Source organism: Trifolium pratense, linkage group LG2 (genome assembly GCF_020283565.1).
Source record: "Trifolium pratense cultivar HEN17-A07 linkage group LG2, ARS_RC_1.1, whole genome shotgun sequence".
Taxonomy (NCBI): domain Eukaryota; kingdom Viridiplantae; phylum Streptophyta; class Magnoliopsida; order Fabales; family Fabaceae; genus Trifolium; species Trifolium pratense.
The window spans coordinates 28,820,030-28,955,959 of NC_060060.1; the positions used below are offsets into that span (position 1 = coordinate 28,820,030).

General features: G+C 31.7%; 13 protein-coding genes, 2 long non-coding RNA genes and 1 other non-coding gene across 26 annotated transcripts in view; 4 read left to right on the plus strand and 12 right to left on the minus strand.

Annotated features, from left to right (window-relative positions):
• Positions 1-589: 589 nt before the first annotated feature.
• On the minus strand, positions 590-3,766 carry LOC123905556 (transmembrane protein 184A). Its single transcript, XM_045955208.1, has 4 exons — positions 3,656-3,766; positions 3,068-3,483; positions 1,900-2,190; positions 590-975 (listed from the first exon to the last, which is right to left on the minus strand). The coding sequence occupies exons 2-4, from the start codon at positions 3,452-3,454 to the stop codon at positions 766-768; spliced, it is 888 nt and encodes a 295-aa protein (XP_045811164.1). The 5' UTR covers positions 3,455-3,483; positions 3,656-3,766; the 3' UTR covers positions 590-765.
• Positions 3,767-6,655: 2,889 nt separating this feature from the next.
• LOC123905555 (quinone oxidoreductase PIG3-like) lies at positions 6,656-9,627 on the minus strand. Its single transcript, XM_045955207.1, has 6 exons — positions 8,478-9,627; positions 7,852-8,031; positions 7,658-7,739; positions 7,400-7,507; positions 7,100-7,258; positions 6,656-6,944 (listed from the first exon to the last, which is right to left on the minus strand). The coding sequence occupies exons 1-6, from the start codon at positions 8,727-8,729 to the stop codon at positions 6,748-6,750; spliced, it is 978 nt and encodes a 325-aa protein (XP_045811163.1). The 5' UTR covers positions 8,730-9,627; the 3' UTR covers positions 6,656-6,747.
• Positions 9,628-9,769: 142 nt separating this feature from the next.
• On the minus strand, positions 9,770-13,024 carry LOC123905554 (quinone oxidoreductase PIG3-like). Its single transcript, XM_045955206.1, has 6 exons — positions 12,587-13,024; positions 11,981-12,160; positions 11,713-11,794; positions 11,420-11,527; positions 11,123-11,281; positions 9,770-10,083 (listed from the first exon to the last, which is right to left on the minus strand). Exons 1-6 carry the CDS (start codon positions 12,836-12,838, stop codon positions 9,887-9,889), a joined length of 978 nt encoding a protein of 325 aa, XP_045811162.1. The 5' UTR covers positions 12,839-13,024; the 3' UTR covers positions 9,770-9,886.
• Positions 13,025-19,258: 6,234 nt separating this feature from the next.
• On the minus strand, positions 19,259-19,342 carry LOC123912029. Its single transcript, XR_006810885.1, has one exon. It is a non-coding gene; the product is annotated as a small nucleolar RNA R38 (small nucleolar RNA).
• Positions 19,343-19,985: 643 nt separating this feature from the next.
• LOC123905557 (60S ribosomal protein L26-1) lies at positions 19,986-20,785 on the minus strand. The gene has a single exon (XM_045955209.1). The coding sequence runs from the start codon at positions 20,571-20,573 to the stop codon at positions 20,133-20,135; it is 441 nt and encodes a 146-aa protein (XP_045811165.1). The 5' UTR covers positions 20,574-20,785; the 3' UTR covers positions 19,986-20,132.
• Positions 20,786-22,117: 1,332 nt separating this feature from the next.
• LOC123905558 (endonuclease 1) lies at positions 22,118-24,554 on the plus strand. Of its 2 annotated transcripts, XM_045955211.1 has the most exons (10): positions 22,118-22,300; positions 22,743-22,923; positions 23,028-23,120; positions 23,235-23,290; positions 23,389-23,472; positions 23,628-23,723; positions 23,840-23,904; positions 24,004-24,077; positions 24,234-24,367; positions 24,402-24,554. In XM_045955211.1, exons 1-9 carry the CDS (start codon positions 22,166-22,168, stop codon positions 24,356-24,358), a joined length of 909 nt encoding a protein of 302 aa, XP_045811167.1. In that variant the 5' UTR covers positions 22,118-22,165; the 3' UTR covers positions 24,359-24,367; positions 24,402-24,554. The 2 variants fall into 2 exon arrangements, with proteins under 2 accessions (XP_045811167.1, XP_045811166.1); XM_045955210.1 differs by having other exon boundaries at positions 24,234-24,554.
• A 1,822-nt stretch (positions 24,555-26,376) lies between these two features.
• LOC123905560 lies at positions 26,377-28,326 on the minus strand. The gene is made up of 3 exons (XR_006808389.1): positions 28,234-28,326; positions 28,065-28,083; positions 26,377-26,798 (listed from the first exon to the last, which is right to left on the minus strand). It is a non-coding gene; the product is annotated as an uncharacterized LOC123905560 (long non-coding RNA).
• Positions 28,327-31,176: 2,850 nt separating this feature from the next.
• On the plus strand, positions 31,177-35,462 carry LOC123905561 (lysine histidine transporter-like 8). 2 transcript variants are annotated; one of them, XM_045955212.1, is made up of 6 exons: positions 31,177-31,457; positions 31,853-32,247; positions 33,138-33,271; positions 33,674-34,101; positions 34,205-34,336; positions 34,617-35,462. In XM_045955212.1, exons 2-6 carry the CDS (start codon positions 31,865-31,867, stop codon positions 35,100-35,102), a joined length of 1,563 nt encoding a protein of 520 aa, XP_045811168.1. In that variant the 5' UTR covers positions 31,177-31,457; positions 31,853-31,864; the 3' UTR covers positions 35,103-35,462. The 2 variants fall into 2 exon arrangements, with proteins under 2 accessions (XP_045811168.1, XP_045811169.1); XM_045955213.1 differs by lacking the exon at positions 31,177-31,457 and adding an exon at positions 31,599-31,697.
• Positions 35,463-45,379: 9,917 nt separating this feature from the next.
• On the plus strand, positions 45,380-49,991 carry LOC123905562 (PAP-specific phosphatase HAL2-like). The gene is made up of 3 exons (XM_045955214.1): positions 45,380-46,000; positions 47,508-48,195; positions 49,450-49,991. Exons 1-3 carry the CDS (start codon positions 45,586-45,588, stop codon positions 49,751-49,753), a joined length of 1,407 nt encoding a protein of 468 aa, XP_045811170.1. The 5' UTR covers positions 45,380-45,585; the 3' UTR covers positions 49,754-49,991.
• A 1,928-nt stretch (positions 49,992-51,919) lies between these two features.
• LOC123905563 (ATP-dependent RNA helicase A-like) lies at positions 51,920-52,845 on the plus strand. The gene has a single exon (XM_045955216.1). It carries the CDS (start codon positions 51,995-51,997, stop codon positions 52,466-52,468), a length of 474 nt encoding a protein of 157 aa, XP_045811172.1. The 5' UTR covers positions 51,920-51,994; the 3' UTR covers positions 52,469-52,845.
• Positions 52,846-55,844: 2,999 nt separating this feature from the next.
• On the minus strand, positions 55,845-61,126 carry LOC123905564 (secretory carrier-associated membrane protein). The gene is made up of 12 exons (XM_045955217.1): positions 60,770-61,126; positions 59,736-59,849; positions 59,549-59,611; positions 58,894-58,927; positions 58,563-58,685; positions 58,125-58,187; positions 57,895-57,988; positions 57,198-57,243; positions 57,036-57,103; positions 56,533-56,581; positions 56,241-56,306; positions 55,845-56,129 (listed from the first exon to the last, which is right to left on the minus strand). The coding sequence occupies exons 1-12, from the start codon at positions 60,824-60,826 to the stop codon at positions 56,040-56,042; spliced, it is 867 nt and encodes a 288-aa protein (XP_045811173.1). The 5' UTR covers positions 60,827-61,126; the 3' UTR covers positions 55,845-56,039.
• A 4,489-nt stretch (positions 61,127-65,615) lies between these two features.
• LOC123905565 lies at positions 65,616-70,710 on the minus strand. Of its 8 annotated transcripts, none has more exons than XM_045955218.1 (16): positions 70,423-70,710; positions 69,198-69,286; positions 68,963-69,070; positions 68,777-68,812; positions 68,578-68,688; positions 68,383-68,466; positions 68,179-68,297; positions 67,854-67,955; positions 67,658-67,774; positions 67,510-67,575; positions 66,895-66,961; positions 66,706-66,759; positions 66,405-66,500; positions 66,226-66,252; positions 66,057-66,092; positions 65,616-65,957 (listed from the first exon to the last, which is right to left on the minus strand). In XM_045955218.1, exons 2-16 carry the CDS (start codon positions 69,255-69,257, stop codon positions 65,832-65,834), a joined length of 1,209 nt encoding a protein of 402 aa, XP_045811174.1. In that variant the 5' UTR covers positions 69,258-69,286; positions 70,423-70,710; the 3' UTR covers positions 65,616-65,831. The 8 variants fall into 8 exon arrangements, with proteins under 8 accessions (XP_045811174.1, XP_045811176.1, XP_045811178.1 ...); XM_045955220.1 differs by having other exon boundaries at positions 69,198-69,334; XM_045955222.1 differs by having other exon boundaries at positions 70,311-70,432.
• Positions 70,711-80,350: 9,640 nt separating this feature from the next.
• Positions 80,351-86,908, minus strand: LOC123905567. The gene is made up of 6 exons (XM_045955226.1): positions 86,546-86,908; positions 86,198-86,415; positions 82,951-83,000; positions 82,318-82,395; positions 81,297-81,921; positions 80,351-81,098 (listed from the first exon to the last, which is right to left on the minus strand). The coding sequence occupies exons 2-6, from the start codon at positions 86,342-86,344 to the stop codon at positions 80,538-80,540; spliced, it is 1,461 nt and encodes a 486-aa protein (XP_045811182.1). The 5' UTR covers positions 86,345-86,415; positions 86,546-86,908; the 3' UTR covers positions 80,351-80,537.
• Positions 86,909-96,176: 9,268 nt separating this feature from the next.
• Positions 96,177-105,783, minus strand: LOC123911244 (katanin p80 WD40 repeat-containing subunit B1 homolog KTN80.4). 2 transcript variants are annotated; one of them, XM_045962619.1, is made up of 18 exons: positions 105,400-105,783; positions 104,703-104,833; positions 104,480-104,597; positions 104,028-104,254; positions 103,817-103,919; positions 103,124-103,194; positions 102,205-102,279; positions 101,954-102,097; positions 101,644-101,818; positions 100,739-101,236; positions 100,215-100,271; positions 98,919-100,129; positions 97,904-98,029; positions 97,677-97,751; positions 97,461-97,573; positions 97,182-97,298; positions 97,024-97,092; positions 96,177-96,771 (listed from the first exon to the last, which is right to left on the minus strand). In XM_045962619.1, exons 1-18 carry the CDS (start codon positions 105,422-105,424, stop codon positions 96,711-96,713), a joined length of 3,396 nt encoding a protein of 1,131 aa, XP_045818575.1. In that variant the 5' UTR covers positions 105,425-105,783; the 3' UTR covers positions 96,177-96,710. The 2 variants fall into 2 exon arrangements, with proteins under 2 accessions (XP_045818575.1, XP_045818574.1); XM_045962618.1 differs by having other exon boundaries at positions 103,817-104,254; positions 105,400-105,739.
• A 12,458-nt stretch (positions 105,784-118,241) lies between these two features.
• LOC123907890 (protein STRUBBELIG-RECEPTOR FAMILY 3-like) lies at positions 118,242-124,931 on the minus strand. Its single transcript, XM_045958336.1, has 15 exons — positions 124,113-124,931; positions 123,257-123,386; positions 123,068-123,136; positions 122,841-122,906; positions 122,594-122,665; positions 122,285-122,356; positions 122,131-122,196; positions 121,932-121,997; positions 121,103-121,473; positions 120,636-121,000; positions 120,193-120,464; positions 119,969-120,107; positions 119,380-119,516; positions 119,112-119,268; positions 118,242-118,786 (listed from the first exon to the last, which is right to left on the minus strand). Exons 1-15 carry the CDS (start codon positions 124,213-124,215, stop codon positions 118,724-118,726), a joined length of 2,148 nt encoding a protein of 715 aa, XP_045814292.1. The 5' UTR covers positions 124,216-124,931; the 3' UTR covers positions 118,242-118,723.
• Positions 124,932-134,742: 9,811 nt separating this feature from the next.
• Positions 134,743-135,930, minus strand: part of LOC123909112 — a 6,879-nt gene continuing 5,691 nt past the window's right edge. The window contains exon 3 of the long non-coding RNA XR_006809823.1: positions 134,743-134,987. This is a non-coding gene — a long non-coding RNA (uncharacterized LOC123909112). The remainder of the gene's footprint in view (positions 134,988-135,930) is intronic.

Consider the following 135,930-nt stretch of genomic DNA (forward strand, 5'->3'; position numbering starts at 1 on the left):
ATGAGACGTAGAAAGCAAATTATTACGCTTTGATTTTCAGAAGATCCGTCCATCTATTCAACAACTCAACAAGTATGTGCGTGTCAAAATTGATAACATTATATATCATAAATAAGATCATATTACAAATGCATATTTTACTAGTAATGCTATGGTAGTAACTTTAATATCAACTTAATTTAAATAAAACTATAAACACTCATATATCATATACTATATTAATCAAGTTAGCTTTTTAAAGATGAAGAGTTGGCTGGTATATTGGTGCAAGTTCAAAGCATTTGCCAGAATTACATGATTGATTTATGCAAGTAAAAGGCATTGATTCAAACCATAAACACAATCAGAAACAACTATCATCCTAAGAAATTGCCATTACTTCCTCCGATCTCATATATAAGCAAAGATTCATTTTTCAGGTTCACTGAATAACTGATGTATATGTTTCGTGTTATAGGTAAGATACATCAGTTATTCAATGAACTTAAAACAGGAATATTTGCTTATATATGAGACCAGAGGGAGTAAATATATACATCAAGTGATTAAATAAAAGCCAATTTTATTTAGTAGAGCTGCAAAACTACAGTCACCAAGAAGAAGATGAGTTTATTATGACAGCATACTACAATACAATTATACAAATAATATTCTTTATCACAAAAAGAACAATCCACATAGCATCAAATGTTTTCAAGTTTCTAATGCCAATGTAAATAACTCTTAAATACATCTCTATAGCTAGAGTATTTATCTTTGACCATATCATTCAGTTTTCTTATTTTGTTTAAGCATTTTTTCAACTTCTCCACTATATGGTGAAGCATGATAAGCATACTGTTGAAGAACAGAAAATACCACCATCTCTATACAAACCAAAATGTTCTGCATTGCTTCCTCAATGTGCTCCACATCTAACTTCAAATGACGCGATTGAATCACGCCAACTGCTACTAAACCGTCTAGCACCAATCCCTGTATAGGGCCAAACAAAGTTCATTATCAATAAGACACAAATGAATGAATCAAGCAATTTGAAGCACAACGTTCTGAACCAATTAGGAACAACTAATTGCCATATCTGGAAATGTGAAGACTGAAGACCCTGCCATATCAGGAAAAATCCTAATAGAATGTAAGTTATGTGTGATGCCAGAATCTAGGGTTTAACATTTGTTACATACGACACTTCATTTCTAAGAAAATCACAAATAAAACTCAAAACAGTTACAGTTTTGGCTTGACATAACTAGCAAACAACCTCAGCACTCTCAAGATTATGTATCAACATTAATCTAGAAAGAGGAAAAAAAATCTTATGCCATGCAGATTTTGAGCCAGAATCATAAACTTTAATCCGATTGAGTATTTTAACACAAGTTAAAGAAACAAAACGAAGTTGAGAATCGCATGACCGTCTAATAAGTTGGATCAATTCTATGTGTTAGAGTATAATATATATTAGTAATTTATGTATTTGTATTAATCATGTTTTGTTTTACTGTCTGTGCACGTAAAATCTATAGTTATTAGTAACTTAGTACTACTTAGCTGCCGAATCTGTTAGCAGTGCAGTTGCGAGTTAGTTAGGCTATCCAACCAACTTTCTGTACTCTATAAACCTGAGTTTTCAAACTGAGACAATCAGAAAAACATTTTACACATTTGCAGATCCATTCAAAACCTATTACTTCTCTCAAATTCGATCTCGTATCAGTTTCGTTAAGCATGTAAAGAAACTCCACAGTGACCGAAAATTCAACTCAGCAAGTTTGGTTGTTTAAATTTTAGTTCCTATCTTGTAACAGAAAGTAGTCTGTGATTTCTTGCTCTAACTTTTCTCTATGTAGTCACTGTATTCAACTTGTCCTACAACCATATAAGCGATAATAAGTTTACCTGCCAAAAGCAGAAGAAAACAATTCCTTTGATGCACAGAAATTTCGCTAGAGGTTTGTGTGGCGCCAGTTCTTTAGCAAACACATGGTAAAAGATCACCAGAGAATACAAGGCCAATGACACGGAAATATTGAGAATGATGGTGAAAATCCAGCTCAACCAATTTGGAAAGATTCCAAGTAGCTGTAATGTAATAATCAAAAATGAACACACTGGGCGGGTGAAAACAAACTGCCATGTCCAATATTTTAAAAGCTTCAAAGTATGGTGGTTCAGCCGAACAGAATGAGGCTGCAAAAGTCAATTAATACCAGTGTGAATATACCATAAACTCAATAACATTTATATATTAACAACTATAACAAGTAAATAATCACTTTAGTCCTTGAAATTAGAAGTGTCACACTATTTGATCCCTAAAATCAACCAAATTCCAACATGATCCATAAAATTGAAAATCCTTGTTTTTTTTTATAAACTTCAAATTGTATTGAATCCACACACCAAGGTATAAGCAATACCAAGGAGGGAAAGAAGCAAGCAATACAAAAAAGGAAATAAAACTACAGGCATGCACGCCATTGAAAATCCTTGTTAACATTAGTTCTTCCAAGTCAATTTAATGGCTCAGTTTCAACAATGATCCATAATGGTTCAGTTCATCCCCAAAAGGACAAATTTGATGATTCAGTTTCAACGATTATTTTGAGATTCTGATAATCACTATAGAGACCAAACTGTGACACCTATAATTTTAAGAACTTGGGGCCTATTTGGATTGATTCATTTGAGTTTATCTACTAGCATAAACACTTGTGAAACTATTTGGTAGAGCTTATGACATGTCCATAACCTGTTTTCAGCTTCTATAAACTCTTTATAATAGCTTATGAAAACAACTCATAGTTAAATATCAAAATAGTTTGACTTAACTTTATATCTTTTGTTATAGAAACAGCAAATACATAAGCACATATATGATAAGTGTTTATGCTATTAGCACTTCATTAAGTCGTTTATCCAAACACAACCAAAATTGTTGATTCACTAAACTACTTGAACATCAAAAATAAATTTAAGTAGAACAAAATAACACATCCATCACACGAAAAATCGAACGAAGATTAATTCACCCCCAAAATCAAGAGTACAAAAAATCAGCACATACCTGAAAAAGTGTCATTGGAAAAGAGTGATGAATTTCCCTTCCTTTAATTTCATCAGGGACAATATTTTTACTAATAGATATATTCAAATAACTATACATCAAAGCCAAAAACTTAGCAATAACAACAGCTTCATAACATTCTTTAACAGATTCCAAAAGAGTGAAAAACTCTTTACTTCCTCTAATATCCAAAAGACCAACAAATGAAACAATAGCATAAATAGGAGCCATGAGAATTATAATGATAATAGCTCTTTGTTCTTTTGGATTCTTCCAATAGAAAAGATGCTGAGAAAGTAATTGCAAAGTGAAATGCATAGAAAGCATTACACAAAATGCAGATCCATACACAGTAATCTGTGCAGGACTGAGTTTTGATAGATCCATCACAACAACTCAAGATTGAATCTTTGAACCTGAAAGAGAAAGTTCAATGATGATTAATTCGTTTGAGCTTATTGGGTCACTCTAATTTTGTTACTGATAATAAAAACATGATTGTTTCATAAAAAAAGACAAGAACATAGTAGTTTGTGAGAAATAAGGATTGTTAGAGTTCGGAAAAATTGATGATTGAAACTAACAAACCTTAATGTAATCGCCGGTGAGGTGAGGTGAGGTGAAGCAAAGAAAGATGGTTTAACTCGTTTGTTTGAGTGGTGTTGCAATCGAGTATATAGCTTTAATAATACATGTACTAAGTTTCAATGTCACGTGTGTTGTACCAATCAGATCTTACCATGTCGATCGGTTTTTGTTGTTTTCTCATGATCAAGCTGTCAAAACCGGACCGGCCGGTCGGACCGTGAACCGGGAAACAATCCAGTCCAATTGAGCCTGAAAAACGGAGGGAGTAATTAAGACACAAAATATTTTATTTAAATAAATAAGTTTTTATGTATTATTATAAAAATTTTAAAATAATTATTTAAAATAATAAGTTTCAACTTCGGATACTCCATTTTTTTTTTGAAATTTTTTGGACAATTCATTTATTCATATTATTAAAAGTTGAATTTTATCTTATAGTAAAAAAAAAGTTGAATTTTAACTACTAAATTATTTTTAAAGGAAGAGGATTTGATAATTTCGGGATATAGATAATGTTTAGTAAAAAATTATTCCGCTAAAAAATTGAATTTGGATTCTTCCGAATATTTTGTTCTTTATGAAGCTTACTAATCGCTCGAGTCTAATTACTTACCTAGTGGAGTTAACGTATATAACTTAGTTCCCAAAAAATTAAAATGATAAAATTGGAGAAAAAATTGTGTTTATTTTGTGAATGAAAGGAGCTAAGTCCCAAAAAAAACTTTGTTTTATGCAAAAACTTATTGTGAGGGGTTAATGCTTCAATTCAAGGTAGAAAAAATTTTAGGACCGAAAAAGAATAATCTCAAAATTTCTTTAAACAAAAAAAGTTTCGAAAGTGTAAAGTAAATTAAGAAGAAAAAAATATTCATAGTTGTTTAAAATAAGTTTTTTCAATTTCAATTAATGAATCATTGACCCTCCTTCCGAAACTCTCCACTTCTATATGATCATTTTATCTTTAAGTGTATGTTTGAATTTACATAGATTTCACAAAATTGCAGTAAAGTATTGTAACTTTACAAAAGTTACACTTTAGAGTTATCACAAAAACACAAGAGTGTGATTTCAAACATGCACAACAAAGTTCTCTCCAAAATGTATTTAAAAATTTATCTCAAATTGAATTTAGCTTGGTGGTCATTTCCACTTTCCTCAAAAAGTTATACTATTGTCTTTGAGTTTCTCCTTCATTGACTTCAGCTTATCTCTCAAAGCTTAAATTGAAATTTGATTTACGTGATTTCTAAGCAACTAAAAATCTCATTAAGAGTAAGAGCAACTTGTAAGTGCTGAGGATGATGGTAATGTAATTAGCTTCATTTTTAGTTTTATCTGTCGCTATGTATTGGTTTTCCTTATGATGTATAAACCATGCATCAGCAATTCAGCATACTAAACAATTGTTCAACAAAAAGAAAGTAAACAACTATAAAGACCAAAAATTCATATGCACTTAGCAATTAAACGCATCATCCAAAAATTCAAACTATCAAGTTTCTAAAAAGAGAGTATTAAATCAGAATGGAGTATTACATTGAAATTTGATAATTCAATTTTCTGTTATGATATTATAAGTGCAGACATAGTATGCTGCTTGTAATATTCTGTTGTAATTCATTTTTTAGGCACATATTGCGTTTGTGTTAGGTAGAAGGAGAGTATTTTTTAGGCACATACAATGCAGCAAAATAGAATCTGTAGTGATTACTAGTATTTTGTCCTATATTGTTGTATAATCCGAAAGAAGAGTAATCAAGGTGGGAAAAGTAATTGCAGTGGCACATGAAACAAGGGAGGTGAAGAATTCAGAAACAGTGAGAGATAAAAACAAGTGAAATGAATGAGGCCATAGTAAGGTATAGATAGCCATTGAGTAAATGGGTCAAACACAAACAACAGAGAACAATGAATGCAACAAACTGAAGAAATAAAAAATTCGACGACTTTATGACCTATTAAGCACGAACCACAGACACAAACACCGGATACGAAACGGACATTGACACGCCGACATCGATAATAATTTGAGAAAATGACATAATTCAATGTAATCATGTGTCGGTGAGAAGTGCTAATACTTTCAAAATCCCATCATCAAAGTCGCAATGTAATATTGACCATAAACAGATATCACAAATAATAATAAATAATAGAAATAACAACAACAAATAACCCCAATGGTAATATTTCAAGAGAAGGAGAAGGAGTGATTCTTCGATTTAATGACAGAGACGATCGGAGGGAAGGGTTTGAGAGAGTGAGAGAGACTAATGTTGCTAGAAGGGATTTTAGGCTTGTGTAATGTTTGTTAGTAGAACACAGAATTAGAATTTGGCCTCTTTGGCTAAGATTGTGGGTGTGTGCCGATGTAGGTAATTTCAATAGTTGTGTTCCAGCTCTTTAATGAAAAGTGTTTTAACTTCAGAAAAAATAAAATAAATCACAACACGATTTGATTTCAAACATGCACAACAAAGTTCTCTAAAGTTGTCTTTGAGTTTATCCTTCAATGACTTCAGCTTATCTCTCAAAAAGCTTAAATTGAAATTTGACTAAAAATCTCATTAGGAGTAAGAGTAACTAGGAAGTGCTGATGATGATTGTAAATAGCTTCCTTTTTAGCTTTATCTGTCACTATTTTTTGGTTTTCCTTATGTTCTATAAACCATGCATAAGCATGCTAAACATTTGTAGCATAGATTTTGTTGCAATTTGGTTCGTATAGAACTATCTGTGGTCATTTTGGTTTTTTACGATCCTTGCTTTTTTCAATCTTTCCCAAACAACTATAAACTTGAAATTTAAATTCTTCCCAATTTAACCATATATCTAAACAATATGTGAAACTCTACTCCCCAAATCATTCTAGTTACAAGTAAGTAGTGAAAGATAGATAAACAGCTAAAGAGAAACATAAACAGAAGAAAGAAGTTAAAATATGATCCTTAGTACACAATAACACATTTAGCTGTAGGGTCCGTTAAGAATGGACCATAACAGTGAGGTCAGACAGAACACACAAAAATCAAAACACAAATTATTCAAGAGTATTTTGCGTCATGTCCATCGAGTATTTACCACGGTTTTCATGGCACAAGCAATATCTTTCCAATATGCTGACCGCTTTCAATAAGCCGGTGAGCCTCTCCAGCTTCAGAAAGAGGGAAAGATCTGTAAATCAAGGGCTTAATCTTTCCTTCTGCAATCGCAGGCCAAATATTCTTCTCCACTGCAGCAACGATCGCAGCTTTATTTTCAGGACTTCTCATGCGCAAGCTAGCACCTGCACATAATCCACCATATGATTTATTTTTATTTCTTCATCGTCTAACATATAAGTCGTCAAACCATGTTTTTACTTGTACAGGCAAACATTTACATGCAGAAAACGATACTTGAAGAGGATTATCAATTAGAAAAGGGTATAAATTGTAATACTTTGTACAGTGAGACGCTTGCCAACTAAAGGACGTAGATCTGCCTCTGTAGAAAGGCCCCCTTGAAAGCCGATGATGAAAAGCCTTCCATCAAAATTTAAGCTATCAAGATTTCTTTGATAGTAGGATGCTCCCATACAATCAAGAATAACATCAACACCTGCCACCGCATCAAAGATAATATTACCTAATACATGTCTAAGAAAACAAATTAAAAAACAAAGATATCATATGGTACTACATAGATCATATAATGTCGAGGATTGCTAGGAATGTGCATCGTCCTTTCTAGAGGTAATACCTTGTCCACCGGTTTCTTCCTTTACCCTTGCAACAAAGTCTTCTGTTTTGTAATTTATGCCAACATCAGCTCCAATTTCCTTGCAAAAATCTAGTTTCTCCTCGCTACCTGCAAAGCAATATCTAGAATAAAATTTCTGCAAACATCGCTTAGAATTTCAATATACAAGAAACTTGAAATATAAGTATATAACCAGTTTTATGGCTAAATATACAGAAATTGACCTAAAAGTTCAATAACATGAAAGCAATACTGAACCTGCTGTAACAAATACTCTTGCTCCTATGTACTTGGCTATCTGAATTGCAAATGTACCGATTCCACTTGAACCTCCGTGAATCTGAGAATTAATATAATAATTAACAGTGAGATTTAAAGCATGGCAATAATCAATGACAAAATACCAGAATAACTTATGAGCTTAATGGGTTGATTACAATCATACGACTTACCAACAAGGTTTCCCCCTTGGATAGCCGGCTCGTCATAAAAATAGTTGACCACACAGTACATGCAACCTCAGGAAAACTAGCTGCATCCGATAGAGAAACCCCGGTTGGAACCGGAAGAACTTGTCCCTCAGGAACAGCTACTTTCTCAGCATATCCACCTCCAGCTAGAAGAGCACATACCTATGAAGTCACACCTCATAATATCCATTCATAATCACACAACAACACACTCAAATAGAGCCTATTTGGATTGATTTATTTGAGCTTATACATAAGCACTTGTGAGACTCTTTAGAAGAGGTTATGACATGTCTATATGCTATTTTTAGCTTATTTCAATTAACTCTTCAAGATAGCTTATGAAAACAATTTATAACTTCTATGAAAATGGTTTGACTTTTTTTAAAATATAAAAACAGCTTATACGTAAGCACTTATACTGTAAGTGTTTAATTAATTTTTTTATCCAAACAAGTCTTATTCTCATAATAAAGATTGTAATTTTCCTAATTATTAATAATCAAGATTAAAACTTTTCATAGACCCACAATTCAATTTTCAATATAAAAAAAACCCACTTGGAAAAATAATAGATTTTTACTTAAAATTATGGAATAGCTATATACCTGATCACCAATTTTCCATTTGGAAACATTTTTGCCAACTGATTCAATAGTTCCAGAACATTCAAGACCTGGATAAGGACTAGCACCTTTAGGAACAGGGTAGGAGCCTTCCCTCTGAACAGTATCAGCTCTGTTAAGGGCAGTAGCATGGACATGGATAAGGACTTCATCGTCTTTGAGTTGAGGATCATCAACCTCTTGGAGCTGTAGAACTTCAGGTCCACCTGGTTTGGTTATTACAATGGCTTTCATACTATTTTTGTTCTTTGACTATGAAATTTGGACTGTGGCAGTGTTGCTTTTGTCAACCACTGATGATGACTCTCAATAAAACAACAGTCATCTTCTAATGGCTTTGTTAAATAGTGCAAGTTACTAGAATATGTTATTTAATAAAATATTATAATTTGATGCATGTAGCCGCCTCAGTTAATGGAATAAAATATTAGTTGTTGACGGATTTAATAATAAAAAAACTGCATGCTTTACAAAAAAACATTATAATAAAAAACTGCAAATGGAATTTGTGAATGCATATTCCATTCAGTTCTTCAAAAATAATTTTGTCTACAAGTTCTTCAATACATTTTTTGCAAAAATAAAATTAATAAACAATTTTGTTGACAGAGATATAGTTTCCTCCTTCTTTGCAGGGGTGTTAAATACTAGTTTATAGCATGGCTACACTACTGTTGTCTTAGATTTCATCCCTTTTGAAGCCACATTTGAGATAGCTTTGTGCTCATTTCCACTTTCCTCGCAAAGTTATACATCTACTGTTGTCTTCCAGTACCTCTTCCACGACTTCATCTTTTCTCTCCAAGCTTAAATGGAAATTGACTTGTGCGATTTTTGGTTCGCAACGACCACAAATCTCATTTCGAGCAACTGATGAGGATGACCGTAATTAATTAACTTCCTTTTTAGTGTTATTTGTCACTGTGTTTTCCTTTTGTTGTATAATCATGCATTAGCTACAAAGCTAGCCAAAAGCTGCTTCTTAGAGTTTGAACCAACACACATGCATTCTCAAGTCACCACAAATCCAAACATGCTACACATTTGATGCATAGATTTTGTTGCAATTTGGTTCATGTAGAAGCAACTGTCATAATCATTTTGGTTTTTTGTGTTCCTTTATTTTTTCAATTGTTCCAAAACAACTACGAAAATGACATTTTTGCCTCCTACTCAATTTGCTACCATGGCATATTCAAGTTTAAGTGGTGAAAGATCGATAAAACTCTTGAGAAAAACCAAAATAGAAGAAAGAAGTAAAAACATGATCTAAATTGTATTGTAAACCACAACTTTATTTAAGACTGAGGTAAGAACACACAAAGGTACAAACTCAAATTATCCAAAAGTTTGTTGTGTCGCGTACATCGATCGAATATTTACCACAACTTTCATGGCACAAGCAATATCTTTCCAATATGCTGACTGCTCTCCATAAGCCGGTGAGCCTCTGCAGCTTCAGCAAGAGGGAAAGATTTGTAGACCACAGGCTTAACCTTCCCTTCTGCAATTGCAGGCCAAACATTCTTCTCCACTTCACTAATGATCAATGCTTTATTTTCAGGACTTCTACTACGCAAGCCAGCCCCTAAACATAATCCACCATAGAATATTAAAAAATGATATGTATATACCATAACCACTTAAAAAAATCCATTTCAACAGTGGAAAAGCCAGTTCTCTAATGTATCCTCTTATAAAACTTATTTTCAAGATTGAACTCAAAAGTAGATGCCTAAAAATGATGTGTCTACAGAAGAGATATGATGATTTGGTGGTTTGAGGATGAAGATGAACACAGAAGTTGCAGAGATAAAGTGATGTGGGTTCAAGTCACCCCACTAACATTACTAATTACTAACAAGTAACAAGTAACAATTGATTACTAATATTTGTCGGACGTGTCTATTCTTTGACAGGTAGTATAAAGCAAAAATATGTATACTTTTACAATAGAATTCCTAAGAATTGGATTATGAGTGACCCACTTTACTCGGTGGATAGTATATGCTTTCGTATGATATCACGCTCCAGTATCAGAGCAGGGCCTGCCATAAGAATTATGTTTCTATGCATGACAGGCAAGTTGCGAAATGTCTGCTGGGATGGACAAAAATGGGTACTCAAGCTGCCCTATATAGTCATCATCAATACATTGCACGATTCATAATGATATGGGAATTTTATCATGGAGCTATCGGTGATATAAAAATGAATATAAAGCACCAGAAGAAGCTCCAATGCAAAAATGGAGTGATTGAAAGAATTAAAATAAAACACAACAAACATAAAATCAAATACCGAGGCTAATAGTGATTAAATATAGAGTACTTTCAACAATATACAATCATGAATATGCAAAACAAAATTTGTATGGTCGTGGACTATTTTAAATTGTTTCATTATTTACCCCTCACAAACTTAAGTGAAATTTCATAAATTATGTCGTATTGTTTAAGTTACTAATGCAAGTGACTAGCTATTTATTTACTTTTTTTTTTCTTCATCTTCTAACATATAAGATGTCAAACCGTGTTTTTACTTGTACAGGAAAACATTACATGCAGAAAACCAAACTTGAAGAGGAGTGCCCATGAGAAAAGGGTATAACATAGAATTTGTAATACCTTGTACAGTGAGGCGCTTGGCAAGGAAGGGACGTAGATCTACCTCTGTAGAAACACCACCTTGAAAGCCAATAATAAAAAGCCTTCCATCAAAATTTAAGCTATCAAGATTTCTTTTGTAGTAGGATGCTCCCATACAATCAAGAATAACATCGACACCTGCCACCGCATCAATGATAATATTACAACTTATATATAAGCAACGAGTTAAAAAACAAAGACATCGGGTGGAACAGTATAAATCACATAATGTTGAGGAATGCTTGGAATTTTCATCATGCTTCCTAGAGATAATACCTTGACCACCGGTTTCTTCCTTTACCCTTTCAACAAAGTCCTCAGTTTTGTAATTGATACCAACATCGGCTCCAAGACTCTTGCAAAAAGTTAGCTTCTCCTCACTACCTGCTAAGCAAAATCATTCTAGAATAAAATTTCTGCAAACATTGCTTGTAATTTCAATGGGTGAAAATCGAAAATTACTTGAGATAGTGCCAGTTTCATTGGACAATGAGGTAGATAGCAAATGTCAACGTCTAAACATACGGAAACTGACAAAAAGTTCAATAACATGAAAAGAAGTACTGAACCTGCGGTAACAAATACTTTTGCTCCTATGTACTTAGCTATTTGAATTGCAAATGTACCGATTCCACTTGAACCTCCGTGAATCTGAGAATTTATAAAGTTAAGTAGTTAACACATCAACTATTAGGCTATATTTAATACCAAATAAAAAATATCCCAGAAGATAATTATACAGTAAGATCAAAAGAAAGACAAGAATCAGTGGCAAAATACCGAATAACCATACTTGGAAAGAACAAAGTTATGAGTAGATTACAATTAGTGACTTACCAACAAGATTTCCCCCTTAGATAGCCGGCTCATCATAAAAATAGTTGACCAGACAGTACTTGCAACCTCAGGAAAACTAGTTGCATCCTTTAAAGAAATCCTGGGTGGAACTGGAAGAACCTGTCCCTCCGGAACAGCCACTTTCTCAGCATATCCACCTCCAGCTAGAAGAGCACATACCTATAAAGCCACACCACATAATATCCATTCATAATCACAAAACAAGTACAACACACTCACACAAAGTTGTTTGGATTGACTTATTTTAGTTTATCTACTAACATAACCACTTGTGAGACTGTTCAGAAGAGTTCATACATACAACTTATGATATATCTACAAGCTTTATGACATTTTATAAATTGTTTTTAGCTTATTTTCATAAGCAATCCAAAAATAGCCTATAAGGGGGAGTTTATCCTATAAGTGCTTAATTTACTTATCCAAACATGACTTATAAATTCTCATGATAAAGATTGTAACTTTCCTAAATATTAATAATCAAGATTAAAACTTTTCATAGACCCACAATTCAACTTTCAATATAAAGAAAAACCCACTTGGAAAAATAATGATTTTGACTTAAATTATGGAATAGCTATATACCTGATCACCAATTTTCCACTTAGAAACGTTTTTGCCAACAGATTCAATGATTCCAGAACATTCAAGACCTGGATAAGGGCTAGCACCTTGAGGGGGAGGGTAAGCACCTTTCCTCTGAAGGGTATCAGCTCTGTTAAGGGCAGTAGCATGAACTCGGATGAGAACTTCATCGTCTTTAAATTGAGGGTCATCAACCTCTTGGAGTTGTAGAACTTCAGGTCCACCTGGTGTTGTTATTACAATAGCCTTCATTGCTTGTTTTGTTTGTTCAAAAATCAAAATCACTTTCCTTCTCTTCTCTGTTATTCTCTTTCGAACTTGCTCGCTCAACAAAACAACAATCACCTCTTAATAGTTACATGCGTATTTTCTTGACCAATTTTCTTTATTTTTTTTTCTTCCATAAATAAGATAGCAACCACATATACAAATCCATCTAATACTTTATGAAACTTAAATGACGTTAAATTCTCTCTACGCGAGTGCAAAAGTCAAAATCCAACTAAGACTTTAGTTAAACAAGAAGAGACTCATTTCATTTCATCTTAAAATAGACTTGTTTTACCCAAAAATTGAACACAAATACTCTCGAACAATCCGTCGGATTGTCTTTTGATTAAGCTCGTTAATAATTTGAGTCAATAACTTATTAAGTCTTTTTTATATATATAAGCATTGATTTATTGTGTTTAATTTTAGTGTAACAAATTAGTAACCATAAACGTCAAATAATTTAACTCAAGAACTCATATAAGATGGAATACAACAATGAAATGGTTTAAGTCAAAATTAGCTACTTCAAATTGGTACTTGAAGTGTGTTTGTTTAACTATAAAATTGTGATTGCTGGTTTGATAAAAGGGGATGGAATTTCTCATTGCGATTACAAATTTTCTCAGATATAGTCCCATGAACTAGTAGGATAATGGATAGTACACAGGTACACACACAACAACATTCTTTTAATAATATCCAAAAAATCAATGAGAATATTGTAAAAGTGATCACACAAACTGACTATAAATTAGGTGTTTAACATTCTCAAATTACTAAACTAAGCTACTAGTATTGAATAATAAGGTCTAATGATGAAAATAAGGGTAATTATTTAAAGTTAAGAAAAATAATAATTATTTTATCATATATTGTGCGGATAAATTTTTTATTATTCAAGAAGAATAAAAGTTGAACAAGCCAATTACACTCTATTGCGAGTCGAACATCTAATTCAAGTAAGATTGCTATGTTATAAAAATATGATATTATGATAATGATTTTACCTAACCGATAGGAACAAAACATGCATGGACCAAATATGGTGTTAAATAGAGCCTTTGCCATATCACTTTATTTCAAGAATTAATGTTTCTTTCATTTCATCAACTTTTGCGTCACAGAGTTACTTTTCGGACTCTGATGGGCGGATCACTTTTAATTCGACATCGGGAATTAGTGTCTAGTGGCGTCTGTATGAGTTGGGTTGATGTATTCTTCGGTGATCTTGAAGCTGAGGAGTGTCTTTTTAATAATGTGATTAGAAGTCGACATTTTTTAGGTGGTGTCTGTTTTGGTATTTTCATTGGTGTTCCGTTTATATACAACATCTTTTTTTTTGTAGCCCCTCTTTAATCGTTCTATGTTCATCTTGTGGAGAAATTAGATTTTTATTAATAATAAAATTTGCCGTTCAAAATTGTCTTAATTGAATACTACAAGATTTATTTAAACTTTATAAAATTCTTGATTGAATGCTACAAAATTATTTTATCATAAAAGTCTCTTAAAATAATTTAAAATCTCAATCCAATAACCCCCACTCATAGAAGTAATGGGGGGTGCCAGAATTTTTATGAATAAACCATTTCTAAGATGTAAGTTTCACCCTATCCATCATATAATTAATCGATAGAAAATATCTATTATAAAAGATTACATCGTTTCTATAAGCCCACTTTCTTTAGTAATCTTTTATTTTTAATCTTTTGGTAAGCTTTTAAAAATTCATAGGGCTTTATATATATATATATATATATATTTTTGTATATCTCGTACCAAATTCCCAACTCCTATATTTGATTTAGCGGTGAAAAAATTGAATAGTATGCATGAGATTTTAGGTTCGATCTTCATTGACAATATTGTAAAAAAAAAAAAACTCCTATATCTTATATATGAAATTTTCAATTTTACCATTGTATTTTTTCAACCATTTTTCATTTTTTTTTTTGAATGAAAAATATGTACCAACTAACTATATAAGCAACATCAACATTTATATGATGACATTACCTTTCATGTATATGTCCTTCTCTTAGAACATCGATTGCTACACATTTATATGATGACATTACCTTTTATGGATATGTCCCTTCTTTTAGAACATCGATTCCTACACATTTAATTTATAAGATGACATTACATTTTATGGATATGTCCTTCTCTTAGAACATCGATTCCTACACAAATAGTAATTATGGACACCGCTACACCTTAATTTTTCAACTAAACACATTGAGCAAAACGTTTGAACTAAATAATGTAGTTTAACTAAGACATTTGAGTTCATGTGACTAATTTGCTCCTCCTATAACGAATAATTGTTTTAGAAGAACTCAAGTTCAATATTTAGTGGAAATAATTTTTTGTCAGGTTTTACTTACCTTGCTGCCAAACTTTGATTTCACTTCATGTTAATATTTTTTTCTTCATAATCAATGACATACAATTTTATCGATATTCTTGAATAACATGTCAAACTAATTATAATATTTGTATTTCATTATTTTCTATTCGCATCAAAAACTGATTCGTATCTCAACAGTTTTACATCTTCAGATGTATGGACTATTGGTCCGAAAATTTTCACATTGCAAAGTGAATTTAATTACGTATAGCAGTTGCATGAGTCTTTCATTTAGACTATCATTGAGTGGTATCTTATAATTGTTAGATGAGTGCAGTATGTGTATTTTTAACTATAAAGTCTTTCAAAATCAACTCTTTGAAAGAATCCATTCAAATCCATAGACTTTTTAATACCAAGAGATATTTTATAAGTCATAAGAAATCTTAATTGAATACCACCGAATTTTGTTGCCATTAAAAAAATCATATTTGTCTTAATTGAATATCACAAGATTATTTTATCATAAAAAAGTTTTGTAAAATTCTTTGAAATCTCAATCCAATACATCCCTCTGTTTTAAAACAATTTTGAATTATGAATGTGAACCTAAACATATAGTCGGAATTGGGTTTTCTAATGTAACTGTATTACACAGTTACGGTTCTTAACCGTCCGATCTAAATAGACCATTCAGATAATTCTATGTAAGTGATTTAGACAGTCCGATCTCATATCAACAACCCAAATTATTACGGCGTGAAACCGCATGAATAGGGGAATGTAGAGTCACATCACATGTGTTGCCAATATAAGATGAATGGTTATGAGATACTAATGGTGAATAAAACATCACAATAGTTGAACCGCATCAATGAAGCCTTCAGATCAATCCAAGGGCTCGTATATTAATTCAGTTAAATAATGTAATATATTTGTCTTTCTTTTACTGAATTTTGTCTTTACTTTTTTTTCCTTTTGTTTTTATATTTATATATAATATTGTATAATATATTTGTCATTAAAAAAATAAAAAATTAGGTATGAATTGGGTGTGTAACATTCAAAAATTAATAAACTAAGCTACTAGAGTATAAAATAATAAGGTTTTATGATGAATTTAAGGGTAATTATTTAATTTTAAGAAAAATAATGATTATTTTATCATATATATTGTCCAGATAAATTTTTTATTATTCAAGAAGAAAAGTTGAACAAGCCAATTACACTCTTTTGTGAATTCAACATCTAATTCAAGTTAGATTGCTATGTTACAAAAATATGATAACCTTTTGGTCCATTATGCTTAAGAAGTATATAATTTGGTCCCTAACCAATAAAAACAATGCATACATGGACGAAAAATGGTGTTAAATAGAGCGTTTGCTATATCACTTTCTTACAAGAAAATAATATTTCTTTCCTTCTTCGAATAACCTTTTGTTAATAATTTGAGGAACAAAATGCAGATGAATGAGAATTGTTTTAATTTTGATTGAATAATGAAAATGACAGTTATTTGAATTTGCATGAACCATGTGCAGATGATTGTTATGTGAGTCTATACATGCATGAGAAATCATTGTTGAGTAGACAGGTGTAACTGGCTGCGGAGGACAGGAGTGTTACAGAACTGTGTCATGGTGGTTTCCTTGCTGCTTTCTCTGCTAAAATGGGATCAGTTTCATGCATAAACTTAGTATTCAATGTAAGAGTCTGATTCTTTGATAGCAATTAATCTGATCCTCGGAATGGCTGCAACAAAGATCATCATGTGTGCCAATTACAAATGCATACATGCATGCTGCTTTGCGTTTTATTAGTGAAGTGATTTGGAAATAGGGTTATGGAGGTGATAGCAATTAGTCAAGCAATTAATGAATGCTTAAACATTGGATACAATAAAAAAGACACTTAAAAAGACCATTGAGATAATTCCGTGTAAGTAATTTAGACCGTTCAATCTCAAATCAACGGGCCAAATGATTACCGCGTGAAATTGTATGAATAGTGGACCATAGAATCACCTCACATGAATTGTCAATATAAGATGAAGGATTATGAGATACTAATCGTGAATGAAACATTACCGGCTGAACCGCATCAATGAAGCCTTATGTTAGGACATTTACACAACAACCAATAAGAGGATCAATAATTTTAGGACATTTACACAACAACCAATAAGATTATCAAAGAGAGTTTCACTGACTATAATTTTAGGACATGCCTTATGTTATGGTGAATTTGTTAATAAAAAATTTTTGTTGCTAAAAAAAATCAAGGATATTGTTGGTATTATGAAAAGTCCACACCAAAATTTATTAACGTAAGTTTCCTTATGTTATGTTGAATCCAGAAGCTCTTTAGTTTAACTTATATATTTGAGAATATTGGATTGTTAAATATTCTTTATTTTTGATAAAAAATTAAGCTATAATTTCTTTTATTGAAGGAAAGTATCATACACTATTAGGCACATAAATAAACAAAGTGATTTGATTTGCGGGGCAAATTGTGCTACACAAACACAACTTAATTACACCCAACTTTCTTCAGTGTTGAATGAGAAACATAAAAAAAGAATTATAGATGCATACAGAATTCATGTTCCAGATTATTCTAGAATTATGGAAGGGATATCGATGTTTCTAAGATGAACAGCATCCAAGTTCATTCGCAGACAAACCCACTTGAGGTTGGTCGAGTGGTGTTGGTTTGAGTCCTTGGAATATGCTCCTCTCAAGGTCTCAGGTTCGATTCTCACGGGTGCCAATTTCGGTGGGCTAAGTCCATACAAAGCAAAAAAAAAACTCTGGCTTTAAATGGGGCCCCCGCAAGTGGGCGGTGAGATTGGTCCCCTTGAAATTAGTCGGTCCTAAGGCCGGATACCAAGATTTCAAAAAAAAAAAAAAGTTCATTCATAGACAGTTTTATAATTTTATTCATTGTTTACAATAAAAGTTTAATATATAAACCTTTGTACGTTTAAGTTAATTTATGTTGAGTGAATCCCAAATCGATATTCTGTTTATTTCGATAAAGAAGTCTCAAAATCAATTTTTACAAAATGTTGATCTTTAAAAAGAGGAAAATATAAAATAAACATAACTCAACAAAAACAAATTTTTATCTAAAGTGAATATACGGTTTAAAAGGTAAAAGCAATTCGAACAACATATAAAACATTATATATTGACGTTATATAGAAAAACAGACGTATTAGATTACTTTTACCCTATTAAATGATAAATGAGACACCACCATGTATCATTTCTTCATTGTAAAATTGACTTAAACAAACAAGGAGTTTAATTTCCATAAGTAAAGAAAAATATTTTACAGAAACATAACATGCAAACATACATTTCTATTTCAAACATTTTGCTTTTAGCAAACTTCATTCATTCCTAAAATGTAAACATTTCAAACAAGAAATGAACCAACCGAAATCAAACAAAGAAAAGTAAACCAAGTTAAAAAAAAAAAAAAAAAATCAAGAGAAGTGCATGTCAGATTTACATATTTTCAGCATCTGCTATATCAGCCAAGGATAACTGTAAAATTGTTTATCTCATCATTCACAGCACACACAGGGTAGAAAGAAAACATCAATGAAAGAAGAAAAAAAAATCATCATCAAGAGAAAGAGCATCCGTACGTTGCAACATTCATAAAATAAAATACAATGAAGTAAAAAATCGACTTGTTAATAAAAGACTATATTACAGAAAAACCTTTTTAATCATACTGTGCACCATATCCAACAGTTCAACAAATGAGTATCCCTAATATTCACATGTTACACACAAAACATTCATACATTCAAATTCAAACAAAACCACTGATATATTACTCAACTGAAACTTAAAATGAGCCAACCAATAGATGTCATGATTAAAAGAATTGGTCGCCGGCTAAATTGATAACCACATCATACATAGCACTGCATACACAAACCTTGTTTGATATGATGGAAACAAATATATATTTATAAATCAAGAAAGAAATGTGACACCCTAAAGCAAACAAAGCAATCAAGAAAGCCAGTGAATGTCAGATTCATACATTTTCAGCATCTGCTATATCAGACAGGGATAACTGTAAAATTGATAATCTCATCATCCATAGCACTGGACATAAAGAAAACGTGAATAACAAAACTATAATATCATTAACAAAAAAAAATCCATATGTTACACACCAGAATAATACAGCTAGACCACTTTGACATTCATAAAACAAAATTTTCACAAGTTAATAAAACTATTTGCATAAACTTGCCTACATCAAATTTCATCACCCATATTTAAAATATATGTAGACATGAGACTTAAGCTACACTAAAATCTATATCTTATCATACATAGTTCTAACGGTTGAATAAGAATTCATTTAATCATACTCTTCGCCATATCCAACAGTTCAACCAACAAATGAGACTCGTGAATATTAATGCTATACACCATGTTACACACAAAACATTCATACAAATTCAAATAAAACCACCCATATATTACTCAAATGAAACTTAACATCAGTCAACCAATACATGGATGTCAGGTTAAAAAATTTGGTTACTGGCTTAATCAATCGATAACCACGTCATACATAACACACCAAGGCTGAGACATAATCATCAGGCATCAATGAATTGCACAAATTGAATCATAATCGCAAATCTAATTAAACTTTACGACTAATATACGAAAACAATCATAAAATAATATAAAATAATATTAACTGCAAGCAAATTCATTCATAAACTAATAGATGTATCAAAAAGTTTGATTAAGCTTAAAATGAAAACAAGACAAAATTAACCAAAATTAAACAACTCCTCATCAAAGTTTGATATATTAGTTTAACAATATCAAAATAAAAAACGAAACACAAGATTAAAGATTGAAAGAGACAAACAAACTAATCAACATTCTGCATAATATCTTCAGTAGCAAACTTGGTTCCCTTCTCCTTATCAGCAGCAGCACGACCCTTGGCCTTCCTATCAAGAAGAGATTTCCTATCCTTATCCAATCTGAGCTTAGTGATAACAACTTTGGAAGGATTAACACCAACATTCACAGTAGATCCATTGACTTTCTCCCTAGTGATACGTTCGATGTGAATCACCCATTTGCGACGGTAAACTTGAGTAACCTTTCCTTCACGACCTTTGTAGAGTCCACGAACAACTTGAACTTCATCGTCTTTGCGAACTGGCATTGAACGGACGTTGTATTTGGATCGGAGATCGCCGGAAAGAGGTGCGCTCATTAGAACACGGCGGACGGATGATGGTGCCGTGAAATGAGCCTTGCGGCTCTTGCGGCGGCTGCTGGAGACTCGTGGATTGTACTTCATTTTCGCTCTCTGCTAGTGAAAATTTGCAGCTAGGGTTTCTCTTTCGGTTTGTGGCTTCAATTTATTGTGTTCAGTTAGGGTTTTGGGTTTTTTTGTGGGCTTATTGGATTTTTGGTTGGGCCAAAAATATACTGGGTCTAAACCTTGTTTGTGTAAGAAAATTGATAATTGTACCCCCCAAATATTTCTGTTGTAATCCTACATTCAGTTTTAGTGCGAGTAGTCTCTAATTTCGTAAGCTGCTCTTAAGTAGGTCCTTGAATTTATTTATTTATCAAAATGGTCCATGACTTTATGAAACTGTCAAATTGATCCCCATATTTTAGTTCTCTTGTCTTGGCAACATTATAAGTTTGTGGTTGTTCTTGGAATTAGCAACATCTAAATTTGGGATGGTATATAAGATAACTATCACAAGAAAAATAAAAATAAAAAAGAACCGGAATACATCAAAAATTTCATAATTACTTATTATTAATTAACTCCCTTTATTTTTAACAATTTACTATGATTTGATCTCTAACTTTATTCACTCAATTTAATCTCTAGCATATTTTTATAAATTATAAGGACTAATAATATGAATATAATTTGACAGACAGTTAGAGACTTTTTTGAAATGTCTATAAAATCATGAATCGTGCCCTACAAATTCATAGATTAGTTAGGTAGTTTGCTCAAAATCATACCTTCCAAATGTAAACAATAAAGATAATTTTACGACCCTCTTTAATAAGTGGTCATAAATTCGATAAATAAGTGATCAGAAATTCGATTTTTTACTATTATTTATAGATAAAATTAACAAAAAAAAAAGTTGCCCAATTGTGTGGCTTATATGAAAATCATTATTATATATTTATGATAAATACCAACACATATTAATACCAAAAAAATACCAACGTATATGTTCTTTATCTTCGTTGCTCAATTTAAACAAGTGTGGTCTTAGAAGCAAAAAACAATGCTACAATGCTACCCTATTATAAGCCTTTTTTTCCGCTACAATTGCATGATTGAGTCATGGATATCGTGAGCTGAAGACCACAAACATGTTGCTTGTAATTGCATTTTTGATGTAGCTAACAGTGTACCATAAGCAAAGAACTCTAATAACTCAATTATGTTCCCTTTTACTCAACACCCAATTCACAATCACAACAGAGTTTTTCACATGACATTATTGCATATACCAGAATATGCCATCTCAATGATAGTTAAGGTCATTTGTTATTTTTTTTGGCTTTCACCACCAGTTTAATCTGGTTCGGGGTTTGTTCTGACATCAAGAAGTTTCAGCCTCCTCCCGATTGCAGTTGCAGAGGATCGAACCGTGGTCCTTCCTACCAAGTTCATCGTCAATCACCACTAAACCAACTAACAATTAATGTTAAGATCATTTTCAAAACAAACAATAAAAAATTGATAGTTAAGGTCAACTTTGAACATACTTAAATCAAACTATTAGGTGTTTCAATCTTGTACTCAATGAAAACCATGTAACGTGTTCTTTGAACCTAATCTTCTTATAAATGCAACTATATATGTAATGTATCCTTCACAAGGAAACAAAATTAAAACATTTAGAAATTATGGCTAGATTTAAAGGCTTGATGGTGTCTCTTCCATTTGGATTTTTGTTGTTCATATGTTCTACTTTCATCATAGTACCTGGTGTTATTGGATGGAGCAAAGAGGGTCATGAGATGACATGTCTAATTGCACAGGTAAAATTAAGTTCAATCCTAGTCTTCAGCTAACAAATATAGTGTCTGTTTGGTTTCCTAATAAAAATCAAATTCATATTGATTTTGGTTAAACATAATTTGAATTAAAGTGATTAATATATGTTTAAATACATTGAAAAAAATTATACCAACAAGGTTTGGTCTAGCAGAAGAGACTGGACTCTCACAACTCGGTAAAAAAATTCAAATCTCAACTAAAAAAGATATTTACATTTAATGTTCGACACATCTCAAATATGAATGGATAACTCAAACGTGATTATAAGAGGTTCAAACGTGAAACGAAGCATAGGCATGACCTAATGTATCAACTATCAAGTGATTATCATGTTGGTTATGAGGCCTAATTCAAATAGGAACTATATGATAGTCCAATAGCTATGGTAAAGTAATTGATATATAATTCATATATAATTTATAGGCACTTTTAAAGCCTGAGGCATCAGAAGCAGTGAAACATTTGTTACCTCCCAATGTGAATGGTAACTTATCAGCCTTATGTGTATGGCCTGACCAAATTAGGCACTGGTACAAATATAGATGGACTAGTCCACTTCATTTCATTGATACACCAGATGATAAATGTGGTTTTCAATATTCAAGTAAGCTTTAATTTATTCAATTTAATTATTTTGTCATATGCTCTTATTAAATCTCTAAATATTTATTATTAATGCAACAATTTGTTTCTGTTAATAAAAAATAGGGGACTGCCATGAGGATCAGTGTGTTGCAGGAGCTATAAAAAATTTCACTTCTCAACTTTCACATTACAAAGAGGGAACATCTGATCGTAGATGTGAGAGACTCATGTCATGTCTTTGATTTTTATTTTTTTTTCTCTTTTAGAAAATTTTAATTATACTTGTTTTATTTTATTTGATAATTATTAACTAAATACATTATATTGTAGATAATATGACTGAGGCATTGTTATTCTTGGCACACTTCACAGGAGATATTCACCAGGTTTGTCTAAAAATCCTTAATATTTCTTACTTTGTATTTATGATAATAGTGAATACACCGGATAAAGTTAATTTGATAAAAAAATTATTCTCTTACAGCCGATGCATGTTGGATTCACCTCGGACAAAGGTGGAAACACGATAGATTTACGTTGGTATAGGCACAAATCTAATCTACATCATGTAAGCAAAAAATATGTTACCAATAGATTTGTTTACAAAACAATTTTGCTTAGCGAAACTAGAATTTCTATTATCGCTAAGCGAATTTAGGATTCTTTGGAGAAAGAAACTAATTCAATTATAGTACTCATTTTTGTTGTTCTTGTTTATATAAGGTGTGGGACAGAGAAATTATTCTCACAGCATTAGCAGATTACTATGACAAAGATGTGACACTCCTCCTCCAAGACATTGAGAAAAATTATACCAATGTAACAATATTTAAATTTTGGTGTCACTAGCTCTTCCTAGCTCTTTTTTTAATGAACACATGGATTCTTTGATTGATTCCAAATAAAACCAACAACTTATTATTTCTTGTATGCAGGGAATCTGGTCAGATGATGTTGTTTCTTGGGAACATTGCAATGATATCTCTCGTTGTGTGAATAAGTGACAACATTTACTCTTTCACTTTTAATTCAATCGATCAATCTACTATATTTTTAGATTTCTCTTGTTGAATGTGTTTGTTTTGGACTAATAATGTAGTTGGGCTAAAGAGAGCATACAAATAGCTTGCAAATGGGGTTATGAAGGAGTTAAATCTGGAACGACTCTTGCAGGTAAACAATGATACAGACGCTGACACATCGATAATAGTTTAAAAAGATTGAAAATAATTGAATGTAATCATATGTATCGATATTCGACACAGACACGTGGACGTCAGACACACTTTAAATCTGAAGTATCTTTGTTATATTATGTGACTTTTGCAGAGGATTACTTCGACTCAAGGATGCCATATGTCATGAAACGAATTGCTCAAGGTGGAATTCGATTAGCTATGATATTGAACCAAGTGTTTGGAGACTCTGAAGAAGGATTTGTAGCTGCAACATAAACAAACTCAGCAACACATTGATTAGAAAATTAGTTGTTCGAATTTGTTAATCCCCATTGATCATAGGGTCTAACTCAATTTCTTCTTGATTAATTTTTTGTTGCAACAAATTGTTAGTAATTTATCACATTATTGAGCTTGAAAGGACATGCAAAAACCAAACTCGACATATGTATAAATAGTATGTTATATTATACTAGTAATAGACCCGTGCTAACGTTACCCATATATTTTTTTAAGTTACACTTTGTTAAGTCAACTTTCAAAAAGTAATCAAAGTATATATTAGATGAAGTAATATGATTAATTGAAAGATGATTATCATTAACTGAAAATATTTTTAAAGTTAGATTTATTTAATCAATTATATTAATAAGTAATATAATTTGTCTCATGTATTATTTACTTAGTATATATGATAGTTATTTTGAGATTGTTATGAGTTTTGTGAATCAGTAGCATAATTTGTCTCATGTATGATTTATTTAGTATATATATATATATGATTGTTATTTTGAGATTGTCATCGGTTCTATTAATCAGGAGCATAATTTGTCTCATGAATGATTTATTTAGTATATATGATAGTTATTTTGTGATTGTCATGAGTTCTATGAATCAGTAGCATAATTTATCTCATGTATGATTTATTTAGTATATATGATAGTTATTTTGAGATTGTTATGAGTTTCATGAATCAGTAGCATAATTTATCTCATGTATGATTTATTTAGTATATATGATAGTTATTTTGAGATTGTTATGAGTTTCATGAATCAGTAGCATAATTTGTCCCATGTATGATTTATTTAGTATATATGATAGTTATTTCGAGATTGTTATGAGTTCCATGAATCAGTAACATAATTTGTCTCATGTATGATTTATTTAGTATATATAATTATTATTTTGAGATTGTTATGAGTTTCATGAATCAGTAGCATAATTTGTCCCATGTATGATTTATTTAGTATATATGATTATTATTTTGATATTGTTATGAGTTTTATGAATTAGTAGCATAATTTGTCTCATGTATGATTTATTTAATATATATGATTATTATTTTGAGATTGTCATGAGTTATATGAATCAGTAGCATAATTTGTCCCATGTATGATTTATTAAGTATATATATGATTGTTATTTTTGAGATTGTTATGAGTTCTATGAACCAGCAACATAATTTGTCCCATGTATAATTTATTTAGTATATATGATAGTTATTTTGAGATTGTCATGAGTTATATATTATAGTTAATTTAAGTTTTCTATCAGCAAATACTTTGTTCCCTGTATAATAGTTGATTTAAAATTTTCATCACCAACAATTTGTTCCCCGTATAAATTAGTGTGTTTCCCGTATAAAAATACAATCAAACTTGTACTTTGAGTCCAAAAATACATGCCTTAATTTGGGCTAAATGCCCAGCCCGTAAAATAAATAAATAAACCTAACCACTTCACACCAAAAATACATTTTGTTTTTAATTTTTTTGAAAGGAAAAAGATATGTTGCAATTTTTTTTTAGCCGCCAAGTAAATTACAGATTCGGAATTTTTTGACACTATACCGAAAACACCGGGACTTCATCTTCTCCATTTTTCTTTTACAAAATTTGATTTCGTTGAATTATTTTTATACAATCATAAGTAATGATATAGACTATACTTATTAGAAAATAATTCACCATCTAATTAGAAAAAGTAAATATTATATATAACGATATATAGTACTTATTAGTCTATACTTATATATAATTTTCTATCAAAAAATATTATACATAATTTTATCGCAAAATATTTATAAATATAATTTTTCATCAAAATAAAATAAAAAATAATTGATTGTTAATTTTTGTATTTAAACCCTTTTGCAACCTTTTGTATTAAGAAAAACAAAAATCTGAACAACAAAATGAGAACATGTTATTGGTCAAAAAAAAAAAAGAGTACATGTGGTGGTAATTTGGGCTTAATGGCCCGACCCATAAATAAATAAAAACTACCCAAACAAATCAAACTCAGTTTTCTCTAACCCTAGCAGCCACCCCCAATCACTTCCTCGCTTCCTCTCTCTATCTCTCCCTCCATGCGTGTTTTCCTCTTGCTGATCGACAACAACCACCACCGTTCCTCTAAATTTTAAACCATTTCTTACCATCACACCTAAAATAAAGCCATGGTTCTTTTTCACTCATTCCCCTCTATACAAAACCGAAATTTCTATTTTAAAATCATAGAAAAGTTTAAATTTTCACTGCACTTTCTCTTCTCTAATTTTGTTTCCCGCAAACAGTTCTATCTTGTTTTGTTTTTAATCTTTCCGAAGAGAAACAAATGTGTTGCAAGCATCTTTTTTAGCCACCAAGTAGATTACCGATCCGGAAATTTTGTTACCATGATGAAAACAGCATGGGACTTCGTCTTCTCCAATTTTCTTTTACATGCAAGAACAACAACAATCAAACACATCATCAGAAGGAAAAATAATTATATCTGGTTTGAATTTTTTTTTTTTAAATCTTAGTAAAGTGTTTTTATGTCTTCGTTTGTAAAATATGTGTTGGATCTATTTCCCCCATCTTTTACTATTTACAACTGTAATTTTTTTTTCCTAATATTTATATGTTCCATTCGAGTAATTTACGGCAAAATTCATGTTTTATTTTGTATCTTATGTTTTGGATCTTCTAAAACATAAGATCCAAAACCTTAAAAATCATGTAAATATAACTCATTTTATTTATATACTTTTGGATGTTTCTCTTTTTCTTTCCCGTATGATTTTGTTTTTATTTTATTTTTTGCTTGATATAAATAAATTGATATAAAAAAATAATAGTATCATTTTTTTAATCTCTTTATTGGTCTTTCTCTTTACTACTGTTTTTCTTTACGTTGAGACCCACAAAACAACATTGCACACTGCCCAAAATGTTCATTCATTCAAGTGCATATCCAACACCCTCTCTCTTTTTCTTTTTGCACGCATCCACAAAACAAAATACACTTGTTCCAAAATCTTTCATCATTATTTTTACATTTTTTGATCCATTTCTTTTATTGATAAACAATACAAAATAATTTAAGTGATTAATTTATACCTTTAAAATAAGTTTTTTTTTAATCCTAAACTTTTAAAATAAGTTGATTACATAAATACAAATCAAATTTTCTTTATTTATCTATTAAATTAATAATTATTCTATTTTTGGATTTGTGTTTTTTTTCTAGATCTAGAAATTTTGATACAAAACTATAATCTAATTATTTTTATTCATATCTATCAACAACAGTAACCAAAAAAATTCAAACCTGATTGATTTGGAGAACTTGAAATAAACAAACTATTTGTATTGGATCTATATTGTTTTTCTCAACTTATTCAAACTATTTTTTATTTTGAGGCACAATCATGGCTGAACTATTTGTTCTTTTAGATGTAAGAACAACAAAAAATCAAAGATATGAAAAGAAAAAAAAAATCATAGATGGTTTGGATCTGTTTGTCTTTTTTTGAATTGGACTAAATGGTTTTTCTGATTTCATGAGTAACTTTTGGATCTATTTCATCCATATTTTACTACTGTAATGTTGAATTTTTTTATTTGGCATTGTTAGTTTATGTTATATATTTGCATGAATATCTAAAAAATCAGACTAATTAGTTTGAGCTTGAATAAGAAAAATGACATTCTCATACCTTTCTTTTGTTGTAGTAGCTTGTGGGCAGTGATGAAATTTAAGAAGGAAAAAAAAATTAGTAATGATGTGTTGAAAAAAAAAAAAGTGAAGTCAGAAATTATTAAAGATGATATGAAATATAAAATGAAGAAGACAAAAATGAGAAAGGTTTAATCATATTTTTATACCTGAGTTCTTCATCTTGTTAGATAGATAAAGAAGAATTTTGTTCAATTTATTCTGCAAAATACAAAAAAAAATTCAAGTGATTAAAAAAAACAGTCGAAAATATCAAAGAGAGGGTAGATAAAAAAATGAATAGAGAGAAGAAGAATGAAAGTATGAAATGTAGAGTATGAAGATGGAAAAGTAGAATAAAACCAGAGAAAGAATAGAGAAATTGATTGAAATTTGAAATGAGTATATAATGAAATATAAATTGCTAAAGAGTGGGAAAATGTGAATTTGAATTTGAATGAAAAAGCAACAACACATGGGTGATAGAGGTATGTCAGCATTGGAAACACAAAGAAGAGAAAGTGATGTGATAGCTCACATGGGTTAATGTAAACAAACTTTCCTTCTCACAAGTAACTAATCTGATTTTCTTTTCTTTTCAACTATGGCTCAACAAAAAGTAACATTTTGTCTTACAAAACCAGGTAACTGGCTTAGTTAGTGAGCCATATGGCTTAGTTAGATTTCATCTTAGTTCAGTTTGTAAATTTTTGGACCTCAAATACCCTTTGTTTGGACACTTGGCAACATATTAAGTAAGGGCATATTTGATTTTACCAGGGACAGTAATATTCTTATATTGTATTGGATATCAGTGACATTTATTATATATCTAAATTTCGTTTTATATCCCTTTTTACATTTATTTTTTTTGGGTCTTAGATGAAGTGGTAATTAATCCATTGAAATTAAACTCACATAAAATTATGAGATCCCATGTTCAAACCCGGGTCACAACGTTCGACCTAACAATTTCGGCATTTTTGTCAGTTAAACTAGGAATTAGCTAAGATATCAAACTTTTTACATTTTAATATCCAAATGCCTTTCTTTTCGGATTATGAAATTCGAATAATTTATATGCATGATCATGAGTTTGAAGCCAACTCATCTTCAAAATAGATATAGGTGATCTTCAACCTCTTCTATCTATATGCATTGTTCTTTTTTTTTTTTTTTTTTTGGGTCAATCAACTATAAGATTAGAAAAAGAAATGAATGAACAAAAAATACAGAAAAGGATTCAACTCCTCTTCAAGGGGTGCAAATCCAGATGCATTGTAAAGGAGTATTTTTAAATTTTTGGGATCCAATACATAAATTGGTCCAAATTAATTTATAAGCATTCATCATCATCATTTTATGTATTTTGTATTGGAAGCTTAAAGAAAATAGACACCCACGGATTTTCATAGCAACTATAGTAGTCTAGAAAATGCTACTATAAATAACAGTTTGAATTAGAGTAATTAATTAATTAAATGTAAAAACAGCATGATGATATTGGATTCATGCTTTGAAGTAAAATGAGCAACACAATAATGTCTGTAAACCATGCCTCAAAAATACTACTCCCTCCTATCCTAAATATAAGATGAAAATTACTTTTTAGATTCATTGAGAAACCAATGTATTTGACCTACATTATAAATCAAATACATTAGATTCTCAATGAATGTAAAAAGTTGTTTTCCTCTTATATTTAGGACCGAAGGGAGTATACTCCAAGACCAAGAAGATGCTATATATCCTAGTAGTATATGGTCAAATGGGAATCACATGCCATGCGCAGCAAAGACAGGAGAACACTTGGTGGTGGGGTTTCTGGAAATTTTCAACAAAATTGTTATTCTTCCCATCTTTTTACTGTCCTACTTTCATTATAAGGAAAAATTCCCTCCTATTCTTAAAAAAATTCTTCTGTTATTCAGTACTATTACTAGTACTACATATAGTTCTTTTATATAGAAAAAAAGGTTGAATTTTTAAATTTATCGAATAGAGTATTACTCTCTCCATTTAAAAAAATAAATATTATTTACACTATTTAAAGTAGAATTATTATTTTATTTTATTTTTTAGGTAAATTAAGAACATTATGAGATATCATAATGACCAGTAGATATCATAGGGATTTGGATTGTTTAAAGTCATAGTTTCCTAAATTTTCTACATTTAGCCAAAACTCTAGGATATTTTTGTCTTTACAACATACATAAATGCACTTAGATATGCAATATTTTCTCTCTCTCTTAGTTCATTTTTAGTTGAATGTTGTTTAGGGAAAATAAATTTAGAGAATCTAAATCCACATTAGAGAGATACAATATTTTAGTAGCATTAATCTTATACCTCTTTGCTCATAATATAAAAAAAATGGAATTTTATTTAATTAATATATTAGATTCAAGTAATTAATTAGTTTTCTTCGAGTAATTATTCGAAAAAACTTGAGTTCCATGAAAACAATTCTTATTAATACTTTACACTATCTAAAATAGTTCCAACAAAAAAGAATTTGAAAGATATAATATATAATACATTGATGAGATGAAAATATTGTCTAAATCTAAATTATTATGAATGGAGCCAAGAAATTTTGAACATTGATTGATTAAGCATCCCATTCTATTTCGATGTATCATCACAAGTCACATTCAATGATTGAATAAGGCACACCATTGTCCACTCTCAAATACTCAATAACCCAATTCTCAACTTATTACTACAACCACAACCCAATCACCACCATTCATTGTATAATATGGCCCACCACAACATTCATCAACGGTCACATTTCTTCTTCCTTTCGGCCACTTTTGTTACCATAGAGACCCACCCATCAAGACACTCACTCTGCAACTATGATGCATCGGTACTTCATTTGAGGGAGAATATCAGTATTGGATATATACCCGTATCAATACCGGATACGTACCCGTACCTTAATTTATGTCTATATACACATTAATTTTTTAAAAAATACCGTATTCCGTATCCGATACCGTACACGCACCAAAGCAAAGTAGCAGTCTGCAATGCTCTCAAAGCAATGAACTGAGAGTGACAGAGACACTCAACAAAAACAAAATAAAACAAAACAAAAGTGTACAAATTTTTCTTTTTATATTTACTTTTTCTTTTCTCCTTAAAGAAAGTAAACAAACAAAGTCATAGATATAATCATGGTTTCTCGTACCCACAAATCATTTTATATACCCACATTTGGAGACCAAACAATTGGAAACAGCATCAATATCTAGTTCCAATGTCACAACATCTTATAATAGTGCTACCTTAGCTGTGAAAATAACACTACCACTTTCAAGTTTCAACTTCTACTATGTTCTAATCTCATTTCAACTCCTCATTATTTTGCTTGCTATATTTCAAGGTATACTATTTGCTTTCATTTTCAACTGGGTTTTGTTTATGCATCTCACTTTCATTGTTAATGACTTTGATTAAGTTCTAGTTGTAATCATTTATTTGAGTTTATTTACTTGTATAAACGTTTCTAACATTGTTTGGTGGAAGAACATATGAAAACAACTTATGACATGTTCATATGCTCTTTAGGATTGTTTATGAAAATAGTTTCATTGTATCTTTTGTTACATAAATAACTTTATATGATAAGCTCTTTTGTTATACTCCCTCCGTTGCATATTATAAGCAAAATTCATTTGTTAGGTTTATTGAATAATTGATATATCTGGTCGACGTTTATTCAAACAAGACTTTAGTTTGATTAATTGAGTCTAAAAAAGTGATTTTTTTATGGAACAGGTGATTTTGGTGATGGAGGAGAGACCAGAAACAGAACTGATATCAATACCAGCGACACCAAGAGTGTCGACACCAGAAATACTGACACCATCAGGACAAAGGTCACCAAGACAAGGATCAAAGGAAGCTAAATCATCAAATGCATGGACACCAACATCTTTCATATCACCAAGGTTTTTGAGTCCAATAGGAACACCAATGAAAAAAGTGCTTATAAATATGAAGGGTTATTTGGAAGAAGTTGGTCATCTTACTAAACTTAATCCTCAAGATGCATGGCTTCCTATTACCGAGTCTCGTAATGGAAATGCTCATTACTCTACTTTTCATAATCTCAATGCTGGTGTTGGTTTTCAAGCTCTTGTTTTGCCTGTTGCTTTTGCTTATCTTGGCTGGTAAATTTCGTTATGTTTTCTATTTCTATATCATTCTACAATACTTGATGTGTTTTTAAGTGCGTGTTTGGTTCTGTGGTTACAAAAATTGATTTTGATTGAATTAAGTTAGTTAAAAGTGAATTTGAGGTAAATTGATTATGAGATGTCTCTTTATTTTCATTCTGGCAAAAACTTTACTTTCATTTTCTAGGGAAAAAAAAAGTTCACTATTACCATGTGTGCTGTCCTTTACTTGACATAAAAGGAAGGGATTTTGAAATGAGGGACAAGCCTTCAACAAGCCTGCCTCAATGGAAAGAGATGGTGGAGAAGGCTTGTTAATTTGTCCCTTTATCTTTTAAGTTTCAAAAAGCTAATTTAGCTCCTTGCTTTAAGCAACTTTTTAAAATTCTGTCTATATTCTCTCTTTTTGTTATTGGTATAAGGGCTCTTGTGTTGGCCATCAAATTGCTTAGTGGTCACTAGTATATCTTTTGCTCATAATTCCTAGTACTGTTCTGGTAGCACCTTTTATGCAACTTCTTTTTGACATAGTGCTTGTGTGAATTGACTTATTTGAGTTTATCTACTGTCATAAGCACTTATGAGACTATTTGAGAGAGCTTATAATAACAAATATGTCCATAAGCTGTTTTCAGCTTATTTTCATAAGTGCACCAGGATAGCTTTTGTGAAAATAACTTATAGCTTATATGAAAACAGTTTAATTTTATCTTCTGTTATTAAAATAGTTTATACATAAGCACTTATTTGATGTTTATGCTGTAAACACTTGATTAAGTTGTTTGGCCAAACATGACATGCTATTTCAATAAACTCAGGGACAAAATTGATTGATAGGTGAAAATTCAAGAACTAAGTTGCCTATTTATTCAAATATTTTGCAGGAGTTGGGGAATTATTTCATTAACCGTGGCATACTGTTGGCAATTATACACCTTATGGATTTTGGTTCAACTCCATGAAGCAGTTCCAGGTAAAAGGTACAACAGATATGTGGAGCTAGCTCAAGCTGCATTTGGTAAGTTAGTTTGCACGCCATCAATTATTTTTTCTCGCTAGTTGATAATCACATTGTCATTAACATTTACTTAATTAACAATGTTAAAATACTTTTAGACACATATATCATATAAAATCGATTCCTATATTACTCAAAGAACATGTTGGTTACTCAAATCCTAGATAAAATTCAGACACATAGAACCGTCCTAAAACTAGCTAGCACTGCATGACTTAAAAAGGATCTGAGACAGCATCACATTCACAACTGCAACTTTGTAGGCATTTTCTCGCAGTTTTCTGCAATATAAAGATTCACAGCGTAGCCGCGACCATAACTGCAATTTAAAACCTTACATGCTATATTTGTTGTGTAGTAATGTTTAGTTAATAATGTCTTCTTGTCTACCTTGTATTGTAGGGGAGCGGTTAGGAGTATGGCTTGCACTTTTCCCGACAGTTTATTTATCAGCAGGAACTGCAACAGCTTTGATTCTCATTGGAGGGGAAACCATGAAACTGTTCTTCCAAATAGTTTGTGGTCCAACATGTACCTCAAATCCTTTAACCACAGTGGAGTGGTACCTTGTTTTCACATCTCTATCCATTGTCCTTTCTCAGCTTCCAAACCTCAATTCAATTGCAGGACTGTCACTAATAGGGGCTGTTACTGCCATTACATACTCAACCATGGTTTGGGTTCTCTCTGTGAGCCAACAAAGGCCACCCTCTATCTCTTATGAACCTTTATCACTGACGGCACCTTCATCTTCATTATTTCTTGCATTGAACGCACTTGGAATTGTAGCATTTTCTTTCCGAGGTCACAATTTGGTCTTAGAAATTCAGGTACCAATGAATTGCCTATAAACTGGTATAGTTTCGCGTTCAAATTTATAAAATATTTCTCTTTTAAGTATTTGAAATTGACGATATTTTTTTTTCCGTTCAGGCTACAATGCCTTCGACGTTTAAGCACCCGGCTCGTGTGCCAATGTGGAAAGGAGCCAAGGTTGCTTATTTCTTCATCGCAATGTGCCTATTTCCTATGGCCATTGGAGGCTTTTGGGCCTATGGGAACCAAGTAAGCAAAATAAAGTCAAATTGTTTATCTATATGCTATAAGCAATCATAGAGAGCTTATAAAAACGTATAAGAATAAGCTGAAAACAACTTAGGGACATAGCATAAGCTATTTTTATAAGTTCATACAAACAGTCTTAGAAGTGCTTATGCTATCAGATAAGCTCAAATAAGTCCATCCATGCAAGCTCTTCATATACATTTAGTCGGTATTTTCATTTTGAATGGTAGTTAGTAATTGTTACAGTATTCTTAATTTTTGTATTACCGTTTTGTAACAGATGCCTAATGGAGGGATTCTGACAGCACTATATGCATTTCACAGTCATGACATTTCAAGAGGAATTCTTGCCCTAGCATTCCTTCTTGTAGTGTTCAGCTGTTTGAGCAGTTTCCAGATATACTCAATGCCTGCTTTTGACAGTTTTGAAGCCGGCTACACAAGTAGAACGAACCGTCCTTGCTCGATATGGGTTCGGTCAGGTTTTCGAGTTTTCTTTGGATTTGTGTCCTTTTTCATAGGAGTAGCACTTCCTTTCCTTTCAAGTCTTGCTGGTTTGTTAGGAGGACTCACTCTTCCGGTCACTTTCGCATATCCTTGTTTCATGTGGGTTCTTATTAAACAGCCAACAAAATATAGCTTCAGTTGGTATTTCAATTGGGGTCTTGGTTGGTTAGGAGTTGCCTTTAGCTTGGCCTTTTCTATTGGAGGTATTTGGAGTATGGTCAACGATGGACTCAAATTGAAATTCTTCAAGCCTAATTAAGTTTTCATCAGCACGTACACTTCGTATTGAATGTGTGTTCTGTGTCCACACATGTCAGTGTTCGACACCAATACGACACTGACACAATTGGTTACATTGAACTATTTTCTTTTCTCAAATTACTACCGACGTGTCAATGTAACTGTGTAAGTGTCATGTCCGGTTTCTGCTTTCAGTGTTATAGGTTTTAAGCTTGTTATGTTAATGTTTAGAATTTAAAATGATGATTGTTTGTATTCATATTTGTTGACACCTTTAGAAGAAAAACAAAACACTGGTCTAATATGTTTCAATTTGTAACCTCTTGTGAGTTTAAGAAGTGAAAGATAAAATTCCTCAAGGAAATTTGATTGGTCTAAAGAACTGATTAGGCTTGGCTAATCTAGTTACATTATGCTTTGCTAATTGATTTTGTACTACAAATGTGATAATGTTATTGTTATGCAATATAACTGATTTTAAACCTGCAAATTTGGTCATTGTAGTGAAGGGTTTAAAATATCAACTTGCCCTATAAAAATGACGGGTTAAATAGGCCAACTTGAAAGATACAACCTGTTTTATCATCGCTCCAAAGTTTTTTTTTAGTACAACAAGAGGGCAAAACCCAAAAAAGATAAAAAATTACGAAAATAAGTGAATAGTCTGAAGCATGTAAGCGTCATAAATGTCATAAAAAAGGAGATTCTAGAGCTCTTTAGGAAGAGTCTTCATTATCAAAAGAGTTCAAGTTAAAACTTAAATTAGTTAGTCAATCGGTTGGTCTATTTACTTCACACCATGTATGGTTGACTTGAACTTGTCAATCCATGTTACCATGTCAACTAAAACTTTTGAGTCACTTTCAACTTGAAGATGAATAATCCCTTGTCTCCGGGTTAAATCCATTCTGATATACATGCCCCACATTGCAGCATGGCGCACATTGCAAGAACCAATTTTGCATGCATAACTATTCAGTCAGGTACCACTGCTATCCCGAAGAAAACCATCACACCTTGAAAGATTAACTGAGCTTTTATGCGCTCCGTCACAATTGAGTTTGATTCATCCCTCCTAAGGTAGCTTCCAACCAATGTTAATAGTATTAGTATGTTGAGGCCATCCAATCCAGCGTGTTTATTCTGCAACTTGTTCTTGTTTGCTCCTGCCATCTTATATTTAAGTTATTGTTCATCCACCTCTCACTCCGTTAGAAATATGCATCGAAAATTCTCTGAATTTTTTTTAAATGAAATTTCAATAATCAAACATGGGGGATAATAAGAGAGTTAAAATTAAAAAGAAAATTGGATAATGTATATTACTAATGGAGATTAAAAATAGAAAAACTCAAGTGAAAAGTAAAGAATTTAAATCCCACCCAATTAGGCTTAGCCATACATTGGATTTCATCTCTTTCCATGACTCTCCTCTCCTTTTAAATTAAATAAACTCTTGTCATGTGTTCTAAGTTACGTAGTATTTGTTAGCGTGACTATTTAAAATGATATATATATATATATGGGGGCTGCTAACTTAGACCCAGTTGGGTCTAAGTTAGCAAGGTGCACCTTTTGAGTTGGACAAAAATACCCATGTTTTTAATTTTTGAAAGAATTGAGCAACAGGGGCATTTCTGTAATTTTCTGCAATTTTACACGCGCCCCCCACTTCTTTTTCCCCCCCAGACACGTGGCAGCTTCTCATTTGACAAAAATCGCGCGCGTGCATCACACGCGCCGACAGGCGCGCGTGGTGGAAAGGATGACGCGGAGAGAGAAAGCCTTTTGAAAAGGCAGGCCACGTGTCAGCATATGATTGGCTGCGTTAATTTTTTTTCATTTAATACTTTAAACACGATTATTTCGTCGTAAATTAATTTTTTATTTTTTAATTTTTATACCAAAATTCATAATTTTTTTTTCTCTACAAATAGAGACTTGGTTCGTTTGATTTGGACACCGAAAAAAAAACCCAATTTTTCACTACTTTAAACTCGATTATTTCGTCGTAAATTAATTTTTTATTTTTTATTTTTTATACCAAAATTCATAATTTTTTTTTCTCTACAAATAGAGACTTGGTTCGTTTGATTTGGACACAAAAAAAAAAAACGCAATTTTTCACTACCTTACATCAACTCACTGAAACCATTCTACCAGAAAAATGGTTTCGGAGTACAAATCTCTGAAACCATTCTACAAGCTAAATGGTTTCAGAAGCAAATAACTAATAATCAACTTACTGAAACCATTTTACCAGCAAAATAGTTTCAGATTACAACTCTCTGAAACCATTCTACCAGATAAATGGTTTCAGAAGCAAACACAATTAATAAATTACTCACTGAAACCATTCTACCAGTAAAATGGTTTCAGAATACAACTATGTGCAACCATTCTACAAGCTAAATGGTTTCAGAAGCAAATAACTAATAATCAACTTACTGAAACCATTCTACCAGCAAAATGGTTTCAGATTACAACTCTCTGAAACCATTGTACCAGATAAATGGTTTCAGAAGCAAACACAATTAATAAATTACTCACTGAAACCATTCTACCAGTAAAATGGTTTCAGAATACAACTATGTGCAACCATTCTACAAGCTAAATGGTTTCAGAAGCAAATAACTAATAATCAACTTACTGAAACCATTCTACCAGCAAAATGGTTTCAGATTACAACTCTCTGAAACCATTGTACCAGATAAATGGTTTCAGAAGCAAACACAATTAATAAATTACTCACTGAAACCATTCTACCAGTAAAATGGTTTCAGAATACAACTATGTGCAACCATTCTACAAGCTAAATGGTTTCAGAAGCAAATAACTAATAATCAACTTACTGAAACCATTCTACCAGCAAAATGGTTTCAGATTACAACTCTCTGAAACCATTGTACCAGATAAATGGTTTCAGAAGCAAACACAATTAATAAATTACCCATTGAAACCATTCTACCAGTAAAATGGTTTCAGAATACAACTATGTGCAACCATTCTACCAAAAATAAAAAATAAAAAATTAATTTACGACGAAATAATCGAGTTTAAAGTAGTGAAAAATTGCGTTTTTTTTTCGGTGTCCAAATCAAACGAACCAAGTCTCTATTTGTAGAGAAAAAAAAATTATGAATTTTGGTATAAAAAATAAAAAATAAAAAATTAATTTACGACGAAATAATCGAGTTTAAAGTATAAAATGGAAAAAATCACGCAGACCCATTCATATGCTGACACGTGGCTGCCTTTTCAAAAGCAAAATTTTCTCTCTCCAGCTTATAATCTAGTGTGGCGCAGACAGGATGATCTGATAGATCAGGATGATCTGGGCTGTCTGATTGATCAGACAGTCTTAATGAGATCACATCTTGGCTGTCTGATGGAAATCAACGGTCTGTAACCATGGTCCTTCCGTACGCGCGCGACACTGGATCCACGTCTATTAATCGTTTAAGAAGGTGGGGCGCGTGTTGTTATTTTTTTTTTATGTAAAATAACAGAAATGCCCCTGTTGCTCTATTCTTTCAAAAATTAAAAGAATGGGTATTTTGGTCCAATTGAAAAGGTGCACCTTGCTAACTTAGACCTAACTAGGGTTTTCTAACTTAGACCCTAGTTAGGTCTAAGTTAGCAAGGTGCACCTTTTCAATTGGACCAAAATACCCATTCTTTTAATTTTTGAAAGAATAGAGCAACAGGGGCATTTCTGTTATTTTACATAAAAAAAAAAATAACAACACGCGCCCCACCTTCTTAAACGATTAATAGACGTGGATCCAGTGTCGCGCGCGTACGGAAGGACCATGGTTACAGACCGTTGATTTCCATCAGACAGCCAAGATGTGATCTCATTAAGACTGTCTGATCAATCAGACAGCCCAGATCATCCTGATCTATCAGATCATCCTGTCTGCGCCACACTAGATTATAAGCTGGAGAGAGAAAATTTTGCTTTTGAAAAGGCAGCCACGTGTCAGCATATGAATGGGTCTGCGTGATTTTTTCCATTTTATACTTTAAACTCGATTATTTCGTCGTAAATTAATTTTTTATTTTTTATTTTTTATACCAAAATTCATAATTTTTTTTTCTCTACAAATAGAGACTTGGTTCGTTTGATTTGGACACCGAAAAAAAAACGCAATTTTTCACTACTTTAAACTCGATTATTTCGTCGTAAATTAATTTTTTATTTTTTATTTTTGGTAGAATGGTTGCACATAGTTGTATTCTGAAACCATTTTACTGGTAGAATGGTTTCAATGGGTAATTTATTAATTGTGTTTGCTTCTGAAACCATTTATCTGGTACAATGGTTTCAGAGAGTTGTAATCTGAAACCATTTTGCTGGTAGAATGGTTTCAGTAAGTTGATTATTAGTTATTTGCTTCTGAAACCATTTAGCTTGTAGAATGGTTGCACATAGTTGTATTCTGAAACCATTTTACTGGTAGAATGGTTTCAGTGAGTAATTTATTAATTGTGTTTGCTTCTGAAACCATTTATCTGGTACAATGGTTTCAGAGAGTTGTAATCTGAAACCATTTTGCTGGTAGAATGGTTTCAGTAAGTTGATTATTAGTTATTTGCTTCTGAAACCATTTAGCTTATAGAATGGTTGCACATAGTTGTATTCTGAAACCATTTTACTGGTAGAATGGTTTCAGTGAGTAATTTATTAATTGTGTTTGCTTCTGAAACCATTTATCTGGTACAATGGTTTCAGAGAGTTGTAATCTGAAACCATTTTGCTGGTAGAATGGTTTCAGTAAGTTGATTATTAGTTATTTGCTTCTGAAACCATTTAGCTTGTAGAATGGTTGCACATAGTTGTATTCTGAAACCATTTTACTGGTAGAATGGTTTCAGTGAGTAATTTATTAATTGTGTTTGCTTCTGAAACCATTTATCTGGTAGAATGGTTTCAGAGAGTTGTAATCTGAAACTATTTTGCTGGTAAAATGGTTTCAGTAAGTTGATTATTAGTTATTTGCTTCTGAAACCATTTAGCTTGTAGAATGGTTTCAGAGATTTGTACTCCGAAACCATTTTTCTGGTAGAATGGTTTCAGTGAGTTGATGTAAGGTAGTGAAAAATTGCGTTTTTTTTTTTTGTGTCCAAATCAAACGAACCAAGTCTCTATTTGTAGAGAAAAAAAAATTATGAATTTTGGTATAAAAAATAAAAAATAAAAAATTAATTTACGACGAAATAATCGAGTTTAAAGTAGTGAAAAATTGGGTTTTTTTTTCGGTGTCCAAATCAAACGAACCAAGTCTCTATTTGTAGAGAAAAAAAAATTATGAATTTTGGTATAAAAATTAAAAAATAAAAAATTAATTTACGACGAAATAATCGTGTTTAAAGTATTAAATGAAAAAAAATTAACGCAGCCAATCATATGCTGACACGTGGCCTGCCTTTTCAAAAGGCTTTCTCTCTCCGCGTCATCCTTTCCACCACGCGCGCCTGTCGGCGCGTGTGATGCACGCGCGCGATTTTTGTCAAATGAGAAGCTGCCACGTGTCTGGGGGGGGAAAAAAGAAGTGGGGGGCGCGTGTAAAATTGCAGAAAATTACAGAAATGCCCCTGTTGCTCAATTCTTTCAAAAATTAAAAACATGGGTATTTTTGTCCAACTCAAAAGGTGCACCTTGCTAACTTAGACCCAACTGGGTCTAAGTTAGCAGCCCCCATATATATATATATATATATATATATATATATATATATATGTTATTGAGCGGTGTAACATTACTCAAATATTACACCGGTGTAATTTGATCTCTCCCTTATATATATATATATATATATATATATATATATGTTATTTGAATGTAAAAAAATTGGAAACGTATTTGACAATATATATGTTTATCTCTATTTCTCACGTAGTTTTAACTTTATACATTTTTCAGTTTTCTTATAAGTCCTAGTTCGACTAATAAAAATGTCGAAATTGTTAAGTCGGACGCCGTAACCCGGGTTCGAACTCGAGATCTCACAATTATATATGAGTTTAATTCAGTAGAATACCACTTTATTTAAGAAAAAAAAAATACACAAGAGAAATGCATGACAACAAATTTTTAATTTCCATAGATAATTTCTCTTTTAAAATAGCCTCCACAAAAAACATGGAATCTTTTCATGACCAAAAAAGTATGGAATCTTTCAAAGACATTGCTTTATGACATGGTACTTTTTTTTATCAATGTTCACGGAGTTGGATTCTTTCAGACAAAACATCTCTCTCCAACATAAAAAATGAGAGTGAAAGAAGAGAGAAGATGGAGAAAATGAGGAGGTAATTAGTAGAGAAAAATATTAAGTGAAATAGATAAAATATCTACTAAAAAAAATATTCAAATATTCGTTGTGTAACACTTTATAAATAAAAATATATTTTATAAGTTCATTGTGTATTTAATGAATCTGATCTATAATATAGACTATATTCATCATTAAATATACGATTAACCTAAAAAATGCATTAAATATTATATGTATGTGTTGTCACCGATAAATGTTACTCCCTCCGGTCTTAAATATAAGTAAAAATCAAAATGTATTTGGCTGAAAATATTTTAATTTTTATTTATATTTAAGACCGAAAGGAGTAACTCATGACTATACACTACAGTCTACACCTACTCTGAAACGGTCCTAAATATGCAAAGGTTCGAACATGTCACATTTGAAACAAATTCTTCTCTTATTGCTACAATTGTTCTCCAAAGAACTACTTCCATTGTTCATCTTAAACTTCTACTAGAGTAGGTTATTTCTCTTTCAAACCTCCCTTGATTGGACTGCATCCATTCAATAGTGTTTTCGAGAGGCCAACTATTGTGCTAACATGATACTCTCTCCTTTCCAAAATGAATGAGTCATTTTGAATATGTGTATTATTGACACATATTGTTTTGACCATAATTTTTTACTAATAAATAAAAATAAATATTAACATATAAGATGTTGTTAGGTTCGTCTCGATGAGTATTTTTAAAATATCAAATTTTTATAATTTTTTACTATTATACAATTAAAGATATTAATCATCAAAGTCATGCATTGTCATGCGTATTTCAATCAGTTGGCTCACTCATTTTGAAACGGATGAGTAACTAATAAATGCCACACTATTATTTAACGATAATTAATTTCTATTATAAAACTTATGGAAGTACACAAATAAAAATCCAATCTTTATCATGGGTCCAAATTCCTGGTCACTTTGATCAAAATCTATTGTCACTATGCCTTGTTTATATTTTAATTTATAGCATAAAGAAGAATGAAATCGTAAATAGTTATAGTTATTAGATGAATGAAAAATAAAAAAAAAAAAAGAAATGACTACATCACATCAAACCCACATTGAATGAACCTCAATATTTTTATTTTTATTTTTCACCATAAATATTCGGCCTCTACCGAACTGTCTAATATGGTTCAAAGTCAGTTTTGGTGTTATGTGGTTCTAGCTAGCTCTTTTTCGATCACAGTTGTAAGAGATTGAACCATGATCATCCCTATCAAGCTCAGCGTCAATCATCACTGAACCAACTCACTATAAACCATCCTCAATGAAATTTTATCACAAACAAAGGATAGTATCTTTTACTAGTAAAAGGAAGGTTGAATTGCTCATAGGCCTTCATTGTGATGATGTTGCACTCTAAGAAAATGTTTTCAATCTTTGTTAAAATCTTAATATTATCTCTTTTAATTTATTAAATTAAATCTAAAAAAAATTAAATTAGCATCATCATAATTGTATGAGTAACCAAAAAGATCATCATAATTGTATGCATCCTTTTACATTCCTCCAAATATAACTTATAAAATGAGAAAGTTTAGTGACTAATAGGTTCACTCTCACTTTTTATAACCACCACCCCACATTCTTTTTCTACTCATTTCTAAATCTTAATATTTGACATTTTCACTCAATATTCATTTGTACTAATGTTTAGTTTTTGTTCTTCATTTGTAGGTTGAAAGAAATAATTTTTCACTACAAATAGAATGTTAATGGATGAAAAGGCTGATATTCTCAATTACTCTTATCAAATTATATTGTTCATTTAAAAGTTATCTTTAAAATATTTTTTTATCATAACAATGATTGTAGGTATACAATCTTATTTTTCTCATTTATTTATTGATATTGGTTGTTCATTTGTTATCGAGAACATAGAAACGTTATATTATTTTAATCTACTTACTCCAGATCCATGTGATAGAACCAGAGGAAGAAAAAGGTATTTACTAATTTATAGATTTTTTGTTTGAGTCATCATTTCCGTTCTCAAATATAACTCTTGGGTACGTATTCTTCAATTTTTAATAATGTCTTATGTTTTTTTCTTACTTTTCATGTATGCCTTCACTAATTTATTGATTTCTATGACAGAATATTGACTAAAGTATCTATTGATTTTCATGCATCCTTACGAGAAATTTGTAAAACAAATGGTCACTCATATAAGAATATCTTATCATCTATTGTATATTCAGTTTCACCATTTTATTATTTATCCATTTTGTATTTCATATTCTTCATATATGTTAATCCATAATTTTTATGATTGGATATCTATTATATTGATCGGCCAAATTATATCTTGAAAATTGATATAACATATTTTACTATTAAAAGGAAGCTTGAATTGCTCTTAGGCCTTCTTTGTGATGATATGACACCTCTAAGAGAATTTCTTACAAAAGAATATATCAATAATGAAAAATGAAAAATTTAATTAAAAGTGACCAACTAATATTGTAAGACCTACAAACTTATATCTCGGTTATGGTTTAGAGAGAGACATAACTGATACTATGACTATTAAATTCTCATGATTGTTGAAATTCTAAAATGAAATTCTCACAAGAAGATATATCAACAAACAATTATGTATTCTTATATTATTTGTCTCAGCTTTCTACTAAATTTGGACTTATAATGATAAATGATAGTATATAATGTAATTGAGAAAAAATTGAATTGTGCCATATTGACATTTTTGCGTCCAACTTTACTAAAAAATTCTCTGATAAACAAAAAAAAAACTTCCTTAGAAAAAAAATTAATAATATGTAATTTTACTAAAGTTATTGTATAACTATGAATATAATTTTATATTTGATATCGGACTTTTTAGAAAAGAGAATTGATAAATACGAGAACAATAACATGTCTATTATTAGTCCATAGAAGAAAAAATAATTGAAATCGGTTATGAGATTTATTTTATGCTTAATTGCAAATAATTGGAAACACCAATTAATAGTGTGACTTTTGATTATATGCAAAAGAAACGGCACACTAAAATGAAAAGAATAAAACTCCATGTGTTATTGTGGTTTTTGCATAAAGAGTTCTAATTTCTTATGCTATAAATTAACATTTGCATAGTTAATTTGTAAAAATATAATGCAATGATAACTAAACAATCATTAGAATTAAATCTTATGACTGTTGGAATGCTTCTCAATGTAACCATGATCCTTATATAACTAATATCTATTCACCTGTATCACATACTTTTTGTTTAGTCATGCTCTCTCATTTTTTGTATGTTTTCTATGTATAGATATTTTAGCAAATTATGTTTATATATATTCTCAACAAGTAAGTCAGCCACTATATATCTTTATCTTTATATATATATATATATATATATATATATATATATATATATATATATATATATATATATATATATATATATATATATATATATATATATGAATGTTATTCTATTTTTAATATCCATTTTTCACATTTTTAAGGACTGAAGTTTAAAGATTGTTTTATGGAATAAATGTGGTCATTGCAGTGTGATGATTGTGGAGCACGTCAATTTGATCGGAAGTTTTCCTTCTATTTAAACTATGGATTTGGTATGTTTTGTAAAAAAAATAAAAATGTATGTCTCAACTACATTAGAAATAATTTGAATATATATGACCTATAGGCAAAAGTTTAGAAGTTAAAGGTTATAATTTATTTTACGACATCTCTATAAGTGAACTTTAAATTGCTCTTATGTCTCATATTTTCTTATTCTTTTTTGATCAATAATACATTGAAGATGAGTTAAATAAGCTATTTTAATATCTATCATTTAACTATATGATATTATTATATTTATAACAATTATTATTTTTCATTTATAAAAATATTTTAATTATACATTTAATCGAACCCGTGCAACGCACGAGTTTACCCCTAGTAATAATAATATAATAATGATGCATTAGGGTAAGGTAAGAATAAGATATTCATTCCCATTATTCTCATTTCTGAGCTTTGTTTCTCTTCTTTCTTCTATCTATCTATCCCTTTCAATTTCACATAAACAACAAAAAACAAAATCACAATTGAATATTAGTATTCATATAAGAAGTGGCGAAAAGATCCCAAAGTCCAACATTGAAAGAGAAATTCTTGTGTGTTGCGTAGCAGTGTCTGTCACACAACACAACATGTCTTTCTCTACCACCACAATAATTCCACCACGTATGTTGTTGGGAAAAACAACAACCACCTACAACAACAATGATGCATTCACATTCACCCACGTTGTACCACCACAACCACTTGTACGAGGTTCATGTTCCTCAAGGACCAGCTACATTGGTTTTGTTTCAAAATTTGACAAAACTTGTTCTTCTTCTTCTTCACCTATCATGGAAGAAGAAGAAGAAGATGATCAGAAAAAATTGAATCTTTTCTCCAAATCAGAACAAGAAAAAGATGATTATTCTAAGGAATTAGATGTTGCTGTCAGAGCTGTTCAAATGGCTTGTTCACTTTGTCAGAGAGTGCAGGATACTATAATTTCCAAAACCAATCATCAGGTTCAATCAAAAGATGATAATTCTCCTGTTACTGTTGCTGGTTAGTCTTTTTCCTCATCTGGGTCATTTCATAATCTTCTTTTTTCACTTAATTCTTTGCTTTTGCTATGTTTTTTCTCTGTTAATTAAAAAAATAAAAATCAGTTCTTTTTCAAATTTGGCACATGGGTTTATTTGGATATGTGCATTGAAATTGGAGATTATATTGTCTTGCATCAAAATTAGTGGTTATGATAGTTTTCAATATTACTGCTTATTTGGAACGCAATTTTGTAGTAATGGAGGTATCTTTAGTGAACTTAGCAAATATAAAAAACACTAGTCAAATATGCCTTTAAAATTAAAATATTGTTTAGTGGAGACATCACAAATTAGTGGAGACTTTTTCTATGTTTCCATTTATATGCAGTCAAATTATGACTAATTGCTTTTCAAAATTACACATTTTCTTGTAAAGGAAAATAGTAAGGTTGGTTGGTGGAATTCTATGGTAATAGTGTAATACAGTAATATATTCTTCATTGCAACCAAAAGTGTTTGAATTTGGATATAACAATAGTAGAATTCTTTTGTATAAGGAAAATTTTGTGGAGTCCATATCAGTGTTATCGAATATCGGCCATAACTGCGCCATAGCGGGTATTGGTGGCGGTTTTTAGGCTCTCCGCCATGGCCAATTTCAGCTGATATTGTGGGATTTTCCGCCATAGGCTTGATATGACGACGCCAAATGGCGGCCGGTATGGCGGGATTTAGGCTTTTCGCCATTGACAACACTTGTCCATATATGGCCTCATCAGCTGGTTGATTTGTGTTGTCAACCGCGGAAAAGACTGATTTTTTTAATTCTGCTACACCATAGTATTATAACGCCGTTTTGACAACACTTTGTACTAAATAGTGTATCTCTGAACAATAGTGAGTTGTTTGAATTCCGCTATGCTATGGTGCTATTGCCGCTATAGACAACACTGATCTGCCATAGAATTTATCTTTTTTCATATATACACCTAGCTCAGTGTCCTTTCACAGTCATTCATGGGCTTTATTCTGCAACATTTATACAGTGATTTCGATGGCCTTATCTTATTCCATAAACAGACTACTCTTAACTGAAATGTTACCTGGAAATATTATTTTTGCTTTAATTTTGGTTGCATCATTTAGATGCATAGATATATTGACTTTTTCATGAGTTACTCACATCTCTCATGCCCTCGTTCGAAAGAAGGAAAGCAATATCTGCATTAACGCCTTTACATTTTTGCTGACAAAATAAGATGCTACTATTAGCATTGAATTGAATAAGGTACAATCATAATTTGAATCATGATCGTTCATAACTAATTTTACTACATACCGTAATCTCCTTTCTCATTGTAACGTTCCAATGTATGATTACATACAAGTTACATTGATTTACGTAAAGAGCTTCGATTAAATTTTTGTTGTGCCTTTTTCATTATATTTCTGTACTACTCCGGTTGTATGATGGTTGAAACTTTTCTGAGTTTTGTACATAAAACTTCATAATGCTATTTGAACAGATTGGAGTGTCCAAGCAGTTGTTAGCTGGATATTATCCGAGTGTCTAGGAAGCGAAAATATCTCAATTGTCGCCGAAGAAGATGTTCAAACGCTCTCCAAATCTAATGCATCTGAATTATTAGACTCTGTGGTTAAAACTGTGAATGAATGCCTAGCTGACGCACCTCGATTTGGGGTTCAGAAGCCAAAATCATCACTTGGGACTTCAGAAGTTCTCGATATCATTAGTCGTTGTAACTCAACCGGTGGTCCTTCTGGAAGATTTTGGGTATTGGATCCTGTCGATGGCACACTCGGGTTTGTTCGCGGCGATCAATATGCTGTAGCTCTAGCGCTCATAGAGGATGGCGAAGTAGTGCTTGGTGTTCTTGGATGTCCTAACTATCCAATGAGGAAGGAATGGTTAGGTTATCAGCATCGGTATCATAGGATAGTGTCAAAGTTAACTCCTCCGAATTCTGATAGTTGGAACAAAGGTTGTGTGCTATATGCTAAAAAGGGTAGTGGAAAAGCTTGGATGCAACCACTGCTAAATGTGAATAAGATGTTTGTGTGGCCAAACCATGCAAAACAAGTTTTTGTCTCTTCTATCGACAATCCAGCATTGGCTACGTTTTGTGAACCAGTTGAGAAGGCCAATTCAAGCCATTCTTTTACTGCAGGACTTGCTCACAGTGTTGGTCTCAGGTGCATTTAATTTTTTTTTCATTCCATTTCAATATCCAGTTACTCTCCGCCTCTCCCTTTTTCACCTCTTGATCTTTGTTAATATGATGTGTTTCAACTTTCAACTACACAGCAGAGATTCTTTATATAGACTTAAAGGCAATAAATACAAATAATTACACTCCTAATTACATGATATTCTACTTATTTAATCATTCCTATCAGGGGCGGACCTTCTCTAGGGCGGGGATGTGCCGTGGCACAAGTATGGCTTTGCTCCATTTACCTATCTTCCACTTATTAAAATAGATCTCATTAATCTACCATTGTGCCTATCTCTCATAAATGGACAAGAATTGAGGATAGTAAATGGAGCAAAGCCAAATCCCCGTGTCAAGAGTGTTTTATCTAAATATTGTCAATTGTATCTAATGGCGTAGTGGCAAGAGTTTGTGTTGCGAGTGGATGGTTCGGTGATCGATCCCGATAGTTTCCATTGTTTGTTTCAAGTTAGTGTATTATTACTTTATTATTGAAAAAATGGAATGAGAAGGATCGAACCCGTCGTGTGAGGTAAAAGGTAGCGATTTTACCACTACGACAAGATGCGTTCTTTACGTTAAATGTTAATACTTATTAGTTATACGACTCTCTCTAAAGTTTCAGTCAAAATCCGCCGCTAATTGCTATTTTATTTTAACAGCGCGACATATATAGATATAATAGCACAGGATTATTCTCATGTTCTCGTTCTTTTTTAAGTGTTGCTGTCGCTGTAAAATTACTACCAGATACATCTTAAAATTTTAAATTATAAGGTTCAATAATCCTGTTAAATTAGTACTCTTGAGATGAACATGTTAAATAAGATTGGTAGCAGAAACTGTGATGATTAGTTCAATATTCCACACCTAAATGTGTAGTTTAGCTAGTTAGATTCCCATTTATATATATGTGAAAAGCTTGAAAAAATGAAAACATTAGAAAAAGTCACAAAGGCAGCATAAACATGCCACTAAGAATCTGTTTGGATAGACTTATTTGAGTTTATCTACTAACATAATTTATGAGACTATTTGGGAGAATACATAGAAACAACTTATAATAAGCTGCTTTCAGCTAATTTCCACAAAGTTCTTTAGGATAGCTTATGAAAACAACTTGACTGTATCTTATCTTTTGTTATAGAAAATAGCGTATACATAAGCCCTTTAAGTTGTTTATCCAAACAAGAAGTATATAGCTATAACTTCATTATTTTTATGGTATGTGCAGGAAACAACCATTAAGAGTATACAGCATGGTGAAATATGCAGCAATAGGTCGTGGAGATGCTGAGGTTTTCATGAAATTTGCAAGGGCAGGTTACAAGGAGAAAATATGGGATCATGCTGCAGGTGTTATCATCATACAAGAAGCCGGTGGTGTGGTAACAGATGCTGGAGGATATCCCCTAGATTTCTCAAAAGGCTTGTATTTAGAAGGCTTAGATCGCGGTATAATCGCTTGTTCTGGAGCCTCGTTGCATGGAAAGATCATTGAAGCTGTTGATGCTAGCTGGGGATCCTCTAGCCTTTGAGGCTGTTTCTATAACTATAGATGTATATATATATATACACATAGCAAATAATCTTAATATTTTTTCATCTTTTAGATTTGGTTTTGCATAATACTATATGCATTGACATATTAGTAACATCATTTTGTCCGAAAGTATCCTTCTGAACACATGTGAGGAGCGGAAAAAGAAGCTCCCATTGTTTGGTCCTAACATCATTTCGTCTGCGAGGAATTGAACATGAATGTGTTAAGATAAACAAGTCTACTTGGAGATTCAATTCATTTTGAATAAGTACTGTATACTGTCAATTATATCAAAGTACTTGCATACTAATTGATAATGTCAAATTAAGTGCATGTCGGGAACACTACGATTTTGTTGAAATTTTGAGGTACAATATACTGTGATTCTGTCAAACTCACTTTCTATACGAACATTTATGTAGATATTATTTTATAGAATGCGTGTGAAATGAAAATGCAAAAACGCGTTGTCATGTGTCTTATCATAGATGTAAATGATAAATGTGTTAAGTAGGGGAGAGACAGGGGGATACAGTGGAAATGTGTATGTCACATTAAGATGTTTGTAAGATGAGCATTGATGCTGCAAGTTCAACCCATTTGACCAATGAACAAATTGGTTTCGAGAAGTCAGAAACTTCATTTATTGCATTCAATAGCCTGTTGATTTTTTGGCACCACAAATTTGACTTTTTTAGAAGTTTAACTTGAAGAAAATATTGTGGGCCCTTACACTTGTACAACTAATGGCATTTCCATCTTTACCACCAAACTCAACTCAAGATTCTTTAAATGAGTCTCATAGTGCGCCTTGAGTTTTCTTATACGTAAATGGGGTAAAATTTTAAAAATTTGGATTTTTTTTCTCTCACAATTCTCATTTTTATTACATTCAATATTTAAATAGCAAAAAAGTAAAATAATAAACTAAAAGGACATGCGACAAATACAAAAAACGCCAAAAAAAATTCTCGTCTTATAGAGTTACATCACTTTAAAATAAATCATTTAATTTTTATTTCAATGGTGAACATAAAACTTAGAATGAATCTCGCAATTTATCTTACATATTAATATTTTAAGTTGATGAACATTTGCTTGGAGAAGTTTTTATTGTGGCAAACTTCAATGATAATGGTAAAGAACCGAAAATGTTGGTACTTAGTTAGATTCATGAATCATGAATAAACTCATTGAAGATGCTAGTGCAAACTACTCCTTTCACTCTTGAATATAAGTAAAAAATTATCAATATAATATATATGATAAATTTAAATACTTTAATCTAAATAATAATATGATATAATGATGTCATTTGTAACACAATTACAAAGTATCTCTAAATCGATACAAATTATTAAGAGGTAACAACTAACAACCCCTTTAAATTTAATATCCCAGAACAAACATTTGAACACGAAAGACACCTTTAGTTTACTAAAAAAAACTTTTTAAATGAATCTTAGTTATTCCCAGAAATTAATCTCTATAATTACATACGAGAAACATCTTTAATTTACTAAAAAAACCAAGTTATTATTGTAACACATTTATACTTTTTTCATATGGCCTCTCGACTTAAGATTATCATATTTAAAACTTGTTAGAATTTATAAATGTAAATAACTCTCTAAACAAAGTTCAACTATTGATTCATAACATTGAAAGATTGCTAACACACTTTTTAGTTTTTTTCCACCCTGAGTATCCGATCCGCCTAATTTGGTTCGGATGGTTCCAACCCCCTTTCAATTACGGTTGCGAAGAATCGAACTATATTACTTTACCAAATTTAACGTCAATCACCACTTGACCAACTAATGATTGGTTGTTAAGACACTTTTTTATTAGTACTATAAACCACACTCTTATTTTTAGAAACCCAATTGAACTTGATATGTAAACTAACAAACACACATGACTCTTAAATTTGACACACTAGCTAGTGGTGTTATACATAGAAATATTGTCCTTGGACACAAAAGATCATCATCATGTAAAAAGAGAGTCTAGTCTAATAAATAGAGGCAGGCAACCGACTTAAAGATCTTAATTAAATCTTCCCATCTGTCTTCCACACCCTCCTAATAAATGCCTTAACTAACATAAATTTATTCCACTAACATATTTAAATATTAATTAATTCATCCTCATATATCTATATCTATATCTCACCCATTTTCCTCATACTACATCTCATTACTATATTCTTCCTCAACAAAAAAAAAAAATCAACATGAAACCTATTACCACCTTTCTCTTACTCACTACTCTATTGATCATATCTTCATCCTCTTTTGCAACCCGACCCGTTTTATCCGGATCTTCTCCTACTCAAGTCAAACAACACTCCAAGCCCAAAGACAAAAACAATAACAATAACAACAACCAAGGTAATGGTGGTATTCCAGGTGGTTTTTTTGGACCAGGAGGAGGATTCAACATTCCTGGATTTGGAAACGGGTTTGGTAATGGAATTGGAGGTGGATATGGATCCGGGTATGGAGGTCCAAATGGAGGACACAATAAAAATGGTATAGTAAGGCCCACTGTTGTATGCAAAGATAAAGGACCTTGTTACCAAAAAAAGTTGACATGTCCAGCTAAGTGTTTCACTTCTTACAGCCGGTCCGGTAAGGGCTACGGTGGCGGTGGCGGCGGTGGTGGTTGTACTATTGATTGTAAGAAGAAGTGTTCAGCTTATTGTTGAATGGATTGAAGTGCATTAATTATAAATGTATGGTAACAACTAACAAGTTGTTGTCTCTAGTACTAAGACTATAGTACCTTAGTACTATTTGTATTAACACTATTATATATATGTAGCATGTATGCAACAATTTATAATATATGGTTTTGAATTTTGATCACCCTTTTAGATGAAAAAATAAATAGTAAGTAGATACATTTTCTTTGGAGCTTATATGCTTTTGATTATGTCTACTTCTATATCTATAGATAAAAGAAAATTTGTGGGATTTTCTTGATGGAGGAGAGGATTATATAATTGTGGAGTGTATTTTTGTTTAATATGTAGTATGAAGAAGATGATATACATAGTTTGGCTATCTTGTGTTAGTATGGTAATTTTCCTCTTCTTATGACCCAATTTGGCCTCAGTGTCTAAGATTTCACTTGTTTTATGATTTTTTTTCAAATTCTTTACTATGTCTTTGTTTCGCTAAAATTTTCTATTTTACTATGTAATTACACCTAAAAATTTACTAAAATATTATAAAATTGTTGCCAAATAATATGATTGAATGTCATCATTAACAATTTAACAATTTTTTATCTTCTAGAAGAGTTGAACACGGTTCCTAGAAGATAAATACCATGATTTCTTATTGAAATATATATAGTTCATTACTTAATTAGTATATAAGATAAGATGCGAGCTAATCAACCCGTCGCCAATTCTCAACAACGAACAACACCAACTCCATTATATAATATAATTCATGATGAAAATTATCATATAATAGTGTTGGTGTTATTCATTATTAATGATCGGAGACGGATTGATTAGTTCACATCCTACCTTATACACTAACCAACTAATAAGTCTAACTATATATTTCAATATTCCATATTCTTTTCTCATTAATACTAATTGTAATGGCAAAAAATTAGCCCCTATCACATGGTTAAGCATGTTATTCATTAACAATGACCAACACCAACGCTATAATATGATAATTTTCATCACAATATCAAACCTAATATATATTATTATTAACACAATATGGGAGTTTCAAATTTTTCAAAAATGTTTATTCCACATAATAAAGGATTCTCAGCAATAGCACTGATGCCGAACACTCCATCTTCTCCTTCTTCTTCATCTCCTACCAAACCCATATCTAATACTTTTACTCTTTCATTTTATAAGTAAGAAAAACGAGAGAGTGAGTATTAGATATGAGTTCAGGAACAAATAAAAATGAAGGAAAAGGTGAAGTGTTCGACACTGATGCTACTGCTGAGAATCGTTTGCGAGGTGGAATGAACTTTTTTTGAAAATTTTGAAATTCCCGTTGTATTAATATATATTGGATTTATTATATATTGTGATGAAAATTATCGTAAAATGGCATTGTGTTGTTCATTGTTGTAAATTGAAGAGGAATTGATAATTGTTCACATCCTATCTTATATACTAACCAACTAATGAATCTAACTTGCTTATAAAAAAAAAAAAACTAATGAATCTAACTTTTGTCAAAAAAAAAAAAAACTAATGAATCTAACTATATATCTCAATATTTTTTATTCTTTTCTCATTAGTCATTACTACTAATTGTAATGGCAAAAAAAATAGCCTATCATATGATTAAACATGTTATTTCAAACATTGAATGGGTGTTATTAATTAGAAGACGCTCTCCCTTTTCAATCCCTTGCATTTTGCTGACCTGGGATCTATTGGACTTGGACCCTAATATGATTTTTCAATATAAGTGTTTTTTTGTCAAAAAAATATATAAGTTTTCTTTTAATAATATAAGGATTTTATTAAGAAGAAATTTTCATAAAATTTGTTTGCAAGCCAATACCAAGTTATATAGTTGTCTTACAAGTCACATGTAAATGTTGGTAAAAAAAAGTCACATGTAAATATGTAATGTTGCTAAAGACAATTAAATGTCCCTCAACACCCCAATAATCTAGTCATTTTTTAAAGGAACTAGAACTTTACCTCTCTTTTTTTTTTCTTGAAGATCCAATTCAACAAGCACTTGTGCAAAGTGGCCAAACATTAAGTTATTGGTCACCTCATCTTTGGAGCTCCAATGCAATGTGGATCCCTAGATATATTCTCAAATCAAACAATTACATAATTAATTAATTAGTTCAAAGAATCTCAACAATAAATATTGATAGGAAAGACTTGTACTAAGAGAGGTAGATTAGAATTACTTATAGATCAAAAAGAAACAAGTTTACCTACAAATAGAGACAAAGAATGTGAACTGGAGGGATCTATAGTGGAAGATGAAAATAGGAGAATGAAAGTGAATATTAACAAATTTTAGCCTCTGATTATAGAGATTAAAATGAGAGTGCATAAAGGAGAGTGAGAGTGTTGAATATATAGTCCTAACTCGTGATATGAAATTTAGTAAAAGAAGAATGCTATTTAACACGATTGAATTGCTGTTCACAGACGCGTCACGAGTACACGTGTCGTGTTTTGATTGTATCATTACTTAGAAATTTGCGTGTATTCGCCAAACGTTCTATTTTGATTGGTGAGTTTTTTAATTTGTGATGTGTTCTCGACGATTCTTTTCGCATTAGCGCAAACATGTCATGAGTACACCTGGCAAGTTTTGATTGGATCATTACTTAGAAACTTGCGTGTATTCTATTAAATGTCGTATTTTGATTGGTGAGTACACATGACGTGTTTTAATTGTATCATTACTTTGAAATTTGTGTGTATTCTGCCAAATGTTGTATTTTGACTAGTGAATTTTTTATTTGTGACGTGTTTTTGATGATCGTATTCGCATTAACCTGTCACAAGTACACATGGCATGTTTTGATTGTGTCTTTACTTTGAAACTTGCTCGTATTCTACCAAACGTAGTATTTTGATTGGTGAGTTTTTAATCGTGATGTGTTCGTACACACAAGGCCGACCCAACACATATGAAGGTCTTGAGAGAATTTTAAAATAAGTTTTTAATCCCTGTAAATATCTCAAATTTTATTTTTAGAACCAATACAAAATTTCAGCAAGTTTTAATTCCTAAATATTTTCCGTCATAACTATTAGTCCCTGCTTTTAAAATTAACTCATGTGTATCATTTGAAATTTTGATTATTTTTTTCCATATTTAGTACATAATAGAAATCTCTCTAAGATTAAGTTTTTTTTTAACAAGTGAGAAATGGTTTTTTTTTTGAAGAAGCCAAAAAGTGAGAAATGGTTATCAATAGAGGAACATTTGCACTCAATTTTGGTTAACAATACAAGCTAATCAGTGCTTTACAAACTAAATGAACATTAGTTTTTAGATGTTAATTTGCAAATGAGGTGAAAATGCATAGTAGTAAGCTTATTTGTCCACAAAACTATATATAACTCAATAAAATGTAGCATGCTTTTACCAACCAATTAATGTCTACTACACTTTCTGCAGATAATATACATTAACAAATCACATGTAACAGGTAGCATGTTAAACAAAAACAGCAAAAAATCTTGGTGTAATATATTTATCGCAATTTCTATCGAAAGTAATTTACAACACAACTGAACACAAGGTGCTTCATCATCGTAGAGCGGCTCCCATTGCTCCTAGTGCAGCTTCCCTCCTCACCTCAGCAGTCTTACCACCGCCACGGAAGTACATATACACTTGCTGTATGCAATCAAAGCAAAAAATGAACAAGTTGCAGATAATTTGGTCATGTGCATTCTAAGTGATACGTTTTAAGAAAAAGTTAAAATATTGAAAAGTACATAATCGAACCTGGATAACCCAAACGCTGATCAATGTTTCAAGACAGAATAATCCAAATCCAATAAAGTAGAAAATCTACAAGCATAATGGACAAAAACAAAACCAATTATCAGTTGTTCAGAAGCATAATGTTTTTGATTGCTTAGATTTTGCAGTATTCGCTTTAGAACTGTAACGTGGCATGTGTGAAAAATTTTAAACTGGCTTAGCATGTGTAAAATCGCCTAAGCAAATTAGAAATGTTCGACAACAATGAAATATAACACAGAAATTATAAATACTTCAGGACATGCATACTTACCCCAATCAAAGTATAGTCACCAATCACATCTATGGCTGACAAAATGCCTCTGTATCAATGAGAAGACATTACCAAGCATTAGGCCAAAAAAATGAAAATAACACAAGGCTCTTGAAAATATAGAATACCGAAATCATAGATTTTACCACTTTTACTAACATGCCTACTACTAGTCTAACTTTTTTAGTATTTGAGGATAATCTAAGACTTCAGCTCGGGTATATTTTGTGTAGAGCAATTAACTATCTACATGTCCTAGGTTCAATTCATGTCGAATTCTATAATTCTTTTCGTAGATACTTCTTTCATTCCAAGGAAACATCAACAAAAGCCTTTTCCAACTAAGTAGGGTTGATCACGACCGTCGTGTTAAAAACCAAGGTCGTGGAAAGGCCATTTAAAATTCTCAATTTCCATGTACAAGGGTAAAAGTATATGCATAAGCAATTAGAAATAAGAAACAGTGTCATGTTGAATGATGTATATATATGAAGTCAACATACGTCAGGGATTTTCCTTTGAAAACAATAGGAGGAGCAACTGCAGCTAAGATACAGAACCCGAGGTGAAGCTGTAAGCAGAAAAAGAAACGAGGGCCAATTAATTTATGTTCAATATGCAAAACAAAGCTAACATGCATAAAGCAAAAGACCATCCAAATTTACCAGGTAAAACAGAAAAAACCATCCAAATTTAATAGCACTATCAGTCCTGCAAAAGTAACAAAGCAACAAATCCACGATCAAGAGAGTAATTTAATCAAATCAGAAAGATCAATATGTGGATGGCTGGATGCACATTCTTGCTACATTGGGTGGGATCATGCGTTTATCACGTGTATTAAAAGCTAAATATCTGTCCTACCAACCTCTCTATTTAACCATATCTAACTAACTATCGATACTATACTGTACCTAACTATAGATATTAGGGAATATCAAACAATGAACAGAACAATGTAATTGACCTCCAAAAAGTTCCCAAAAAAAAAATCCTCTCCGCTTTGGTAAAGATAAAAGTTCCAAGACATGAATTCATTTAACTAACTACTCCCTTTGTTTCTTATTATAAGCAAAAATTTGTTTTTTAGGTTCATTGAATTACTGATGTATTTGGTCGATAATATAGACCAAATACATCAGTTATTCAATAAGCCTAAAAAGTAAAATTTTGCTTATAATAGGGAACGGAGGGAGTAATTTAAAACTTCTATGTTTACTGTTAGGATAACTATGGACATCACCGAAAATGACAAAATTTTGGTCTTACACAGTGAAGCTATATAAAAGAAATGCTTGCAATTTCAAAATTTAATGGCGAAAATCGAACAGTCAAATGCATGTAAATGTTGGGAATAATTACCTAAATGCACGATATAATGGACGATACCACAGGGCATATGCTCCAGGAACTCCAGCTATGAAGTATATAATAGCAAGAAACCATATTTTTACACCTAAAACAAACAAGGGCAAGTTAAATATGCATAGAATTTGTTGAATCAAGGTTTGTATTTCAAGCCATTTGATAACCATTAATGATTCTTTTAAGCCATTTGATAACCATTAATGATTCTTTCTCCATAAACTGACCTTCTCCCTTAATCCAAGCTGCAGTGACAGCTACAACATTCCATGTAAGGCATAAAACTAACCCTGCATCATATAATCTATCATCAACCATCATATAGATGCATTTTATATTATAACCATAATCAAATTAAAACAGCATTTCCACCAAGCTAAGAACTAAATAGAGAAATTGATCATTGACATGTCCCTGACATGCCCAATAAAACAGGTTTTAGTCATTTATATATTAATTATAGGGCTTTTGTTTATATATTTGGGGCGTGGAAACAAAAAATAAACGGCTGCCTTCAAAACTTATCAGTACTAAGATGTAAAGTCTGTCATTGACACCAATTAAAAGCAATGCTGCACTACGCAGCCTCTTATTTACTCATTGAGTACTACATCGCTCTACCAATAACCTTCCCCACAAGAAGAAAACAAGATAGGATAACTTACCTAACAACGAAAAAAATGCAACATATTGAAGTCTTTGAAGGTGAATTGGAATTTCATTTGCGATATCATGATGGATAATTGGGAAAAATGGTGGCCAATTCTTCTCCTCGATAACAATTCCAGCTGCAAAACAAAGTTTTGTCAAGAAAAGCATTAGTCCAAACTTTTCTAGGAGATAAGTTCACAGATCATGTTTGTAGAATGAGTCGACGGATCTTAACTATAAAATTCTCAAGTAGTAGTTTTATTTCAGCATTGGATTGATTGTTGACAAACAAAAAACAAATAAAGAAACAAGTAAACTTAATCACATACAAGAAAGGTAAACTACCTCGTGCAATGGCTTCTTCTTTCCGTCTGACTTCCTGCATTTTGACAAATCAATAGAAATAAATACAGGTGAATTTCCAGGTATGTATAGTTAATAAGAAACTAGTAGTCGAGGCTTCATATATACACAGTTAACTGAAAATACATTTCAACATATACTTACTAAACATTGAATAGAAGACACCAAGATCTATAGAGGATAACTCATAACACATGTTTAAGAAGATACATTATTCCAGAAATCAACCTACCTTCTAATCATAGAAATTTCAGATGTCTTCATAATGTCGAAACTTTAAAAAAATAATATAGTAATCACAAAGATTCAAGCATTACAATTCTGAAATTAATATATAAAATAGTAATAATTTTGTTTATATTAACCAACTGGGTTGTTAATTAAGTCAATATCTATAGTTTATCGATTACAAATGTCACGGGAAATATTTTTCCTGGGAACATATAAATAAAAACTCAGCAATAAGAATTAGATTTCACTGTAAATACTAGTTTTCCCGAGATACACATTTTATAAGGGTATGCAAATTATATCATAGGCTGGAGAGGGGGGAGAGGAGAAAAGGAAAAGGAAACCAACGATCAACATAATACAATATTGTACGTGTAGAGGTCATTCATTAGATCCGATTGTATACCTGTTCCCGTTTTCTCAATTCAGCCTCCTTCGCTTGGAGTTCCCTTTCCTTCTTTTTCACATCCTAATGTTAAAACATATCATAATGAGAAAACCATCAATTCTTGAAATAAAACATGTAATACATTTACAAACATGTACAAAAAAGGATCTGGTATTTCAACAAACTCGTTCATCATTACACATACCGTTGATGCAGCATCAAGAGGTACATCAACTGTGGCCCCAAAACCATAATCAGCACGTTCAGCATTAAGAGGTGCAAGTCTTGAATTTGTGGCAGGAGCAACACTTCCAGGATTCTGAAATTTTTTAAAGCATTTGCTTGAGCTATGGGCAAGAAGTTATGAATAATTCATACTGTTTTATTAATAAAGTGGACAATACTTAACAACAACAACAACAACTGAAATCTTTTCTTACTACAGCACGGTCGGCTATGAACCAAAAGGCACCATAATGATGTATTATGAATGTTTATTGACAGAAATTCAAATCTAAGTCCTTCTTATTTGGTCTATCATTAAACATGGTTCATGACAGGATATCATTCATGGTAGCTAATTATTCTGAGAAATGCGACGGAAGCACTTGACATGGTTAAACTCGAAGGTTGCTCAGGGACCAAGACCTTATAGTTCAGCAAACGATGTCATCACATTCTCTGAAGCACCGACACTTTCAGATCGAAGACATGTCAGGTATTTTGGACACCAACACAAGACCAATGCATGTGATTACATTCAATTATATCATTTTATCAAATTATTACATGTGTCGGCATATCAGTGGCAGTGTCGTATCCGGTGCCTGTGTCACTACTACTTCATGCATCACAATTCAAAATTGATAGATGAATTCACAAACCACGAGATTCAAAATTATTAAAAAGTGAAGAGCATTAGGACTAGGTTGTTCCCCCATGTTACAGCTACATCATTTCTGACCAACCTAGTTGAAACCATCTTTCAAGTACAAAATTAAAATCAAAAGAAACCATTTTTAAAAGGAAAAAAGCAAAATAAAACAAAAAATTGGAACCAGCTCATCAAACATAGTAAGTATGAAACAAGTCAAACCAAGAATAAACCACAACAATTGCAAACCCAAAATCCAAAAAATAAACAAATCCATAGTTGTAGACACAAACAACACTGAACAAGATCAAATTCACAGACCCAGTTGAAAAAAATGAATCTTTTTTAGAAAAAAAGGTACTTACAGAAAAGGGGTTGACTTGTTCTTCATCGAAGGGGTTACTGTCATAGCGACCCGCCATGAGAAGAGAGGTTGAAGCAAGCAGTTGAGAATGCAAACAACTGTAAAGGGGAAGAAAAGAAAGAAGATTTGGAATGAAATGAATGAATGTTGTAGTTGTTGTTGTTTAAGGTAAGGTTGCAAATTTTGAATCTTCTTATGTAAGGGAAGAGAATGGAAGCAAAACAACAAAAATAGATACTTAATAAAAAATTTAAATAAAAAAGATAATAAAATGGGAGCAGTTTGTTGTATTTATTTGGAGTAATTTTAGACTTTAGGACAGAGGAAGGGTCTTTTTATTTTGGTCAGCTTAATACACCTTCTAGGGAAAAAAGGATGAAGAGACTTTATTTATTTCTTTCACACTAAAATAATGAACGGGTTATGCTAGGGGTGATCGCGGTGCGGTTTGGTTCGGTTTTGAGCATAAAAGTCATCCTAACCGCGAGATAAAAATGCATGCGGTTCGGTTTGGTTCGGTTAATTTTTAAAAAGTCATCCAAACCAAACCAAACCAATGCGGTTTGGATCGGTTCAGTTGGTGCGGTTTAAAACATAACGATTGTACCGAACAATTTTAAGCATAAAAAAAAAATAAAAAATTGAAGTTCCAAAATAACATTGTAGTACCAACAAAAATTATTTATCCAAAATAACATTATAGTAACTTACAATTTTAAATATATAAAAAAATTGAATTTTCAAAATAACATCACGGTACCGATAAAATTTGTTTATTTAAAATAACATTACAACACCAAAATAAAATTTCAGTACAAAAAATAAAAACAACTTGAAGTTCGATTAATTTGGTCGACTGACTTGGTAATTGGGCATGTATATTGGAATATAAATATATTTTCTTTTACGATATTGGAATATAAATATATAATAGTAACTTAATGCGGTTTTTGCGGTTATCCGCGGTTTTTGCGGTTTTTGCGGTTTGCGGTTTTGCGGTTTGCGGTTTAGTAAGAAAGCCATCCAAATACATCCAAACCAAATGCGGTTTTTGCGGTTTTCGGTTTGGTTTGGTTCGATTTGCGGTTTTACTTTTGGATTGGTTCGGATACGATCACCCCTAGGTTATGCACCAACAATTAATCGATATAAGTGATAAAAGTTTTGGTCTCTTTAAGTATGTAGTTAGGTATTCGATTTCTGGTTTTATTGAAATGAGAGGACTCACATTGTATGCCACATAGTTTAAGCTCACGGGAACTTAAAGTTGAATTTTTTAATCATTATATTATTTGACAAAAAAATAATAATAAGGTGTTAGAATGGAGTTCAGGTATGCTCCATTACCTTATCCTCCATTTTTCTTTCAGTCCTTGCTTAGATCGTGACATGTAGATAAAAATTAATCAATGGTCCAGATTAAAATAAGTATTTTGTTTAATAAAAAAAATAAAACACCGTAAAATATGTTTTGTCTTCTTTCCTCCTATGCACTACTACTACCACTATTCATCTTCCTCCACCGTACAACTCTCCCTCTTTTTCTAAACACGCTCGGCTGGGATCACATCTCTTTCAGTCCTAGAGAAGATCGTTGACATCTTCCCTCTATGTTCGTTACAGTGCCGTTCACCGCTATTTTCACATCCGCCGCAGCTTGCCATCGTGGTGTCTTCTTTGTGCCGCCATCTCCCCATTTTTTCAGTTTGAAGATTGTTTGATTGAAACTTAAGTTTGTCATTCAAGATTGATTGATTGAAATTATTGTTTGGTGGTGTTGCATTCAATTTGAGACCGTAATTAGAAAAGGGAAAAAATGTAATTTTAAGATTCTGCAGATTAGAATGAATGTAGAGGGATAACGCCGTCACTAAGACGGTGGCGAGCGGCATAGGGATTGCCGGAGTCAGTGACGATGACAAACAGTGATGAGAGGAAAATGAAGCACTGTAGAGGAAGAGGACAAGTGACAAAGGAAGAAGACAAACATGATGTTGTTAAAACTTTTTTTCAATTTTTAATTTGAACCATTGATTAATTTTTATCCACGTGTCACGATCTAAGTAAGGACTGGAAGGAAAATGGAAGATAAGGTAATGGAGCATACCTCAACTCGTTAGAATGATGTTTGAGTCCACAACATTAAATGTATTGGTGGAGCACTAAACTCTTAAATTCAATATCTGTATTTTACCACTAGAAGAAGTCTTTGAATGTTTACGAAATTTCTACCATTATTAATGATGACTAATTAATCTTCGGTGAGAAATCTGTGGGGCAAATAAGGTAGGTTTTCCCCTTCCGGTCGAATTTTTTACATATGCATGAGTCAGAAATCGAATCTCTAACCACATGTTTAAGAGAAGAGAACTGATATCCTTTACCACATGGACAAATTCATTGTTGGTAAGTTTTTGAAGTTTTAAGTAGTACTTATGTTACAAAAAAAATAAATAAGTTATATGGGCAATACACCATTTTTTTTCTCTAAGTGTAATCCGTAGTCATATTTATCTATGAAAGTATTAAAATTACGAATACATGTAAGTCTTATTTCATATATAGTAATTCTATAGATTAAATTGATCAACAAATAACATATTTAAAAACTAAATTGATTATTTAAAAACAGATTCAAACAAAAATAACTACTAATAAAAAAGATACATGTGGATTTGTTTACAATTATAATATATTTGAAGATTATTGTGACAACAAGTTACGCATTCAAGAACTAAAATGATAATCTTTTCAAAAAATATTAAATAATATATGTTTTTTTTTTCAAAATTATCCTTCATTTATTAAAAAAGAATTTTTTTAATTTTTAAAATTTTGATTAATACAAACTAAGACAAGGCTCAAGTGGTTAATGAATTACCTATAGAGAGAATCCGAGTTTAATTTCTGATCTGATAGAAACAATTTTTTTAAAAAAATGGTGGAAATTCAAATTTTCACTTTTTAAATTATCCCTTAACTTAAATATTTGGTGTATAATATATACCAAATTTTAAAAAACCTAAAAAATAACAAGTTGGTTACATATAAAACTAGAGGATTACATTATAGATTGTAAGATGGTCCATATATACACGAGGGGAGGGAGATAGTATTTTGATTTTGACTCTGTCTTGTCTTGTAAGAATGTTAGGTTGTACACTTCGATTCCAGACATCCAATGTTCCACGAATGATGAAACCAATAGTTTAATACTTCTTATGTTCAACAACTTTTTAATTTTTTAATGACTTTCTGAAAATGATATTTCATTAAAAATTCATATATATAAAATAGTACTTCTAAGCTTATTTGTAAATATCGTTGCTAAATATAGGTAAATGGTGTTTAACCCCTGCTACCTCCTCATTTCCTTTAAGTTCTCTTAAATTGTTTCATATACTAATATTAATATTGGTACAATGTTTTCACAGTCGAATAACCTGTGAAATACAAAAGAGAGATTGTATTCTTTCAACCGAATTTTTTTCATATGTAAGAGTTAATAATCAAACATAGAAACATTTGTTTAAGACTCAAATTTCTTACCACTAATAATATTAACTCTCTTTGTCAAAAAAATAAAATTAACTCTTAATGTACATAATCAAACCAAATTATTATTTTTTTGGTGAATAATCAAACCAAACATTTTTTATACATTTTTTACACACATTTTTTTTTCTTCTTTTTTGAGTAAATAGTTTGCAATACAAATAAATAAAACACACACACACACTTTTTTTTTTAATACACACACACACACCGATAAAATGTTACAATTTCCTTAAATCATTAAGTAATATAAACAGAAATTAAAATATTTAAAATGACAAAAAAAAATTGTATTTTTCAGCTCATTGAAGTTGTAATAGGTTGAAATCTCCACATCAATGGAACGGTTGTTTAGTTTACTCACCAAAATTAACAGCCCGCCACACAAACGTGCCCTTTACGTTCATTCGTGACATTCTAGATATTCTGTCCAATTATTCTTCTTCTAAACAAATCAACTTTTCTTTTATAAAGAAAATTACAGTATTCTACAGGTGTAGAAGGGTTTGGTTGTGGACCACAAGTCAAAGTCAATGTCTAGAGTTTCAATGTTTAAATGGAGCTAGTAATCTTACATTAATACATCCCGACGATATTTTTTTGTAATACGTGTTTTACCTCGGCTAATCTAATAATTAGACTCACATACTTAAATATAAACAAGTCAATAATCTTTTATTCGAATTCAAACCCCTACATCTTTGCAACTACCAATTGAGATGTACCTAACAATACTTCAACTCAACCATTCTTTAGTGAGTCTTAAAATATTACAAATACGCCTAACTAAATATCATTTAAACAACATTGCAAAAATCCAACTAATCGTTAGTTGGTCCAGTAGTGATTGGGTTGGAACCACTTGATACCACAACTAAACTTCAAACCAAATTATGTGGTCCAATAGGCTGGATACTGATGGTGAAAACAAAAAAAATTGCAAAAATCCATATTTTAGTGCTGTTAGGAAAAATTCAATTTATTAAAACCAAGCCAACAGCTACAAATCAAATAATCACCATGTCTTACTTATCCCACAGAAAGCCACCAACTCCATTACATAAAACCTCACCCAATATTAATGATTAACAACATTGTCCTACCTTCAAAAAATGTGGAACATGTATCATCAATTCATCATAATCACTGCATGATGGCAAAACTTTTTTCTTCTTATATATAATATAATCCTACTTGGCTACATTTATCATAATTGCATATTATAGAAAGGGAAAAGAGTGTAACCCAAAAAAAAAAAAAAAGGGAAAAGAAAAATATAGGGAGCATAACAATAAAAGAATATAAACAGAAATGTGATTTTTTTTTTTTTCCTTTCAAAAATGAATGAATTAAGAACTCATACAGCTAAAGATACAAAATTATGGCTATAAATAAAGGTAACGGCCGTGAAAGAAGCTTTAACATATCCGAGCAACCGAGTTAGCCTGTGTTTGGATCCACATTGATACACGGTGGGATGGCAATCTAGAGAAGCAGAAAACACGCTCTTAGTGATTGTCACGCCATCTTCTAATGCGTCTCTTGAATGGATCAACCCAGTTTTTGTCCTTAACAATAGCTTGATTCCATCGTTCTTTGAAGACTTCAAGTTCCCATGTTGACTGTCTTCGTATCTACACGTTTCATGTTAGCAAAGTAAACGGCGTCATTTGCACGTCCATAATCACTTATCAATGAAATAATTTATTTTCGAAGTGGTGCAAAAGCCTTACCTCGGATCGCACATCAACCGTTGATCCACCTTGTTTCTGTTAAGAAAGAACGGAAAAAAGGCAAATTTTAGGAACACTAGGACAGTTCAAAGAATGAAACGGGATTTTATAGCTATAAGTTCTAGTACTATCTAAATGGTCATAAAAGTGATAAAACTAAAAACTTTACCGTAGTTGTCTTTTTGAGTTTTGAAACCTGCAAAAAAATCAGGAAAATTATTGTTACAAGAAGCAAACTATCAGCGACAAACTATTAAAAATGGTAGAAATACCCTTTCAAGTTAGGGCGCCAATGCAATCAATATTTGAAGTTTGCAGTGGCACATTACAAATTAAGGAAGCAAATACCTTGGTTGCACCATGATCGCTCCCACCCAGAGTTTGTATTCCCTTATGAAGGACATATTGACTATCAACAACTCCCACTTTTTTAGTTCGATCGCCCTGACAATGACATTGATTTAACTAATGATACTTGCTAAAGACGAGGCTGAATAAACATCAAGTCCAAATGAAACTAGTATGTATATACACGATTCATCGCAAATCGACATACTAATGTTGTCTCATTAAGATATGTCAAAGAATATTCAATAACTATATTTTGTCAAAGGCGGTAGTAATTCTCGAGAAAATGCATATTTCTCACCTGTGCACAATATCCTAGTTTCATATCCATTCCCCATCCATGCACGAGGTCATTCTGGAGAAAACACAGAATCACGAGTTACAAAATTGAATGCCAACTGGCAAGAACATGGATGATTTATGGTTGGAGTTTAGTTTTTTATATTCGTGTATGTATATGGACTGCGGAAAAAGAAAAAGAAAAAACTACCTGTATGAGATGCCAAGTACAATACCATGCAGCTCGAGAGAAAACCGGAGCCATACCTTCCACAAACCTACACACATTGTATTCAAGTTTGTGTCATCCATAGCGATATTACACAATACGCATGCTATGCCAATATTGTTCCTAAATAAAGGAAATCAAAAGAACAGAAGGAAAATAGTGTAACACAAGGTCACCCGACTAAAACATAACAAAATCAGCATCTTTCATCTTTTGAGTTGGTTGAACATCTGAACAAATTTAAAGATATTCTTCCGCACGAACAAGATATAACAAAAATAAAAATCTGAAAAATGAGATTAAAGGACATGCATTGTCGGATCCGGCTCCTCTAAAGTGAGCAATTCACTTTAGAGTGTAAAGTGACTCACTGTTGATTAACAAATCAAATGTAGATATTGTAAGTATATAGTAAGAAATCACGAGTTTGTTAAAATAACAACTCTTGATTTTCTCAATTTACACTTTAATCACTTTAGAGGATCCAAATCCTACACTGTCAGTGAAAAGTTATTTTACACTGACAACCAATCAAAACATGCCAACACATCTAACAATTTACATAGCTCTACCAGGTTCAAAGAAAGGAACGGTTACCCAGTGCATGGTGGCCCTTCACTTGCATCTGAACACCTCGTACTTCCCCTGCGTTCATAGACTCTTCTGCACCAATGAAAACATTCATTGTAAGTATGATAAGCATTGATGAGTAAGTGCATATAAATAGTCTAAGAAAATAAATCACCTGTGAAATTTCTGTTTTCTAGCTCGAACTGTAATTCTATGATGTATCTCTGTTGAATTCGGGTCAAGAGCTGGTTGAGATATCTCCAAACCTTCTTCCTTCACAATTTTAACATATCTGCAAAAGCACAAGGTTATAATATTCAAAAATATTATAACCGGATGCATAAAAAGAGCAACAAAAACATCATTCATACCTTGACGGAGAAAAATGCTCCACGCCTAAATCTTCATCCCAAAGAAAGATATAATCATAAATAGAAACTATATCCGGATGCAGAAATCTTTTTGCAAACCACCTGTCAAAGAAACCAGAAATACATATCTAAACTCAGAAAATAAACCATCGATGACATATATAAGTCTGTATGCATAGATATACTCAACTAGTCATTGTCCAATTCATCATCTATGACTATAACGTATTGCCGAGGCATTAGCATTATATTGTTACCTAATGCTTTGTAGAAAGAAAATTTAGTAAGACATTGATTTCAATATGTTGATCAGTCTAATACATACCACTTTGTCTGATTCTGTGCGACAATGTGTATAGCCTTACTACTCCAGTCAAGACTCCACCATCCATCCACATTCCCGTCGTAATGAAATAAAATAATTGTAAAATTTTCTGGAAGAAACTGAAATAAATGAGATTAGATAAAAGAATGTTGATACGAGTAAACTTGTTATAAACTAAGTATAGTCACAAAAACTAAAAAGTACCTTTTGCACCATGGCGTTTACATTATGCTTTTGTTTAATACCAACTGGAATGGCCAGCAAGTTACGATTAGAATAATCCCTCGACTGCAATTTCATAATCACCACCAAACAATCATTAGATTTGTTAGCCCGAGTAATGCATTGCAACAGCTTCAATTGAACTATAACGTAGAAGAACAATGCAAAACTTCTGACCTTTGACCTCGAATTACTTCTCAACCACAACGGCCTTAACTCCAAATCTGAATTATCTTGTATTATACCTCGTGGCAAGTCTTTCAATCTCCCAGAGGTTGTAGAATATGTCTGTAATGACATAAATAGTTCCGATGAGTATAAAAATTACGTTCAGATTACAGTACCATATTAGTGCAACTGACATGAGATTTGTTACCTCTTGTTTTCCCCATAAACTCCATTTCCTGTCAATCTGATAGTGGTCAATGATGAACAAAGAAGCAAAACCAATTAAATTAGCATGGTCTAACAGATTCTGATTATATAAGATGCAAAGTTGAAGAGTATGAAATTTGAAATACATATATAAATGATATCCAAAATCATTCTACAAAACTCGTACCTCTTCTTGATGATACTGATACTTTGTAGTTCTATATACAATGAACAACATAACTGTACACACAACTGCCATAAACGGCAACTGTTTCATCTTGAAACTCGATTTACCCTGCTCCAATAAACCAATATTAAGATTTCGAAGTTACACATGAATATTCAGAACTACCGATAACTCTATACACAAATTCACCTAGAAAAAAACCAACATAACGAGACTAGAAGTATAGAGGACAGACCCCATCAGACAAACCGCTCTTTTTTCTCATCAGCCATCTAAATGATTTCATCGACGTCATTAAATCTCTTATTCAGTGTTCATCAAAAACTGCAACGCAAAACATATCGGCAAATAAAATACTCCGCGACAAACACCCTAAAAAAATACCATATAGCTTAGTACTAAAAAGAAAAGGGTTATCCTTGAACTGAATTATTGAACATTACCTAAGCTAAGTTCCAAAACATGACATTCTTTCATACAAATTCACATTATAAGCTAAGCCAAACCTTAATAGTACTAAGATATTTATGCACATGTAATGTGACAGAAGAATCAATACAAAAGAAACATGAATTTCATTACCAACCTAGATTGCTGAATCAACACATAAAACAAAATATACTAATAAATAACCAACACTCATCAAACAAAGCAAAGCAAGAAAAATCAAATGCAGATTGCTTAAAACATAAGCACCTAGGAACAAGGAAACAGAACTGCAAACATAGGATTTTCCACTTAAAAACAGAAATCACGTGAAAATTTTCTTACAGCTGTTCAAAACACTAAACTACAACTCAAATGAAACTGAAATCAAGTCTTTCTTAATCCAGAAAAATAAATTTTAAAAAAAAAAGACTAAAAATAACTTCAACCAATAATAAAAGAGGGGAAAAAAAAAACAATAACTCTTTCACTGACCGTTTCAATCAGATCTAAAACCATTTCTTGACGTTCTTTCTTACCATTCAAAGAAGAGTAAAGTTTCATTTTCACACCAAAAAACAAAATTTTTAAAAAAAAAATCATTGACACCTATTCATTCACCTAAAAGTCATCTATAAATAAACTATTCAATTTGACTCTAACAAGAAATTCAAAGATTTTCCATCATTATTTTCATACCTGGATCTTCAGACCCAGAAAAGTGAAAAAGGATAAAAACAAAGAAAGCAATGCCCAAGTAGTTTAATAGACTAAGAAACTTAAAGGGTACCCTTAAAAAATCAAAAAGCATCAAACTTTAAAAAAAAAAAATCAAATAGTGGCAGCTGAAACGGTGAAACCCAAATGAAGAAAAACATCATTAAAAAACAAAAGAGTTAAAGAAATGACATAGGATCTTAACCTTAAAGATTGACACGAATAAAAACTCATTGAAGAGATTAAGAAAACAACAATATAAGAGTAATAAAGAGTTAACAACACAATTTTCAAAAAAAGGTGTAAAGAACATGAACCTTAAAGTTTGAATTGAATGCATGTATGTGTTGTAGTGTTTTGGTTTGGTTTGAAGATTGAAGAATGAAGAGTGTGATGACAAGTGCAGTGTGTTGTTTCCACTCGTGTCAATTTATTTACATCCAAAACACAACAAAAGTGTTATGTATTTATATGTGTGTTGTGATGTGTGATGTGTTTACTGGATTGAGTTTGTTGTTGATGTTGCTATTGCATCCACTTCTTCTCCACTTTCTTGATTTTTAATTTAAGATTGAAAATTTTTGCATTGCATACCGTGGAAATAGAATCCATAGATATATATCCTTCCTAGAGAATTTTCCCGAGAATCTCGTATTATTGTTTTTTTTTTTCCTTTTTCTTTCTTTATCTTTTAATATTTTAATATACGTCAGGTTAAATATTACACCTGGTGCATTTATTAAGCATATCAAAAATAAAAATAAAACATAAAGTTAATGTTAACAAAAACAACTTTTTACACTTTCAATACATTGAATGCACGAGTTTCAAGACAAAATTTTTTTATTTATGTGTTTAGCTAGTGCACCAGGTGCACTATTTAACCTTTTCCTTTTAATATTTAAAGATTAAATATATATTTTTCTTATAAAATACGATTTTTTTTAAGAAGCCAAAGAAATATGCTATGCAGAGCCGGCCTGGACACATGTGCGGGAAGTGCGACGGCATCGGGCCTCAAAATTTTGAGAGACTCAACTCAAAATTTTGAGATCTTATAATATTACTTATATATTAATTATACCCATAAAATATCATATGTATATTAATAGGTTAAATTTTAGGTCCTAAAATAATAGTTATATATTATTAATGTTCATAAAATATCATATGAGTATCAATAGATTAGTTATCTATACTCGGAAATATAGTTCTAGTCCATTTTAATCTTTGCATAAAATTTAATCTTAGATTAAGATGTTTCTTTTTGACGTTATATACAAAGATAATTATTTTGTATTCTTGTTCTATTTGATTTAATGCAATTGGTTTAATATTGATAATTTATATGATTACAAGAATAAAAATGATATTTTTTATATTATATACAATTTAAATCGATAATTTTTTTAAAAAAAAAATTATATATATTTTTATTAAAGGGCCACTTTTAAATTTTGCACAGAGTCTCCTAAAACTCAGAGACGCCCCTGATGCTATGAATGGAAATATAGTTAGGCACAAGATGGGATTAACTAAGAAGTTTCCAATAGGTCACACTAGAAGCTCAATTAAAATCACAAGCAAGGCAAGCCACTAGGTTTGGTCTAGAGATGGTCTAGGGATGTGGGTAGTATGTATGAGGTCTTAGATTCAATTCTGATTGTCAACATCGTAAATAAATAAAAAAATCACAAGTAAGACAATGAATTTAGCCACTACATATTCAAATCATAATTAAAATATTTTTTTCTAGTCTTCAACCACCACTATGATAATCTTTTTACCTTGTAAAATAACATCTTCACCAAAAATCTTTATGAGCAGGATTTTTTTAAGTTTAATCCTTACTTAATTTTTATTATATTTTTAGTCCTATAAATTTTGTAGGGACCAAAATAGAGTGCAAAATAATTTTTTAGAGTGCAAAATATTTTTTTAGGGTGTAAAAAAATCATTTAAAAATACAAATTAATTTAACAGTGGGGGCCAAAATAGAGTGAAAAAAAAATTTAGGGTAAAAAAATATAATAAAAATTAAGTAAGGATTAGATTTAGAAGGCTATCATTTTGTATGGACCAAAATATATTTAACCCTAATATTTATTGTTAATGCCCTTTTTGTTCAAAAAAATGTATTTATTGCTAAATAAATGTACATTTTAAATGATTGACACCAACTAGTTTGACACCAAATGTTACACCTCTCAATAACGTTTTAACCGATATAAATTTTATAAAATCCACCGTTGGATTGAAAGTTTACATCATATAGATCATTTGTGTAAAATTTCAGACAAATCCAAAATCATTTGATATGCTATTGAGACACATAAAGATTAACGGCATTTAAAAAAATACAAAAACCGTTAATTTTGATGTATCTCAATAACATATCAAATGATTTTGGATTTATTTGAAATTTTACACAAATGATCTATATGATGTAAACTTTCAATCCAACGGTGGATTTTATAAAATTTATATCGGTTAAAACGTTATTGAGAGGTGTAACATTTGGTGTCAAACTAGTTGGTGTCAACGGATCCTGACTCTCTCTCTCTCTCTCTCTCTCTCTATATATATATATATATATATATATATATATATATATATATATATATATATATATATATATATATATATATATATATATATATATATATATATATATATATATATATAGGGGTTTTCTAACTTAGACCCTAGTTAGGTCTAAGTTAGCAAGGTGCACCTTTTCAATTGGATCAAAATACCCATTCTTTTTAATTAATTAACCAAAATACCCATTAATAGACGCGGATCCAGTGTCGCGCGCGTACCGAAGGACCATGGTTACAGACCGTTGATTTCCATCAGACAGCCAAGATCTGATCTCATCAAGACTGTCTGATCAATCCGACAGCCCAGATCATCCTGATCCATCAGATTCCAGCGCGTGCGCCACACTGGATTACAACCTGGAGAGAGAAAAATTTGCTTTTTAAAAGTAGGACACGTGTCACACAATGGTTGGCTGGACGTGATTTTTGTTTATTTAATACTTTGAACTCAATTATTTCGTTGTAAATTAATTTTTTATTTTTTTTTTATACCAAAATTCATAATTTTTTTTTTCTACAAATAGAGACTTGGTTCGTTTGATTTGGACACCGAAAAAAAAATGCAATTTTTCACTACCTTAATATCATTTTTTGTCTACTAAATACGTTACTTGTGTGTTGTAATTTAACACGCACCACTCAACCAACTCACTGAAACCATTATACCAGGAAAATAGTAGATAATATTCTGGAACTTTTGGTATATTTTATGAAATTTTTGGAGACCTGAAACTATTTTTAGTTAATTAAATGAGATAAAACAGTAATTAAAAACTAATGTTTGCTTCTGAAACCATTTTACTGGTAGAATGGTTGCACATAGTTGTATTCTGAAACCATTTTACTGGTAGAATGGTTTCAATGAGTAATTTATTAATTGTGTTTGCTTCTGAAACCATTTATCTGGTACAAAGTATTAAATGGTTCCAGAAGCAAACACAATTAATAAATTACTCATTGAAACCATTCTACCAGTAAAATGGTTTCAGAATACAACTATGTGCAACCATTCTACCCGTAAAATGGTTTCAGAAGCAAAATTAGTTTTTAATTACCGTTTTATCTCATTTAATTAACTAAAAATAGTTTCAGGTCTCCAAAAATTTCATAAAATATACCAAAAGTTCCAGAATATTATCTACTATTTTCCTGGTATAATGGTTTCAGTGAGTTGGTTGAGTGGTGCGTGTTAAATTACAACACAGAAGTAACGCATTTAGTAGACAAAAAATGAGATTAAGGTAGTGAAAAATTGCATTTTTTTTCGGTGTCCAAATCAAACGAACCAAGTCTCTATTTGTAGAAAAAAAAAATTATGAATTTTGGTATAAAAAATAAAAAATAAAAAATTAATTTACAACGAAATAATTGAGTTCAAAGTATTAAATGAACAAAAATCACGTCCAGCCAACCATTGTGTGACATGTGTCCTACTTTTAAAAAGCAAATTTTTTTCTCTCCAGGGTGTAATCCAGTGTGGCGCACGCGCTGGAATTTGATGGATCAGGATGATCTGGGCTGTCGGATTGATCAGACAGTCTTGATGAGATCAGATCTTGGCTGTCTGATGGAAATCAACGGTCTGTAACCATGGTCCTTCGGTACGCGCGCGACACTGGATCCGCGTCTATTAATGGGTATTTTGGTTAATTAATTAAAAAGAATGGGTATTTTGATCCAATTGAAAAGGTGCACCTTGCTAACTTAGACCTAACTAGGGTCTAAGCAGTGGCGGAGCAAGACGAAAAAACTGGGGTGGGCCGCTATAAATATAAACGGGGTTTGAACCGTAAATATTTGAAATTCATGTATTATTACTATGATTATACTCATAAGGATTAAATAAGTTTTTAGAGTTTATCAATATACTATATTTCAATTTTAATCTCTTTAAAAAATTTCAAGCAAGTTTTGGTCTTTCCGAATGTTTTTCATCATGACATTTGTCCTATTTTTAAGTCAATTCATGTGTAAACTTCACATTTATAATTGTAATATTATATGAATCTTTCTCACAAAAAATTATAATTTTTTAACCAAAAATAGATTAAACATGAATGTTTATACACTAAAACTCTATTTTAAATAAAAAAATTAAGTACTTTTTAAAACAAAAAGAATATTTTGACAAAATAAATAACACATTTTATAACATTTAATAGGTTATTAAATAATATAACATTAGAAGAGGTGCTTCAAAAAGTAAATTAAAAGGGACATTTGAACTATTAAGAATAAAAAATAAAAATAGCAGAACAAGTTTAACGGGAGTTTGAAACCCCCGCAACTAAAGCGTAGTGGGAGAGTTCTGAATAAAATACGACATAGCGGGGGTTTTAAACCGCCGCTATCTACTAACAAAACCGCCGCTACATAGTGTACTCATGAAAAAAAATAAAAAATTTTGGGGCGGGCCATGGCCCTGCCCAGCCCACATGCAGCTCCGCCCCTGGGTCTAAGTTAGAAAACCCCTATATATATATATATATATATATATATATATATATATATATATATATATATATATAGTTAGAAAATGATTGAAATGTCCGGTCAAAAAAAAGAGAAAATGATTGAAATCTGCTTAGAACTTTATTTTTATAGCATCTGCAATGATAGAATTTTAAGTTATTCATTTTATAATATTAAGTGGACTCTTATCTGCCGACTTAATTTTATGATACTCTTATAAGTATTTTTTTTTTTTTACTTTAAGTGATTTTATCCCTAAGTTTCTTAATTCAAAAATATCATCTCACTCTCTTCCATATTTCATATTCTCTCTCATTTTTACACTTCTAGATACATGAAATTAATATTTTAATTATATGTTTTCTTACCTAAGTAGTGCCCTTAATTCAGGGTTTCAAGAATCGGTATTGAAATAGCAAATAGAGGAATCCATGACGTGTTTGTCTTTCTTTTCATTTCAGGTATGAAACAAATAGCAGTCCCAACATTTAGTTATCTCCTCCTCAAATAAAAGCCAAAACGAGCTTTCATAAGAGCCTAGTTCCGATTCTTTTCCCATTTACTAATTTGGCAGAGTCGCCTTTCAATGTGAAGGTCATCCAGGTGATTTTTCAGGACATAACTTGGGTAAAAGACTAGCATTCGATACACTTTTGACGTATCTTAATTAAGCAACTTTGACTCAATTTATAAAACTCAAAATCTTCCACTGCATGCCGAGTCAATATTTTATTTTTAAGAAACTTTTTTTATACTCCTATTAAAGATGTTCTTATATCACATTATTTAAATCTCCGTATTTAATTTTTATTTAATGTTTAACGGGATATTTTTATAATCGTCTAAACATATGTTTACTTAAACAATAGAGATTAAAATCGTTTATTCACAACAAAAAAAAAAGAGAGAGATTAAAATCGTTTGCAGAAGTGAAAATAAGTCTTCTGTTCATTGTCAAAAAATACTCCTTCTTAGCAAAAATCACATTTTTAGGTTCATTATATAATTAATGTATCTGACCTATAATATAGACCAAATATATTGAATATGTAATTAACCTAAAAAAAAATAATTTTTGTTTATATCATTTGTTGTTAAATTTCAAGTGGCATTTGTGTAACCACAGAAAACAACACAAACATGAATTAATTTGTAAAGTTCGATATTAGCTAGACGTATAAAAGTTTTGACATTGTTCTTCATTTTCTGTCTCTTTTAAGTTTTAACAAATAAAAATTAAAAAGAAAACAAAAAAGAAAGGAGAGATTTTGGGAAAACGTGTGACTTTAGTCTCAGTTTGTTTTTAAAACAGACTTTATGCTCATTTATTTTATAAATTGATTGGTTAATTAATAATTAATTAAGGCACTATTATTGTAATTTGGTCACAGATCAATTTTATAATTAAAATCATTTTATAAATGCCTTACTCCCACTTCAGTGTACTGTATTTCATTCTATTAAATGTGTTATTAAAGAATTAATTTTATTTATTTATAGTATTTCTTTTGGATCAAAACTATGTTTCGACTTATACACAGAAAATTTTATGGATTAATTTTTATTTATTTTCTGTTATTTTCTATACTGAAGTGTAGATCCTACAAATCTCAAACATATTTTAAAATTTTAGTTTCATCAATAATGAGTTATTATGGAGCGGCAACAGTAAAAAATATTTTATGTGCTGAAATAATGGCTATATGGCAAGGATTAAAGTTGTGTTGGGAGAATGGTTACCGTAAAGTTCTCTGTTGCTCGCAGTTAATTTAATTAAGCAAGGGGTGACACCGCATCACCATTTTGCTAATGAGATTCATAATATTCGGAGGATGCTAGAAAATGAATGGGAGGTGGTTATTACTCACACGCTGCGTGAGGGAAATGTTTGTGCGGATGTTTTGGCAAAAATAGGTGCTATCTCGAACTCGCCTTTGGTGAAGATCTCTACTCCGCCTAGTGATCTGTTGAGACCTCTTTTGGAAGATGCATGGGGTGTAGAGTTTATTCGGGAGTAATCCCATTGTCTTCTTTTTTATTTTTCTGTTTTTTTTCTTCTCTTATGTAACCAAAAATATGCAACTGGTTGGTTCTAAAATAAAGCCTTCTAATAATGCAAAATATACTCTGTCTGCAGCATACTCTATGCAGTAACTAGTAACTATAGCAATAGTACTTGCCATTTTTATTTTTGACAATAGTACTTGACATTTATGTATACTCTCTGGTGGTATGGCAAAATCTAGTGATCGACATTTATTAAGTTACCAACTGTCGTTCATCATTCGCAGTCCATTTTAATCTCAACTCAAATAAAATTGTACTTTGTATAAATAAAAAAATGTGTACATTAATCAACCTACAAAAAATTACGTTATTAGTAAAAAAATATGTGCGCAGATTTTACCGGTAAATTATTAAATTGGTATTTGATTTTGCAAGGGATTTTTAATACATCAACAAAAAGCCAATACACGACCGAACTAACTACCAAAGAGAATTGAAGATATTTCAGGAGAGAAATAAGTGTTGAGCTGACTCGACGCCACCACATTCGAACACACAAAAGTGAGTTTCTGAAGTAATAATGTCACGAGTTATCAAGTTTGCTTTTATCGACAACTTGTATCGTAAAAATCTCTATACAAATATAAAAGTCTTTAAGCGAACATATTTGTGCCAAATAAAATCTTCGTCTACATAAAAAAAAACAGGTTGTAAAGTCAATAGCTAGCCTTCCGAACAAAATAGCCGCTAAATTAGTACTCCGGATTAAAAAAAACAAAGAATAAATGTTACTTAAAAGTAAGCATGGAACAAAATAGCACATCTATGAAAAGAAAAATGAAAGTAGTTTTTCTTTTTGGTATAAATGAGAGTAGTTTTTTATTAATTAATTAATTTATAATATTATCAAGTTTGACTGGAATAGCTTTTGTCCAGTAAATTATTGCCACCTGCACTTGGCATACCAAAGCTTGGATTCATCTTCAAATTTTCTGGCCAGTAATGCATCACCCCACATACAACCCAAAATAAATTATCTCCAAAATAAATAAAATAATAAAAATCACCTAGTTACTCTCCACCATGGTCTCTACTATCACCAAAAAAGAAAATCGAGCAGAAATGAGTTAGATTATTATTATATTGGTTTCTTTTTAATTATCATTTTTAATTTTTTTCATTAATATAAAAAAAAGATATTTACCTAAATCTAAAAAATTATTAAATGTAATTAGTTTCAAAGATTATTTTTTAAATTTCAAAATGATGGGGCAGTTGTGGTAGGGAACCAAACCTCACCTAACACACCCATGCTCTCTTCCCCCTTAACCCCTCCCATATCTTTCTTTAAAGGGTTGGTAACCTATATTCTTTCTCAATTTATTGGTTTCTATTTTTTCTTCTATAGAGTCTTAAGTGTTGAATAATTGAGAAATGTGAGTTTCAACTTGCAAATTAAGATACAAAATCTCAACTAAAAGAGTTATTTACGTTTAATTAAATGAAATAATATAATGTTAAGAGTAAAATAAGATTGAAAATTGTTTATAACAAAAATACTTTGAAAGTATAATATACTAGCGTGAAAATTGTTTATAAAATAAAAAATATCACGGAAAAATATAAAAAAAATACTTTGAAATTTGTGTAATCAACTACTTAAAATATAAAAAATGCTATTTTTAATATAAAATCTTATTTTGTTTGATTTTTGAACTGGTGTCCTAAAGATATTAGTTAACTTGATCTTTACATAAACTTTTAAAAATAGAAATAAAGAATTTTTTTTTTTACAAATAAAGAAATAGTTTTAAAAAAATAAACAAGTCAGTAATAGATTACATTTTTTTTAGGATAGATTACTTTTCGGAGAAGACTTACCTAGGCACAAACCTAAATAATGTTTTATTTGGTTACATACACTAATCCAAAAATTTAAAACAAAAATAATATAATCACATCAATCAACATCAATTTATTTCTTTTCTTTTTAATTTTTATTTGTTTTGTGAGTGTGTCTAACACGTCATATTTATATTTGTGCCTATAAAAAAAAATCTTACTTTTCGTTGTTCAATTGACTTTTCACCAAACAACACACCTATCGTGTGATAAAGATCCCACATGCCGGCAGCAAAAATTTTGGAATGACATGGATTAAATCTGTCCATCACGTAAACTATGAGCACCACTAGAAAAATTGGAAATAGTGATAGAAATATCCAGTCTTATAATAATCGTCGTATTTGATCATTTTATCCATAAAAAATAATAAATTGAAAAAAGGGAAATGGTGATTTTAACCAATTAGTCATCTTAATATCGATATATTTCAATTGTTAACTATAACTTTTTAGATTTCGTAAAAAAAAAAAAAAAAAAAACTTTTTAGAACTATTTTATATATTTGTAGTTAGTTCCCCTTCTGCATCTAACCCAAGTTCATTTGGATTGTTGCATGAACCTTCCTCAATCATTAAACTAAACCAAAAGAAAAAAAACACCTAACCAAAATGGAGAAAATTAATCATTGTACAAAAATATATATACCTATTGAGTAAACCTTAACTAAAATCATTACTATGATTTTGTTCTAACTCTTATTTCATTTTGACCTGAAGTCGTACGTTCAACTCTTTTCGGTCTAGCAATTTTTTTTTCATGACATACTTTAAATAGCAAGAAAACTTGAATATGATAGGAAAATTGATCTCTCTATTTTTTTCTCCAAGTTTTCTCAATTTTTTTTTTATTTTAGTCACGTAGTTCATTGGCTAGAATTTCACCTTTTAAGGTGAATAAGTAATGGTGATTCTAATTTGATAGTTTATGAGAAACCTGCTACTCAAATTAGTTTACTTCTTGATGATAATATTGTGATGAATCATTTCAAAAATATTGCTTTGTAATTTTCTTTCCAACCTTCTTTTATTCCAAAGAAAAACAAACTACTTTTCACAAAAAATGCTTCATTCCGACAAAACAAAAAAGATTATAAAAGTTTTTATAGTAGTATAGGAAAATATCAATGGACTAAAGAAGTTGATAGGGAGTCACATCCATTGCCAAAAAATAATTTGCTTACTATTTGCATCAAATTTTAAGCCACTTTGATGCTAGCAAAAACAAAACATGTGACTATTTGATTAGAAACTTATCCACATTACTAAAACTTCTTAGAACTATTTCATATATTTGTAGTTAGTTTCCCTTCTACATCTAACCAAAGTTCATTTTAGTTGGTTGCATGAACTTTCATCCTCCATTAAACTAAATCCAAAAAAACACCAAACCAAAATGGAGAAAATCTTTGTACAAAAAAAATAAAATCTATTGGTAACCTTATATTGCTATGACTTTGTTCTAACTCTTTTCTTTCCTTTCGTTGGCGTTGTTGTAGTCTTCTGATCTGAAGTCACACGTTCAACTCTTTTCGGTCTACCAAAAGTTTTTTTCATGACATTTAAGGATTCCACGGAAGGCGAAGAATCAGCTTTAATCGGCTTCTTAGCTCCTTGTGATGTCCCGGATGCAGAGTTGTTGCCACCACCAGCCTTTGCAATGATTTTTCTGTTACCTGGTCTAACACTTCTTGGTTTCACATGAAGATTATGCACCGGTAATTTCATAGACTCGTTAGGTTCAGCGATTTTGCTAACTTTGCTGCTACTAACAATACTATTACTATCCTTGAAACTCTCCCTCATTTTTTTGGTGACTATTTCTCTTAGAAGGAGAGCAGTTTTATACTCGCGAGTGTTCTTCGAGTAGAAGACTAAGGCATTGTTGGTGAGTAGCAACAAATCTCGGAATAGTTCTACGGTTGATTTAATTGTTTGGTTGCTAATTCTTGACCTTATAGTGTCAAAGTCCATGTGCCGCCGGATCATTTTCTTGTACCTTCCTCTTTTCTGTTGCCAAATTTGAAAGGAATGCACTAGTTATTCTATGACTGCATAGTGCCTTATAAAATATGCATATTCTATTTTTTATTCGCGATAAGATGAAAATGATTTGTTAAGGTGACCAAATATAAAATGCGCGCTAATCACTTCATTTTCATTCTCTAATTACAGATGAACAAGATAAGACTCTCTAATTACACATACCTGACTATCAAGTCTTCGACGGAAGGCAGATGCACCTTGAGTTTCAAAAATAGAATCTAAAATCTTAACCATATCTTCTGCGCCATGCTTTTTCGAAATCTTAGTTTTCTGATTATCTACATCAACAGAAGATTTGGCAACTTCACCACAGTTACTGGTAGAACTTTCTTTACACCAAGAAACAACATCAGCTGAATCTAATAAGTCACTTTCTCCTACACTAACTGCTTCCTTAATATTTCTGCTACAATCCTTCCTTTTTCTCTTCCCTCTCCGTTTTTTACAACATCCTAATTGTCCTTCATATAAAGCAAGTGCCAAATTATCTACGTTCGAAATTTTAGCCTGCTCAGTAGATTGTGAAACTTCCGGCTTAGTCTCATTATCATCGGCAGACCTAGTTGGAACCTGAGATTCAGGAGACCAGTTTGTCCTCGTTTCATGTGTGAAACTCCCGGCAGATAGCCCGTCCTTTGATGTCTCTTTAATGGAAGATTCAACTCTCTCCAATATCTTCAATTTCTTGGAAGGTACATGTGATACCGGACTTTCTAGTCCATTTTCACAATTATCGTTTTTCTCATTCTTCTCAGCCTTCAGGACTTCAAGCTTCGATTCAAGAGACCTGAAACAAAAAAATTTGTTAAAAGTGTAAACTAAACCCTAGTCCCTTATCTTATCATATATTCCCTATGAAGTATGGACACTCCTCAGATTAGGTGTGTCCCGGTGTCGGACACGCTTCAATGTCGGACACCGACACTTATGATTACACCGAATCATGTCATTTTCGAAAATTATCATCGGCGCCGCATGCCAGGGTCGTTGTCGTGTTCGGTGTCCGTGTCTGTGTCCGTGCGTATATTCCTATTGATGATGCCCATCAAATTAGTACTTGATGTAGCAAAACAAAGCTAGAATAAATTATGACTTGTAGTATCTAAGAATAAGTACTTATACTTATACTTATTGTCCACTCATAAAAACTAATCTTGAAGAGAAAGATAATCATGCAACTAACCCAATAGAATCTTCAGATCGTTCCAAAGCTTTCTTCAGCTCTGCCACTCTTGTTTTCTTAAGCTCCTCAAACCAAGCCCTGACATTGTCATTTTACCATCATACAATGAGACATAACATACAACTTCTATGAAATCTTCAAAGTTTATATAAATGTTTAGATATGAAGCACGGACATTTATCGGATTAGATGTGTCATAGTGTCTGAAACTGACACAACATCGACATATATAATTACATTAAATTATGTCATTTCTTTAAATTATTGTTGGTGTTGACGTGTCAGTGTTTGTGTTTTATCCGGTATCTGTGCTTCATACACGTTGAGTATAAAAAGCTTATATAAATGTACTAATAAGTAAATAGGAAAAGATTTTAAAAAAAAGTAAATAGGAAATGTTGAGCTATGAAGTACGGACATTCCTCAAATTAGACGTGTCTCGGTGTCTGAAACCGACACGACACTGACGTATAGAATTATCTCATTTCCTTAAATTATTGTCGTTGTTGACGTGTCAATGTCCGTGTTTTGTCGAGTGTCCGTGATTCATAGATGTTGAGTATAAAAAGCTTATATAAATAAATGTATAAGTAAATAAGAAAAGTTTTTTAAGAAAATAAAAAATCTACTCACGTGCTCCCAGAATACCGTTGTTGCAAGTCTTCATACTTGGCTTTACAGACCTACAAAAGTAATAAAAAAATTCATTACACAAATAGGACATGCATATGGGATTTTAAAAAAACAAAAATATAAATATTATCTTAAAAACTGTAAATTGTATACTAATAGGGAGGGTGTGGCCGGGTATCAATACCTTTTTTACCCCCGCCCCCGACTTTGAATATAGGGGAAAATCCGATCCCGCATGAATCAAAGCGAGATTTTCTTGTCAAGGTAAGGGCGAGGTTAAGACATATTCAAGTGGATTTGAGCGGTTGCGAACTAAGGAAAAAACGAATTTCAAATTTTTATCTTTATGTGGTATTTAAAATATTTCAAATTAAAATTTGATAAAATACTTCAAAAAATCTTATCATTATAAAAATTCTCTAAATTTATTATCTAAACAGTATAATTAGCGCGCATAGAAAATTTTGAATTAACATCCACACATTTTATTATTGGCACGAAGTAACAATATTTGATTTCTATGCGTAAAATGATCTAATTATTGTTATTATTAGTAACTTTATTCTTCATTTTGAATTTATAATTTACATTAAAATAATTGAATTAGCCTCGATTCCTTTTTCTTGTTGAATTTGCATAAAAAAATTGTTTTCATTTACTTACCTTTTTTAAAGTTCAATGTAACATTAAATATTAATTTGTCAAAAATACTTTTAGTTATTTTTTTATAATATTAATACTTTTAGTTATTGATTTCAAATAAATAATTTTTTTTGAACAATTTCAAATAAATAAATTAATAAAATAATATCATAAATGATTAAGAATATTATTATAGAAAAAGAAATAATAGCATAAAAATAATAAAATTTATTGACTGTCTTGAAGTAAAAAGAAATCGAGGGAGTAACTTAAAATGGTATAACTATAAATATTCGTTGGTAAGTACTCATTCTAGTCCTTAATATAAGAAGAAATTCACTTTTTAGATATATTGAAATATTAATCTATCTAGTCTATATTAATATTTCAATGTATAGTTAAATTTTCTTATATTAGAAACATAAGGGAATAATTCTTTTTTGGTACAGTATGTTGATTGTTGACTAATGATTCATTGAACATTCGTAGACAAATGCCGTTAGAGCAAACAGGGACTTATATTAAAAAAATGATTATATGCAACGAAATCAGCTTAATGAGTCAAAGAGGGAACGCTCACTCACCGGTCGCTACAACAGGTGATAGTGATAACTTTTTTTTAGGAGTTTAGTGGTTAAAAATTTCACCTTAATAGTAAATAAGTGGAGTATCTGAAATTGGAACCCCGACTCAGCATACTATATGTGATATCCTACCAATTGAGTTAAGCTTAGGGAATAGGCGATGGTCATGACTTTTGCATCATAGTTATTATTATGTTTTGTTTTTATAATTATTTATTGGGTCATGCTAACTAGTGCCCCCGGGGCACTAGTTAAGGAACTAAAAAGGGAAAGAAAACAAAAAAATTGCATTGAAAAAACAAAAATGTAAGCTTTTAAGATGTTGACTTCACAAGTTTCAAGATAATATTACTATCTTTAATTACCTTAACCAGTGCCCCGGGGGCACCGGTTAGCATTTTCCTTATTTATTTAATATGAAAATATAGTATTTGTTTTATAAACACGAAAATATTAATATTCTACTTTATTTTCTTAAACTACCTCTTTTGACTTACCAACAAAAAAACAACCCACCTCCTTTGGTTTTGCGTTTTTTGTTTTTCCATTTATATCCCGCATTACCTTAAAAAAAAGTCTTTGACTAATAGATTACCGGTATTATGTTATGGTTATTTAATTCTATTCATAGTCACGTGCAGAATTATTTTTTTAGTAAATATAAAGATTGTTTTTAGTAAATATAAAGATTTTTTTAGTAAATACTCTCTCCATCCTTAATTACAAGCAAAAATCAACTTTTTAGATTCATTGAAAAACTAATGTATCTGGCCTATATTATAGACCAAATACATCCATTGTTGAATGAATCAAAGTAAAATTTTGCTTATAAATTAGGATAGAGGGAGTATAAAGTTTTTTTTTTTTTGTAATACCAATAGATTATAATCATTAAAAATATTTAATTTTAATCATACTCATACTTATCCTACAATGAATTTTATTTTTGACAAATTTTTAACTGTGTTTATTTATTTTTAATATTGACTCTCTAGTTCTCAAGAAAAGAGATCCCGATAATTCACGGTTCGACAGCGAAAAAAGTAAAATTTGATTAAAAATTATTTCTATCAAAAACTTTAAGGGTGATCTGTTGACTATACAATTCCTTTTACAATAACACTTCGACTAATCTTGGATTCAAACCCAAAATTTCACATTATTTAAAATATGAGTTTACTTTAGCCACTATACAATTAGATTATTTTTGTTTTGGTTCATAATGAGCTGCATATAAAAAATATAGGACCTCTAACATACTTCTCAAATCTCTCATCACTAAATCAAACATAGTAGCTTTATTATACGATTAGATTAGATAGGAAAAAAAAATGTCAAAATCAATTACTACAATACTAAAAAAAAAAAAAACTGAAAAAGCACACAATGTGTATTAGGTATCGTTTGACCTGACTTTTTTCCTCTTATTTAGAGCTTATGCAATTTTTATATATTATTATAAGTTTGTCAAGGTACTTTATGATAAAATAGCTTATAAAATTACAATTTTCACTAGTGTGAACTTATAAAATATCATAAAACTTAATTTATATTGCATAAGCTGTTTGCATAAGCTTAAAAAAAGTTGGGCCAGACAGACCCTTAGTTTTTTATATTATAAAAAACAATGAAAAATTAATTAAAGAATTACAAATCTTTTAATTTTTTTTTTATCACAGCAAATCTTTTAATTTAATTATTAAATATGTTATATTCTTAAAATGTTTTACTTTTTTTTCTTTGACAAGCTATTCTAAAAAGAATTTAATTTATATGTACCGTTGGAGTAAAGTTATTTTGGACATGCGTCCAATAATATACCAACATATCATGTATGGTACTTAAAAACACATGATGTGTCACATTTATTAAATAATGTAACAACGCGTCATTGGATACATGTGTAAAAAAAATTTACACCAATGATGCACAACAATTAAACTCTTCTAAAAAAATGTTAAAATGTAATATGTGAGGATAATAAAACAAAATCCAAATTTATTAAATATAATTAAGAGTACCTCAGGGGTAAAAATGTAAGGATAAACGGTTCGTGCTCGAAGCTCAGCGGCAACAACGTTCCAGTCACGACTCCCGTGGCGGAGAACCGCCCCACCAAGGAGGAGCTCCTCCCATGTCCCCCATCTACCCATCACCTCCGTCCCCATCAACGTACACGTGTACGTCCAGGATTAAAAATAATAACCACTACCTTCCTTTTTGAAATGATAATAACAACCTGCGCACCGGTTCACGTTAGCAAACGCCGCCTTGTTCAAAATAAATAAATAAATAAATAAAATAAATCAACCACCATCCTCTCCGGCAACATTGATAACCGGAAACGACGGCGTGAAAATAAGGCTTACCGGTGTCGGAGGATGAAAACTGAAAAAGCGGTTTTCCGGCGGGAATTTCGGGGAATGGTGGTTTTTGTTGGTTTAAGGTGGTTTTATGAGGTTGTTTTTTTGTTGTATATAAAAAAAAAGGTAAATTATTCTATTCGATTTGAAAGGTTAAACAATAACGATGAAGAAGACAACAACAAGAACAACAATAATAACATCAAAATCAAAAGCTAATAGGAAAAAATAATGAATGGATTATGATGATGAACCAATTGACAATTGTGTTTTCCTAATTACGGTTTTTTTTTTTTTGTTTCTCTCTCTCTCTCGCTGGCCTATTTTCTCTCTCTATCTATAATGGTGGTTTATATGGGGATTCTTTTTGAAATGACGGTTATATCCTTGATCACTTTTTGTAGTGTTATTCTTTAATTAATTAATTAATGATTTATTTTTTGGTAAGAATTAATTGATGATTTGGTTGTTGTTTCTTTTTTATTTATACTACTTTTGATTTTGAATATAAATAAAAATTATTTTTTTAGGTTCATTGAATAAAGAGATATATTTGAATTATTATTTTCATTTTTTTGGTAATAAGGTATCTGGATTATTATAGGATAGGATATACAACAGGATAGTGATAGGATAGGATATCAGCAGGATAACAGTTATCCTATCCTGTGTTTGGTGCACACAGGATAACAAACATGATAACTATTATATCATATTTTTAATACATATTTGTTCATACCAATATGATAAGATACATAACATATTTAAATGACAAAATTACCCTCGTAAAACAATTGTTATTTGTTAAAAATTATATTGTAATACTTTGAATTTTATAAATAAAAATATAAATAAGTAATTGTACAAAAAGAAAAAGTAATCAAATAACTTTAAATTTTAAATACAAATCATGAGAAAATAAACAAATTAAGTTTTTTATATGAATCATGATCAAATAAATAACTCAATTATACATGTTAGATAAGCTAAATAAATATATGATATATGTAAATAATAAAACTACCATTGCAAAAGAATTATATTTAAGTTGTTATTAAATTTAAATTAATATTCTTATTTTGCAATTTTTTAATAATTATTTTAATTTAAAATATTGTAATTTTAGGAGAATTTTGATTTTTTAGATTATATAAATTACAAAATTACCCTTGTGAGAAAATCACATATATATTTAAAAATTAATTATTTTATTATTAATTTACTATCAAATTATTTTATTAATTTTCAATTTTCAATTTTTTATTTTAAAATATATTTTATAGAATAAATCAACGATTTTTTTTTTCTTATCCTATTCTGCTGGTAACCCAGCTCAAATTCAGGATAAGGATTTTAACTAGAGAAACAAGATAGGATAAACTTCAGGATTAACTTATCATATCTTGTTGTGTCACCAAACACTGGATTGAGACAGGATATGATATAGTTATCCTATCCTGTCTCTTATCCTGTGCACCAAACGGGCCCTAAGAAGAAAAAAAAAAGGTATAATTTTTTTGAACCAAAAGAAAAGGTATACTTAAAATTAGAGAAAGTATCCTTTCGTGTTTGCTCATTGTCCTATCATATGCTTTGGTTTAGAAGATAAACTCATAGATTGACATGTTTGTTCAATAAGTCATTTTGAAAAAGAAAAATTATGAATTATTTGATAATTTTTTTTATTAATTGTGTGCGAAAGATAAGTTATATAATTAAAAAAAAAAATATAGTAGGGTATAATAGAAAAAGTGACATTTAATATTTTATTAGTACTTGTTGAATATTGCCTTGAAATAATGTAAAAATCAGAAAATCATGTTTTGGTAGTCTCTGCCTGCTCACGCCCAGGCGTGGGAGTTGGCGCCCAGGCGTGAAAAAACTGGGCTGAACTCAGGTTGCTCACGCCCAGGCGTGGGAGGCTGCGCCCAGGCGTAGTGTCTGCGGGCCTATATATATATATATGTTATGCGTTTTCTGACTTTTTTAAGGGGTTTTTAGGGTTTCAAAGGCTAACAAAAAGGCTAGGGTTGAGAGATTTCATCTTGGGAAGACTCTAGGGTTAGGGAAACATTCTATCACCTTGGGAAACACTTTCATATTGAATTTCTTGGTCACGGGAAGAAATTCGGGCTTAGGGTAGATTTAGGAAAAACTCTAAATCTTGTAACTCTTGTGGTGAATTTCATTGTAATCAAAGAACAAGTTTGATAGTGGATCGGAGAGCTGCTCTCTCCCCCAGAGTAGGTCACATTGACTGAACTGGGTAAACAATTCTCTTGTGTTCTTTTCTTTTATCGCTTTATCTTTTGATTTGTGATTTTTATTGCCGATCTCATTATTTGATTGCTTAATCGTTATTTGCTCCACACATCAATTATTTTATTGGTGTGATTCAATCCGAATTCACAACAATTGGCGCCCACCGTGGGGCAAAGGATCAAACGATTTAAGTATCATGGGTTCTAAGTGGGACATTGAGAAGTTCACCGGGAGTAACGACTTTGGGTTGTGGAAGGTGAAGGTGAGGGCAATATTAACACAACAGAAGTGTTCAGAAGCTTTGTTAGGAATTGCGAACATGCCTAATACTTTCTCAGCAGCAGAGAAGAACGAGATGAATGATAAGGCATTGAGTGCCATTATCTTGTGCCTCGCGGATAATGTGTTGAGAGAAGTAGCAAAGGAGAGGACTGCTGCAGGGATGTGGTCGAAGCTTGATGCATTGTATATGACCAAGTCCTTGGCACATAAGCAGTGTCTGAAAGAACGGTTGTTCTTCTATCGTATGTCGGAGAACAAGTCCGTGGTTGAGCAGCTTTCGGAGTTCAATAAGATTATTGACGATTTGGCGAACATTGATGTGAACTTGGAGGACGAGGACAAAGCTTTCCACCTATTGTGTGCTTTACCTAAGTCATTTGAAAACCTCAAGGATGCATTGCTCTATGGAAAAGAAGGTACTATCACCTTGGATGAAGTCCAATCGGCTTTGAGAACCAAGGAGATGACTAAGATGACAGACTTGAGGATTGATGACAGCGGAGAAGGGCTGAATGTGGCGAGAGGAAGAAGCGAGAACAAAAGTAAGGGGAAGAGAAAGAAGCATAGGTCCAAGTCTAGGTCAAAGGGTGATGGTGGTGGCAAGTTAAAGTGCTATCATTGTCATGAACCAGGTCACTTCAAGAAGGATTGCCCTGAGAGAAGGGGTGGTGGTATTTCGTCAGCTCAAATTGCCGTTAGTAAAGAGGAAGGTTATGAGAGTGCAAGAGCATTGACAGTTACAAGTTGGGAACCTGAGAAGAGCTGGGTCATGGACTCGGGGTGCTCATATCACATTTGTCCAAGAAAGGAGTACTTTGAAACTTTGGAGCTTAAAGAAGGTGGAGTCGTCCGTCTAGGTAACAATAAAGCGTGCAAGGTTCAAGGTATGGGTACTATTCGTCTTAAAATGTATGACGATCGTGATTTCCTTTTGAAGAATGTGAGGTATATTCCTGAACTTAAAAGAAATTTAATTTCCATAAGCATGTTTGATAATCTAGGGTATTGTACTAGGATTGAACGTGGGGTAATGAGAATTTCTAATGGTGCATTAGTAATTGCTAAGGGGTCTAAAATGAATGGTCTTTACATTTTAGAAGGTTCAACTGTTATTTCTAATGCATTAGTAACTAGTGTTGAAAATGCAGACATAACTAAACTATGGCATTTGAGGTTAGGTCATGTTAGTGAAAGGGGTTTAGTTGAACTAGCTAAACAAGGTTTACTAGGGAAAGAAAAATTGAACAAACTAGACTTTTGTGATAATTGTACTCTAGGAAAACAACATAAGGTTAAGTTTGGGGTGGGAGTGCATAAGTCTACTAGGCCATTCGAGTATGTTCACTCGGATCTTTGGGGTCCAGCATATGTGTCTACTCATGGGGGAGGTTCATATTTTCTTTCAATAATTGATGATTACTCTAGGAGGGTATGGGTTTACATAATAAAGAATAAAAGTGACACTTTTGAAAAATTCAAAGAATGGCATACCTTAATAGAAAATCAAACAGGAAGTAAACTAAAACTTTTAAGGACTGACAATGGCCTGGAGTTTGTTTCAGAGCAGTTTAATGAGTTTTGCAGGAAACTAGGTATAAAGAGGCATAAGACCGTTGCATACACACCGCAGCAGAATGGACTGGCTGAAAGGATGAACAGGACCTTGCTGGAGCGCGTGAGATGTATGCTGTTGGGAGCTGGATTACCCAAGAGTTTCTGGGGAGAGGCAGTTAACACTGCTGCATATTTGATCAACAGATGTCCATCAACAGGAATTGATCTAAAGACACCTATGGAGGTTTGGAGTGGCAAGCCGGCAGACTACTCTAACTTGAAAATCTTTGGAGCTTTAGCATTTGCACATGTCAAGCAAGATAAGCTTGATGCTAGAGCTGTGAAGTGTGTTTTCATTGGTTACCCTGAAGGTGTGAAAGGTTACAAGCTGTGGAAGATGGAGCCTGGAGGATCAAAGTTTATCATAAGCAGGGATGTCACTTTTGATGAGACCCGAATGGGGATGAAGTGCAAAGACCTTGAGAAAAGACCAGAAACGGGGGTGGAGAGAATTCAGTTTGAGGTGGAGCCTTCCACAGATGAGAGGGAAAAGGAGGATGAGACTCAAGTACCTGATGAAAGTGGAAGTGATGATACAACTGTTCCTGACTATCAGCTAGCAAGAGATAGGGAGAGGAGAGTTATTCGTCCACCTAATAGACTCGGTTATGCTGACCTTATTTGTTATGCTTTGAATGCAGCTGAAGAAGTGCAAGACTCGGAACCAAAGAACTTCAGGGAAGCATTAGAAAGCATAGATAGTCAAGACTGGTTGAAGGCAATGAATGAGGAAATGCTTTCATTGGAGAAGAACCAGACTTGGAAGCTTGTGCCATTACCTAAAAATAAAAGGGTAGTTGGTAGCAAGTGGGTGTTCAAAAGAAAAGAAGGTATACCAGGGGTCGAAGCACCAAGGTATAAGGCAAGACTTGTAGCAAAGGGTTTTACTCAGGTTGAGGGGATTGATTACAACGAAATCTTCTCACCTGTGGTGAAACATTGTTCTATAAGGGTACTTATGGCGATTGTTAACATGTATGATCTTGAGTTAGAACAAATGGATGTGAAGACCGCATTCTTACATGGAGAGTTAGAAGAAACTATCTACATGCAACAACCTGAAGGTTTTGTGAAAGACAATTCAAAAGTGTGTTTGTTAAAGAAATCTTTGTATGGGTTGAAGCAGAGTCCAAGACAGTGGTATCGTCGGTTTGATGATTTCTTATTGAAGACTGGATTTGTGAGAAGCAACTATGATAGTTGTGTGTACATGATGAAGAGGAATGAGAAAGTCATTCTCTACCTTCTTCTTTATGTAGATGATATTCTTATGGCAAGTTCTGACAAGCAAGAGATTCAACAGCTCAAGGAGAAACTAAATGGTGAATTTGATATGAAGGATCTTGGCAATGCGAAGAGGATACTTGGTATGGATATCTTGAGAGACCGGAGTAAAGGTGAGTTGTTTTTATCTCAGCATGATTATTTGAAGAAAGTGGTGGAGCGGTTTAGAATGACAGATTCTAAGGTAGTGAACACGCCACTTGGTTACCATTCAAAGTTGTCGATAAAACAGTGTCCTCAATCCAAGGATGAGAGAAAGAAGATGGAGAGTACTCCCTATGCAAGTGGGGTTGGAAGCATCATGTATGGCATGGTTTGTAGTAGGCCTGATTTATCATATGCAATTAGCGTGGTAAGTCGGTTTATGGCAAATCCGGGCCAAGTTCATTGGCAAGCTTTGAAGTGGGTTTTGAGGTATTTGAATGGTTCTTTGAAGGGTGGTCTGAAGTACACAAGAACTGATCCAGGAAGAGATGCTTTGGAGGGATATGTGGATGCGGACTATGCAGGTAACATAGACACTAGAAAATCCTTATCGGGTTTTGTGTTTACATTGTTCGGTACAGCGGTAACGTGGAAGGCCAATCAACAATCTGTTGTAGCTTTGTCAACAACTCAAGCAGAATACATAGCCCTTGTTGAAGGGGTCAAGGAAGCCATATGGTTGAAGGGTATGATTGGAGAAATGGGGATTAATCAAGGATGTGTGAAGATACATTGTGACAATCAGAGTGCCATTCATTTGGCAAATCACCAGGTGTATCATGAAAGGACAAAGCACATTGACATTCGGTTGCATTTTGTAAGAGACATGATTGAGACAAAAGAGATCATGGTGGAGAAAATTGCATCGGAGGAGAATCCAGCTGACATGTTCACCAAATCGTTACCTAGAGCTAAGTTCAAGCATTGCTTGGACTTGATTAACTTCGTTGAAGAGTAGACGGAGGTTGGAGAGAGCAGCACGATGGTTGATGAGAAGTCGCCATCACCATTGATTTAAAGGCAAGGTGGAGAATTGTTGAATATTGCCTTGAAATAATGTAAAAATCAGAAAATCATGTTTTGGTAGTCTCTGCCTGCTCACGCCCAGGCGTGGGAGTTGGCGCCCAGACGTGAAAAAACTGGGCTGAACTCAGGTTGCTCACGCCCAGACGTGGGAGGCTGCGCCCAGGCGTAGTGTCTGCGGGCCTATATATATGTTATGCGTTTTCTGACTTTTTTAAGGGGTTTTTAGGGTTTCAAAGGCTAACAAAAAGGCTAGGGTTGAGAGATTTCATCTTGGGAAGACTCTAGGGTTAGGGAAACATTCTATCACCTTGGGAAACACTTTCATATTGAATTTCTTGGTCACGGGAAGAAATTCGGGCTTAGGGTAGATTTAGGAAAAACTCTAAATCTTGTAACTCTTGTGGTGAATTTCATTGTAATCAAGGAACAAGTTTGATAGTGGATCGGAGAGCTGCTCTCTCCCCCAGAGTAGGTCACATTGACTGAACTGGGTAAACAATTCTCTTGTGTTCTTTTCTTTTATCGCTTTATCTTTTGATTTGTGATTTTTATTGCCGATCTCATTATTTGATTGCTTAATCGTTATTTGCTGCACACATCAATTATTTTATTGGTGTGATTCAATCCGAATTCACAACAGTACTGCACAGTGATTTATGATTAATTAATAAATATAAAATGGTTTGTAATGTTTTTAGAAGCTAAACTTTTGAAATTCATATTATAGTAATTTGAATATTTATTATCAACAAAACGATCTATATTAGTTAAATTTTATTTTCATTTGAATTTCAATATTTTTATTTTTTTAATAGTATTTCAATATTTTTAAAAGTAAATGTATCGTAACTTCTTTTGACGCAATTTTTTGACTCAATTTAAGTATTATATATAAGGCAATTTGGAAATGGCATTATTATTATTATTATTATTATTATTATTATTATTATTATTATTTTTAATATATACATAGGCAAATCGAAGTAGGTTGGTTTAGTGGTGAAATTTTGGAACTTTAGTCTGTTTTTCTCAAAGTTTTTGGTCTGAATCCTTCTGGTGACACTACTTATGTTCGGTCAGACTATATAGAGCAATGCTCTTAGTTCAATTATACTCTCTGCTAGTGAACGATAGAATTAATGTTCCTCGATTTAATCGATCATTGTGCCAAAAAAATTATTTTATCTATTGTACACCGACAACGGTTAAAAACTGTTGCCTAAACTCATGATTCATGCTTACAGGTTATTTTCCTAAAGATAAGTTAATATAGACAAAAGTTATGGTGTTTGTGTTACCAGTGAGCTGCGATAATGTTAACATAAATGACATTCTTTTAGTTTTTCGATAGTATTGTGATTTTGATGAACTCACCATCAATTCAATCATAGAGATGATACTTTCAAGTTTCAAGCAACAAAAGTGAAATTGGAATTACCTTTCTTGAAATTAAATCCCATATTTAAATCACTTTTTGGACAGATGAATGAACATATGCTATTTTTATACTTGGACATTGTCTAATCGCGGCATAAAATAAAAACAAACATTATTACATTTGCATTAGACACCATTGGAAATGTTACTATATTAGGACCAAGGAGGTGTGCCTTTATTTTACGTGCCACTTCTTATTCCACAATATCACAAATTTAGCAGCATCCACGTCAGATTTTAACTCCTTGAGGAGTAAGTAAGTATCATATTGTGTCTTTTTTCTTTTCTTAATGAAAACAACATTAGAAGTAACCTTGACCATGAAATAAAATTAATTGGATACATCACCATCAAATACTATAACCTAAAAAACTCATTTGATTGGCTTTTGCTACTCACGCAAAATTACTATCCGAACAAACTAGTACATTACAAACAACATGGACCAAACACCAAACATGCTTTTCTCATTACTTACATGGAGAATTTTTTTTTGGCATCCTCTAAATTTTTTCACGCTTCCTGCTATATTCCGAAAATATCATTGACCGCTTCTTAGACAACGAACTGAATCCGTTAGCTAAAAAGCGGATGAATAACAAATATTCGAATTCAATAATGTCTTAAGATTTCGGGCCCTCCAAATACCCGTAAGAAAATTGAAATTACTATGTAACAACGTAGTCATACTACATAAGCAAAGCTTCCATGATAACGAATACAAAAGTATTAATTTTAAATCCTACAATATACCTCACACAGAAAAGCAACTCGCATTCTTCATTACTTAATCTCCTTTGTCTTCTTAGTATACTTCTATAACATACCAAAGGGCCATGAATAGTAGACAATACAAATCATTTCATTCATAACAAAAAAATGAAATTCTTAATGATAACAAGATTTTAAAAATACTAGAGCTTTGCCATAATTGAATCATTCAACCGAAGGGAAGGAACTGACTAGAAATCAAAAAGTTTTTGTAATTAGATTATTTGGTAAAGTCACAACAGAAAATTGTTGCTGCTAACAACTACCTCAGCAATATAATTTGGACAGGTAGAGTGTAACTCAGAGGTAGCAAGAAATATAGAAGTAGAACCCAAAATAATCAATTAGAAATTATAACTCTTCAATATATCAAATACTCAGTGTCTACATTATATATGTACTATCAATCACAATCACAATCACATTAGAAACTTTACCAATGCAGCATTTCATGATCCACTCCGGAAGCCTCAAGTAAGTTGAAATAATCGGGATAATCAAACAAAGGCAAAACCCGACTTTCATCCAAGTTTAAATCCGGATATGGATCATTTTGAAGTGAGTCACCAATTTCGGGGACGTAAAGCACGAACACATGTCTGAGTTCAACGATGGAGAGTTGATTAAAGTCGAGGACATTATAACGGAAATCAATAGGTAAATTTTGGTGAAGATCGAGGGGATTCCAGAGGTGAGTTTTACTGTTTACATTTGGACCGATTCTGATCAACCAAGGGAGAGTGTTTGTTGTTGTGGTGGTGGTGGTTTGATGAGAAAGATGGTGTGTTTTACGAGGTAGCCTATGGAATTGGGGTTGTTGGCATAGTATAAGGGTAGTGGAATCTTCAAAGGTAAGTGGTTTTTTAATGCAAGCAAAAAAACTTCATTCAAATAATGATAAGGGACCGACGGAGATTAATCACTGCTAAATGGTGGTAAAGACTACTATCAAAAAATAATCATAACACTAGAGTAGTTTGAACAAAAAAAATTGAAAATCCATTTCACTGAACAAAATATGAGATATACATTGAAATAAGGAAGCTACTACATACATCTAATACACCCCACTTGGGGTAATGCAACATATAGGGGTCAATATCACTACCACTAATAACAAGAAGCAACAAATTGAAGAAAAACCAGAATTACATACAAACAATAGCAATAGCCAAGATCAGTGAATTGAAGTTAGGACAACAAGTCTTCATAATTGTTGAAGACAAAGATCCTTGTATGGTTTCCACCTTCAAGTGTGTCTATACAAGACAAGGTCAAAAGAACTCATTCAACTCTCTCATAAAATGTCTCATTTGATACAATGCTCTACCATCAACAAAGCCGGTGATGATGATGACAACAACTAACAGAGAAAATCATCAAGACAAAATTGTAGCTTAAACGCTACGATTTTAACAATCATATGATTATAACAATCCAACATATGAAAGCTTCATGTTTAATTTGCACCAAGGCAAGTTACTCCTTCACATGTTCATACAAACATCTGTTATGATCGTTGAAGAACAAGATTTAGCTCCATGGACGATTTGGCCAATAAACCACCCCTCCTGCGTCAAATAATCAAAAGAAAAAAAAATAGAATGTAAATCTCGGTTTCTGTATCAACACGTAAATGAAGTAACATTTTGTTCAAAGGTTTACTAAGCATCATTTTACTCAACTCGGTCACAAGTCTAGCAAGGTATTGAATTAACCAAAAGATGGATTTAATTCTTGTTTAATAAAACTCGTTGATGCATAAAAAAATCATAGTCAACTTAGACTAGAGACATGAAAGGAACCACAAAATACAAGATTACCGTATCAGCAATGGAAGAATGGTTTGGACTTTTTGCAGTTCCATAAAGCAAGCGTTGCAACATTCCCTCCTGTCCTCGAGATTTCATACAAGTTAGATTTGTCAACATATAAACTACATAAGATAGAGAATGGAAAATTAATTGAAAACTTGACACACCTTTCCTCTCGATGCAGATCAACCCCAACAGAGGGAGGTGCTGAAATGGTTGCATTTATTGTTGAACCAAAAACTGCCACAAACTTTAACAACATATCTAGTGACACCTTTACATGTCTGCACATTAAAAATAAAGTAAATGACTCGCAGACACAAGATTATGACTTTTATACAATGCGGACATCAGAAACATATAATATATTTTGAACTCAATATCATTGATTCCCACATTCAACTCTCACCATGAGTTTCAAAACCATTGTATTAATGAAAAATTACCTTTCTGTCTTGCTATCCAGCAAACCTGTGAGCACAGGAAGTAAGGAAGAAAGTAAATCCAATGTAAGAATCTCCATCTTTTCCATAAGAACACTAATAACATCTGCTTGAACCTGCATCGAGATGAAACTAATTTCAATAAATACAGAACACTAATACAGAACAGAAACAAACCAACAAGTGTCACACAACACAACAACTTCAATAAATACGCACGGATTGATCTGGCAGCTTTCTTAAAGCATTGATAGCACCTTTGATATCATTCCGTTCCCAAAAATGCCGCACCACCTACAAATACACATTATAATCACTAACCAGTAAGCGGCGTTGATTGCAAAATGTTTTCAATCTCTAACATTTTTTCCTTACGAACAAAAACACATTAATATTTTCTTCTCTTTTATTCAGAAAAAACTATATTGGCGACTAACTGAAATTACCTGTAATTTTGTCAAGCGTGAACGGAGATTACTTAATGTTGCATCATGGGTTTCCATCAGACCTTCAATTATTGTCATTTCATTTGGAGAGTTTGAATCCCTTTGAGAAACTTGAGGTTCAACTTTCTGACAAAATTAAATAACAGAATAAACATGACTTAGTAGTTATAAGTACCCCAAAGCAACAACTTGTGAAAATGAGAGAGCATGACTGTGTTTTATCTCTCACACTCTCACATTCTCTCAAAACAATTGATATTTCGTTTTCTATTTTGTACATTATAGAAGACAGAAAACAGTTAAATTCAGAAAAATCAAAATAGAAAAGCAGTAACAATTGAGCAATGATCCAAATCCAACTAGGATATTTCATGCAACGGTTTAAGAGAAAAATATGTGTTAGCAGTGTAGCATATCAACTAGGATATTGCATGTGTGCGTGTGTGTGTGTGTAGTTGCTATATATAACACACCTACTGTTAGCAGTGTAGCACATACCAAGAATCTTTTTAAACACACCATAGACCTAAAACCTTAAGCCCCAAATTTGCAGGAAAAAATTTGGTAAAACACATCCTATCAATCTTAGAGGAGGCTAATTCATAATTCCATTCTATCTTCTTTCTTTGTTTAAAAAAATTACATTAATTGCTTTTTTGTTGCAAGACAAGAAACTCCTCTAATAAATATTTAGACGTCACTAAATACTTTATATGCCTACTTTATACTACTCAACAGGAGTTACAGAACTAAAGCAAGCAGAAATCAATGACATATGCACAAGAAAAATGAAGGAACATAAAGTTTTTCCTGATATCGTGTTAAATTACAGATTTTACAACTGAGATAAAATATAAAAAACGACCAAAGTTATGTATATCATACTATCAAACCTAGAAAAATCTCAATTAGATAGTTGCAGGCTAGAAGCTATAAACTTGGACCTACATACATAATTAAGAATTTTTTTAACTAAAACGTATAAGCTTCGGAGAAAGTTGAGACGAAATTTTACCAGTATGTTGGGACTGGGAGATTCATCAATGTCAGATATTGAGTTAGGAATGGAGGGCATATTGTTTCGATCTTCATTGCGGGGAATTCTTCCTTTCCTCTCAAATACCGTGGAGGATGCATTAGTTTGAACTTCATTGCGGAGAATTCTTTCTCTCCTCTCAAATGCCGTGGATGGGGGTGCATTAGTTTGAACTTCATTGCGGGGAATTCTTTCTTTCCTTTCAAACACCATAGAGTGGGATGTATTAGTTTGAACTTCACTGCGGGGAATTCTTTCTTTCCTCTCAAGCACCATAGAGTGGGATGCATTAGTTTGAACTTCACTGCGGGCGATTCTTTCTTTCCTCACAAATGCCATAGAGGGGGAGACATTAGTTTGAACTTCACTGCGGGGAATTCTTTCTTTCCTCTCAAATACCGAAGAGCGGGATGCATTAGTTTGAACTTCACTACGGGGTATTCTTTCTTTTCTCTCAAATACCGTGGAGGGTGATGCACTTGTTTGATCTTCATTCCGAGGAATTCTTTCTTTCCTCTCAGATACCATGGTGGGGTGTGTATTAGTTTGAGCTTCATCGCGGGGAATTTTTTCTTTCTTCTGAAATACTGTGGAGGGGGATTCATTAGTTAGATTTTCGTCGCGGGGAATCTTTTCTTTCCTATCAAATACCGCCGTGGGGTATGCATTAGTTTGAACTTCAATGCTGGGAATTCTTTCTGTCCTCTTAAATAACGCAGAGGAGGATTCATTAGTTAGATCTTCATCGCGGGGAATTTTTTCTTTCCTTTCAAATACCGTCGCGGGGTACACATTTGTTTGAACTTCATTGCGGGGAATTCTTTCTTTCCTCTCAAATACCGTGGAGAGGGACTCATCCTTTTGATCTTCATTGCGAGGAATTCTTTCTTTCCTCTCAAATACCACGGAGGGGGTTGCAATAGTTTGATCTTCGTTGCGGGGAATTCTTTCTTTCCTCTCAAATACTGTGGAGGGGAACTCATCCGTTTGATCTTCATTGCGGGGAATTATTTCTTTCCTCTCAAATTCCGTGGAGGGGTATGAATTAGTTTGATCTTCATTATGAATATTTCCAGCTGCTTCATTAATTGTGGGGAGGGGTGGATTAATTTGATCTTCATTGACTTGAACACTTTCTCTTCTTTCAAATCTCTCAACCAGAGAACGGGTCCTTCCTCGTACAACAGCTACTTCAATAATAGAATATAGATTTTTTCAGTTTTCAGTGGCTATACATTTCAAAACTACTAATATAATTCATAAAGTATGACAAACCTCCATTGACATATTTGACTGGAGCAATTTCTTCGTTGGAAGTAGAGGACTCAACACCTGAAACAAATCAGAAAATCACTTGTAAATGCTTATCCAAAAAAAATCACTTTTTAACTCAAAAGACACAACTTTGAAGCTTAAATATTAATCCAAAGTATGCATAACATAACTGATTGAATGAACTTATACATGGAAGGTCAGAACAAAAATCCCAACAAGCTACTACTCAGAACATATGCTTTTTCACATCCCTAAAAGATCTTATGTTTCAAGAGTGTTGACCAACAATTTATTCGCTACTCATGTGAATAGGATCAAAACAAAAAAGAATAATTCAAACAAGAAGCAAATAGTTAAGGGAAATGATTTCAGGTAACAATCTACACATGGTATAACTAAGGAGAACTCATGTATAAGAGGAAATGTAGACTATATAAGCAAAAATAAGAGAATATGATATATAAATATAATCAGTGTTGACTTGCAATTTTAATCCGCCAAGGGGTTTAACACGAAAAACTTACGTTTTGTCAGATTAAAAAATTTGTATGGAGATACAGTTTTGTCAGACTTGTCTGTGATAGGATGTTTATCTTCACAAGATTCTTTGACTTCATTCTGAGATCCAAGATCACCTTGTAACTTAGGATCTTTCGTACTGTGTAATTTACTTGCACTGTCACAAAAAGTTCCAGAGTTCGCATTTGAAAACTTATCCATATCAAATCTGCCTGTGGATGCTCTTCGTACATGAGCTGGTTTAAGTAGCATCCCGGGTTTTGTCTTTGAAAAGGTGATGGTCTCTTTTACAGGTTTTGCGAAGTCCTTAGCATCAGCAATGTCCCTCGGTACAATGAGAGATTTTTTCGTTGCTTGTTCATTTGATTTTACTTGAACTTTTGTTGCAGGATTCTGCTTCATTGTTTCCGAGTTACAAATTTCTTTGGATTCCTCGATCATATCTACTTTTGCAGAATTAAAAGATGCTGATCTCTGTAAAGCAACAGGCTTCCCACCAGAAGCTTTATACATAAAATAATAACACTATTAGATTTACAGTCAGCAAAGTAATCACAATTATAAATACATAAACACCATTAAAAATATGTACGTATCCCGTTGAAATGCATTCATCATGTCAACAAATTTGCTAGATGCTTGCAAGTAAATTAAACTTTCCAACTTGAGTCACTTAGAAAGCTAGAGACTTATGAAATTTGGCAGAATCAGTTTCAGTAACGAAATTTAGAGGACAATTTGAGAAATTATTTTTTACCGCAACAATAGTTATACTTACTACCATTAAAGTGAAAGAATAAATTGGCATATAATACTCGCATTAAATACAACAATAACACTGTAACTAATTAATACAGAACTTCAAATTTCAAACAGCACCTGAGGAGAGACAAAAAAATCAGTGGCTTACAGTCGATATATATATTCTTTATCTCTTTCGACTCATCAGGAGAAATGCTGCGAAACCCAGAAGTTGGTCCTGCATCAACCTTTACTTTTTCCAGTTTACTTCCCTTAAGACTGTCTTTCTGCTCTGTGCCTACATCTTTCTTGAGATCCAAGCCATCTCCATATGGCTCAATAAGCTGAGACATAGAAACTACCACTCAGAATAAGGGCTAACATACAATAGCACGTGCATCTCAAAACATTCTTTGTTACAGAATAATACGGAAACCAAATATATAATCTAAACATATCTAGTGTATAATGGGTCTTACCGATATATCTGCTACCCAAACTCCAACAGAATTTCGGTAGTATGAGCACCCTAAAAGTTTGCCATCATGAATGCAGAGATCACCGAGTGTTGTCCATCCCATATCAACAGTGTCATGACAAATAACGGGTTCCCAAGAAAACACCTGCAATATATGAGCTTTGCAAATGAAATCTTTATCTTGATACATGTGATGCATTATTTATTTATACTATACTCTAAATGTAATAAAAAAATTGCAACAATTTTTACCTTCAAACCATCTTCATGTCCGCTAAATAGGGTCCTTCCATCAGGATGAAAAGCAATGGAGCGTACTCCTGTGGCCTGATAAAAAAGTAATATAATGTACTTCAGATAAGTAATAAGCAATATAAATTGGAGTGAAGACCCATTTCGGTCCCTCACAAATTTATGACGGGACAATTCGGTCCCTAACAATAATAAAACTCAAATTAGTAACATTTTCATACTGAGGACAAATTAGTCCCTCTGTCATAACGAAATGGGGACTAGTTTTTATGTTATATAATCATTATAATGTACTTCAGATAATCTGCATGCACATTACGGGCATAAACAATAAACTTCAACAATAAAGTAATATAATGTACTTCAGATAAGTAAAAAGTAATATAATGTACTTCAGATAAGCAATGCAATTTATACTTATTGATGAAGTTTATTGTTTATGCCCGTAATGTGCATGCATTTGGGAGAATAAATGTATAAGTTTCCATACGAAGAAAATCCAAAAAAGACAGTTCAAGGACAACATAGTTTTTGTGGACAATTTAGCATGCTTCAAAGGAAATAACTGCATCAAGCCAAATTTACTGACACGTTTTAGGGATTCGTAGGTTTAAAATTAAGAAAAGATATTGTAGTATCGGCATATATCTGCATATTAAAGTAAACTTTAACCCTGACAATTTCAGTAAATGGAGTGATGTTCCTGATCATAACGACAGTGTAAAATTACAAACCGGAAAGAAGTGTCAAGAATCGTACGAGTTAGCAATGAAGTAGTACTTAATAGTAGCATGAAACTTATCCAAAGGTGTTGTGAGCGAGATATAAGAGTAGAACAAGCCCAAGATATAGCATACAATATATGAATATGATAGTTTCCTCTCAAGCATAAGAATAAAGATTCAGCCGGTTAAAATACCTCACGCCTAGCAGATCCAATCAGTTCAAAGGTTTCTAAATCCCAGAATTTCACCGTTTTATCTGCTGAACCTGCGAAACAGTTTTTGAACTTCAATATCAATAACTGTTTTTTCAATAACTTAATAGTTATACATGTATATAGAAAAGGTGTTGTTAGAATTTTCCAAGATAGAGAGGGAACGGCTATAAAAAACAAAACACTGGCATTGATGCTATGGGAGATAGAGAAGGATCTTTAATGTTTATTGATGAAATTTTTACATGAGAACAACCATGTTTATCCTCATGCTTTCAGTTTGATTGTTCTATTAATTTAATTAGACATAAATTCAATTTCTAGGTAGGACATGGTTGAGGATTTGATAATTAAAGGGAAATAAAGCACAGAAATAATTATAGATAGGTTTTGCATGCATAAATCTTGTGGCTAGATATTTGTGAGATATAGTATATATTACAGTATATAGCATAAGGTAGAACACGTTTTTCATTAAACTCGACCAATCATAAAATCTAAGTAAATTTTCATTTAGTGCACTAAAATTTATATCACTCATTTAATAGAGATTTCTTCTACATATCAATCTAATTAAAGAAGTACGTGATTATGAAAATACATATATAGATATTGTACTGACATTAACATCGACCACTCTAGAGCGTCCCAACAAGTCAAAAATCATTAAATCACCTGTAGCCAGAAGAAACTCTAGCGGATGGAAATTTAAGGACGTAATGTGTCCGTCATGGAAATTGAAATCATGCAAGAGCTTTCCGGCAGTTAGATCCCATACCTGTAAATTAGTGATAAGGTAGTCATGCAGTTTATAGATACACAAATTGTAACAAATAATATCAATTGTAAGGTGTACTACAATGGATTCATAGATGTCTGTAATTACCTTTACAACATTATCATGTCCGCCGGATACTACCCAACGACCATCAGGAGTAAATTTGATAGTGCTGATGCCCTGGTTATGACCCTTGTATGTATGAATACATCCTTTTTTCCGGTTGTCCCAAATCTTTAGATTAGTGTCCATGGCACCAGATGCAAAAAACTCACCAAATGGATGAAACTCAACAGATGTACAATTGGATCTGTGCCCGGCAACAGTGCGAACCACTATACTTCAAGAACAATGATAAAAATATTAAAGCACATAAAAAATAAATTGGATATTGTAACTTAAAATGGTACTTATGGATTCTCCTATAGGGTTATGCATACAATGTAGATAGCTAAATTTATAGTCCCTGGATCAAATAACTGTCTAAGTTTACGATCACCAAGTTTTCATTCATTCCAAGATCATCATGGAGTTAAGGACTAATTAAAGACTTAACTTACTCTTCGATTCTTCCAAATCCCAAAGTCTTATCACACCCGATGATGATCCAGCAAGAACTAACACTTCTCCCGAATCAAATGCAACGGATTCGACCGGACTAGTATGACCAGACAAACTCTGCACATAATTACAGTCAATCAGCATTGTTAGGCCACGCTTAAATGCTCGAAATGCTGGAAAAACAAAGGCAGCCAATTTAAAAGCCATCACACTTGCACTGACCGATAATGAAGCTGGTTTGCCAATAGTCCATAGATTGACCTTATGATCATCTCCTCCTGTAACGAAATGACGACATCCCTTCTTTCCAATAGTCAAACAATTGACATTGCTTGAATGAGCCACAAATTCCTCTAAAGTTTATAGGCTCAGGAAATCACATTGTCAACAAATACACTCAACAACTTACAAAATCAGATTAACAAAAAAAAAATTCAATGCCCCCAACAAATTGAAAATCAATTTTTTAAACCTTAACCAACAAAACCTACAACTTTATATAAAAAAATTTTGATTTTCAAATACAAGAGGTAAAAAAAAAATGCTGAATGTTTCAAATGATAGAAATGAAAGAGAAAAAAAACTGACAAACCCAGAAATCAAAGGCAACACATTGAAAACTCCAATTAACTTCTGCAACAATTTCCAGATACTAAATTTTAAAAATAAATAAACTTTTCACCTCAACTTCCAAAATTTGCTTCACTAAAAGATTAAAAACACTAAAATAAAATTAAAAAAAATAATCAAAGCTATAAAGATACACACCTAACCTAGATTTCAATACAAAGTACCTAATTTTATTTAACCTTTTTTTTGCAAAAAAAAAAAAAAAAAAGGTGAAGCAATTCCAGATGCTAATCAATTTCATCAAGAATAATACATTTATTTATTCATTAAAAAAAAAAAAAAAAGATACGTATTTTATATCCACGCTTTGCCATTTTTTGTTGGGCACCAATGAAAGCAGCTTCTTGAGCTGAAATGAAACTCCTTTCTGAAGTAAAGCACCAATTGATGACTTGGGTCGACTTCAAAAATGAGTCTTGCTGCTTCTGCTTCCTCCAGAAGCACGATTCAGAAGCAGATTGTTAGGTAGATGAAAAATGAAAATCTTCAGCAGAAGTTAGGAATTTGATTTTATATGTCAGAAGGGAAAATGGTTTTATGAAAAATATTATTTTAAAGAGAATAATTCAGATTCAACTCTTCTGAGATGAACTCAGAACTCTCAGAAAGAATGGATTTCTCTTTCCTTTTATTTTTTCAATGGTAATAACTAAATTATTTCATTTTTTATGTCATAATTAAATATTATTACTTTTTCTTATGTGTTTTTTTCTTTTTTTGTACCTTTTTATTATTTTTTGTATTTTTTTTCTTTTTATATACCATAATTTTGATATCTATAAATGTTATTTGTGGTTCTTTGAACTTAACTCAATTGGCAGAGATAGTATATTATATAAGTAGATGACTCGATTTCAAACTCCAATTATCATCTCATTTTTCTGCGAATGTATTAAAATTACTGATAAGTTATTAAACATTGAAGCTATTTTTAATATATTTAAATATATTTTTTGTTGGTCAATTTAATCATAAAATTATTAATAATTTTTTTGACTAAAAATAATTATTAATAATTAAAAATACTAAAAATGTATTTACATCTTTAATATGTTTAGTCAAAAAAAAAATATATATATTTAAAGATTAATGTGACAATGACTAATACAGTATTTTTTATGACCAAAATGATTATTTATAATGTAATTTTATAAATTGAATGTGGGGGGAGGAAGGACACGTTGAGTTGCAATAACTCTCTATTTCAATTTCAAAGGGGATACAAACTAACGGTAAGTCGGTAAGCAAGGAACAATATTACGTACTAAAAGTGTCTCCAGATAGTTTAATTAAGCATATAAATAAGAAAATCATGTTTTTAAAATTGTGCATTTAATATATTGAAATTGTAAAAAGTTATCTCATCAATATTAATTTTCTTATTTTTTATTTCTATTTTTGGTATGTTTAACTAGTGTTTCGGGACACTGTTTAGCATAATCCCTATGTTAATGCTAATAAAAAAACGAGTTGTACACAATTTTTAGTTGGAAAAATAGCCATTTTGATCTTTGAATATGCGGCTAGTTGTCATAATAGTTTGTGACTATATAAAAATATAGAATAGTCCAGACTCGTGAATTAAATGATTTTTTTTAAATAAACCAATATTTAAAAAGGTTGTCTTTTTTCAATCAATATTTTTTTATATGTACGGATCAAACTCAAGAGTCAGAACCAAATAATAAGTTTGAACCCGGGCTCCTGCACATATAGTGTGATGTTTCTATCAACTGAGTTAAATTTACAAGGACATTTTAAATATTATTTTTCAACTTTTAATATTTTTTATTAGATTTATTTATTTTGCAAAGGGATTTCATACATTTATTTATACTTTTAAAAGTAGCAATTTTATTAAAATATAAAACTCGATCGATTAAGAGATCTCTTCATTTTATTTTACTGTAGAATTCATGGCTATTGTTGTTCTCTAGAACCATGTACGTACCCTTCGTTTTCTTTGATGTTGCCATTGCGATTTCATTTCATGGCTCATGTCTATTGGATCGTGGCTGACGTGCCGTTTCTTGTGGTATACTACTACTACTATATTATTATTTTTTTTTGACTAAATAAAAGATATTCATTCATTCAAATTGATAAGAGTACATCGATGCAATACAAATCAAAATCGCTAAAAACAAAAAGGATGAATCTGCGAACAAACTCACAGCATCCGTGTTAATAGCATCAAACGGCATATTGCAAAAGCCTACATATTTGACTATATTGAAGTTTCCGGAACATTCATGTCGCCGGATCTGTAGCGTTGATGGTACAAAAGTCATTGATTGGTTCTGCACTGGATCAACCTTAATCTTCAAACCTGAAACAAATGAACACCGCACAAAGACGGGACAACAATACTCCGCACTAAGACGGGACAACAATACTGAAAATCAAAACAAAGGATAAAATCGCAAAGATGAAAACAAAACTATAAGACTTAAACTATGTGAAAATCACTTATTTGTATTAAAAAGCAAGAAGAAAAAAATGTAAAGGGGTGATTTTAGGCCAAAAATTGACCTAAAACCACCCCTCTATGGGTGAGAGAAGAAGAAGAAAATCAAAAAGTACTATATTATTATGGGTCTTGTTAACATGTGCCCTTAGGGCATATGTTAAGATATACCAAAATAGAAATTCAACATTTAATTGTACAAGAAATTTAATGCTTCAAAAGTCAAAATGCACAAATTAGCATTTAATAATTTCTATTTTTGCTTCCTTAACATGTGCCTTAAGGGCACAAGTTAACATTCTCCTATTATTATTATACTCCATCCGTCCCATATTATGAGCAAAAAAAATATTTTCACATTTATTAAGAAAAATAAAATATGATCATTTGAAGTGTGACTTTTTGTGTTTTTCTTGAAATAAGTTTTATAGGAAGATGTAAAAAGAGTTTTTATTGGTTATTGATTGTGGGAAAAAGATGAGAGAGTAAATTAAATGCAATTTGCATTAAATTTCATGAGAATAAATAAAAGTAAATCTTAAAAATGATAAAAATGAGTTACTTTTGCTTATAATTTTGGGACAAGAAAAAATGATTTTTTTTTCTTATAATATGGGACGGAGGGAGTACAAAATATTATCATTTAAGTTTGAACTTGGTATATGGTTCATTATATATTTAATGTATCTGGTCTATATTATAAACCAGATACATTAAATATATAATGAATCTCAAAAATGAATTTTTACTTACATCAATTTCTATTAACTCAGTTGTCTTTTAGTCAAAGTAAAAAATTGATGTATTTAGTTCATAATATAATCTAAACACATCAAGATTCAAACGTCTCTTATAAAAAAATAGAGGGGGTAATTTTTAAGTGGTTTATTATTTTGTCAATAAATAACAAAATTGCTCTGTAGCTTGTGACTCTTTGTAATTAATTGTGCCTTGTACTTTAGTGTGTATAGAGCATAGTATATTGCAATTTCTCTATTTTCAAATTCATATGAAATTACTTGCATTAATGCACATAGTAGGTAAATGATTTTTTATTTTTTTTGGGTAGAGAATGATCTATTTTTTTTTATTTGCTATATAAAATTTACCTGTAAACCTTAAACAAATATATTTTTGAATTCTTTCATCCGATATCAACCTAATTTAATGATTAATTTAACAAACAATTGGGCATGAAGTAAATTAAAGAGAATAAAAGACATGAAAATGACTTGTATCAAACCAAAGGAGATTCCTTATAAAATAATCTTCCTTTCTTGGTCTTCAATTATTCATTGTGCAAGAGAAAACACTCAATGAAATCTCTCTCCCACATTTCACTATCACTTTTGAACATGGATGGCCATATATCAACTACATTAAAATAGTAATTAGTTCGTTACATGAACTCTTGTAGAAATATTGTTGATTTATTTTTTATGGTACACCGATTTTGTTGTTTTGTTGGCTGGCAAAAGATTCAAAAGTTCAATCAATTACTAGTAAGTACAGTACTAAATAAGACTTGGCTCAAATAAGTTAGAAGTTGAGACACATGCACAAAGAAGATTTAAATTTCAAATGACTATAATTTAGCAAATTGAGTTAATTCTAAATCCAAACGTTTAGATATCAGTGTCATCAATGAATTAGTTCAAGGATATTAAATGAGTATATATACAAGTAGTTTTATTTTTATTAAATAATGTAGCCTAAAGTTATCAAGTCCTATTATAGCATTTTTTTTTCTCTCCCATATATCTAGCGTGGCAAAATACGGTGAAAGGCAATCTATCAACCAACAATTCATAGATTTAGGTTGCATTCACCACTCAATAGTTGGAGAGTTTGGAACTTGGAAGAGTGTTGCAAGCAAGAATCAACTAATGATTAAAGATCGACTAATGATTAAGATCATCAAAATTCATAACTCATATATGCTCAAAGCAACATTAATCACTTAGGCTTGAATTCGAACAATTCATTCTTTAAATATGATTTTTTTTACGGATGCCCTTAATATGGTCCCTATTTTTAAAGGTTCTCTCTATATCACTATATTTGTATCGTCTTTACAAACCAATAGAAAAAACTTCATAACTCCACCAATTTGATGCACTAGGATTCGCTCTCCTTTCGCATCAAGCATAGTAATAACTCTAATATGCGCTAGTCCATGGCATGGAGCCTTATGTATTAATAATATGTAGAGCTGCCAAAACGGTTTACCCGACCATAAACAAGTTGACTCGTGTTGAATGTGTTAGTTGTGATGTTGAAGTTTGTTTGAAGTCTCACATTGCTTAGGTTCCCAAGATATGAAGTGTATAAATATGTGAGGACAACCTCACCCTTTGAGCTAACTTTGAGGATGAGATCCAAGCATATTTAACCTTGTATCAGAGCCGGGTTAAGGATTGCAATGTGGACATTTGACCCAGGACCACGCTAGGCGTGAGGGTGGGTGTTGAATGTGTTAGTTGTGATGTTGGAGTTTGTTTGAAGTCCCACATTGCTTAGGTTCTCGAGATGTGAAGTGTATAAATATGTGAGGGCAACCTCACCCTTTGAGCTAACTTTGGGGATGAGATCCAAGCATATTTAACAACTCGAATATGCCACAAACTTTATAAGACCAGGCTAAAATGTCATGTTTAAAAACGAGCTCCAAATAACCATTTACCGAGTTTGAACCTGTACGAGTTGCAGACTACCCGACCCTAAACGGGCCAATTCTTTATTATTATTTTTTTAAAAAAAATACTATGAAAAATAGAGAAATACTAAAAAAAATAGTATATAAAATACTAAAAAAAATAAAACTTGACGTTTTTATGAGTTGGTCCGCTAACCCGCTAAAACATAGGGCTAGAGATATGTCGGGCTCAAATTATTAAGACTGGGCCATATGTTTTAACGGGTTTGTCGTACCAACTCATACAAACTAGCTCATTTTAATAGCTCTAGTCAGTAGGTGGTTAGCGGGCACGACGATCTTTTATGCAGCTCATTTGGCTCGCTTGTGTTTGGATTATGTGGCACGAGAGGAATCACAGGTTGTTTCGGAACATGGCTTCTACTTTGCATCAACTGTTGGATAAGGTCAAATTGATTTCATATTGGTGGTTGAAGTCGACAAATGTTACATTAGTTTCGAATTTTCATTGTTGGTGGTCGAATCCATTGCTATGTATGGGTTTCGACTTTCTTTGACGTTATTGTAAACCTTTGTGGCCTCTGTTGGCATACCTTGTGCTGAGGAAATCACTTGTTTATTTCTTTTATATATATATATATATATATATATATATATATATATATATATATATATATATATATTCCATTTTGGACTCTTCAAAAAAAAAAAGCTCTAGTAATATGTTAAAGAGTGTGTCAAAAACATAAAAAGCATTAAATTATTGATTTTGGAATAACAAATAAAAATTATTTAATTAATAAATGTTTTAGACCAGACTTAAGGTTGGCCAAAGTCCAACTTCACTTTTTAAACCATCACATGACTCCTTAAAAAAAATACATAACCATTTCTTACAATATGTTTCATTATAAACCTAACCTCCAACTCTCATCCAGAGGTTCGCAGCCACAATATGTGCTAGATCAAACTATGGTGCAATATGTGGGAATGACTGCTAGTTCTCATCGTTTTTTATTCATAATCATGACGGATTGGAGGGGAACATGTTAGCAATCTTAAGATATTTTTGGTTTTCAACAATGTTTTAAAAATCGGATCGTGGATTGAACCAATGAGATCTCCGAGCCATGGTTCAACCGGTTGACTTATGATTGAAACGGATGATTAGTTAATATACATTTATTAAAAATATATTACAATAAAAATATGTTTTTTTTACAATACTTCCACAGACCCAAATCAATTACTTTTAGAGCCCAATAACTTTTTACGTTGATACGGACTTAGCCCAATGCATTTATCCATACCCAATTCATAAGAGCAACCCTAATGCATACATTATATAATCTTAGCCGCCACAACACATCAACACAATTCATAAGAGCAACCCTAATACACACATTATATAATCTTAGCCACCACAACACATCAACACAATGTCTTTCTTCTTTCTCTTTGTTTCTTCTTCTTTGTTTTCATATATCACACATGTTTTGCCATTTCATATGATTTTCAGATGCCAAAATTTATCTTTCTCTCTTCTCTTGCTATACAACATGATCTGATAACCCCTAGCCGCTTAATTCCTCCCTTTTCCAGTGGTGTTTTCGATTATTACCTGTATAAAAACACTAGATCTAGCATCTCTCAGATCCAGGTTTTAAAACATTGGTTTTCGGTGTTCAATCATGCTAGATCTGGAAGATATTTCTTAGATCTAGGTTTTATGTCAAACCTTCCAAACTATATTGACACCAGATCTAAATTTTTCTTTACCAAACTTGAGGCTAATCCAATATCACATCTTTTAGGCTATATAAGCATGACATCAACACAACTCAAGGTATGTTTGATTTGAAATATAGCTTTTACTTTAAGCACACACTAACTTAAGCATCATAGTGATTGCAGGTACGTACAACCCCACCGTTGGGTGAAGACGTGGATTCCAACGCCATCTGAAGGTTCAAAGAGTCGTCATCTCATGATACGTCATCAACTGTTGTTGTAGATCCAAGTTCTAAATTGAAACAGTAAGTTATGTATATTTAATTATTTATTAAAATATTCACAACATATATTTATGTTCATTATTCACAACATTAATTCGTAAAAAATAGTCAAATAAAAAACATTATTTCAACATAAAAATTGGAAATAAACTATTTTTTAGTATAATACGAAAAAATATATAAATTTTATTCATTGGTATTTTAATACTATATATATTTTTGCCAATACTAATGGATAAAAAATAAATATTCAGTCAAAAATAAATAAATATAATACTAATCTAGTTCTAAAAATTTATATTTTAATATCATTTACTAATTCTCCCGAATAATTTATTCATTAATAATTATACTATATTATATTACATGTACTATTTATATTTTAGGAAACCAGTATTACAATTGTATAACTTCCATATAATAATTTCAATAATATGTTAATTAAAAAATATTATAAATTTATTACTAATTTGTCAAAAAAATAAATAATATATTGCTAATTTCATTTAATATTTTACAATAATGTCTATTACCAATCATACTTTTGATTCTTATATCCCACATTATAAATTATTTTAGAGAGAAAAAAGTACTATTATATAATATCAATGAAGTATTAATTTAATTTTTTTCTATTATGCTCATAATTATTTACTACTATCCCTTTTCCATATATTTGTCCACCTTTGTGTCTTTATTCATCTGCATATATATTATTGGTACTTGATTATTTAACCTTCTCACGTTCCTCCTGTTGCATCCTCTCAAAATCTTCTTCTTTTGCATTCTTTTTAATTTTAATCTTGAATTATTATGATATGGTCATAATTTGAAGAATAATTCTTGCATATTCCTCTCTTTTTTAGTCTATGCATGTTTAATTTTAGTTCTTCATACAATGCGATTTTCCTCCATGGTCTTTGGCAGCTTCTCAGTCACAATACCAAATCATTCTTCAAGAGATTTTGCATTTTTTTTTCCTTTCACGACTTTGTTCTTCAAATAGTTATTTTATTGATTTCCTCACAGATTTGACGAATTTAGGGTACAACCATCTCTTGGTATGATCTCATGTCATATTTGAGTTTAGATTTACCTTGGTAATGTTTTTTTTGGTGCAATTATATCCCTTATATTTGACTGAACTGAGTAGGTTCTATCTAGAACTGAATCAATACAGTCGAATGTAAGGGATTGAACTGCACCATAATAGACATTGCCTAAGTATATTTATACTCAAATATGACATAGAATCGTATCAAGAGATGGTTGTACACTAAATTGCGACGAATGTATAAGAGTATAACCATAACCTTATTTATTTGAAGAACAAGGTTGCAAAGAAAAAACACATGCAAAAGGCTTTTGAAATATGATTTGGTATAGAGAGTGAGAAGTTGCCAATGACAATGGAGGAAAATAACATTGTACGACATAAAACAAAAATGTAACATGAATATATTTGATTAAAAAAGAAATGCATTTGCAAGAACAAATATTCAAAAACCAGATCAAAATCATTCATGTTTCATGATTCAAGGAATGAAAAAGAAGAAGGTTTTGAGAGGATACAACAAGAGGAACATGAGAAGATATATATGACATCTTGTCACGAGCATAATAAGTTGTAATTAAGTTGTTGTCTTCTCACCTATTATTTAAGATTTAATATTATGTAAACAAATATAAACTTTAATTTGCTTTGATTTTACAATGTCAAACATTTATAAGTAAATTGAGTAATTTCTATAAATGTTTGACAGAGTAATCTTAAGTGACAATTCAAATCACACATGGAACAATTATAAAGTGCTCATTAGTATAACCATTATTGGTAATAATAATAATTTTCTCTTTCCTATATAAGGTGCTCACTACTAGGGTAACCATTATTAATAATGATAAAAATATTCTCTAATTCTTTCATTATAAAAAAATTAAAATCGTATAAATAATTAATATGTAAAATAAAGTTTATATTTGTTTGCATAATAATAAAATAAAAAAATTAGACTTAATTATTGTTTTGCTCCCTTAATTAGTTTATAGGTTTCGTTTTAAGTCCCTTAAATAATAAATATTATGCTTTGGTCCCTTAACTTTATTCCTTTCAAGCAAAAAGATCTTTTAAGTCAGTTTTTTTGAACAAAACATTAGTTCATGCACAAATGGCACTTTGGCAAATGTATGTAAACTTATTTGACGTGGCATTTTCTTTGAGAAAATTTTTTCAGCAAAACTAGATTGAGAGAAAGATATAGGAATAGGAAAGTTTTTGAGAGCTCTCATTATGCAAAATTAGAAAGAAATCGATGAAGTAGAAAACGATCTGAAGGCAAATCGAATGAGAAGAAGGCGAATGGAACAAAGAAAAGACCTGAGCGCAACAAAAAAATTTGTTTGATTCGCCTTCTTCTCGTTCGATTCGCCTTCAAACCGTCTTCTTCTTCTTCAACGATTTCTTTCTAATTTTGCAGAATGAGAGCTAATTTCAATTTCTTTCCCTCTCAAAAACTTTCTTATTCCTATCTCTCTCTAGTTTTGTAGAAAAAAATTATCAAACAAAATGCCACATCAGATAAGTCGGCGTACATGCCAAAGTGCCACATGTGCAAGGAACTAACGTTTTCGTCAAAAAATTGACGGAAAAGATTTTTTTGGTTGGCGGAGATAAAGTTAAGGAACACATGGGTCCCACCAATTTTTTGGTGAAGCTCATTAACCACTTGAGCCCAATGACTTGGTTGATTTGATGTATTGATTGATATAAAAGAAAGATAGAAGAAATAAAGAAGAAATAAGTGTTTCTTATTTTTGAAAGTACCAAAATGTCCCTAACTAAAAAAATTTATAAAAAATAAAAGAACAATTTGAAAAGGACAAAAAAGACAATAACGAAGAAAATTGATTGAAAAATTAAGGGTCTGTTTGAAACAGTTTTCAAATACTCTTTTTTAGTTTTCAAAACTTAAAAAAGAAAAAACTTGTTTGAGAATCCTCTTTTCAAAAGTTGTTTTTAAATATTGTTTCCAATTTTATTATTTTAAAAATCTCAAGTAACAAAAACAAAATCTCACAAAACATTATTTCATAATAATAACTATAATAAATGTAATATTTCAAAACAACCTAAAAGAAAAATATAATAGGGTCAAATATTTGCTGAATCAACCATATCAGCACACCCTGTATATAATATATAACCTTATATTTATTGAACTTATAACTTAAATAAATTAAATTAAAGAAAAATGAAACTTATAACCCAAATCCAAAATATAATAGGGTCAAATAGTTTCATTTTTCTTTAATTTATTTAAGTTATAATTTCAATAAACATAAGTTTATATATTATGTACCGGGTATGTTAATATTGTTGATTGAACAAACATTGGGTCCTATTATATTTTTCTTTTCTGTTGTTTTGAAATATTACATTTATTATAGTTATTATTATGAAATAATGTTTTGTGAGATTTTGTTTTTGTTACTTGAGATTTTTAAAATAATAAAATTGGAAACAATATTTAAAAACAATTTTTGAAAAGAGGACTCTCAAACAAGTTTTTTCTTTTTTAAGTTTTGAAAACTAAAAAAGAGTATTTGAAAACTGTTTCAAACAGACCCTTAATTTTTCAATCAATTTTCTTCGTTATTGTCTTTTTTGTCATTTTCAAATTGTTTTTATAAAAAAAAATTAGTTAGGGACATTTTGGTACTTTCAAAAATAAGAAACACTTATTTCTTCTATTTTTCTTTTATATCAATCAATACATCAAATCAACAAAGTCATTGGGCTCAAGTAGTTAATGAGCTTCACCAAAAAGAATGAATTTCGGGAGAACCCGAGTTCGATTCCTGAGTGGAACAATTTCTTGGCTAAGCTTTACTTACCTCGCGGCCGAACTCTGGATTACTAGGGTCTCTTTCCCCTAGGAACCAGAGGGTTATAAACCAAAAAAAATCAATACATCAAATCTACTCTATCTCTCACCTACTTTTTTCTTCTTATATTCTCTCTCACTTATTTATCTCTTCTAACTTTCTTCTCACAATCAAACACTGCTTGGTGCTCGACTTGCTATCTAGATCACTTCATAAGTTCACAAGGAGGGAGTTTTATTTTTGAAATAGTACTAGTAAAATAACGTAAATATTTGACCTAGTGTCAGAAAATTATGGGACAACTCGTGGCACAGTCAAGCAAGATATTGTTTGTCGTTTTATGTCTTTGTGTGGTCTCTTTCAATTCAATGTAATCAACTTTCACCTCATCTCATGTACTCAGCTTTTACCTTTCTTCAAAACACGAATACCACATACCATACGACAAAGGAAAAGAACACGTACGCTAGAGGGGGTGTTAGAAACGTGACAACGACAGTATTTAAAACATGGCCATGTGCATTAACGTAGAACAAAGAACATTCATCATTTCAAGACTAGTTACAACTTCGAAGGATCCCCTTAACAACCAACTGCACTTGTAAATTACTAGTACAAATATATAACTTTGAAGGATCAGCCCTACTATATAAGGGAAAATCATTTTGGTTTTTTTTTACCATCGTTTAATTTAGTTCGAGTTAATTCTTTGATTTTATTATATTCAACATTACATTGTTTTTTTTTATTCAGCTTATAATTTATTTTCAAACACCGGTTAAGAAAGTACGGACACAAACTTTGCATTATAAATTTTTAAAAATAGAAAATATTTTTAAAGGCTAAAAATCGACCAACAATAATGATATTGTTAGGTTAAAATTTTTCATCTCAAACATCACATTTGTGTGTATGAATTTCATGTAATAATATTTATCATTTCGTCTCTATAATATCAACGAGAAAAAAAATTGTGTAGCAGTCATAGGTTTAGAAATGGGAGAAGAAGAAAAAAAATACTTGTAATAAAAAATTAGAAATCTTTTTTTGGTACAAAAAAATTAGAAATCTAAAAAAGTGATGCCTTTTTTTTTCATTCTCCATGTTATAATTATAGTAATTATTTTTTAAAAAGCACAAAAATTTAAAACAAGAAAAAGTAAAGGGTGTCTTTTTAAGACATGAGTGCTTCAACTTTTTCAACAAATATAAAACATGCATGCACCTAAATAAACAAAATATAGCATGGTTATTTTTTTTTGGGTAACTACATGGTTACGAAAAGTAATCAAAAAGTTAATCCTAACCAGCACATAATAATTGATCAAGAGTGAGCTGCTAGGACAGGTTCAAGATATAGCAAGGTTATCAAAACCGGACCGGACCGGCCGGTCGGACCGGTCGAACCGTGAACCGGTCATAAAAACGGTTCGATTTTGTGCAAAAAACGGATAGGAAACCGACCGGCAAAAAAACGCGTGAATCGGGGTCGAACCGGGTTGAACCGGCGAACCGGCCGGACGGTTCAAGCGATTTTGCAGATTTTTTATTTTTTTTTAAAAAAAAAATAGGGCAAAACGACGTCGTTTTAATTTTTTTTTTTAAAAAAAACTGAAACAAAACAACGACGTCGTAGGAATAGAAAATGTTTTTGTTTTTCATCTATTTTTCATTTGGTTTGAATTATAAATTTTAGAGGAGTGCTAGCAACACACTCTTTAACAAACACACTCTAACACACTCTCTTCTATTGGTTAAAATTTATACGGGTCCCATAAAAGTTATATGGGTCCACATTTTTTTATGGGACCCATGTGAATTTCAATCAATAAAAGAGAGTGTGTTGGAGTGTGTTTGTTAAAGAGTGTGTTGCTAGCATTATTCTAAATTTTATTTTATTTTGACTTGTGATATTTTATCTTTTTAATGTGTGAAATTATGAAATATTGAGCAATTATTCACATATATTTATCTATATATTAATTAAAATATATATTTAATTAAAAACGGTTCGACTCCGATTGAACCCGGTCCGACCAATTGAACCTTGAACCGGTGAGCTCGCCGGTTCGATGACCGGTCCGGTTCTAACAACCTTGAGATATAGCTTCTATACCCAAACAACCAATATAATATATCATTAACAAAACCTAAAAACAGCAAAAAAAATATTTAGCACCAAACAAATAGCTGTAAAATGTAAAAAAGAAAGACCAAAAATCTTATAAAGGGTGACACATTGTTGTTGATATCTAATTGCTACCCAACAATAAACAACTCAGCCCAAAATCATGTGCCTAAACTCTAAATCAATTGAGAAAATGATGAATTGACATACTCAATAATCATTATGATCTAAGGCATGCCATCTTTGACTTACTAGCATCAATAATGAACAATGATGCATAAAAATACCTGGAATCATTCCTACTAATAATTACATCAGTAAGCAGAAATTTTGCATAGGTAACTAAAAAAAAATATAATCAAGATCTCACGTCATGTCGATGAAGAATAGATAGGTGGTAAAGGCTTGAAAATATGAGAACCAAAGCTAGGCTAAGGGACGGAGTTCATTGTTCGCGTCCTTCTACATTGTTAGCAAGAGATCTTGAACTATTTCAGACATAGCTGGCCGGAATTCGGGTTCACGCTGAAAATAAAATAATAAGAATGAATAAAAGGATAATAGATGATATAGAGACAGTAAGGTGCATCTGATTTAATTACTTCAAATATTTTTGAAAACTCGGTACCCGGCCCATGGACCGACTAATCCGATTGGACCAATTCCACCGCCCACTTGCGAGGTCCCCATTTAAAGCCAAAGTTTGTTTTTTGCTCTATATGGACTAGCCCACCGAAATTGGCACCAGAGGGAATCAAACCTGAGACCTTGAGGGGAGCACACTCCCAAGGTCCCAAACCAACACCACTAGGCCATTTATTCGTACCAATAACCATGCAACTAAGATTACCTGAATACATGAAGAAACAATATCTGCAAAGCGTGACAACGACTTCATAGAATATGATCCATTTAAGCGAGGATCAACCATTTTTGACAATGCATCAATATCATGAAGTTGAGGAATTGCCCATCTGACCAAAAATTGCTCTCCACGAGGCCGTGACCTAAAATATGTATGTTGCCTTAGTCAAATCTAGTATTTAAAATATGGTTTCGCTTCAGCTGGAGTATAAAAGTAAAGGACAATGAACATAATTACAAATGAGATTGAACACCTGTCATAGGATTTTCTTCCAGTGAGGAGTTCTAGCATTACGACTCCGAAACTGAAGACATCACTTTGCTGTGTATAACTTCCCAACTCAAATTCTGGAGCACTGTAACCATGAGCTGTAAGGAGGTGTCCAGATAACTGAAATTGATGCCATGTTAGTCAGAAATGTAAAAAGAACAGAACAAGATATAAACTTAGATATTATTTTAGCTCTCGGTATCATCTATTATTTGTCTTTTCAAATAACAATTGCCGAGTGCTAGCAGGTGTTGACAGTTGAACCATATGGTCAGTCCCGGTGAACTGTGAACCGGTCGATCTGACCGGGTGAACCGTGAACCGGGCGGTTTGACCAGGTGAACCGTGGTTATTTCTCTTTACAAATAACAATTGCCGAGTGCTAAACAGTATCTTGACTCCTTTTCACACTTATGAAAGTCATAACATCATGTTTTTTTAGGTAATTTATTCCATAACGTTTCAATGATACTCTCAGGAACATATGAAACATTAAAAGCAGACAATTCATCATGAGACCAAACTAGAAATAAGTTGAAAATTTGGAGTTGAAGTTAAAATTGAAGATATACCTGACCAACAGTGCCAGAAGATAGCAAGTGACCTAATCCACAATCAGAGACACGCACTTCCGACTTTTCATTCAGGAGAACATTAGCAGATCTAAAATTTCGGTGAACAATAGGCGGCCGAAAGTTTTCATGCAGATACCTGATCCATGAAAAAAATAAAATAAAAAATTGATCATCGATGATACAAAAATAGCATTAAATATTGAGTTGATCAATAAACTCACTCTAAAGCCCTTGCAGCTCCAAGTGCGACCTTAATGCGTGCATTCCATGGAAATTTAATACAATGTTCGTCATCACCATGAAGTGCTTCATATAGGGTTCCATTATTACAATACTCGTATATAAGCAATCGTTGGTTATACTCAGCACAGTAGCCCACAAGCTTTGCGATATTGGCATGCTGAATTTTTGAGATGCTGGATACCAATTGAAGAAACTGTTCATCATTCTGGTCCTTGAAAGTGGTAGCATCCAGTTTCTTCACTGCCAGCAGCTACAGAGATCATTCAAAAGATATAAGCATGTGATGCACCGGGAAAACAAGTGAAGCCGGGAAAATGACATAACAAGTCATCTCAAACAATGAAAAAAAAAGGTTAAATGCTGTGGTAGAGATTTGAAAATCACAAAGCAGTACATTGCTTATAAACTGAAAGAACACTACCTTTCCATCAGGGAGCTCCGCTCTATACACAGATCCAAGAGTGCCTTCACCAATAAGATTTTCTTGGGAAAAGCTATTTGTATATTGCTGAAGTGATGCAACAGTATACATTTTGACTGAACTAGTCATAGCTTGTCTTTCGGTTGTTGTAGTTGCAATTGGATTGACGATGACTTTCTCACCAGGAATGATTGGCAAAGAATGTGGTGGCGGCTGCAGGAGTGGATGATGTGAACCATTATTGTATTCTGATGTTGAAGATATTGTGTTGAGTCTGTTGACATATACTTCTTGTTCATCCTGAGCCTTTGGAATCAAATTTGTTCTTCTATTTGGAACTTCATTTACACGCGGTGCTTTCTCAGCTGCGTCATTTTGAAATGGCAAATAAAGTTTGACAAGGTAATTCAGAATGGATATATTTTTGTTCTAAAACAAAATCGCTGACTAAGATGTATCATAGTTACCTTTTCCATCTTGATTAGTTGCTTCATAAACAGTGTTGTTGCGAGTAGGTTTATGCAAAGTTTGTGGAAAACCCTCCACATCAAGGTTCTGAGAATTTTTATTTTTTGACTCTTTCTTACAGCAACACACCATAAAAATACAAATTCCCAGAACGATAAATATTAATACACCGGCACTGGCAATCCAAATGGCATGCTTAGCTAGGAAAGACTTCTTAACATTTCCGGGCATCGGTGCTGTGAAGTCAGAAGGACTATATGCCACATGCCAAGGTGATTCTTCAGGGGATCGCCCGATAGGTAGAGGCAAAGGGGCTGCAGCAACAGGCGGAGATGGAATAATAGTAGTATTAAATGGATTCCCATCTTTTCTGCAAGGGACATGCCGCTATGTTAACTTGAATAAAATATCTTAAAATAAAGTAATGAATTCAATCAACCTATAGTTCCGTATACAAATCAAATCTACAAAGAAAAGTATGCTTAAAACATTGTTGTCAATCGTTGATTGCAGAAAAAGCAGTATGTTCAAATTCACTATGCCACAAGCCCACAAAGCTATACCGCCGCTATCGCTGCTATTTGACAAAACACTTAGTGTTTGCGGAACAATAGCACTTTGTTCAAATTCTGCTATATTGCGCTATAACCGCTACTGGAAAACACTGGCTTAACATTTGAAATGAAATAATTCTACTGCAGTATTCAGGTTTTATTGTTATTTCTCATACGTAATAAAGATACAGTAAAAAAGATCGCAAAGATCACACTTGGACCGGAAAACACAAAAAAGCAGAAAAACAAAAATTCCATTCAAACGATGGCTCACCTGAAATTAGCGATGCTCAACAAATTTGGAGGAATTGGGCCAGAGAATAAATTATTCTCTATATCCCTACATAACAATAAATTCACAAATTTAGCCGTAAAACATAGTTTCTACTTCCTATGCATTGTTGCAAGATATAGATGATATTTAATTATATGTTTGTAAAAAAGTACTCCTATTTGGATAGTAAGAATCGTACAAATCCTGAAGAGGAAGGTCCTGCAAAACAAAAAGGGTCCCTACAAGTCGATTGTTCTGCAACAGTCTGCAAATCCAAAATAAATAAATCATAACACATCCTCATTGAATAAGTAGAAAAACAGAATCTATTCTTAGCGAGAAAGTTTACTCACAATGTTGTAAGAGATGATAAACTCCCCATTGAAGAAGGCAGCTGACCGGTCAAGTTGTTATTGGCCAAATCCCTGCAGCATACCACAAGAGTCACATAAATATTATGTGCAAAGACATAAGAAATATAAGTAAACGCTATTTATCTTACGTAGTAACGAATCTAGTAAAATTAAGAATTAAGAAATTAAAAGGCTATTTCCTAACGATCCGATGGCAGCATATTCTCTTTCAAAATAGAGAAACATAACATGTCAAATAGTAACAAGTCAATATCGCATCACAAGGTGCAGATATATTTTTGCACTCACAAGTTTGACAATTGAGTTAATAAGGATAACGCATCTGGAATGCTTCCATTTAACCGATTTCCTGACAGAGACCTACACGTTAAAAAGCAAAAAAAAAAAAAAAAAGTTTTACTCAGTACATATGCTTCTTATCTAATGAATTGATAATAAATTAACCAATTTCTCGACAGAGGCCTAACCGTTAAAAGACAACATTACTAAATACAAAAAGAAAATCATGAATTTAGAGACGATGAAGATAACTTACAAGGTCCTCAAAGTAGGCGGTAAAGTGAATGGAATGGCACCTCCAATGTGGTTGTTGCTAAGATCACTGTGCAATGTGAAACACAAAGCTTAGTGAGGTTTTTACTTTCTAGTGAAAATACTATAGTTACAAAATTACTGATTAAGAGTTAAGTTTTCTCAATTAATCAAAAGTGTATCAGAAAAACACAGAGCAACATGTACCATAATCTTGAAATCGACACTTACATGTCTATAATGGACGGGAAATCCAAATTACTGCCAAGCTCTCCACCCAAATTCAAGCCTGCTAGTCGTCTGTCAACCGAAATATACAGTCTAATGAGTCTTATCCTAATTGTATCATTACCATTTGAAACAAATTATGTTAACAATAAGATAACAAATTATAATTTAAGAAAGGGAGAATGACTATACATCGCAGTTATGTTGGAGAAGACACAATCCACACCTTGCCAATGGTCGAAACATGGATCCCCTCCCACAGGCTTCCACCCTTGAAGAGGTGGTGAGTGCATAGCAACATATAGACTATTGATTGCAGCAACTGTGACCATAACACATATTAAGACACGTTAGTTCAAACCCTTGTGAAGGAAAAATTCTAAGTGTATGTTTGGTTCTGGAAACATTGATTTTGAATGAATTTGCCTATGTTTGGTATCACGGTGAATATGCCAGAATCGCGGTGATTCACCGTGACACCAAACATACACAAAATTCATGCTATAAAATTGATTCTGGCTAAAACCGAGATGAAGGTAATGTGATTTATGTTTGAATACATTCAAGTAAAAGTGAGTTGAACATTAAAGCGACAATTTCTGCTTAAAGTAGAATAAATTCTGGAGGCAAAATCAATTGTACTTTAGAGGAACCAAACATGTCAAAAACAACTCTACACCTCCATAATCAATTTTGGCCCTTTAGAAGTGTAACCAAACATAGACAACATAACAACTAATATACTAACATTTGTCTATAAAAAAAGACAATAGTTTACCTAACTTCTGCACTCAAATGTTACATGCAAATATTTAAACAAGTTCAGATACTGAGATTACCATCAACATTAAGGAAAAGACAAAAAATCAAATTTTTAAACTTATCAAATAATCCATCATAGAATCTACTTACGGCGAAAGTTCAAATGCTGTATTATAAAATAAAGGGTATCAAATAAACTAAAATAATGAATAAAAACACCATTCTATTGGTTTTTCTAAAATTGAAAATAGAAACAAAAGTAGAAAATAAGAAGTTTATACAATACCATCAACAGGGTCAGTGTCTGCAACACAGAAAGTTCCCAGTAGAATCACCATCATAGTAGTGACAAAGATTTGCACATGCAACTCCAAATTCAAAAACCCCATTTTCTCAAAAAGGAAAAAGCTTCCACCTTTGAAGCCACGACCAAGAACTATACAGAATCTGATGTAATTCTAAGAAGTGAAGTTCAAAACTTAGAAACTGAAGGGCAGAACAGAACAAGACAAAGGTTGAAACTTTGAGAAGAATCTGAGGTAATACTAAGAAAGGAAAGAAACCCTTTTGTAGAATGAAGCCCGAATAGAAGAAAAAGTGCAAACGGCAGAGAAAATTGGGCTTATAAAAAAAGAGTTTTTTTTTTTGGTGTGATATTAGAATGAAAATTGAAAAGAACTTACTATGAAATAGGTAAGAGAGAAACAAAATATGAGAAAATTAAGGAAGAGTTAGAAAACCTCAAACTCTAAGTATGTTCGCAAGTGTGTGTATACTGTGACACTCTCCAAAGTACTTTTTCTCGCTGTAGTGTTTTTGCTTTTCTCTCTCTCTTTTGTTTTGTTAAGTGTGTTCTCAAAAGAAGAGAGCGTGAGGGACCAGACCAGAGAGGAACGTTGTTTTGGAACGGTGAGTGAGTGATTAAGGATGTTATTTATATGCAGTGAATTGTTGATGTGGATTGTGGGGTCCACACTGTATCCGTTCTCATATCAGAGTCGATCGGGAACGGACAGAATGATGGTATTGGTGTGTGTACTACAGATTCTTAAAACATGCTGCTAGATTCCTAATTTGAAATACTAAATTTGTTTTTTTATCGAACATTATACTTTTTCAACACCTTAATGTCTTCAACTTAGGTTATAAGCTAGTGTTACCGAGCTTAACCTGAAATACTAAATTTGTTGGTATTCCTTTTTTTTTTTGTGTGTGTGATATGTTATACAAATAAATTTATTTACTCCATCAAGATCCAATTAAAAAAAAAACCCAAAAAAAAATATATTATTTTCTCCATCTAATTTCATATATGAGCACAAGTTCTTTTTAGGTTCATTGAATAAGTAATGTATTTTTGTTTTACTTAAAATAAGTAATGTATTTATCTCTACTAATATGTGTATCTAACATATATACACATGTTAAAGTATTTAAATATAAGGATTATGGACACATGTTAAGATATTCTAATCTATTACTAATATATTAAAATCTATTACCACAAAAGTTACTAATTTATTCTTAGTACTTTTAACCAAGTTGTAAGATTTATATCCTTCATTGTAATTTCACTAAAAAAAATATATAGAAACAATATAAGATAAATACAAAAAATATAGAAAGAATAAGATGAATAAAAAAAAATTATATAAGAATCTATGCATAAAAATAGGTACAAAAAAAAAACAATATAAAAATTATAGAGAGCTCAGTCAATAAAAATAAATTATCGAAAGAATATAAAAAATAAGTTGAATACATAAAAATAGGAATATATAAATAGAAACATAAACAATAACAATATTAAAAAAAAAAATATAAACAATATTTTTCATCAAAAATAAAATAAATAATATTACTTTACTACTACTAACTATATTAATAATAATAAGAAGAAAATAAAGTTAATTATTATCAAATTTTCTAAATTATCCTAGATATTCCTAATACTAAAATTTATAATTTTCAATTAAACAATATATACGGGACCTTTATTTGTCATTGAAACATAAAACATTGGATAAATAAGTTTTAAAAAAATAACATAATTAGTTTCACTTATATTTAATAATATTTTATTCTAAATAAATCTTCTACATTAAGATAATGATAAACTTAAATATCAAACTAAAGTCAATGGACCCATGCACGAGTCTTTAAACTAGTTAATATAAAAAATTTGTATTTAATAATGTAAAAAAATTAATATTTAAAAAATTAAAATGTATAAGTTTTAAAAAATAATGTATGCATTTGCTTCTTTTAACATTTGTGTCTTAGGACACATGTTAACATTCTCTTAACATAATAGTTTTATATTAAATACTAATATATAAAAAAAAAATTGAGAAAAAAGTTGAATTTTGGTAGTAAATATTTTTAGCAATCTTATTTATTGACATGCAATTTTGGTAAACAAATCACGCGTATAATCTTTTCCAAAAATAAAAATAAAAAATACAATGATGAAATAAAATTGATATATTTTTATTGTTTTTCCGGAAGTTTAGCCGTCGGATTCATACATTATAAACATATAGAAAATAAAGAATCTGAGATTCAACGCCTTTAATAATCTCTTCATCTAAAAAAATATATTAATTATTTTAAAAAAAATTATAATATGATCTTTGTGTTTTTGTTGAATGCTAAAATTAGAAGGTTGAATTTTCATTGTGTGGGGCTACATGTTGAGCACATGGTGATTGTAAAAGCTACTATTACTTCTATTGGAGCCTTGGAGGGGTAGCAATAGTGGAAGCTCTCTAGTTGATAAAATTTGACGCTTAATAATTGAGAGGTTGTGATTCAACATTCGTATCGTGAAATAAATAAATGTGTAAATTCTCTAGTAAATATTGGTTGTAACGTGAAGGATGGATGTGTTTTTTTTCTCTTATGTATGTAAGAGTGGCATTAGCTATGTATTTCTAACATATGTTTTGGAGATAGCTACCTCTCGTCTAATTCCAATTATAATATTCTATTTTTCTGAACATAGACCCTCATTATTTAAAAAAAATGTTATTATTCATATTTTTTAAAGTGTATATCCAAGACTATTTGAGTGTGTTTGTGTGTGAACATATGTGTGTAAGCGTGTTCATGACATTTAAAATTGTAATTAATTGTATTCATGGGTTGATTAATGGATCAAAAATCCAATTATATTCATTAAACGTAACATTTCTCATTTTCTTGTTTTCCATTTGTTTATCTATACTTATAAAGGGCTTTTTCTAACATGAACAAGTTACTCATGTTGTGCATGTACAAGTCTCAAATAATATTATAACGAATACGAATTTTACAAAATCGACCGTTGGATTGATAGATTATATCATATAGATCATCCAAAAAAAAATTTAGAAAAATTGAAAATCATTTTATATGTTATTGAGACCCATCAAAATTAATGGTATTTAATAAAAACTCATAAATCGCTAATTTTGATGGGTCTCAATAACATATCAAATGATTTTCAAATTTTCTAAAGAAAATTTATGGATGATCTATATGATATAATCTTTCAATCCAACGGTCGATTTTATAAAATTCGTATTCGTTATAATGTTATTCGGAACTTGTGCACCATGCACAACATGAGTAATTTGTGCATGTTAAGACTTGGCCTAAATATAAAGATAATATAAAAAAATTTGATATGGATTTTTTATAATACCAATAATACCTTTGACTTTTTTTAGCAATAAAAATCTTTTATTAACAAACTCATCATAACATAAAACATGTTTTTTTTTTGTTGACATAAGTTTGCATAATAGAAAATATGAATTACACATACAGACGTGGAACGCGTCTGTCTGGTCGCTAGTAATAATAAAAGGGTTCATGTTTACTACAAAAAAAAGACTTAATTAGTAAAATGACCCCTTAAAAAAAATTGGTTTCAGATTGGTCCCTTAAATAAAAAATGTCAGAATAGATCCCTTAAAAAAAAAGGTCCGAATATGTCTCACAAAGACATCTCCGTTAATCAGTTTGGTCCTAAAAAAAGGTCTGAATAGGACCAAACTGATTAACGGAAATGTCTTTATGAAACCTATTCGAACCTTTTTTTTCTTTAAGAGATCAATGTGAAATCAAAAATGTCTTTAAGGGACCATTTTACTAATAAAGAAAAAAAAAAGTTAATGTCAGTTGGTTGTACGATATAGAGGAAAACAAATTTATTAAGAATTAGATAATACTCCTAGCTTATACTGATGGTTGGTGCATGGATGGTTAATCAAGTAAGTATAAAAACAATTAATCATTTGAATTTAACGTATCCAGAGAATTTGTGCTAGCGTGAATATTACAATTTGCATTTGCAACCTCTAGTTGCATAATCATTGCCATAAACGAAATCATGGAAAGCACCAATAATTATGATTACTGACCACTTGATTTTGATTTTCTATCTATACAATGTTTTTTAACTTTAACTTGGATGAAATGAAAGGATACAATACATAAAATAAAAATAATTTTGCCAACAATGTATTGATAAACAATGTACAGTCATGAAATTCAAATTTATCGGGGGAAAGCTGGTACTTCTAATAATTTTTTTTAGAAGTCAAAGAATAAAATTAAATAAGGCACACGAAATGCCTAAGCCTAATAGTAAAATACTGAGTTGAAATAAAACCAGATCACATGTTAAGGTTACATTCAAGCTCAAGGGAAGAAGAAAGACCGTAGGATCTATGAGAAATCTCTAGTCATGCCATAAAACATCCTAATGTTCGAAGAAAACAAACAACAATTTATTCGCACTAAGAATGAGAGCATAGAAGATAAAAATTCCTTGAGATGCTACATTCCATTCTTCACACAATAACAACCAACTATTAGATTGTTTAAAAAAAAAAAACAATTATAAGATGTCCAGACAATCAACAAAATTCAACCACCACTTATGACAATCAAAACTAAAATATTTTTTATTGATTTTAAACCACCATCACCAAGAGATCATTTTAATATTCGCCCAGATCAAATAAATAACATTTTTAACACCAAAACCGATAGGAAACGATCCTCCAAATTGCAGGTGAGCAATGACTTCAGGTGGAGGGACAAAAGAGAAACCTACCAAACTTGCCACCTCATACCGAACAATTCCTAAGAAGACACGATCAAAGGACAAATGTGAGAGAGTACTAGTTCTAATTATTTTATTTTATATACAAATCTTTATTATTATAATATTTGTGCGGAATTACATAGAATAATACTCAAGTTGGATAAACATACATTAACATTATTGTGAATTTTGTTTTGTTTTCACCACCAGTATCCGGTCAACTAGACTGTCTAATCTGGTTCGAGAGTCAGTTTTGGTATCAAGTGGTTCCAGCCCCTCTCGATCGCAGTTGTGGGGGATCGAACCGTGGTCCTCCCTACCAAGTTCAATATCAATCATCACTGGACCAACTAACTTTCGGTGAAACTCATGAATTTGATCACACTTGATTAAACTTTAAATAGTTACCGCCATACCATTAATAAATATGGGATAATTACACTTGATTAAGCTATAAGAGATCTATATTTTATACCATATTAACCCAGCTGCTCCTTTTTTATTTTAGATTGAAAAACTTATTGACTATTATTTTGTCACCCTACTCCATTTCCCGCGCACCCTACAAAATTATCAAAATACTTCACGTCCGCTACTTAAGTAGCGGATTCTACGTTTAAAATCTTGAAATTTCATGGTAGGAGGGTGTTTTTTTTCTCGGAAATCTCATTTTTATAATGTTCGCTACTTAAGTAGCGGATGCTATAAAAATGAGAAATTTTAATATTATGGGGGTGTTTTTTCTCAAATTTCACATTTTTGTAACGTTCGCTACCTATGTAGAGAATTAATCCGCTACTTAAATAGAGAACTAGTAAAAATGGGAAAGATAAAATTTCTCATTTTACAACGTCCGCTACTCAAGTAGCGAAAAAATAAAATGGAAAAGATGTAGGATACGGAATAATCGATAGGGTGACAAAAGTAAATCTCAAACTTATTTATTGATACTTCCTTTGAATGAATTGAGACTTTTTATTTTCAATTAAACTGCCCAATTCAGTAGTTTTTTGTTCTTCAAAGGCTAATTCAGGATGAAAACTGGACTCGCTGACAAACAAGGCCCAGTGGGCTCCTTCAGCCCTCAGCCCTGTGGGCTCTCTCCTTTATTGTTCTAAATATTTTTTGAGTATTTTTTTCTTTTATTGTTTTTAGAAAAATTTACTTCACACTTCATACTCTCTCCTTTATGCTTTACTATCAAGAAACTCAAACATCTTATTTGATAGTATACATCTACTCAATTGCATTACTTAATTTTAACTTGTTTTGAAAATTAACTGGAACTTCACGGCCATTTTCAATCTAATTTTTGTATTGGCAAACTCAAATTTCACTTTACCGAACAAAAATGTGTGCCGCAAAAGTCAAACTTTGACTTTGTCGTTGAAGAAATCTTAGGATTGAGAGAATACTTTCAAATTACTTTTTTTTTTTGTTACGATGTTAAATGTACTTATTAACTATTCATCAACGAGAGAATACTTTGACTTTGTCGTTGAAGAAATCTTAGGATTGAGAGAATACTTTCAAATTACTTTTTTTTTTGTTACGATGTTAAATGTACTTATTAACTATTCATCAACGAGGCCCTTACAAGTTTAGTGTCGAAATATTCTGCTTAGTTGCAATTAAGATACTAGAAATTGAACCAATTTTCAGCAAATAACTCCCTGGATTGGTTTGTGTATCAAATTCATTTTTAATATGATTGTTTTTGTCACGAATCGTGTATACGGTGTATATAATGATTCGAGCGAAGAATTGTCCTTAGAATTGAAAAAACTTATGATTTAAATTCTTCAATATAATATAAAAAAATAAATAAAAAGTCTACAACAAGAATTCACCCTTTATCACCTTTCATTGAAAAATTTAAAAAATAGAACTTAAAATGAAGAATTTACACACCCTATTACATACACTTTCTATTGGAACAACTAGTAACAAAAAGAAGTAATAACGAATAAACGCAAATAAAAAGTTTGATAACAGAGTTTCCCAAGTGATGGGTACGTCTCTGACTATAGAATTTGCTACAACATATTTATATTAGATGAATGAATTAGGATTTCAATGTTACAAGCGGTATTTATAACAAGGTTCTTGTTAATATGTGCATATAGGGCACATGATAAGGTATCTTAATATAGAAATTTAACATTTAATGATACAAAACATTTAATGCTTGAAAAGTTAAAATGCACAAATTCTAAGACATAATTTCTATTTTTACTACCTTAACATGTGTCATATATGCACATGTTAACATTCTCCTTATAACAATAATATTTCAGCCCAAATAACAATAAATGCCCCTGAACCGTACCACATGGACTAGTGTCCTCGCACCCCCTATCCACCGCCCCCCCCCCCCCCCCAAAAAAAAATATATATTTAGGCCAAACTCATATGGATAGAGGGAAGTTGTTTCGTTAGCTCAGCTCCTCGCCCGCCCCCGACCTCACAAATCAAAAAATTTAAACATTTGTGATTGTTCTCTTTATATATGTATTTGTCCTATGCTCATGAGAGATGGTCTCAAATCTCAACATGGATTATAATTACGAACAATTATTATCATACAAATTAATTTTATAAGATTGAGTTAGACTCTACTCTAAATTTTGATGTGATATAAGAACATTTTGAAGATTCATTGAGTTACTTGCTATCAAATTTCTATTATTGGTCTACTCCAACCATGTTCTAAATGTGTAGTCCTAAATGTGAGGAGTATCAAGAGTCCCTAGCTCTGCGTTCTATTAAACCACCTCCTATCATATTTATTACTGAATATTTATATTTACGCGTTTCAGTTTTATAAGGTTGAGTAGGATTAAATTCAAAAGTTATAAAATAATATATATAACAAGCACTTATTCATTTAGTTCTAAGCTGTCTATTTTGTCCTCCAAATTACTTTTCAACCTTTTATTAACATGAATTTATTTAGGCTTAATTGCAGTTTTAATCTCTATATTTTATCAATTTGGAGATTTGGTCCTCTTATTTTAAAATGTGATAGTTTTGGCCCCACTATAATAATTTTTAACCATAAATTAACGATGTGATATGTTTTAAACGACGTAGCATATGATTTGATGATGAAAAAAATACCAACATCCATCAACCATACGATTTTGATCATTTTTTTTTATAGGATGGACCATGCTATTATGATAATCATTTTCTTTATAGTATGTGATATTCTTATTTGTATAGGATGGACCATGCTATTATGATAATCATTTTTTTTTCCTTCGGATTATGATATGTTTTTGTACTCATACCTTATAGGACAAATTCCTAGTGGCAGAATTCAATTGGAGTATTACCATGGTACTATGGTTTTAATGAAACTTCAGATCTTCAATAATAGAAAGAAATATGTCCTTTTATTAACTGATCAAATTATTATCTTTATCTGCACTCAATTTAATAAGGCCTTCTCTGGCATCTGAGCGTTTGCATAATTAGTCTACCACATGGTGACATGAGTAGCAGAAGATGAAAGTCATACACTAAAAATTAAATCAAGGTTGGTACATAGGAGTATAACAGGAATCATTGATTCAATACTAAATACAAATGTCATGTTACATCAAAGCAATAGTTAATTAATTGAAATATCATATAATGAATTAAAGGAAAATAGTACCTATCAACAATAATTTTTTTTTTTGAAAAAGCAAAATAGTATTAATAAAGTGAATTATGCACAAGAAGTGCAAATTCACTAAAACAAGTCCAACAGATACAAAGCAAGATACCCAGAAACAAATCTTCCCTATTACAAGGACATACTATATGGCTGTCACAAAGGCCTAACCAAATCAAACCACTGATACAACATCAATAACAGGGCACATACAGCAAAAACGCAATAGACAAAGCTGATCATCCATCCAAGCACATAAATCTGACAACAGTGAGGAAATTGATGCAGTGAGCTGAAGAATCGAACGCACATCTTTGGCTACAATTGCAAAAATTGCGCAGCAAAATAATTAGACAGTTAATGCACTCGATCAGCACCACAAGCCTCTGAAACCAGTCTAGCGACAATTATACACAAGCAATCTGCCTTAACAGGACAACGGTACCGCGGTACACCAATAGATTCCGCAAACAAAAATTTCCATCGACTGCTTTTTTAAATGTGGTACTTTAGGACCTCTCGCCAATGCCACTAGCTATACTCAGGCCCCAGAAACAAAAGGCGTTTCCATCCCAAGCTGATCCGGGCAAGGCATTTTTGAGGTACAACCAAGGCACCAACACAAAAAAGACACAGTCTGTAGCTGCAGATACTGCAGCCTGTTACACCGCACCAAAGAAAGTCTTCAAAAAATATCTAATTACTTTTCTCTGATCTAATGCGCCAAATAATGAAGCCGAAAAGTCCCTTGATCCTAGGCAGAGCTGACAGCGCAACCATTACCGAACTGGACATCCTAAACATACTCTAGGATTCAAACACCAATGAGCCATATTGTACTCTAGATTACTAGTTTTAAACTTCAGCCAATTCCATGATAAAATCTTAATAGATTCTACAATTTTGTCAATCTGCACCTCCATGTTCTTGAACAGCTTATCATTCCTGGTTTTCCATATGGACCAGATACTGGCAAACCAAATCACGCTGACTCGATCTGCAAATACTCTACCATTACCAATCAAACCTTCAAATTGTTCCAGGTGCGATAAGCCTTTGTTATGAAATACCGTCGATACTCCAAGCCACTTACCTATCCGATACCAGATCCCTGCAAAAACTGGACACTCAAAAAATAGATGTGAAATTGATTCCTCGAAGCCACACTCACCGACACATTGCAAAGTCCCTTGACTGATAACACCTCTCCTACATAAGTTATCTTTCGTAGCTACCTTATTTTGAAGCAATTTCCATACTAAGCATGAAACTTTTGGTGGAATTGCTTTGTGCCAGGCCATCGCACAAGACATGTCGGAATCATTATGCAGTCCCGACATGATCTTATTGTAGGCCTCTTTAACCGTAAATTGATTTAAAGATCCAAAAAATCCCACATCTAACTGATTAACATCTCTCCACCATAATGACCTATCATTTCCTCCGTCTCTAAGAGCCCCATTGCTAGTCCCGTATCTACTTGATAGCGCTCGATACCACAAACTCTCATTGTCAAATCTAATTTTCCAATTCCATTTACTAAGAAGAGCGAGATTAAAAGCCTTCAAATTTTTCAAACCCAACCCTCCCTCTTCTAAAGGTCTACACACCTTCTCCCATTTAACCCAGTTGACTTTTCTCTCGTCCTCACTCCCTCCCCATAAAAAATGTTTAAAGAGAGATTCAAGTTTAGAAATGATACCTGCCGGAGCTTTGAAAAAGGATAGAAAATAGACTGGAATCGCTGACAAGACTGATTTTAATATAACCACACGACCTCCGATGGACAACCGCTTATTGGTTGCCACGTCGACATTCTCCTCAAACTAGCACCAATTGGAAGGCCAAGATATTTGAAGGGAAAGCACCCTACTTTACAATTCAGAATATTTGCCGCTTCCTCCAACCAGCATTGAGGTATGTTGATGCCTACCAACATGCTCTTGTTGAAATTCACCTTTAGGCCTGACATTAGCTCAAACAATAACAAATTCGCCTTCATAATCCGAATGTTCCCCCAACTTTTTTCTCCGATGATCAAAGTATCATCGGCGTATTGGAGATGGGAGAAACCCAAGTCACCTCTGTAACAACCCTGACCCATTATTTAATTTATCTTAATAAAAGAATGGTTTTTCGAAACTACGCAGCGGATAAAAATGACTTTAAGACTCGAAGTAAAAAATGAATTATAAATCACGGTTCAAGGTGTTACATTCTTCATTAAAAACTCTACTAATAAAATTAATTAGTAATCATCACTTATACAAAATCCTTTTATAAAAGATACACCTTTAATTTAAATAAAACAACAAATAAATACTCTATGAACCCTTCCCCGTGTCACAACCAGAGCGGAGCTGTCACCAATAACTCGAACACCAACAAACATACAACCTGAGAACCTGAACCCCCAACGGTTCAGCACAAACACAAAACAGAGGGTTAGATAATGCAACCGTAAAGTGACTGAATATAAAGTATATCAGACACTAAATAAATAACAACAGTTGCATATATACAACTCATACACACATAAACATGTATCAGTCATATTCAGACATAATCAAACATGTTCATTTGAAAGATAATTAGCTTATTGCAAACAATCATCACTTAGCAATAATTAATATAACATCAACTCAACATTATTCGGAAAACATAAACCAAATAATTAATCCTCAACAAGAGCACTAATCACATCATCATTTAGATTAATCACTCATCAATCATTCATCAAGTAACATAAAACATATTATGCCACCTAACACATAACAAGTAAGAAGCACCTTCATCTCTTAGTGCATCTAATGTCTCATATGTGCAATGTTACCTAGACACAACTAAATGCATGTGGTACCCATCGTCATAAAATTGGATAACTAAACCCAAGTGTTTTAGATCATCGTCTCTAGAATAACAGTAAACTAGATCATCGTCTCTAGGATACTCATCAATAGACACAACTTATGAATGCATGAAATGTGTATATACCAAACATATGGTATCAACTACCAATACATCATCATTATAATATGGATAACTTAATCCATCTTCATCATCATCACAAAATATAGCAACTTAGCTAAATTATTCACATCATCATTGTTTTAATTAATAACTCAAAACATCATTGTGAACATCATCAATTTAATCATTAACACATCATTAGTTAGCTACTTAAAACATCATAATTTAATCAACATAGATTAATCATAAAGATCCACTAATCCAAGGAAAATTAGAATTAATCCACACCAACATAGGTTTGTAAAGCATTTTCATGTTAAAACAGGGCCTTGTATCGATACAAAACACAACTTGTATCGGTACAAGTTCGTTATTTCC

What these genes read in the sequence shown, in the direction of transcription:
- LOC123905556 (XM_045955208.1), bottom strand. Translation starts at nt 3,454, where the DNA reads ATGGATCTATCAAAACTCAGTCCTGCACAGATTACTGTGTATGGATCT. An exon ending in TTCCAATGACACTTTTTCAG is followed by an intron (nt 2,191 to 3,067) that starts GTATGTGCTGAT and finishes TGACTTTTGCAG; the next exon opens with CCTCATTCTGTTCGGCTGAA. An exon ending in TTTTCTTCTGCTTTTGGCAG is followed by an intron (nt 976 to 1,899) that starts GTAAACTTATTA and finishes GGCCCTATACAG; the next exon opens with GGATTGGTGCTAGACGGTTT.
- LOC123905555 (XM_045955207.1), bottom strand. Translation starts at nt 8,729, where the DNA reads ATGAAAGCCATTGTAATAACCAAACCAGGTGGACCTGAAGTTCTACAG. An exon ending in CCAAGGGGGAAACCTTGTTG is followed by an intron (nt 7,740 to 7,851) that starts GTAAGTCGTATG and finishes ATTAATTCTCAG; the next exon opens with ATTCACGGAGGTTCAAGTGG. An exon ending in GGAAGAAACCGGTGGACAAG is followed by an intron (nt 7,259 to 7,399) that starts GTATTACCTCTA and finishes ATGCGGTGGCAG; the next exon opens with GTGTTGATGTTATTCTTGAT.
- LOC123905554 (XM_045955206.1), bottom strand. Translation starts at nt 12,838, where the DNA reads ATGAAGGCTATTGTAATAACAACACCAGGTGGACCTGAAGTTCTACAA. An exon ending in AAAAGTATTTGTTACCGCAG is followed by an intron (nt 11,528 to 11,712) that starts GTTCAGTACTTC and finishes TTTGCTTAGCAG; the next exon opens with GTAGTGAGGAGAAGCTAACT. An exon ending in CAAGCGCCTCACTGTACAAG is followed by an intron (nt 10,084 to 11,122) that starts GTATTACAAATT and finishes GATTATGTTTAG; the next exon opens with GGGCTGGCTTGCGTAGTAGA.
- LOC123905557 (XM_045955209.1), bottom strand. Translation starts at nt 20,573, where the DNA reads ATGAAGTACAATCCACGAGTCTCCAGCAGCCGCCGCAAGAGCCGCAAG.
- LOC123905558 (XM_045955210.1), top strand. Translation starts at nt 22,166, where the DNA reads ATGGCTAGATTTAAAGGCTTGATGGTGTCTCTTCCATTTGGATTTTTG. An exon ending in ATGTGGTTTTCAATATTCAA is followed by an intron (nt 22,924 to 23,027) that starts GTAAGCTTTAAT and finishes AATAAAAAATAG; the next exon opens with GGGACTGCCATGAGGATCAG. An exon ending in TCACAGGAGATATTCACCAG is followed by an intron (nt 23,291 to 23,388) that starts GTTTGTCTAAAA and finishes ATTCTCTTACAG; the next exon opens with CCGATGCATGTTGGATTCAC.
- LOC123905561 (XM_045955212.1), top strand. Translation starts at nt 31,865, where the DNA reads ATGGAGGAGAGACCAGAAACAGAACTGATATCAATACCAGCGACACCA. An exon ending in GCTTTTGCTTATCTTGGCTG is followed by an intron (nt 32,248 to 33,137) that starts GTAAATTTCGTT and finishes AATATTTTGCAG; the next exon opens with GAGTTGGGGAATTATTTCAT. An exon ending in GCTAGCTCAAGCTGCATTTG is followed by an intron (nt 33,272 to 33,673) that starts GTAAGTTAGTTT and finishes CTTGTATTGTAG; the next exon opens with GGGAGCGGTTAGGAGTATGG.
- LOC123905562 (XM_045955214.1), top strand. Translation starts at nt 45,586, where the DNA reads ATGTCTTTCTCTACCACCACAATAATTCCACCACGTATGTTGTTGGGA. An exon ending in TTCTCCTGTTACTGTTGCTG is followed by an intron (nt 46,001 to 47,507) that starts GTTAGTCTTTTT and finishes CTATTTGAACAG; the next exon opens with ATTGGAGTGTCCAAGCAGTT. An exon ending in GCTCACAGTGTTGGTCTCAG is followed by an intron (nt 48,196 to 49,449) that starts GTGCATTTAATT and finishes TGGTATGTGCAG; the next exon opens with GAAACAACCATTAAGAGTAT.
- LOC123905563 (XM_045955216.1), top strand. Translation starts at nt 51,995, where the DNA reads ATGAAACCTATTACCACCTTTCTCTTACTCACTACTCTATTGATCATA.
- LOC123905564 (XM_045955217.1), bottom strand. Translation starts at nt 60,826, where the DNA reads ATGGCGGGTCGCTATGACAGTAACCCCTTCGATGAAGAACAAGTCAAC. An exon ending in AATTGAGAAAACGGGAACAG is followed by an intron (nt 58,928 to 59,548) that starts GTATACAATCGG and finishes GTCAAAATGCAG; the next exon opens with GAAGTCAGACGGAAAGAAGA. An exon ending in AGCTTGGATTAAGGGAGAAG is followed by an intron (nt 57,989 to 58,124) that starts GTCAGTTTATGG and finishes TGTTTGTTTTAG; the next exon opens with GTGTAAAAATATGGTTTCTT.
- LOC123905565 (XM_045955218.1), bottom strand. Translation starts at nt 69,257, where the DNA reads ATGACGTCGATGAAATCATTTAGATGGCTGATGAGAAAAAAGAGCGGT. An exon ending in TAAACGCCATGGTGCAAAAG is followed by an intron (nt 68,298 to 68,382) that starts GTACTTTTTAGT and finishes CATTTATTTCAG; the next exon opens with TTTCTTCCAGAAAATTTTAC. An exon ending in GAAGGGCCACCATGCACTGG is followed by an intron (nt 66,962 to 67,509) that starts GTAACCGTTCCT and finishes CAATGTGTGTAG; the next exon opens with GTTTGTGGAAGGTATGGCTC.
- LOC123905567 (XM_045955226.1), bottom strand. Translation starts at nt 86,344, where the DNA reads ATGGGGACGGAGGTGATGGGTAGATGGGGGACATGGGAGGAGCTCCTC. An exon ending in CTTACATTTTTACCCCTGAG is followed by an intron (nt 83,001 to 86,197) that starts GTACTCTTAATT and finishes TTACTTTTGTAG; the next exon opens with GTCTGTAAAGCCAAGTATGA. An exon ending in GTCGAAGACTTGATAGTCAG is followed by an intron (nt 81,099 to 81,296) that starts GTATGTGTAATT and finishes ATTTGGCAACAG; the next exon opens with AAAAGAGGAAGGTACAAGAA.
- LOC123911244 (XM_045962618.1), bottom strand. Translation starts at nt 105,424, where the DNA reads ATGGCAAAGCGTGGATATAAAATAC. An exon ending in AGTCAAATATGTCAATGGAG is followed by an intron (nt 100,130 to 100,214) that starts GTTTGTCATACT and finishes CTATTATTGAAG; the next exon opens with TAGCTGTTGTACGAGGAAGG. An exon ending in CTCCCAGTCCCAACATACTG is followed by an intron (nt 98,030 to 98,918) that starts GTAAAATTTCGT and finishes TAATTTTGTCAG; the next exon opens with AAAGTTGAACCTCAAGTTTC.
- LOC123907890 (XM_045958336.1), bottom strand. Translation starts at nt 124,215, where the DNA reads ATGGGGTTTTTGAATTTGGAGTTGCATGTGCAAATCTTTGTCACTACT. An exon ending in TTCTCCAACATAACTGCGAT is followed by an intron (nt 123,137 to 123,256) that starts GTATAGTCATTC and finishes TTCGGTTGACAG; the next exon opens with ACGACTAGCAGGCTTGAATT. An exon ending in GACCTTCCTCTTCAGGATTT is followed by an intron (nt 121,998 to 122,130) that starts GTACGATTCTTA and finishes ATTGTTATGTAG; the next exon opens with GGATATAGAGAATAATTTAT.